This window comes from Lycium ferocissimum, chromosome 5, assembly GCF_029784015.1.
Source record: "Lycium ferocissimum isolate CSIRO_LF1 chromosome 5, AGI_CSIRO_Lferr_CH_V1, whole genome shotgun sequence".
NCBI lineage: Eukaryota > Viridiplantae > Streptophyta > Magnoliopsida > Solanales > Solanaceae > Lycium > Lycium ferocissimum.
Window position 1 is genome coordinate 22,527,201 of NC_081346.1, and position 103,196 is coordinate 22,630,396.

Consider the following 103,196-nt stretch of genomic DNA (forward strand, 5'->3'; position numbering starts at 1 on the left):
TTATAGGAGAAAGTTAACTTAGTGCCAAATCGCATGGCCTTAAAGTTCTATAAAGATGACATCCATAATTAAATAATATTTACAACACTATGATAATTAAATAAAGTTATTTTTTTGTTACATTAATATTATTGACTGAACTAATAAAGTAAAATTAAGTTGAATGACTATTATAATGGTCGCACCCCAAGAGATGTGGTGTAGACAGTCTACACTAATGCAACTATTAATGATTGCTTTCACTTGCGAAATTAACTTTGATTTATAAGTTACACGAATACGGCTTCTTCTTGGCTGCAAGAACATTAGAAGAGTTATCACAGGTTGCTGGCTATGGGTTCAAACCCGTGCGCACTTATGTGCAGAAGAAATAGCGTTCAATTTCATATTGTATTCCAAAGCTAACAAGTTATCATCAAAACTAATAATATGCCAAAAATTCATACGTGTTGTGAAAAAAGTGAATGCCACGTGGATGTCATGTTGGCTATCACTGTAGCAACTCCTCTAGCCCAAGTTTCATTATTAGGCTATGAATAGCCATGTTCTGTAGATGAAAAAGGTACTGCACCTTGCTCTCTCTCTCTCTCTCTTGCTTTCTCTCGCTGTGCCTTTTGTTGCTCTTTCACGAGCTTTGATTTTTACTCGCACTTCTATCACTTGGTAAATTTCTCTTTAATATTATCCTAACAGTGTATTCTCTTTTCTTATTCCCGTAAGATTAATTAATTAAGAGATCTTTAAATGATAATAAGAATTTTGTATTGTGGGGCTTGCACATATTATCACAGTGATGCTAAAATAAGTGATCGGTGTAGATGTGTGTCAATTTTCATTATCCATTTATACATGTCGTTGAAGGCCCCTTTTTAATTGGATATATTTTAATTTTAATTATAGTTTGGTGTAACTTTTTTTAATTACATAGGGGGAAGGGGGGGGGGGGGGGAAATGGGGAGGAATTCTGATGTGGGGATTGACACCCTACTTTGAGGGTAAACCCGGTAACCTTAAAGAAGTCATCAGAGAATCCAACAACGAAGAACATATCAAATTAACTAATTACTGTTTACCGTCAAATATTTCACTTACAAACTCAATATCACCACAAGCCACTCACAGACAAAAAAATATCAACCGCTCAATACTCCGGCTAAAGAGCCACGGAGGCTAATCGTCCTCTGGACTAGCACAGCAGTAGATGTACCGGGCTGCATGCCTTGGAGGTCAATCATCCTCTGGACTGACAGAACAATATATGCACTAGGATAGGAAGTGTTACACCTCGTATCTTAGAACTAAGGTTAGACTCGTATTGTTAGAGTTTTAGTGAAAAAACTGAAGGTTTGAACGTTTTGCGAAAATAGTTGATAGGCCTAATTCGGGCAGCTGTAACCCCTTGATTAGTTGGGAATTTGGGAAAGTAACCTGATGAAAGTTGTAGTACGTAGAAATACCTATCCAACCATACAAGGACTGGTCCAATCAGAGATCGAAGTAGGAAAATATGATCATCGTAAAATGGCTAATAGTAAGGCGCTTAAGATTCGATAGAATCAGCTAAGTTTTCGATACGTCTGCATTCCATCCCAATTTAATGAAAATACGTTGAGAATTTGAGAAAACTTAAAACATGAAAGTTGTAGATCTTTGAAATACCTTTCCAACTATATGTTGTAGAGGCTAAACGGAGCTCTGTACAAGAAGTTATGTCCATTTTAGAAAAACACGAAGTTGTAAATCTTTGAAATACCTTTCCAACTATATGTTGTAGGGCAATAGACTCCGTACGAAGTTATGCCGTTTTACGAACGCACGCATAGCAGGCACGGGCGCTCTTGAGGGCGCGTGACCCCGCGTTGGGGGCCAAATGCACAAAAACACCCTCTCTGAGTAGAGACCTGCATAGGGTCCTGTGTTGGACGTATGACGTGGTCCCAACGCGGATGGGTTGGGTTTTCGGGTCAAAACCTCATATTTTTGAGTTTTTCTTATATTTAAGCTTGGGGTTTATTTCTCTAACGCCCCTAATCACGAAAAGTCTTCCTAAGGCAATAGAGAATAGTCCCAAGGCTTAAGAACCCTCCAAGGAAGCTTTCCTAATAACTCTAGCATGAATTCAACTTCTAAATATCATTCAAACATGATTGAACCCTTCTAGTCCATAGAATCTTGATTGAGACGTTATTGTTGGACGAGAAGCCCTTGCTTTTGAATTCAATTCTCGTGGACATCAAAAAGGTATGGTCTTTATCCCTAAATCGATTATAGCGTTCGAGTTATGATTATAAACCACGGATTCTTGGAATAAGCTAATGGGTTTGATGAAGAAAACTTATGAATTATTGTATGGGTTGGATTGTTGACTTAGGGTTGTTGAAATCATTTAGGCGATGAAGAATGATGTTAACTATACCTAATTGAGATTGTAGAATCACCTAGAAGTAATAGAATGAGAATTGCGTAAAGGAAACACCATTAAAGAAGGTTGTGGGGCTTTATGGCCACCAAGTATTTGATAAAATCCTTAGGTGACCAAAGCATAGATATTATTCCTAATATGGAATCTCTTTGACTTGTGTTGCTATAGATTAAAATTGAAAGGATTGACGAACGTTGTATTACGCTCAAAGGCCAGAATTAAGGTATGTGAGGCTAAGTCTCTACATTTAGGAACGTTGATGATTCTCCCTACGACACGGTTCATTGACTATTACGATTTGCCTCAGAATTACAGTTATATCTTAGTTCCATGAATAGTTGCAGAACCTTTATTATCTAGTTTCGTAATTCGTTCGTGACTTTCATTTTGAATGTTGTGAACTCAGAACATAATCTATATAGACTCATATTTGACACCCATGATTCTCAGTCTATAAACTTAGCATGCTTAGAAAGAGTTAAGGCTTCAGACCCATAATCAGTCTTAGAAAGAGTTAAGGCTTCAGACCCATAATCAGTCCTTGAATACATGTCTCAGTTTAGCAATGTTCATTATTCCAGTGATCACAGTTTCTTAATAATAATTAATGAATATTGAACATATGCATTTTGCCCGGGGGCACAGTCTCATGTATATGTATACTTGGCCGAGGCCATTGACTGATGTACTTACTTGGCCAAGGCCACTGATTTGTGCACTTATATTGGGTCGAGCCCCACATATGATTAACTCAATTAAAACAGGTGAATTCATATTCAGAACAGGGAGTACTCATTGCTTTACTTCTTTTGTTATTTTTAGTTATCAGTTTCAAATTATATATACATGTTTATTGATTTGGGCTGCCCTTTCCCGAGCACCCCACTTACAGTTCTTTCCTTTAGTTGCTTTACATATTAGTTCAATTTAAATATGCTAATGTTCCTTTTTTCCAGGGCCTGCATCTCAATTTACAGGTTGATGATTCTGCTTGCTAGGACTTTCTCGTATCAGCTGCTTGGTGAGCCCCAGTTCGCTCGAGGTGTTATCATACTTTCAATCTTTAGAGTAGTTCAGTCAGTGAGGTATGCAGGGGCCTTGTCCCGATAAACAGTTAGCAGCTCAGTACTCTTTAGAGGCTTCATAGACTATAGTCCAGTTAGTCAGATGTTAGCAGGCTTTTATGCGTTAGCCTTGTCAGCTACTCGTTTATACTTGTAGACTTTTCAGTACTTTCCGCATTTATGATATTTCAGTTAGACTCTTTAGTAGATCAGCATGTCGTGTGATTATATTCAGTTTACAGTTACACCACATGTCGATCCAATCAGCTAGTTAGTTCGCTCGGTCATATGCAGTCAGGCACCGAGTGTCGTGTTACGCCCATGCCATGGTTCGGCGCGTGACAGGAAGCCTCAGAGGTCAATCTTCCTCTGGACTAACACAACAATACTCGTATCGATACGTTAGGATTCATAACGGCTAATCGTCCTCTGGACTAGAACAACTTGCCCATACAGGCCCAAAAACAAACAAAGATACAAATCATAGCATATCGGTCGGATCATCAATCATGGCTTAGAGCCGAATATCACTTCTCAAGTCATCATCTCAGAATAGAGGTATTTCAAGTCATAACCAATTAGAAATATTATTCAACTTTCTTATTCAATTTCAAGTTCAAGAAACCCATTCAACAGCAAAACAAGTTTAAGGTCCAACCATTAGAAAAATGAGTTCAATCATCCAATAATAAGAAAAACGAGTTTCACAAAGTAGTATCGTTCGTATAAGGTTTGATGCGGGCTTGACCCTACACATGCACGATCTTCATGATCTTGTCTAAAAGAAATCATCTTTAATTCCGAAAGAACTTCCACCAAACAAGTGTTTCAATCATGTTCATATTCTAAAGAAAGATTTCAAGTCATGAACAATCATCTACACGTTTCAAACAAAATAACATACTTCAAAAGGAAGGTTTTTGAAAAGTAGACATACCTCGATTTCCATTAAAAGCTAGCAAACGGATTCTTTCAAGTTCAACAATCGTTCTACAATGGTTATTAATAACAAAGTTTAGAACTTTAACCAATTATAGGGATTTCTACCCTAATTAAAAAAACTAGGGCTTTTCTAGCCTTAAAACTTGTTCTTGAATCCTTATGTGAATCGTTAGTGAACTCTAATATCGTAATATGCTCTACACTAGTCCAAACCTCCTTAATAATCCCATAAAAATAAGAAATCTTATCTTTTAGACGAAATTCCACACGCCCCTTCTTCTCTTTTCTTGAGTTTTCAAGAATCTAGGGTTTGGGAAGATGAACTAATTAATGTCAAAGAGGATTGAATTTGGTGTAGAATTGGTAGAGATGGATTAGGAACTCACCTTAGGGTTTGAGAGAGATATCTAGGGTTCTTTTCCTCCAAAAAGTCGGTCAAAAAGAAGTGGGGAAAAGTTTTACGAAGTTAGGCTTTCATAAAATTCGGGAAAAATCGCTTCAGGCATAAAATGGCCTGGCGCGGCGCGTGGGGTGTCGCGGCCCGTGCCGCACACGGTCTACTTTTCGATGGTGTCAAAATTTTGAGTTTTCTAGAAACTTGGCCTGGAGCGCCGCGCCTCAAGACGTGCACGCCTAATTTTCCACTACACTGACGATGTTCAATAAAATGGGCACAACTTCTAGCACAGAGCTCTTTTGAGCACCTTCATATATCGTTGGAAAGGTATTTTGGAGAGGGATAATGGTGCAAACAAATCCATCAATGGCAACCAGCTTGAAAGTGCAGTCTGATTTGGTAAGGCATATAATGGTCTTTGCAGACAGTTTCCATCTTTTATTGTCTGACTGGAGTTATATAACTGTATGAAATTTGATTGAACAACAGGACATAAGGTAGGCAATCAAGGATGTAATATCACTAGCAGCCATGGGTTTAGCTTAATAGCGAGTGCTATTGTATATGCTTAGATCTTTTACCTGTGCAGTTTGTACATACATATATGTACATACTGTAAAAAAACAAACAGAGATGAGAATTGTGATGCGGGAAATGAAGATCTAAAGCTGAGTGATGTAAATTCAAGTACACTCAGGGGCAGACCTACCTTGGTGCAAGTGGGATCAATTGAACCCACTTGGTCAAAAAATTTTGTACTATTTATTTATAGAAATTAGTTTTCGAAGAACCAACTGCAGTACATTAACGAGGATTGAACCCACATGGCAAAAGCCGAGGCGCGGCGTAACGGTTAATGTGGGTTCACTTTGACCGAAAGGTCAAAAGCTTGAAACTTGACTTCAACACTTTTGCGCATGCATTTTTCATATTTTTGAGCTCCTAAATTCCTATTTGTGGCTTTTTCACTCTTTCCAAGCTTGGGCCGTGCCTGCTATCAAAAGCCCATCTGAATATGTTCATACTCTGTGACTCTGCAAATATTCTTTTATCTCAAAATTTCACAGTTTTTATTTTGAAATGTTTTGATATTTTAAAAGATTCTATTGCCCCTTTCCATGGTCGACAGATACGATTTCTTTCTTTTTAAAATTTTTTTGTTTTAATTTACCTTATTTCATAGTCCAAAATTCTTATATAAGATTATTAATAGTATAGTCTAGTTTATAATTCTCTTTTGTTGTTCGTCAAAATAAAAATTTCAGAGCTTTTAATTCGTTTAGTTTAAAAAAATAGTAGGTTTAGCATTTTGGTATAGATCACTTGATGTTTGTTAAGTAAAATATTCTTTTTCTTATAAACTTTGATAGATTATTAAATTTTACAAAGTAAGTATATTTGTTAAATCTTGATTTATGATTTTCATATTTTAAAGCATGGCCTAGAAAAAGAATTGTAGGCAAAACCATTTTGAGATTTTGTTATGAACCAAAATAAAGAGCGGAGGTTGAAACCCATTACGTTATGCCTAGTATTACTTTTACAGTGAGTTATTATTATGGACTTTAGTTTTTTTTTTTTTTTTTTTTTTTTTTAACCCCCTTGCACAAATCCTGGGCCTGCCACTGAGTACACTTAGCTCCAGCTTCTGCAATACCTGCAAATTTTTTATGCCAATGTTAATGTCTCAATGAGGTAAGATTGTTCTTCATGTCTCCCACATCTCTCTGTTTCCGCTGGTGTAGTGCTCAAGAAACGCTGGAAGTTGAAATGCTCAACTCTGGGGTTTGCAGAGCTGTTATTGGATGTATCAGTGTGCACATACACGAAAGTTCTACCGACTCATCTGATATAACTTTTTAGACAGTTAAGCCGTCATGCAAAAAAGGGGTTTTCTTCTTCTTATGAACGAGCTGTTATGTCGTAATAGTAAAAGGGCATCTTTGAACCATGTCTTGTAACTGTAAGTTTCGACTTTCTTTGTATTTTTGCTGTCAAGAGCGTCATTCTTACGCTCAAAGGCTATGAAAGTGACTTGATCCTTTCAAATTTGTCAATTCCGCCTGGTTTGAACCTTCGTTGAGCAGTTATCCCTTTCAGCTGAATTATTTTACGTTGTGTTTGGATTTACAAAAAAATAATTTTACTGGTATATTTAGAACATGAATAAATAAGTAGCTAATATGTCAGTTGATATGCACAAGGAGGAAGATGCCAACGATTTCACATCGTTGAAGCTTTCTTTTAGAAAAATACAAAAAAAGATAGTGGTCACAAGGACGCAGGTCCGATCACTTGGTGGGACCTTAGGCTTAGCATCCCTCCAAAGTCAATGGAGGTCACTAATTTAGGATATGGGCCTTCTGATCCCTGGAACAGGATGTTAAAGTTAATCAGCATATCTTTCTTTAAGCCTGCAAATTAGAAAAGATAAGAAGTCACTTTTTTGTCATTTCTACTGACTTGTTTAGATACCTGGTATCTCTTAATTTGCCATAATCAGTTAATGCCTTACAGAAGAAAGAAAGGAATTGTCGACATTCTTTTCCCTTCTTGAGGTTATTTTATTACTCAGATTACAATCTAAAGAATATCGGATAACCTAACCATAAATTAGTTAAGAATAATTAAGATTAAGAAGACAAAGAACATGATAGTTGCAGAAACTGTTAATTATAGTATGTTTACGTATACTGGTATCGATCTTAATACTGATATCCAGGGATTAAAGCTGAAGTTTGATTTATTAAACCTTGATGAATATTGTGTTATCCTACAGTCAGTTACTTTCCCAACTAAAACAAGTGCCAGCAACTTGCTTTCCGGTCTAAACCAAATGGGTCTGTATTTACAAACTTCAGCAGGGAATGAGATTTGTGCAATTGTTGTATAAATTCCTACGGCGCATTCTTTGCTGGAGACAGTGGAAGTTGGATTGCAATTAAGTTTTCTTTTTTACTTCTAGTTGCACATCAGCAGCATCTGGATAATCTGCAATATGATAAGGACCTTGAAATCTTTGTCTCCAGATGAATCTAGCAGATCGAAATAGACAAAAAAAAGAGTATTAGGCATGCAAGTGAAAGATTGGCAATTACTTATAGCGGTCTGATTTGAGGCTGAAGCTATTTTGAACATCTGTATCCTCATGTAACTAAAATAAAGGCACTAAAGTCGAAAACTATTGAGAAGAAGGTCTTATGCTTTACATGCTGCTAACATTAATGTTTCATCTTCCTCATAACATTTGCTAAAGCAATGACTGTGAGAAGAAATCATAGACTGTTAAATTTGTCCTGCACTAGAAGCAACACTATCATGTAATTAGACACCAGATATGTAGCTACATACATACACCATACAGAAGATACTAATTAACCGGTGAAACAGAGGAGATATATTAGTTGAAACGCGTGGAAGGCAAAACCTGAAGGCTGAAGTTACTGTCAAGATCGTTACGTTATCGTAGCCTTGAAATTTTGAAAGAACTGGACTCTCAAGCAACTGAGAGTAGGAAATAATTGGAGCAGGAAACTTATCTTCTAACCTAAAATTGATGGAAACTGTGCAATGATGAAGATAAAGTGAGTAATTATTCAAACTATTGTTCCTGCTCATTGGGTGGTGGGATCAATTACCATTTGCTGGAGAATGACAAGTTTTAAATAATCCAGATAAAGAGAAAGACATTTGCATGTAGTACCAAACGACTAAGTAGAGTGAACCAAATGAAAAAAAGTTCCTGCCTTTCTCCAAAGACAGGGCTTTGTGTAGAATAGAGGTAAGAGAACAGAGCCGGAAAAGGTACCTCACTTCATATTGGGAAACTAAATCCTGGGTGGTGTAATTGTTGATAACTCTCAGGAAATAGTTGCATAGCATCCCATTGTTGTACAACATCGTAAACGACTTGCTCAATAGGATCTGTCGGTGACACACTTAGCAGTTCCATTTGCTGAAGATGAAAATTATCTGGCTGATGTGAAATTGTATACTGTTCAAGATCTTCGTATTTCCTTTCTTTGGAAGGTGCGGTTTTCATGGAAGACTCATGATGAATGTTAGACCAAGGGTACCAATATACCGCAGGGTAATGATGGACAAGTTCTTCTCTGAAGTTCTGGAAATCATTGCCAGTAAAATAAAGATCCAATGGATGGAAAGTTGGAATTTCTGGATTTACACGGAAACACGGGGTCTGAGAAAAGATCTGTTGAGGAAATGATTTCTGGTGAGTTGCAGAGCTTGAAAAATTGGGAGATGGTAGAGCTTTCCAACCAGGTGGAAAAGATTTCTCATAAAAATGAGCAACTTTTCGGTGTCCAGTGTTGTCAGCAGTGAAGTTAGGTATCAATCTATCAGTTCTACCTGCAAAAGCTACCTCTGAGCAATGCTTTGTGAGGGATAATAGATTGTCAATAGAAATCAAACTGTCCTCATCAGGCAAATTGATTTCATCTTCCAGAAAATCTAAATCAGTGGAAGTGTCTGCAGGAGGGTTCTTGGGCTCTTTTGGGCCTTCCTGATAATTGACTAAAATCAATTCATCTTCATCCGGTAAATGTAGTGGGACTTCAGATTCAGTTATGTTAACTGTATCAGCTGAGTAACCGTACTTAAGTTCTTTCTCCAAATGAATAATTGCCCATATTTCAGTCCAAAAATCACCAAAAGCAGATGTACTCTCCTCGATCTCATCCAACTCAAGCTCACAATCAAAGATAGAATCCCTGATGCCTTCACCATCTGTCCCAAAAGCTCCACAATTGCCGAGAACTGATGCTAGGAAGAATTCATTGGACTGTAACTTGTCGGCTTTAGAAATCTTCTCATACAAATTTCCCTGCAAAGGGAAGACTACTTCATCTGAGAGCAACTCATTGCTGATTTCAGTTTCAGAATCTTCATTGGACTCCAGATTAAGTTTAAGATTTTCATGACTTTCCTCTGCTAAAATGTTGACTGTATGACTACCACTCTCAATTCTATCAGGGCACGGTCCCCTCAAACATCTTGTTTCAATGCCAGGAAAGTCAGTATGTTGCGGTGATACTTCCTTCTGCAAAGTAGATGAAAAAGGACAAAACTACACCATTATCATTGCAGTTATGAGCTAGATATACTGTGATATCTGACTGGATAAAAATGTATTTCGTTTGTTTTCTCAACCTTCCTATCCCTCCCTTGTTGACTTAACCAAGTGTCATCTAACCATCACAGAAAACAATGGAATGTGATACTTGCAAGGAAAATAAACTTTTAAATCTAGGAAAAATCCCAGACACCATTTACAAGACAAAAACTGATAATTTACACCTTACTAAGAAAAAGAGGGCAAAGGGGATAACAAAACGAATATTGGGACTTAAGTATCTCTTAGTAATCAACATCTAAGCTTGTCCAGAACTTACCTCTAGTATATTTCCAAGTTGTCTTTTTTCAGCATCTTCCGGATTAATATTCGCAGTTTGTGTTTTAGCTTCAGAATCAAGTTGTTCTTGCTGAGTAGTAATGGCAGCATTAATAGAACCAGGTGCTTTGCACTTTGACTTCTCCTCATCCACAGACTTGTTGACAGATGTTTGGGCTTCAGATAAGTACGGAATCTGCTTGCTCCAGTGAATAGTCACAACATCAGAACCTTTATCCCCAACTACATCATCTTGAAGAGTATCATTGTTTAATTGTGCATCCTCTTGAGTAGTACAAGACAGAGACTTCGTTCCTTTAGATGAATGGCTAGGATATGAATCCGAATTGCCAACCTGCATAATAACAAGTCTTAATTTTCAAAAGCTAAATGCTCTTCACAGAACACGTGCAAAAAAGATCAAGTTCATGTAGGCCACATTATAAGCATTATATGTGAGTTATCGTTTTGCTCAAGAGACGTACTAGAACATTGTAGTGTTTACAGGAGCGATAATCACGACCAATTTTGAGTGCATAATAACCAGACCTTGTAATACTGTGGTGGACGATAAGGATTCTTGCTCTTACTAAGAAATGATCCGAAAATCCCAGAGCAATCATTCTGCGCCTTGGAATCTGCATGACACATATTATTAGAGCAGGGCTATGAGCACTACTTTCTTATCTGGGCATTTGAAATGTATGCAACATCCAAAACATGTAGAAAAATAATGTGTGCTATGGAAGCATTGATTTAGCCAAGTGCAACCAATCCAGCAGAACCTTAATGCTATTCCAAGTGTTTCCTGTACAGCAAAGCCTGACTGTTTTATGAAACTAGCTTGATGATACAGTTCAAGCGCACTGTGGACAAAGATTTTACATTTTGCCCTGTTCCTTACATGGTTCACCAAGTAAAAATGTGACATCAGGGATTGGATGTAATTGATCATAAAGTAAAAGAACTAATTCGATGCATTGTAACAACTATTGAAATTCGATGCATTGTAACAACTATTGTCAAATACCAGAATCACAGCTTCCCTGTGAAGTGCTCCCTGTGTTCAAAAGTGAAAATTGTTTTTCCCATCTTCCACAAGATCCTCGAGAATCGGAAACCAAATCACATCTAAGAGCAGGTGACGAGCCAATATAACAATTGTTTGAAGCATATGAGGGTAGGATTGCAGATGTCTGTTGCATTCCCAGCTTACAATCAGATACACCATCAAGTTCGCTGTTTCAAAAAGAAATTATAAGATGCAAAGGACTCGACACAAGAAACAAATATACTAACAAATTAATAAACCTATCAGTGTCATGCATCAACCAGTCAACCTAGGTTTTGAATACTATATTTCTGTTTTCGTTTCATTTTCTTCTGTTGGGTATGGTAAGTAGTGAAGTTGTTATCAGCTAATGAATGTAAGAAAGCTCAAAATAGTTTACGATATCAAAATCCTAATCTATACATGGAAGTATACATCTTAAATTTAAGTCGCGAGAAAAAATTAAATTCAGGCAAAATTTCTTCTTTTAACATAAATAATTGGCAGTTCGACGCTTCTCCTCGCAGCTAAAGCGTGATGAAACGTAAAGCAATAAACAATGCAACTTTAACAGAGACTGAATCAAGCAACTAAAGTTGCAACTTTTCACTCACAGTAAAACTGATGAATCAAAATCCTCGGGCAGATCTTTACAAATTTGCAGGTTAGACAATGATAACATGAATGTTTTACTGTACGTGATCCTCAAATCTCTGCAGCACAAGAATCAAAACAGAAATTTATGTTAATCGTTGCTAATTGATTTAAGTGCTCGTACATTAGCTAACTTCCGATATACTATAAATTTGCGACTTGGCACTTACCGTAAAATTGATGAATCAAAATCCTTTGGTAAATCCTTACAAGTTTGCAGGTTAGACAATGATAACATGAATGCTTTTCTGTACGTAAGCCTCGACTCTCTGCAGCACAAAAATAAAAACAGAAATTTGTGTTAATCACCACTAGTTGACTAAAGTGCTCGTACATTTAGCTAACTTCTGATATACTCCCTCTGTTCCAATTTATGTGATAATTTTCGCTTCTCGAGATTTAAACCGCATGAAATTTGACCAGACGTATTTTGTCACTAAATTGATATGAGAAAAGTTGCAACTTATACTACATTTTATGTAGCTTTCAAATATATAAATTTTTATCTTATAATATATTTTGAGTTAATCTAATTCAATTTAACTTCAAAATTTTAATTAACTGACTCTCGAAAAGCGAAAAATATCACATAAATTGATACTTATAAACACAATAATTCAAAAAATGTCACTTTAAGATCTCTGTAGTGGCCTCCGATTCCAACAGCTCTTCTGAGCTCCATTCTTCAATTTCCACACTCATTCTGAAGTTACAGCACAAATTTACACAGTCCGTACAAGTTCGTATAGTTTCTGCGAATAACTTTCCACTACGTACGTACAGATTATGAAAACAATGAGCGAGTCAAAATGACACTTGGAAAAGATAATAAGCTTTTTCCTCGTCAATGTGATGTATAAAACCCTAGCTACGGAGTGAATTACACATTTCTACCAGAATGTACCTGTACAGAACAAGGAGATTTTAGAAGACTTGATTTGAAAAAAACGAGCGAAACTTCACGGAAATTTGTAGAGATGATTACATATTCACATAGTTTTGCCCGTGATGAAGAAGATTCGAGAGCTTTACAAATAGCTAGAAAACGTGAACTTTTTTATACTAAAAGTGGAAAGAAGATTGCAGAGCAAGGAAAAAAAGCAGTGACCGACTGAGAGTAGTAGAGGTGAGAGGTATTTGTCTTTATAGTAACAGCCTAACTAGAGGTACTGCGTTTTTCCACTTGCCCACTGAGCTTAGGTGGGGTTAAAACAGTCTTTAGACTCATTTTGAATAATGTATTATTTTATCTTGGAAAATAAGCAAATGCGTTTAGAAATTTTTGCTATTTGCTGGAAACTTTCAGAGAACCCTCTCAGAACTCTTTTTAATGATCGAACAGACTTTTAATGAAAAACTTTCTTTAAAAGTCTGGAAAACAGACCCAAAGTACTGGGGAAAAGTTTTTTCCAAAATAGAAGCAAGGTTACAGGTCATGGCAATTATTGTTGCCAACATTAACACTTCAAAATAAAAAGAGAAAAGAAACAAATAAGAGAAGACAAAAAGAGGAGACCCGAGAAAATGATCTCTTGTCAGATATATACCTATATCATAATGTCAATATACTTCTCTCTCTCTCTTTTAAGGAAATCGAACTTTTCTTTCTTTTTGGTATGAGTTATAAGAGAATTAGTGGCCAATTTTTTGTATCAATGATTTTTGTGTAAAATGACAAAATGAATTCCCTTTGAGCTATGTAACACCATGAATATATGCCCAAATCTAAATAATTTTAGTGTACATAGTTCTTTTATTTTCTTTCTTTATTAAGTAGACCTATCCATACATTCATCTCTTTCAAAAGTTTATCGTTAGCATTTACTCCACTAAAATTCTAAAGATTGTTATGCATATTTCTTGGACATTGATGCGGACTACAAGCAATATATCAAATCCTTGGGCCGTCAAATAGCCAGCTCTGTATGCGTCATATACTTATATTGTATATTGTGTATTTCCCTTACAGCCGTACTTGTATTCCTCCTAGTTTGGATTTTATATGTTTAGATGCCTTTAATTTGTATTCCGGGGTCCTTCGGGGAATCAATTATCCATTAATTAATCCTACAAGGATGTTACTTCTGCGACTCTAGGACAGTTAACCAGTTTAGAAAGACACAATCAGCTTAGAAATATACCATACTCAGTCGGATGTACCAACGGGAATACCACCGGAGTTATATTCCCGTTGGTACTCTACTTATCCACTAGAATTAATTGGCCCTACTCAGAACTTTCTTGTTTATTTGAAGATTAACCGGTTTGATTGTATATCCTGGAAAAGAGAATTAACCGAATAAAAGGGTAATATCGATGTGATATAAATGCACATATGACATTCAGAAAACGGATGAACAAACTCTATTGATACTAGGACCAGACACAAAACACAGTTGTTGACACAACAGACTCAAAACTGACCCATCCGAACCACTAGCCAAAAAGGTATTACTACATACACTACGAGAAAATAGAGAAAAGTTCACAATGTATCTTCACACATCTATTGCAAGTCTTTAACTGATTTCATCAGCTTAGTCCACTTCTTCCATCTTGCTTTCCTCACCAGTTTCCTCCAGTGCAGGCATGTCTGCATCTTCACCAGCTTCTTCTTCTTCTTCTATGCTAAGGCCCAACTTCAACATCCTGTGAATTCTTGCGGCGAAGGTATTGGGGTCATCAAGACTAAAACCAGATGTCAGTAGAGCTGTCTCAAAGAGCAACAATACAAGATCCTTCACTGATTTGTCATTTTTGTCTGCCTCAGCTCTCTTCCTCAGTTCCTCCATGATTCCATTGTCAGGATTAATTTCCATTGTCTTCTTGCTGGACATGTAAGAACTCATGCTGCTATCCCTCAGAGCCTGAGCCTTCATGATCCTTTCCATGTTGGCTGTCCAACCATACTCGCCAGTCACCAAGCAACATGGAGAATCAACAATCCTGTCAGAGACAACCACCTTTTCAACCCTGTCACCAAGGATGTCTTTGATTATCTTGCAGAGATTCTCAAAGGACTTCTTCTTCTCCTCCTTTTTCTTCTTCTCTTCTTCAGTTTCATCATCAAGCTTCAGTCCCTCCTTGGTAGCAGATACTAGTTTTTTACCATCATATTCCTTCAGCTGCCCGACAGCATATTCATCAATGGCATCAACCATGTAGAGCACTTCATATCCTTTCTTCTTGAGACGCTCCAAGAACGGGGAGTTTTCTACTGCCTTCTTGCTTTCTCCAGTGATATAATAGATGTCTTTCTGGCCCTCCTTCATCCTAGTGACGTAATCCTTCAAGCTGGTCATCTCATCACCGCTTTTGGTGGAGTGATAACGAAGAAGATCAGCTAACTTGGCTCTGTTCTGGCTGTCTTCATGAATACCCAACTTCAAGTTCTTTGAGAAAGCCTCATAAAACTTGTTATAGTCCTCTTTATTCTCCGCAATCTCATTGAACATCTCAATACATTTCTTCACCAGGTTCTTCCTAATCACCTTGAGAATTTTGTTCTGTTGCAGCGTCTCACGAGAGATGTTCAAAGGCAAATCATCAGAGTCCACAACACCCTTCACAAATCCAAGGTACTCAGGGATAAGTTCCTCACAGTTATCCATAATGAACACCCTCCTGACATAAAGCTTGATGTTGTTCATCTTTTTCCGAGTGTCAAAAAGATCGAATGGAGCCCTCTTGGGCACAAAGAGGATTGCCTTGAATTCAAGCTGCCCCTCAACAGAGAAGTGTTTGACAGCAAGGTGATCCTCCCAGTCATTGGTCAAACTCTTGTAAAAAGAGGCATACTCCTCCTTTGTAATCTCTTCAGGTTTGCGCAACCAAATAGGTTTCTGCTTGTTAATGAGCTGCCACTCGTGAGAAACCTCCTTAATCTTCTTTTTCTTGCCTTTCTCCTTGTCTTTATCTTCATCGACCTCCTCAACAGCACCCTCCTCATCTTTCTTGGGCTCATCATCTTCATCATCACTGATTTCTTTCTCAGTAGTCTTCTCAGTCCAGAGGTAAATAGGGTAGCTAATGAATTCGGAGTGCTTCTTTACAAGGTCCTTAATTCTCCTTTCCTCCAAGTACTCTAGCTGCACATTATAAAATCAAAATTAGTTACAATCATCTCTCAATTAGGCCTAATGGAGTTACTCTCTCTGTCCCAATGATAGAGTTCGGATATTGAAAGTCAATAATTTAACAATTTAAAAACTTGTTATACATAAAAATAAAAAAATAAAAAATAGTATAAGTCACAATAATTAACCATTTCAAATATTTAAAATAAATTGCAGCCAAAGATTTTCTTGTTTTAACTCTAAAAATCCATAAACTGAGACGTATATTGAGGCAGAGGACGTATGTACAACCATTGATGCAGGAAATACTGCAGCATACCTGGTCCTCCTTCAGGAAGAGAGTAATTTTAGTGCCTCTGCCCAATTGCTCTCCATTGACATCCCTTGTAACAGTGAATGAACCACCAGCTTGTGATTCCCAGACATACTGCTCATCATCATTGTGCTTGGTGGTCACAATAACCTTCTCAGCTACAAGGTAAGCAGAATAGAAACCAACACCAAATTGACCAATCATGCTCACATCAGCACCAGCCTGCAATGCTTCCATAAACTCCTTGGTACCGGACCTTGCAATCGTACCCAAATTGTTGACCAAATCTACTCGGAGCCACAAAACAGAAAGCATCAGTACCATTCTACCAACTAAATCTGAAGAACCTAAATCAAAAAACATTTTAAAAAAAAAAAAAAAAAAAAAACCCTCCTAAAATGTATTTCACCATTGGTATCTACCGGTTCATAGTTGTATTGTATACATTTTAGTGTGAAATTAAATTTCCTAGCAGGATCGTCAGGAAACTGGAGTATTAATTGAAAATATTTTATTCACAGTTGGAAGCTGATCACAGAGGAAAAAAATATCGAAGGGACCAAATATATACATTATCAATAATTAAATCCAACAGAAAAGTTCAAAACAATCCTCCTAAAATATTCACCATCCGTTATATATTAAAGTGTGAAATTAAATTTTCAGGAAAATAACAAACGGAGTATAAATTGAAAGCATTTTATTCACAGTTGGAAGCTAATCCCAGAGAATCGCAGGGACCAAATGGAGCGCTTAGATATATAATTATCAATGACTAAATCCAACACATAAAATTCGTCCATGTATTATTTATTTCATATAAATAATATTTGTTTAACGAACAACGCATGCAGACATAAGTGCCATTGCAAAAGCAGTAAACCAAAAAACAGCTCTAATAAAGTTCTCGTAAAATAAACAGAGAGATAGTATAACGCAGATAAGCAAATAACAGAAAAGAAGTAGAACAAATGTGATTACCTGCTTTGGTCATGCCGATACCGCTATCAATAATAGATAACGTCTTATTGGCCTTATCAGGGACAATACGAATGAAGAGTTCAGGTTGAGCATCAAGCTTGCTCTTATCCGTCAAGCTCTCAAATCGAATCTTATCCAAAGCATCAGAAGAATTGCTAATAAGTTCCCTCAGAAAAATCTCCTTGTTGCTATAAAAAGTATTAATGATCAAACTCAACAACTGGTTAATCTCAGCCTGGAAAGCAAAGGTCTCTGCTTCAGCCATTTGAACATCCGCCATTGAGAATAGCTAATGTGTGAACTGAAACTCAAAGGACGCAATCGCAATGAAGAATGACTTTGTTGTTCTAAGAATGCTTTTGATCTGATTTAAGGAGGAGGAGGGGGGGTTGGTTTTATATATATATATATATGAATGTAGAAGGATTCTAGGTTGTTCTATTATCTAAAAGAAGTTGCCTTGAGAAAAGAGGTGAAGTCTCTGCTTCTGGAGTCTTCTACGTCCCTCTAGACAGTTATTTTTTACTCCTACTCGTCCCTTCTGGTACATCCGATTAAAAAAAAAAAAAAATCCAACTCCGCTTTTTTTTTTTTTTTTTTTTCCTCTAATAAATTTTAATTCTGATAATACTATTTAATCATACCTAAATTTTAATTAATTAAAATATGCAGTTTTGATTTTTTTTGTATTGAATATTTACAAAAATATTATAAGTATTAATCAGTTTACTACTTAATTACACATATGAATCATAAATTTGTGTTATTACTTCATAATTGACGATAATATATTCTAAAATATTTTAAATATAATATACTTTTTGCATAAAGGAACTAAAAATACATATTTTAAATAATTAAAAATTAAATATTGCAATTATTATTAAAAATAATTATCGATGACAGAGGATTAAAAATGCTATCATCCCTCTTATTTTTCTCTTTTTTGTTCTCTTAAATTTTCTGTTTTATTTCTTTCTCTCGGTGACGTGGAAATGGCCAATGGGTATATGCATAACGAGATTTTGTCCACCTAAGCATCTGGAATGTTCTCAACTCTGGGTTTATTCCTCGTATGGTCACTCAAATTTAAAAAATTTCTTACAAAAGTCATTTTTATTTTATTTAGGACAATAAAGTCATTCAAGTATCACTATTTTCCTCAAAAAGTACTTAAACACCTCAAAGGCCTCCTTCTATCCTAATTAGCATGCCACGACACTAAAGCCCAATTTTTTTAATTTTATTACTAGACATATTTAACTCATCAAACTCATTTAATCAAGTTCATATTTTATATCCAATCAAATATGACTCAATTAAAAAGCGACAAAGCAACAAACTATCACGCAATCTAAATGAATTAGAATTAAAAGATGAACTTTTAAAATCTGTAGATAAGTTTTAAAAATAAAAATAAAATTGAATTTGAGTTACTTTAGAGCTTTATTTTTTAGAGCTTTATTTTAATGTATTGGTAGAAATTAACATTGTCACGACCCAACTAGTGGGCCCTGACGGATACCCGGAGCTGGCTACCGAGCACCACTCATCATGCTGTCTATCATACTCAACCGGGATATATATCATTATCAACATAGAACTTGTCATAAACCAATTTCCGAATCTCCCAAAACATGTATATATGCATAAGCCCACGATGCTACAAAATGATGTCCAACATATATACTGAAAAAGTCTCATAACATCTACAATCCACATATAAGTATCTACGAGCCTCTAACTGAAGTACTGAAATCATGAGGGTGGGACAGGACCCCGTCATGCCCCAATATATATACAAAAGAATATACCAAGTAATGGCAACTCCGAAGTAGTGGAGTGCTCCTGCAAATCCGCTGAGTAGACTCCTAAGCGTCTGCACCGTCTCCCGGTCTACCTGTGGGCATGAACACATCGTCCATAAAAGAAAGGACGTCAGTACGAACAATGTACTGAATATGTAAGGCATATATGATAACATAATAAGGAAAAATAGAAAGCATAAGAAGAAAAGATAACTGGAACTGCTTGCCTCTTGAGGTGGAATCATGCATGCTCACTTTTACCTTTAAAACATATCACACATACATACATAAACTGTCTGAATCAATAACATCATTAACCCGCGTACGGGGTAATCATTTCGCGCCGCCCACTAGTGGTGTCTGCCCATGCCCTATAGACACGGTGTAATAAGCGGCCCGCTTTAGCGGTGCTGCCCGGCCATTTAGGCACGGTGTAATCATCATTATACACTCAACATGAAGCATGCATAAGAGCTCAAGTAAAAGCTGTAACTCTATTGGAGTAACGTAAGGTCGGTAACCTTCGATTATCTTATGGAACCATCATAGTCATCATCTCTCGCCTTGGAGGAAATAGCATTATAAGGTGAGACTATCAATAATGAATAACAATCAAGGAAATCATGCATCAAGGTCATTAATCTCATAATAGCGTGCTTTCATAAGCTTAGAATCTCGATGGCTATAATCATCATTATCATAACTCATTTCTTATCTTTATCTCATGAGAGCTCTTAATAATCAGGGACTCATAATTTTCAGAATGTAAGAAAGTCATGGAAAGATAGAAACTATTATGTGATGGAAGTCATGCCTTAGAAAGAAGGGTTAGCCTTACATACCTTTACGTCTCTTCAACTTTATCGACTAAACGCTTTCCTTCTAAGCCCACAATTCTACATTCAAGAGAATTTGTACTAAGATTAGACAACCGGAAACATACTTAAGCTTAAGCTAAAGCAACTAAGAACTAATGAAAATTGGGCGACATTTCCTTTGTTTCGACAACTTCCTGGATAAAATAAGACAACTCCCAAACATCAATAAGAACACCCATAATATCATAATCAATGGATTCTTCAAGTTAAACATTGTTTACTTCTCAAATCCACCTTCAAAATCATCCATAACCATAACTATAGTACAACATCATATTTATTCTTCACATAATACTTCCTCAACGTCATTAGCATCATTTATAACAACATTATACTCTTCTCATACTTAAGAATCATAATTCACATTAACTTACTACTCAAAATATCATTTTTTCCATATTTGAACTCATATTCTACTTTCTTCTCTAACCCAAGTCCTTCAACCCCTCAATACTCTTAATAACATGAAATGAACATGAAACTCACTTTGATGATGTAGGAATGGACTTTGGATGAAAATACTTCACTTGGAGAAAAACCCCACTTCAACACCAAAGAGATTCTTGGTTTCCACAAACCCTAGAGAGCATCCTTGCACTTGATTCTACTAATTTTTGGTATTTAATCTTTGATTTACCTTGAATTTATGCTAGAGAAGTGTATGAAATATTCTAGAGCTTTCAAGACTTGTGGGGAGAGTGAAATCTGAAAAATAACGGCAGGGGTCATTTATTTATAACTGGAACTGGAAAGTTCTAGTGAAGCGGTTCGACGAGCGGGTCGACGGTCCGTCGACTTGCTCCATCGACTTACGCCTGCAAATCTCTGATTGCAGAAACACAGGGACGGTGCACATCGACGGTCCGTGACAAAGGATCGGTGTCTGCAATTTTTCCGATTCGCCCGTATTTCGTCGATTCGATTCGTTCAACTTATAATCTCGTAAATTGTGAATACCGCCGGGTACATTTGTACAGGGTAAGACACTCTCTACCTTAACTTTCTCCAACAAGCTTTCTTCTCTCTCGTCAAATGTTTTTGGAATCTTAATTAGAATCATTAAGTATCCCTTCTTACTTGTAGGGACACCATATACACCTTAACTTGCGTTAGTTTGTTTATCGCGCAACAACTCGAAATTCCGAGGTGTAACAAACATGGCAAGTTGAAATATCTGTATCATAACATGAAATAAATTAAGAATAAATTATATTTCATATAAGACTAACAAGATAATATTTCAAAATAAAAAATAAGAGTAATAATATAATTTCATAAAATAAAGTATTATACGAGTGAAAATTCTATACCTTTTTGCATGAGAAATAAAAAGACCTCAATGGTATGGAGATGGAAATGCCAAAAATTACAAACTACATATATAAGAACAAATAATTAAAAATAAAGAGGAAAAATTTACACTAACTTTATTTTTTTAAATTTATCCCGATACGAATATAATCTTTGTATTATATGTGTAGTTCTATTTTAAGGTGGAAAGAATATCTTGTTTAATTTGGAAAAAAATATTGAAAAAACTTGAATTTGAATAGAAAGATTAAATCACTTGAATTTAAATTTAAATTGAAAGATAATTTATTTGAATCGAGATTAAAAAAAAAAAATTTAAAAAAAGTGGCTTAATAGAAAGTATGATTTGATTCTTTTGCCGCTAACCGTGTCATATTTAATTGGTTATAAATTATGAAGTTTGATGAACGTCGTCGTTTATGAGGTACAATCACATGCCTGGCGCAAAATTGAGAAAGTAATCTAATAATAGGCGATTACCTCAACAACCTTCAATGCCTAATTCCTCATCTTTTCTTCTCCATTACAAAAAGATCTCTCTCCATGTATTTTTTATCCTAATTGTTTGTTTGATAGTTTTGTTGAACACTTCATCGCCAAAAGAAGGCATGTCTCGATCAGACGTCTCATTGGAGTTATAATGGTAAATACTTACTTGCACTATGTACGGTTGTGATTACATCAACTCAAACAATTCTAGCTTAATAGTTAAAAAATTAGAGTAAGAATACACGTACTGCATAACTTAACCAACTAATGAAGAGACATGCCTCGCACGAATTGATTGGATGTAAATGTGATGGTGTGAGTTTTTAGAGTCACCGGTCCCCCATACACTTTGTTGGTTCAAATTTAGGGATTATTATCCCACCTATTATATGGATATATAATAATAAATAATAATTCTAAAATTTTGATATAGATTTTTCCTAATCTTAATTAGAATAAAATTAAGTTTGTAACTGGGATAACCCTTAATTCCTATAACCAAACGGCACAACAGTTTTTTTTTTGAATATTTTAAAAAATATACAGCTTTTGAAAATATTTATGCCACCAGCCCAATATACAATATTATACAACATTATACATAATGTATCAACCTTGTATAAAGTGTATACATAATGTATCAACCTTGTATAAAGTGTATAAAAGTTGTTTATACATAAATATAAACTAATCGGGTGTTTATACACAAAGTATAAACTACGTGGCGTAAATATTTTTTTAAAACAAACATAGAGCGTGTAATTTTCAATTTTGTTTTTCTTAAATAAATAAATATGTGAAGTGGGTCACTTGCAAAATTTATGTGGCACTGTGTACATTTTGGTACATGAAATTGGCATATATTAACCAAGTTTTAAGAATGTGGCACAAGTTGACCCATTTTCAAGTTTTGGGTTTAAAAAATTGACATATATGACCCATAAAGTGCTGAGTAAAAATAAAAATTTTGTACATTCTCTCTTCTAGAAGGTTAATTTTGTATGCGTATACTTGTTCTCTTTCCTATATTTCTCTAACTTCTTCCCCAAAATTCTCTCCATTAGAACTCTAGAATGATTATTATTCTTTAAATTCTTCATTAGAGGGTTATTTGTAGTTGGATTTGTTGTTTTTAAGAAAATAATTGAATTTTTAATTGGGTATATGTATTTTGGTTTTTGAATAATAAATTATACTATTATTCTCAAATCTCTCTCCCTTAACTATATATATGTAGATATTTGAAAATATCATTTGGGTTTTAATTGCAACTTTATTTTGGATACATCTATTGTATTCACTTGTTGGTTTGTTGATTAAGATGTATACAACTTAATGTATACACATGTTTTTTTATTTTCAATTTGGTTTTTGTATACATCTATTGTTATTTGTATACATATATTGTATACACTTGCTGGTTTGTTGAACGAATTGTACCTAAAGTATACATATATTGATTGAGATGTATACACATGTTTTTATATTTTTCAACTTGGTTTTTGTATACATATATTGTTAATTGTATACACTTCCTGGTTTGTTCAATGTGTTGTATACACCGTATACACCTAATGTATACATAAATGATATACATTTGTTTGCATTAGTATCTGTATAATTTTGCACTGGTATACATACTAAATATGTGGTTTGAATTTATTATTTTTTTAATTTTTTTTGTATTTCACTGGGATTATTATAGTTATACATATGAAAAATATGTTTACTAAGAGATATGAGAATTTGAAGGAGATCATGCTTTTGCCTTTATAGACCTACTTAACAAATACAGTTTTAATTATACGAAAATGATAGAAGATATGGTGATAATTGTATCCATAATTTTAGGGATTTCTAGTAAGTGAATAAATGAGAAATGGAATCCCTAGTTTTAGTGATATTCAACATGGATTAAGAGAAATAATTAATGAGATTCCTAATTTTACTCCACATCCCTATTATTAAGCCACATCTTTAGTTGATTGGCTATATAATGTCAATTATTTTAGGCCTAGAACATGCTAACATGTTTTGGGTTAAAAATATGCCAATACTCTGTATTACTTGTATTAAAATATCAAATATCTCAAGTACGGTACACTTTCAGATGAAAGAGGGGAAAGAGTGTAACCCTCTGTTTGGATGGTTGTTTCCCGTGGTTCATTAATCTACAGTATGGTATAATACACATGGTGTTATCATCTGCATCGTATTAATGAACACAATGTTTGATAGATCAGACGTTTGTTGTGGTTTAATAACATTTGTATTGTTTGGTTTATTTTGTATAGTGCATCGTATAATAACTTGTAAGTTTACTAAAATATCCTTAACTCTTAATTAGAAATTAATTTATATATATTAATAAAACTCAAATAAAGAATAAAATAGGAACTTTAAAAAATAAGTAGGTAGTGGGTGGGGGTGGTGGAGGGGTGGGTGGTGAGGGGTAATGGGTGGTGGTTGGGGTGGTGGGCGTGGGTGGTAGAGGAGTGTGGTAGTTGGGGTGGGGGTAGGGTGGGGTGGGTAAGTGGCGGGGGTGGGGTAAGGTGGATAGTGGAGGGATAATGGAGAAATGAAATACGTGAACTACTAAAAATCATCAACCAAGCGATTACAAAAATTAAGACTTTTTATAGTTATACAACCATGGAATAGCTACCACGGATTTATAATATTATACCACATAATTTTAAAAATAATGGAAACAAACATGGTTTGATAGAAAAGCAATGAACCACGGGAAACCACCATCCAAACAGGGGGTAAGTAGCCTTCTTTCGGTACTTGTGCGGAAAAACGTCAAAACCTGGTGCTCTTCTACGAGAGCTCAATTTGTGCAGGCGAAATGGAATCCGAGGACCCAAAGCGGAACAAACCTACTAACCATTCTTACACTTCAATACAAAAATCAAGCTTAAAAATACCTGTTCTGCCAGCAGAACTCATCACCGAAATACTTTTAAACCTACCTGTGAAATCCCTTTTGAAATTCAGGTGTGTTTCAAAATCTTGGCTTTCTCTAATCTCTAGTCCTAAATTTATCAAGACCCATCTCAGTATATGTGCTAATAATAAGGCCTGTACCCACCATAGACTTATCTTGTCATTGGTTCAACCAGTCTATAAACGTTCCCTTATTTATGATCTTATGGACTGTTCCCTTAGTACTTTACTTTATGACTCTGTTACTAAGGCATTTGACTTGGATTATCCTATGAAAGACCCCCAAAAATCTTTTGAGGTTGTGGGTTCTGTCAATGGGTTGATTTGTTTTACTATTGAGCAACAAGACCTGTTTCTCTGGAATCCATCAATTAGGAAGATCAAGAAATTGCCTGATTTTATTCCTAAATTGAATTTTGGTTACTCTATCATGCATGGTTTTGGATATGATGAGGTTCATGATGATTACAAGGTAGTGGCTGTTTCCGGAGCTTCGAGTTATGATATTTCACATCAAGTTGAAGTTGAAGTCAAAATATATAGTGTAAATAGTGATTCTTGGAGAAGTATCCATGATTTCAATACTGGGTGGAAATTCATTAGGTGGGGTATGTTTGTGAATGGGAAGCTTCATTGGGCTGGTACTACTTCTGAGAAGTTTGATTCTTATAATGGTTGGGATATCCAATCTATTGATTTGGCTGATGGGAAATTGGGAAAGGTGGATAAACCCTGCTATGGAGAAGGAGATTTTGATCTTGAAATGTGCCTGGGAGTGTTGGGAAGTGATCTTTCTGTGTTTTGTAGTTATCAGAGAACTCAAACCGATGTGTGGGTTATGAAGGAGTATGGGATCAAAGAATCTTGGACAAAGATGTGTATCATCAAGTATCCTAATGATATTGTGGGGAGTCTGCTCTATGCACCCTTTTGCATGTCAAGTGAAGGTGAAATTTTACTTGAGGTTGGATCAACTTTCATAATTTACAATCCAAAGGATGACTCGATCAGATACCCAAAAGTTACGAATTGTGATTCCTTTTATTGGAAGAACACGTACATTGAAAGCCTAGTTTGGCCCATTTTTACAGAATGAACTAAAGATGCATCAACAACGATGGCTTTTTCAGACGAAGACAATTAGTAAGAGTTCTCTATACGTTTCGATCAAGTGCTATTAAATTTTGTATCTATTGTCAAATATAGCACAAGTCACTGCATATTTGAACCCTATCTGCCTGGAGATTTTGTTAGTCTTTTTTCCTTTTTGCTTCATGAGACAACAATTTTTTTGCAAGAACAGTTATTCGGTTGAGGTGCTGGGTGTCTTCATTGACAAACTAAATTGCCGTCAACTTTGTTTCTCTTCTTGACCAGTATTTTTAAGGGGGATGTTATGCCTCTAAACAGAGTAAGAACAAAGAGCACCTGGGACATGGAAATCATGGCAGGTGAATGCACCAATAATCAGGGTTTCATTCCAGGAGGCTTCTCCAATAATCTTCATTAGGTGAAAAGCTGATAGGGGTAAAGAAGGAAACACAGGAATTACGGAACAACGGTTAAGATCTGATGTAGTATCTAGTTTTGGTACTTCTCTCCTGCACTAATACTGGTGTTTTCCTGGCTAGCTATGTATTTCTCTTTAGGTCTATTTTCTCATTGTTCTGCTTATGTGGCCAATCAAAGGTTGAATATCTTCCACTTAGGCAGTAACGTTGAGCTAAGTGATGGTACGTTGCAAGGATAGAGCAATTTAGGAAGCGAGTTTAGCTGTTGTGATCATGAGAGGGCGGTGGGCGTACCATGGACAGGGGGGTGTAGGAAAAAAAAAAATGGAGATGAACAGAAGGCCTTGTCTGGTTTAAAAGTAAATAAGACACAAACTTTTGTCATCTTTGTTATTTAATTACAGTTCTTCCGAAAATAGGAAATTCTTATATCGTGTTTAGAATATCTTAATGACTCTTCTTTTATGAAACTTTTTTACATGTTCTGTATTCCACAATATTAAAGTTAAAATAATTAGGCTCCAAGTGAGAGATAAAAACCCCTGTTTAAAGCATTTCAAGTGTAACTCCTACTCGTATGCATCAACTATCTGTCATGATACTTTGAAAATTTGACTTTAGTCTATGTAGTCAAGCGATAACAAGGAAATATAGCTAATCCTTGTAAAAAACAACATCAAAAGTCTGATAGACATGCAAAGACTTTTATTGCGTTTCAATTTGTTAATTTGCGTCCTTTGTGAGACATTAAACTGAGGAAGCCAGGGAGAATTGCCGGCCAAGGAAACTTATTTTGCATTACTAGAACAGTATGAAGGAGAAAAGGGAAGAAGAAGCTACTTACCATCTCCAAAAAGAAAAAAAAAAGACAAGGTAAAGAAGCCAAAAGATTTGTGTTTGAAAATCCTTGTGAGTTAGACTTAAGGAGCTAGAGAGGGTCGTGGTTCTATGTAATCTCTAGCTCTAAATCAACTACTTACCCATCTTTTGGCAGCATTTTATGTTGAACGTAGCTTAGTATGAGTATTGCTTGTGACTTAACTTTTATTCCTTTGGTATTTATAGTAGATTAAATATATCATTTGAAGAAAACACTCTTCCGGATTTTATTTTGAAAATAAAAGTGTCCTAAGAAATGAAATCATGAAAATCAAGATTTTTTAAGACCATCATATTTTTGACATCAGATAGTTAACCACGTATATAGGTTTGTGTTTATTGCTTAGTAGTTCAATGGAAGCATCGTTGACATGTCAAAAATATGGGTGGTAGGGAAATGGAGCTCATCTTTTACCTTAAACAAGGCGTGCAGCTTCTAATTGAAAATGCTGTTTGCTACATGTTAAAACATAGACCATTCACGGGATAGCCCTACATGTGGTGCTTTCTAAGTCTAAATTGCATTTTATTTGTGAGTTGCTTTGTTAAATTTTAAGTTTTATGTACTATCGAACTTTCAAGAAGTGAATACAGATTTTCGGAACAACTAAATTACCCCTTTCTGACTACACGGATCAAAATGATGAAGCATGGGGTTTTCCTATTTTATAGTGTTCACTGTGATGTACTAATGTTATTTCCATGTGCATTGAGCAAGACATACCTACATGGGCTAATTGCATATCACATTTATTTGTAGCTTGAAGTCAAGTTTGTCCAGTCGAAACGTGAACAAGCTTTTCATTCACTTGAATATAATATGTTTTATGTAGTTTCATATTGAGATTGATCTACTAGAGATAACTGACTTAAATCGAAAACAAAAGGTAAAAGAAGTGTGTCAGAGTAACAACTTACTATTCTCCAATTTGCTTGATTTCATGTAAGTGCTATTCCTGCAGGTTGCCGAAATTGAAACAGAGAAAAGACACAAATTGTTGAAACTGAATTGGAGCAGCGGAAGTAGAGTGGTGGATATGAAGGTCAATTAAAGGGCAATCCCACTAGTTAGAAAAAAATAGCCTCTTCAGTACTGCTTTAAAGTGGGAAGACACAAGTTATATCATCGTCTGTGCTTCTTGTGGTGTAAACATTGTTTAGAAGAGACCTCATTTTCCTAGCTGGTTTTTGGTTCCAGTGTGAACCTATGCCATTTAGGCCCAATGTATCACTTATGTTTAGCTGGATGAAACTTTATTTCAGTTTTATGACAATGCTTTATGTTAGCATCTTTAATTTAAATATTGATGCTTCTTGTTGAAGATCTTCTATAGGAATAATTACTCTTCATTTATTAAATTATATCAAAGTATGTATTAAATCTAATCTAATTATATAAGAAATCTTTCAAAAATAGTGGACAATTTATAACCCCGAGAGAGGAAAAACAATCTAAAAACAGCTATGCATCCACTGTTAAATTGTCTAATAATTATTACTAGCTAACCCACGGGCATTTTCTCTGCTCACAGAGGCTTAAGGTAACGAGATTTGCTATCTCCTTTCCTTTTTATTTTGGTTATGGAAGCTTTCGGTAAGACGATAAGCTGTGGAATATAGCAGGTTGAGCGGGTTTACAGTAGACAGTGGAAGTGGAGCTGCACTTGAAATATCCCGTATGTTCTATGCGGATGATGATGTGTGATGATGTAGATTAGGTATTTGAAGGTGATTTTGTCGATTTTTGAGGTTGCATTGGCTTAAGAATTAATCCGGAAAAGAGTACTCCTTCTATTCCAATTTATGTGATACACAATTATATTTAGAAATAATTTAACTTAAAACTTTCCCTTTTATCGTCTATGAAATGATTTACATCCACACAAATTTCTATGACTTGTTGTAGATCACAAGTTTCAAAAGTCTTTCTTTCTTTCTCAAATTTCATGTCTAATCAAACTATATCACATAAATTGATCAAATTTATCCTTTATTATACTTTGGATCTATTCAAATCTTCGTTGTTGGTCAAATGCGCATACTTAGACAGACGTTTCTCATACATGAAAGTTTGAATAGACTCAAAGTATTTCTTTTCAGGCAAAATTGATCAATTTCATCCATTTTCTCATAGATAAAAGGGTTAACTACACTAAAAAAACCCCATTACTGTGGTTTAATTACGGAGAGATTCTCTATATTTTAAAATCAACTCTTACACCCCCGTACTATGAAAACCCTACGCTTACACCTTCTACGATGTATATCCGCAACTAAATATATTAAAATATAATTATTAAAAGACAAAGTAAAACTATAAATAAGACGTTTTTTTCGGAGTTACTTTTATAAGATTTTAAAATGAAGATAAAAAAAAAAAAAATTATTTTATTCATGCCTTTGATTAAAAAAACATTTATCGTTCGAAACTCATAAATAGAAAAATGAACATAAGTTATTTAATAATATATACCAACTATTATATCTTGAACTTTAAATATGTAATTATAAGTTAGTTGTTATATAGAGATTTATCTTTTTTATTTTAGCTTTTTATTTACTCTTTTGCTTCAAAATTATCTTTAAAATACTTAGTTAGATGAAGTTTCATTTGTGTCGGATTTTCATTATATAAAAGGTTTAAATTTTTCAGAAAAGAGATAACATCATGAGTGTGTAAGTGCAGAATTTTCATAATATAGGGAGTGTAAGTGTTTGATTCTAGAATACAAGGGATCTATCTATAACTAAATCATAGTACATGGGTATTTAGAAACCCTAGCCCTTGCCCTCCTATATAATGAACTTTACCGATCCACTTCATTCCCAACCAATTCAACCTATTGCGGTTTAAATGAAGAGAGCTAACAACAGTGAAGAGGACGACGAGGATGGTGGTGGTGATGATGACGACAACGATGATGATGATGATGAGGATGAGGATGCATGAATTCTCTTCATGGACCTATAGAATTGAATCGATGAATTGAATCACCTGCAAGATTGTAAGTTTTTTTCTCTTCGTTTTTTTTTCCCTTTATATGATTTTGTACAGTTCATTTATGGCTTGCTACTTGAATGAACTATCTCTTGCAAATACTTCAGTTCTTTTAGGAAACTCACACTTGAAAGAACACTCTAGTATCTATATAAAGTAGGACATAGATTAGGTGATGTGAACCTCTCTATGATTAGCTATTTTTTTTCCTCAAAATTTTATTTTTTCTCCAATTTTTTCATCTATGTGCTATTAAAAAAAAGACCAAAAGTCACTTTTAAAATTATTTTAATTATGCCTCTCTCTCCTCTGCGTCTTTGTCTCTTCACAAAATTGCAACTCCTTAAAGTTTTTACCATCCGTTTTGAGATTTCTTACAAACGACATAGTAATTCCCTCAAAAGTGGAAACAAATGTCGTCACTTGAGAACCATCACAAGTATCCACCTTAAACAAAGTTTATGATTTTTCCTTAGTGTCAGAGGCCTTTCTAAAGTTTGAAAATATCAAAATTTTCATTGGACAAATTTTAACGTTAAAAGAGGTTTTTCCTAAAGTTCAGTTCTCTCTCTCTCTTCTTTCTTCTTCTTCTCCTTTTTTTTTTTTTTTTTTTTTTTTGGTAGATGTTCAAAGATTTTTATAAGCAATGTTGAAACTAGGTTGGCTCTTTAGAAATTGGATTTTGAAATTCTATGGGAACTTGAAGATGGAATTTTGGAGCTTGTCCCTTTGAGTATTTGAATATGTCGTACTCATATTAGAATTTTACCACTCTTCCAGGTTGTTCTCTTGAGTATGCATCTTGATGCTCCAGTAATTTTGACTCTAAAAACTCTTAATTCAAATGCCTTCAAAGGTATCTCACCTTTGTTTTGGCACAAAATGGGACCCCTTAAACTTCCTATGTTGATGTGGGGAACATGAGTTATGGGGTAATAATGGAAAAACAAGGAGAAAAATAGTATGAAAATTTTATTATTATTTGCATTTTCTCTCACAAATTCTAGTATGTGGTACATGATTTGTTGGCCTTTCAAAATCAAGTTGAATATGTTAGTACAAGATTGAGCAGGAAAGTCATTTTTGCAAGTATGAAGTGCATCAAGTATTAGTCGATCGAAAGTATCGTAGATGACATTGATATTTGTTATATTTATTAGTAAAGCTAATGAACTATTTCATTTGGTTGTTTCTTGCTCAAAGTCTAACCATATAAGTTAAATTATCTTACTAAAAAATATCTATCCAGTTCTGCAAGAGGACTTTTGTGATGGACAGATCATTGAAAGTGCTGACTCTTGTGTAACGCCCACTTTTTTGCATCGCTAGTGGCGATGCAAAATAATTCTTACCCCCTCTGCAAAAGGACTGCATAACAATTTCAGGACTGAAACTCTAGTATTGCCAAACATGATACTATTAAAACAAGTTCTAGTACAATAATTCTAGTTATGGAGTCCTCAAATTGTCAATATAGTCCTTTTGTAGAGAGGGCATGAATTCTTCTGCGGTGAGCTACTGGCTGATGCAACCAAAGTGGAAATTGTGACAAGAGTCAACACTTCCAATGATCTGTCCATCACAAAAATCCTCCTGTAGAACCGAATAACTATTTTTTAGTAAGGCAATTTAACTTACATGGTTGGAATTTAGGTAGAAAACAGCCAAATGAAATACGTTTTTACTAAACAAATACAACACATATAATTGTCATGTACAATACTTTCGATCGATGATACATGATGCACTTCATACATGCAAAAATGACTTGCTTGCTCAATCTTGTACTGACATGTCCAACTTGGTCTTCAAAGGCCAACAAATCGTATATCCCAGACCAGAATTTGTGAGAAAAAATATTCCACAGAGAATAATAAAATTTCATACCATTTTTCACCTTAGTGTCCATTATCCCTTAACTCATGTTCTCCACATCAACATAGAAAGTTTGAGGGGTCCCATTTTGTGCCAAAATAAATATGAGATATTGAACAATGACAATTGGTCAAGAAGTGCTGAAACACAACATCAACAGCGGATGAATCATCGAATCACCATTAGCAGTTGAGGAGGACAACGACAAAATAATGATGTGAGAAGTTGTGTAGCGAATACCTGATGGCTTGTTAGGATATCCTAATAGTTGAGGAAAGCAATCTATTGCTTTCTACACATTATCGATATTTGCTAAAGGTGACTCTGTAAGCACCATTGGCATCACCTACCGCCATATGATTCAACTTGAGGTTTTTCCGACCAAGATGAAATTTTATATAAGGACGACTGAGATTTCTGATTGAAGTGTCTTGAAACAGTGTATTGTACATTTGCGATTTAAATTAAAATCTCAAGTTTAGCGATAAAATCTCTTCACTTTTTTTTTTTTTTTTTCATTTCGAACTAATCTTTGATTAAGGCAGAATAAATTGACAACCCTTTAAACTTGCTAGTTATTTTTATTTAGACACTTGAACTATGGTATGTTCCAATTGTGCACCTGAACACATGATAATTTTTTCCTATTAAACACTTCCGAATTAAATTTTGAAAAAGCTTTTGCGCGTGTTCATAGACCTTCTCCTCAATTTCAAATAAATTAATTGCTTATATGAAGTATGAACCTTCACCGATGCCTCTATAAACTTGGGGAAGAGATGTGTTTATTATAAAAATAGAATGAAAAATCGATAGTTCGAGATATCAAGGACTGAGAAGATTGACTCAAAAATCAATTTTATTATGAGCTTTATCGTAGAATTAGGACCTAAGCCTAACCATTAAGTATGAAGTGATGGGAATGATGAAACTTGTGAATGCAAAAGATTCTATTGAAAATGAATTTTAGTGGTTCACTTATTAGGATGGCACAACAATCAGAGATTAATTCATGTATTTTGAGATATGAGAAGTCATGAGTTAACCAAATAAACCCGCAACATTTTTATATTGCAAAAGTTTAAACAATATAATAAACAATAAAAAGAATAGACACAATATTTCCTTATGGGAAAATTGATCAATTTCATCCATTTTCCCATAGTTAAAAGGGTTAACTACACCAAACACCTCCCGTACTATGAGTTAGTTACGAATAGACCCCTGTATTTTAAAATCAACTACTTACACTCATGTACTATGAAAATTCTACACCTACACCTCCTATGATGTATATCCGTAACTAAATCTATTAAAATATAATTATTAAAAGCTAGCTAAAACTATCAATAAGACGTTTTTCGGAGTTACTTTTATGAAATTATAAAACAAAGATAAAAAAATTAACAAATTATTTTATTCATGCCTTTGATTTAAAAAAAATAAAAATTGAAACATTTATCGTTCAAACTCATAAATAGGAAAATGAACATAAATTATTTAATAAGATACCCAACTATTAGCAATAACTTTCTTGGACTTTAAATATGTAAGTTATTTGTAACTTTATTTAATTATACTATTTATTATATATAAATTTTTCTTTTCTATTTTAGTTAGATGAATTTTCATTTGCGTATTATTTTCATTATATAAAAGGTTGAAATTTTTCCAAAAAAAAAAAAAAAAAGGATAACATTAAGTGCAGAATTTTCATTAAAGGAGGTATAAGTATTTAATTTTAAAATACAGAGAGCCGTAACTAAATCATAATACATTAGTATTTAGCACAGTTAACCTAGATAAAACTACCATGTACTCCCGCCGTTCACTTTTACTTGTCCACTTTGAACTTTTCATGCTGTTTAAGAGATAATAAATGAAGTGTATAATTTTGCCAATGTACTCATATTAATTGGTGCATATTTTTATTGGATTTGAAAAATGATTTGAAGTGAGTAATTAATACTATGGGTAAAACATGAAAAAATAAATTGTCTTATCTTGATATGCTAAAAGTGACAAATAAAAATAAAAATTTATTTTTGAAATACTGCACAAGTAAAAGTGAACGGAGGGAGTACAATACTTATGTGCAGTTCATCTGTTTAAATTGATTGAAAGTCAAATTTGGCAATTGGCATTGGACTACGCTTTTCGTCAAGACTACCCACGTTAACCTGCCACCCCTTCTGAGAGCCCGGAGGAATCCATGAACGTCGTCGTTTATGAGGTGTCAACAACCGCATGCCTGGCGCAAAAATGTGAAAGAAATCTAATACTAGGCGATTAAATCCCTTACATCAACAATCTTCAATGGCTAATTCCTCTCCTTTTCTTCTCCATTACAAAAATATCTCTCTCCTTGTTTTTTTTATCCTATTTGTTTTTTTCATAGTTTTTTTGAACACTTCATAGCCAAAAGAAGGCGTGTCTCTATCAGATGTACCGTCGAATCAACTTTAGACAGTTGAAGTGGTTAATGAGTTCCTTCACGATCCTGATGCATTCACTCAGGTTCATTCTAATTCACTTGTATTGATTTCCGTTGATCCTCTAGATTTATATTTGGATTCTAGTGCCTCTTACATTTAATTTGTGTAATCAGAAAGAGGGATTAGAAATTTGTTGGCCTATGTAAAAAAGAGAAGTCTAATTACTTTCTTCGCATCTATTTTGGACGTTGGATAGTGTAAGATTGAGCTGGAATAAGATGAGACCTATCTCATATGTTTCAAATATTTTTCATTTGCTAATAACAGTGGCGGAGCCAGGATTTTTACTTAATGAACCACGGGAAACAGCCATCCAAACAAAGTGTAAGGGGGACTCAAAAATATAGAGAAACATATGAAGAAGCCAAAGGGTTCAACATTTACACAATATATATATATATATAATTTTAACCATATACTGTGTAATTTTTCACCGAGGCGGATTTGGATGAACCCCCCGGCCCAACCTAGCTCCACACCTAGCTACTAGCAAGTATAGCAGAATCCAACAACAACAACATGTCACGACCCGACTAGGGGCCATGACGGGTACCCGGGGCTAACCACCGAGCACCGCTCATACCATTACCCATTGTACTCATCAAGCGTTCATTCATTAATCTTATACTCAAGTCATAGGAAAAACCATTTTTCACTTCGAAACATAATTACCTTTATATACATAAGCCCTTCGGCTATCAAAATAATGTAAATACAATAAGGACATCGTGAGACCATACTACCCACACCTACGCATCGACGAGCCTCTACTAGAGTACTAGACATATGGACGGGACAGGACCCCGTCATGCCCAAAACATATATATACACAAAAGAACAAATCAATGGCACCTCCGGAATAATGGGGCGCTCTCAAAGTCTACTAATAGCTTCTACGAGTCTGGATCACCTCCCTGCCTACCTGTGGGCATGAACACAGCGTCCAAAGAAAACAGACGTCAGTACGAACATTGTACTGAGTATGTAAGGCATGAATGAAATGAACATAATAGAGAAATCATAAGATATAAGATGAAGATATAACCTGCGTAACCTTTAAGGGTGGATACATTTCATACATATATCATATATAATCATAGTACATGTATCATCATAGCGCATACATCATCGTATCATATATATCATCATCGTTAACCCGCGTCCGGGTAACCATCATATGCCGCCCACTAGTGGTGTCATGCCCGGCCCTCTATGCTCGGTGTAAACATAGCAGCCCGCCTTAGTGGTGACATGCCCGGTCATTTAGGCACGGTGGGATCGTATGTAGCCCGCCTTCGCGGTGACATGCCCGGCCATTTAGGCCCGGTGGAATCGCATCGTCAGATACCCATCATAAACTTAACATTTTCATACATTGCATAGGCATATCATAAGCTTAGCGTCGTTATACATTTATCATCAAACATACATTAGAACTTGAAGGCAACTATGGCTATGTCGGGGTGACATAAGGTCGTGAACCCCCGATTACATTATGGAGTGATCGTCATCATTATGTCTCACCTTGAGGGGACTAACATTTTAAGGTGAGTGTACACAAGAAAAGCATCAATGGAACCATATTTAGGATCATTAGATTGTAGAAACATCATATCGTATCCATAGCAAGAACTTTATGGAATTAGCATATCATGAACTTTAGAACTTTTAGGCTCAACTCATAGTCATCATCATCATACTCACATCGTATCTCTTTTCTTTATCTTATGAAAAGCTTTTTATAACCATAGACTCATAATTTCCGATGTGTAGGAAAGTCATGGAAATATAGGAGAATTTATGCCATAGGAGTCATGCCTTAGAAAGAAGGGACTAGCCTTACATACCTCTTTCGTTTAGCTATTCTATCGTTTGATCGTTCTCCTTCGATGCTCGCGTTTCTACTTTCAAGAAAATTCGCATCAACATTAGCTAATCGATTATATGAACGTGCTTACTAATACTAGAGAAAATTGGGCAGCATTTCTTTTGTTTATACAACTTTCCCCATATTCCATATCAACTCCCAAACATCGATAACAACATTCACAATATTATAAGCAACAATCATCATTCATCTACATTATCCACATTTCACAATTTCACTTCAATTTCTCCATAACCATGGTCATAGTTCACTATTGCGTTTTCTCACATATAATACTTATCCCATATTCTAAATGTCACTTATAGCATGCTTAAAATCACAACATATCAATATTCATGACTCATTCCATACTACTCAAAATCTCATTATTCCTATCTTTGTGACCCATTTTCTATCTCCTTTCATAATCTAAGTCTCTCAACCTCTCATTACCTTAAACAACATGAAAAGATCATAAAACTTACCTTAGATAGTGTAGGAATAATCCTTGAGTGGAAATACTTCTCTTGCACCAAAACCCTAGTTCACTTCCATAGGAATTCCTTGGCTTGGATGAACTTTAATGTGTTTCATACACTTAACTCTCTTGGTTTGATGAAGTTGATCTTTGATTAGTCTTGATTTAGTGTTGAAGAAATGTGTAGAACACTCTAGAAGCCTTGAGAGAGATGGAGAAGTGTGGGAAATAAAATTAGTGAAGTGGGATCACATTTATATAATTGAACTTAACTCAGCCCGTCGGGACTTCCACGGACACTTATACGGTCCGTATAACATTGCACGGCCCGTATAAGTGGTCGTGGTTCACCACCAGGAAAACATCATCTCTGCTGGGTGTTATACGGACCCTTATACGGATTGTATAATGTTATACGGACCGTATAAGTCGGTCGTATAACCCCATTTTCCTGAAATGATCTCCGTCGTTCATTTGATCTCCAATCCTTATGGAACCTTCTTGATACTTGTTTAACACCTCGTTAACAATCTAAGGGACATTATAACTCTTCTCCAAAACATCATTAAGCCATCATTAATTCGATACTCATAAATCTTGCCTGACACACAACATATACCTTGCTTTTCTTAACAACTTTCGTCTCCTACCTCAATTGTCTTTGAAGTCTCATTTAGAATCATCAAATGCTATTTCTTACTTATCAAAACATCGTATACGTCGTGCCCTTCGTTAGTCTATTCACCGTACGTTAACAGAAAATTTTTGAGGTGTAACATTCTTCCCCCATTTTGGAACATTCGTCCTCGAATGTTAAGCACTCGGGAATTCTATGAAAATTTCGCAGAGTTTCCCCTGTAATATGGCACTACCATCCTGTCACAACAGCCCACAATAACAATGCCTCACAGGGCCACCACACAATAGCAATATAAGTTGGCCACACACGACCCATATGCATAAAAAGAAAACATACATACCTCATAATCCCGATGTTTCATCGTGGATCTCTTACAGGGAAATTTGAATTAAGTGCGGGTATTTGGATTTCATACTCTCTTACGCTTCCCAAGTCATTTCTTCTCGGTTGTTATTTCGCTATAAGACTTTAACCGAGGCTACTTCCTTATTTCGAAGCCTCCGTACCGCCCGTCTAATATGGCGACGGGCACTTCTTCATAGACTAGCTTTTTCTCCTCACTTGAACATCATCTATTGGAACAATCCTCATAGGATCTCCAACACACTTGCGGAGCATTGAGACATGAAAAACTGGATGGACTAATTCAAGTTCTAGAGGCAAGTCCAATTCATAAGCTACTTGACCCACCTTGCGGATAATCTTATAGGGTCCAATGTATCGAGGACTTAACTTTCCTTTCTTACCAAATCTCATCACTCTTTTCATTGGTGACACCTTTAAGAAACCCAATCATCAACTTGAAATTATAAGTCTCGCCGGCGGTTGTCCGCATAAGATTTTTGGCGACTTTGGGCTGTCAATAATCGATCTCGGATCACCTTGACTTTTTCTACTGCTTGTTGAATTAACTCAAGGCCTATTAGCTGTACTTCTCCTATTTCAAACCATCCAATTGGGGATCTGCACTTCCTTCTATATAGAGCTTCATACAGAGCCATTTGGATCTTTGGAATGGTAGCTATTGTTGTATGCAAACTCAATTAGAGGTGTTATACCCCATTTAAACGGGTTAAATTAGAGTACAACATATTGGAGATTCCTAAATTGCTTATTTTAAGGAGTCGCCACCTAATTAATTTAATGGTGAATTAGGACACCTATTTTATTAACTAAGGTAAAACCTAACTATACCTCCGTTAATGGTCTGCTTAATTTCAATTCTAGGTAAGGGTTCTAATTATCCTAAAGGGAAGGGGTTAGGCATCCTCTAGGATCCGTAACTACGGTTATCCGGCTAAATTTAGGTTAATTAATTAAGATTAAATATAGTGCTTAAATTTTAAGAAAATAGCTTACAAATATCACTAAAATTCAAAGGAAAATAATATTAGCTAAAATAAAACTTAAAGAAAATAATAATTTATGAAAAGAATTTTAAAGGCTAATAAGACTTATAAAGGTTATTAAGATTTTAAAGAAAGAATATAATGATGCTATAATATTTCATAAATATTGCTAAGGCTTTAAAAATGCTATTTAAAGTAAAGCTTATACCAAATATAATAATCTTGCATAAAAGGAAATTTCAAATGCCATTTAAAATAAAACTTATAAATATTGCTAAAGTTTTGAATAATAACGCCATTTAAACTAAAGTTTACAAAATACAATGGCTTGCATATAAATAGAAACCTTTTTAAAAGAAAGCTTAGCGAGTTTAAAAATTTGGAATAAAATTATATTATATGAATATAGTGATGCAGAAAATCTAGACTTATTAAATAAGATGCAAAAGGGTAATGAGTTTTCTTCCTCTAACTTATTTAGTCGTATTCGGCTAAAATACGTATAGTTTGATAAATCTTGAAGAAATTATTTATAAAAGTTCTTGAACTTATATTTGTGTATAAGTGGCGTTTTGAAATCTTAAGATATTAAGAATAGAATATGATTCCATTAACTCAAAATACATAGTTACGCTATTCACAAATTAATTGTCCTAAATAAATAAAATAAATATTAGATGCTATAACTAGCCTTGACATAAATGAAAAAAAAAAATGAAGCTTATGGAATTAATGTTAATATCTCTCTTAAATTTACTACCCATTATACTAAAGCTAAACCCACTAATTTACTAAAATTCATCTAAGTTAAAAAAAGTAAAACAAGATAAGATGTTAGTCATAAAAATACACAACAATAAAATAAGGAAGAGAGAGAAAGAGAAAAAAAAAATTAAATGGATCTGGCCCATTTTTAAGGCCCCAACTGCTGGAACTGTTCACGTTATTGGGCTTAGGCCCAGTGAATTTTCTTTATATTGCTGCTGCGGATAGAGCTGGGCACGAGAAGATTGCGTTGGGCTTTTAGCCCAACACCGAATGCAGGAGAAGAACAAGTCCCTCGGACTCGTATGCGGTGGTCATGCATGAAAGGAAAAAGGAGGATTAGTATACGATCAATGGATAATGTTGAATACATAAGATATCCACTCAAAACAAATCTAAACTTAATGAACAAGTTAATAAAGAATTTAAGTAATAGATGTAAAATACGCATAAATCATGTGTTCCTCTACTTAAGCTAAGTGTATGCACTACATTAAGTGGGACAGAAATCAAAAGAAAGCAGACCTCAAAATACGAGTTCATAAAGCAATGGGCCCAAATCTAAGATCAGACAAAGATAACAAACCCGATAAAAAAAAGAAAAATAAAAGTAGGCCCAAAGTCCCGCCATAAAGCATGCAGGATAGGAATAATCACAAGTTCAACTTAATATTATACAAAATATACTCTCTTATATACACCGAGGGGTATATAGGCTGTTTATATCTTGTATATTACACAACACGAAAGGAGGCAAAGAATAAAATAGACATGAAATATGGCTTGTTGAACATATATCATTATACATGAATTATATCGGACACCTATTGACCTACGCGTCCGTCTACGTCAACATTCAATATTCAATATCATAGATGCAAATTTTCACAGTTTCCAGTGAAGATCAACAACATTTATGTGGTTCGAAAGTAGGAGCAAACAGAGGGCAGTCTCTTCACCAACTTAGGCCAGTATGATTTTACTTAAGTAAGACTAGAGACACGGCAACGGGAATGAAAAGGGGAGAGATCATGCATATTCACAGCATTTTTCTAAGCTAACAACATGCATAGACTGTTGATCCAAACAAAGGAAAGAGGGAAGGGATTACGGGAAGACAAAAGGACTTACAATATGAAGGTCCTATTTCTGCACTTGGCATAGACAGGGTAAAACTTGGACAGATAACGAATACATAGAATAGGGTAAAAACTTAAACCTCTTTTAGAATGTAGCAGGGCAGAATCACGCTCAATAGACGCATACGAAGTCTTCTAAGGTAAGAACAGGGACAAAACATATCACATTACGTTCATAAAAATGGCTCATGCCAACCTTGGATCTTTCAAACAAATACTCAAGCAAGCAGGTTCATTTTCATAAAAAATAGGACACCATGAATCATATGTTGGCATACATGAGCAGACACTAGGCAGAACTTTTTTTTTATTTTTTTTAAAGAGAGCATGCAATCAGTTTTGATCAGTTATTATTTTTTGAAATTCATACATGGCAGTTGATTTCTAAGAAGGTTGTAGATTTTGTGTCAAATCAAACCTTTCTAAATATCCTTGCCTCCATCATTCACGGTAAACGAACAGGAAGTTTGATATGTAAATGAGAAGAAGACTTGCACACACTCAGCACCTCACTCTATAGTATAATGAATTAAACTCGGGCATTCCACAAGGCTTGACTCAAAACAGTCTTAGCATGAATCTTAATTTCAAACTAGTTGCAACAAGATAGTCATTTAAATCATTCTTAAGCGGAAAGTGATATTTAATCAGAGGCGCTATATGTTTACAAGCTGATCGAAGTTGAGTTCAGACTCTTGTTAATCCTATTTGGACCTGCTAACATCGTTTAAATCCTATTTTATCATGATGAAGACTACATGAACCAAAATAAACTCCCGCCAACACCAGAACCTATCAGGACCAGCTTATGGACTAACATGGAGACATTAATGATACCATATTAGTATAGCTCATACATATACACCAAATTGTAAGGTTAACAAACTCCACATCCAAACTTGAAACAGGTTTGTCATACCCACACATAACCAACTACTAAACTGGAAGTTAAACCAAACTAAACGTGAACAGCGAAATATTTTAACTTCTGAGCCGAGACTAAACTAATTAAAGCAAGAATATGCACAATGCTAGTAAGCTATGTTAAACTGAAAATAAACCAGTCGGGATCACAAATAGGTATGAACACATAAACACATTTGATTAGATTAATAGCCTCTTCATTATACCAATCGGTTACGGGGCTGAGATCTAAAGAGACAACTAATCAAGCAGGACTATAAATCATACATTTAAAGCAGGAATACAAACTGATTGCGTGCTAATCATACAAGGACCAACAACAGAGCTCTAAAACTAGCAGTATTAGCCAAAACACATGATGCCAAAACTAGCATACAACTAAACCCCATATTTAACTAAAATCTAAAACATGCTGATTACTCGAACTAAACATACAATTAACATTTAGCTAACGGAAAAGCTTCAAAAATTAAAAAGGAGAGAAATTACCTTCTTCGGGTGCAGCGAAATGGGTGCGGGGTTTCGATATCCGCTCAAACACTACGATTCCCCAAACCCGTACGCGCTCAGATTTAAGGCAATCCCAGAAGCCAAGGAAAACAAAAAAATGATTTAATATTTTAACCCGATACCCAGAAGTACAAGACTGATAAAATAAATTGCTTAGGGATTTTTTGGCGACTGAGGAAAATAACCTTTTTTTTTGTTTTTGAGAGGGGTTTTTATGCGGCTAAAAAAAAAACCTAATATTTCGAGGATTCAAGGCGGCTCAAAACAGATTTCACCTCCCCCCCCCTTTACGCCGCTCAACCTTCAATTATTTATAAGGGGGCTGCTAGGGTTTTAAAATTTGGGCGGGACTTTTCAAAATCGAAGTTTGTTCAAATCGAACGTTGAGATGCTTGCTATGACAACGGATCAGAGAAAAGATGAAGAAGACAAAAACCATTACACCTCTACCACGAAAATGACAAAAAGACTGATAAGGAAAACAATTTTCCAACTCACAAATCGACGAAACTCATTAAGGTGGTTTCAGATCGGCACAGAAAAAGAAGGAGAAAACAAAAAAAATTAACCTTTTTCAAAGCGTTGAATCCGGATGGGGAAGGTACAGGCATTAATTGTGATTCCTGAATTGTCCATGCATGGACTGCGAGGACGAAAGGGGTCTGTGGGCTTGCTATTTTCGGCGTTGAAGAGAGAGAGAGAGAGAGAGAGAGAGAGAGAGAGAGAGGATGAGCAGAAAAGAGAAGAGGGAGAAAGAGGGAGGGGTGCGGCGCTGAGGGAGACGAGAAAGGAAAACCCTACTTGTTTCATTAAGAAACAAGTTGGGCTGGGGCGGGTCGGCTGAAATGTGGGCTAGGTGAGTTTAAAATATGGGCTAGTTATGTTGGGCTGGTCATTAACGGGTAGGGTATTATTTTAGGTGACAATGGGCTTCTAATTCTAAATGGAGACCTATTTCAATTAATTATATGCTACCGCGTGTTAAAATATTATTTGATATAAAAGTACGTATTTATTAGTAATCAGATAAAGATAAAATTATATGACGTCGTAATAGCCGTGCAATAATATTTTAAAGGTCAATCAGTAAATAAACGCTAGTATTTAACTGTGCGAAAATAAATGCGATGCGTGTGCGTGAGCTGGTAAAAATGCCGAAATGATAAAAATGCAAAATACTGGTAACAAAAAAAAAAAAAAAAAAATAATAATAATAATAATAATAATAGTAGTAGCAGTAACAAAAAATAATAACAACTAGTGACTGCAATAAAATAATGAACGCCGGTATTATAATAAAATGTAAATAATTATTTCTTAAATTTCCAAAATACTAGAAATATAAATAAATATTTAGGGAAGGCGGGACAAAATTGGGTGTCAACAAGAGGTAAGTGGTCATCCCAACTACCACCAAAATCTAGAACACATGCTCTTAGCATATCCTCCAAGGTTTGAATGGTACGTTCGGCTTGACCATCAGTCTGCGGATGAAATGCCGTGCTAAGCTTTACTTGAGTACCTAGACCTTCTTGGAAAGATTTCCAGAACTTAGCTGTAAATTGCGCTCCTCTATCTGTGATAATGGATATCGGAATACCATGGAGTCACACAATCTCCTTGAGATACAACCTTGCATAATCTTCTGCTGAGTATATGGTTCTAACAAGAAGAAAATGAGCCGCTTTCGTCAATCTATCTACAATCACCCATATAGAATCATACTTGTTTGGGGAACGAGGTAATCCCACAATAAAATCCATATTGATCACTTCCCATTTCCAAGTAGGGATTTCCATTGCCTGCAATAATCCTCCTGGCTTTTGATGTTCGATTTTCACTTACTGGCAATTTGGACATTGGGCTACAAATTCTGCTATGTCTTTCTTCATTCCATCCCACCAATAAATTAACTTGAGATCATGATACATCTTTGTCGTTCCTGGATGAATAGAATACCGAGAATAATGAGCTTCTTCGAGGATTTGATGACGTAATTCTGCAACATTCGGAACACATAGCCTGCCTCGGTATCTAAGAATTCCATCCATAGAAGTTTCAAATGGAGACTTCTCTTTTTCATGAAATGTGTCTCTATAATGGCTCAAATGAGGATCTTCATACTGACGCTCTTTCACTTCCATACTCAAGGACGAAACTGTGGAATTATTAATACCAATTCCTGCACTACCTGAATCAATTAGACGTATTCCAAGATTAGCTAGTTGGTGGAGCTCATGAATTAATTCTTTCTTCTCCGGAGAAACTTCACATAGGCTGCCCATCGATCGGTGGCTAAGCGCATCAGCTACTACATTTGCCTTTCTGGGGTGGTATAAAATACTCACATCATAATTTTTCAATAATTCTAACCACCGCCTCTGCCGCAGATTCAACTCCTTCTGTTTGACAATGTATTGAAGACTCTTGTGATCTGTATAGATATCGACATTCACACCATACAAGTAATGTCTCCACATCTTTAATGTATGAATAACTGCAGCCAATTCGAGATCATGAGTTGGGTAGTTCTTTTCATGTTTTCGCAGCTGCCTCGAAGCATAAGCGATGATTTTACTGTGTTGCATTAACACATATCCTAACCCAACACTGGAAGCATCACAATATACAACATAACCATTTGGCCCTTCTGGGAGTGTCAAGACTGGGGCTGAGGTTAATCTATCCTTCAACTCTTGGAAGCTACGTTCACAAGCATCATTCCACTGAAATTTAGCTCGACACGGGTTAGCTTCGTCGATGGGGGGCCGAAATAGAGGAAAATACTTCTACGAACCTTCATAGTAACACCGCCAATCCGTAAAAACTACGGACTTCGCGTAGGCGTCGTAGGCCTTGGCCAAGTCTTCACAGCTTCAATTTTTTGAATATCAACTCGACTGCCATCATTTGAAATAAAATGACCCAAAAATGTCACAGAATTCAGCCAAAACTTGCACTTTGAAAATTTGGCATACAATTCCCGAGTTTGAAGAATTCTAAGAACAATACGTAAATGGTCTGCATGTTCTGATTCTGTGCGAGAGTATACCATAATATCATCAATGAATACTATTACGAATAAATCCAAGAGAGGCCTAAATACATTATTCATCAAATTCATGAACACTGCTGGAACATTAGTTAACCCAAATTACATCACTCGGAATTCATAATGGCTATATCTCGTTCTAAAAGTTATTTTGGGAATATCTTCTTCTTTAACTCTCACTTGGTGATAACCTGACCTCAAGTCTATTTTGGAAAACCACTTGGCACCCTGTAGTTGGTCAAATAAATCATCAATTCTTGGAAGAGGATATTTGTTCTTTATCGTCACCTTATTCAACTGCTTATAATCGATACACATCCATAAGGAACCATCTTTCTTTCTCACGAATATGACTGGTGCTCCCACTATGATGAACGGGTCTAATAAACCCCTTCTCAAGCAAATCTTTCAAGCGTGGCTTTAACTCTTTCAATTTCACGGAGCCATTCGGTAAGGAGGAATAGAAATAGGCTTGGTGTCCGCAACACATCAATAATAAATCAATCTCTCTTCCGGAGGGGAGGCTCGGAAGTTATCCGAAAATACATCCGGAAATTCATTCACTACTGAACAGATTGGAAAGTTGGCGACTTTGCTTGCAAGTATCTCCGAACTCGGACTAAGTGATAAATATAGCCCTTAGCTATCATCTTTCTTGCCTTAAGGTAGGAAATAAACCTACCTCTTGGAGATCTCAGTATTACCCTTCCATTCAAGCACTGCCTCCTAAATTGAAATCGAACTACTTTCATTCGGCAATCAACATTAGCATGACATGAGGCCAACCAATCCATACCCATAATCACATCGAAATCTAACATTTCAGCTCAACTAAATCGACTTTGTGCGGCGGTCGCATATCACAATTACACAATTTTTGTACACTTGTCTAGCTATCACGGGATCACCAATCGGAGTAGATACCTCAAAAGGTTTAATTGGCTCGGGTTTTACCCTAATACGACCAATATAAGATAGGGTAGAACTCGAATCTATCAATGCATACACATCATGGGAAAATACGGATAATATACCTGTAACTACATCCGGAGAGGACTCAAGATCTGCCGTCCGCTTGCATACAGGGGAGTGGCACCCGAAGTAGATGCTTCCCCTTGTCTCTACCTCTACTTTGTTAGAATGCGGAAAATCCGCCCTACCGAGCGCATCGAAAAAGAACCAGCCGACGATCCGTGGTATCGAACCCCAACTCTACCACTCATCGACGGGCAATCTCGCATCATGTGCCCAACTCCGGCCACGGATAGCGGTAAAGTATCCGAACCTTGGCGACACTGTCCGGAGTGTAATCTACCGCACTGACTGCACCGCCGTACTGGGGGTCTCCTTTGGCTATAATCTCCCAAACTGAGAACCTGAGGCCCTCGAACTCGACTCGACGCCCGAACGAAGCGGAGCGATCAAACCTCCTACCAGTAAATCGTGGAGGCACACTAGTCACCGCCGGCTCGAGTGTCAAAAAATGTGACCGCCTTGATCCCCCCCCCTATAATCACTACCCGCCCCTATAGATCCGACCTCTTGCTTTGCCCTCTATCAACATCACGATCACCCTTTGCGGATCGTTCTCTTCTAAATTCGGGCATGGGCTTGAATGCGGAAATATCTATCCCATCTTGCAACGAAGTCGTCAGCGATCCAGCCCTTGAACGAATGTGGCCCTAATCCGCTCCACGAACCTGTGCACTCTATCCCCCATGTCGGCCACCATAGTCAGGGCATATCTAGCCAATGAATTAAACTAAAGGCTATACTCCCGGGCACTCATATTTCCTTGTTTTAGATTTAAGAACCTATCCGCTCTAGCTCGACGGACCTCGGGTGGTAAATAGTGGCGGATAAAGGCATCTACAAATTCTTGCCAAACGGAAGGAGGCGTGTTTCTTTTCTTGATGATATCCAATTATTGTACCATAATACCGCCACATCTCGGAGTCTATAAGATGCCAACTCCACGTATTCGGTTTCGGAGGCATGAATAATCTTCAATATTCTCAACATTTCATTATTAAAACTGCGGGTCTTCATTCGCTTTTGACCCGAAAAAAACTCCTAGAGGATTCAAACTCATAAAATCACGGGCTCTAGTACAACCCCCGTCAGCTTGAACCCGAACCTCGTTGTTGCACCAGGCGGCAACTAACTGTGTCAATAGATGAATAGCCTCAATCACTTGTTGATTCGAAGTAGCCACTGGAGGAACTGGAGGCATAGGAGCTAGAGTTGAAGCCCCTTCTTGTTCTTCTATAATAGGCGGAGTAGAAGAGGCGTTAGATGAGCCTCATTATGTGATTCACCCTCTTCTACATTCATTGGTAGCTCTCTTTCACCCGCCTTTTCATCGTAATCTTGCCCTTCTGGGGTGGCTGTAGCTTTTCCCTTTTATTTCGAAATCATAGCACACTATTAGGGAGGAGAAAATCTTATACACGCTTATCGCACGATCTTTTGAGAAGAAGAATGGTCATTTTTCCTAAATGCCTCGTAGCCTCCCGTTTATTAGTGTGGGCGCGCAACACACCATAAACAAAACTCTACTAGACACGGCTCGTAGACACTTCCTAGGACTGAGCTTCTCCGATACCACTTTTGTCACGACCCGACTAGGGGCCATGACGGGTACCCGGGGCTAACCACCGAGCATCGCTCATACCATTACCCATCGTACTCATCAAGCGTTCATTCATTAATCTTATACTCAAGTCATAGGAAAAACCATTTTTCACTTCGAAACATAATTACCTTTATATACATAAACCCTTCGGCTATCAAAATAATATACATACAATAAGGACATCGTGAGACCATACTACCCACACATACGCATCTACGAGCCTCTACTAGAGTACTAGACATATGGACGGGACAGGACCCCGTCATGCCCAAAACATATATATACACAAAAGAACAAAGCAATGGCACCTCCGGAATAATGGGGTGCTCTCAAAGTCTACTAGTAGCTTCTACGAGTCTGGATCACCTCCCCCGCCACCTCGTGGGTATGAACACGACGTCCCAAAGAAAACGGACGTCGACGAACATTGTACTGAGTATGTAAGGCATGAATGAAATGAACATAATAGAGAAATCATAAGATATAAGATGAAGATATAACCTGCGTAACCTTTAAGGGTGGATACATTTCATATATATATCATATATAATCATAGTACATGTATCATCATAGCGTATACATCATCGTATCATATATATCATCATCGTTAACCCGCGTCCGGGTAACCATCATATGCCGCCCACTAGTGGTGTCATGCCCGGCCCTCTAGGCTCGGTGTAAACATAGCAGCCTGCCTTAGCGGTGACATGCCCGGCCATTTAGGCACGATGGGATCGTATGCTGCCCGCCTTCGCGGTGACATGCCCGGCCATTTAGGCACGGTGGAATCGTATCGTCATATACCCATCATAAACTTAACATTTTCATACATTGCATAGGCATATCATAAGCTTAGCGTCGTTATACATTTATCATCAAACATACATTAGAACTTGAAGGCAACTATGGCTATGTCGGGGTGACATAAGGTCGTGAACCCCCGATTACATTATGGAGTGATCATCATCATTATGTCTCACCTTGAGGGGGCTAATATTTTAAGGTGAGTGTACACAAGAAAAGCATCAATGGAACCATATTTAGGATCATTAGATTGTAGAAACATCATATCGTATCCATAGCAAGAACTTTATGGAATTAGCATGTCATGAACTTTAGAACTTTTAGGCTCAACTCATAGTCATCATCATCATACTCACATCGTATCTCTCTTTCTTTATCTTATGAAAAGCTTTTTATAACCATAGACTCATAATTTCCGATGTGTAGGAAAGCCATGGAAACATAGGAGAATTTATGCCATAGGAGTCATGCCTTAGAAAGAAGGGACTAGCCTTACATACCTCTTTCGTTTAGCTATTCTATCATTTGATCGTTCTCCTTCGATGCTCGCGTTTCTACCTTCAAGAGAATTCGCATCAACATTAGCTAATCGATTATATGAACGTGCTTACTAATGCTAGAGAAAATTGGGCAACATTTCTTTTGTTTATACAACTTTCCCCATATTCCATATCAACTCCTAAACATCCATAACAACATTCACAATATTATAAGCAACAATCATCATTCATCTACATTATCCACATTTCACAATTTCACTTCAATTTCTTCATAACCATGGTCATAGTTCACTATTGCATTTTCTCACATATAATACTTATCCCATATTCTAAATGTCCCTTATAGCATGCTTACAATCACAACATATCAATATTCATGACTCATTCCATACTACTACTCAAAATCTCATTATCCTATCTTTATGACCCATTTTCTATCTCCTTTCATAATCTAAGTCTCTCAAACTCTCATTACCTTAAACAACATGAAAAGATCATAAAACTTACCTTAGATAGTGTAGGAATAAGCCTTGAGTTGAAATACTTCTCTTGCACCAAAACCCTAGTTCACTTCCATAGGAATTCCTTGGTTTGGATGAACTTTAATGTGTTTCATACACTTAACTCTCTTGGTTTGATGAAGTTGATCTTTGATTAGTCTTGATTTAGTGTTGAAGAAATGTGTAGAACACTTTAGAAGCCTTGAGAGAGATGGAGAAGTGTGGGAAATAAAATTAGTGAAGTGGGATCACATTTTATATAACTAACTCAGCCCGTCGGGACTTCCACGGACACTTATACGGTCCGTATAACATTGCACGGCCCGTATAAGTGGTCGTGGTTCACCACCAGGCAAACATCATCTCTGTTGGGTGTTATACGGACCGTATAATGTTATACGGACCGTATAAGTCGGTCGTATAACCTCATTTCCCTAAAATGATCTCCGTCGTTCGTTTGATCTCCAATCCTTATGGAACTTTCTTGACACTTGTTTAACACCTCGTTAACAATCTAAGAGACATTATAACTCTTCTCTAAAACATCATTAAGCCATCATTAATTCGATACTCGTAAATCTTGCCCGACACACAACATATACCTTGCTTTCCTTAACAACTTTCGTCTCCTACCTCAATTGTCTTTGAAGTCTTATTTAGAATCATCAAATGTTATTTCTTACTTATCAAAACATCGTATACGTCGTGCCCTTCTTTGAAGTCTTATTTAGAATCATCAAATGTTATTTCTTACTTATCAAAACATCGTATACGTCGTGCCCTTCGTTATTCTATTCACTGTACTTCAACGGGAAATTTCCGGGGTGTAACACAACAACAAACCCAGTGTAATCTCACAAGTGGGGTCTGGGGAGGGTAGAGTGTACGCAGACCTTAACCCATACCTTATGAGGTAGAGAGACTGTTTTCGATAGATCCTCTCGGCTCAAGAAAAAATAATTCAAAGCAGTTCGGGAAAAGAAGAAACGGATGTGAAGAAGCACTTAACCAGTACTTTAACAAATATTAAAGCCTAAACAACATACTTTGCTAAGGTTATGCCGACCAGTACGGAACCATTTGCTAATGTACCTGAACGCATATTGTTCTTTGATCTTTCTGTAATTACTGAATATCATTTCAAGCAAATTAAGATGAGGTTTATACAGTCGACAGCACGTACCGTGGCTTACAATAACGAAGACATAAAGAGAAACCTAACTTCTCCAATCAAATGCGTGTTGCAGGACAGGCTGAGTTCAGAATTCTTATTTCTCTAGCCTTTCCCTTAGCAACAGTACAAGTATCTGGTGTCTTCATATCAGATTATAGTTTCAATGGGAACAACTATCAGTTCCTTTGCTGCACTACAATAAACATCACCAATCAGTTTCTTTCTTCTCCTTCAACCTCGCTCTCTCTCTGCCACCAACCCTACCATCATATCGACCATTTTAAGGCGATACACACAGTGATGGATGTGTTGGTGCTTGCAAAGGGATGGAACTTTGGGGAATTATGGTGATCTTTCTAAATAAAGAAAAATAGAGAGAGAACTAGGTTTTAATGGGAAAATAAGGGTGATTTGTTGCTTGGTGAAAGTGGAAATTCAGTGGTATTGGGGTGAAAATGGGCGAGCAGGCTTGAATGGTGTGGTGATCACGTCATTCAAATGTTTGAGAAAATTAATCGAACTTGAGGTGTGTGCCTTCTTAGATTCCTCAATTATAGTGAGAAGTTTTCTCTGAGGGAGAAAACATCCTCAACTATTTTAATAATATCTAAAACTTGTCCTCCAATTTTCTTTACATCACTGAAAACCCTCTTGATGAACTATAACCTTAGATCATCGAATGCATGACCATGAATCTAAAGTTGTGGTCTATACCGAGGGAATCTCTAGAATGAAATTTGTTTGCGCTTCCGGCTGCGTCATCATCGATTCCCATTGTTGTAACAACTACTACTTCATTGGCATAGAAAAGCTTCTCGACCTAAAGTCTGAGCTTAATGCATCATCATAGAAAACATAGATTTGGTGACTGATACGACGAGAAGGGATGGGAGGGGAGAGTCTGAAGAAAAAAGAAACTAGAAGCGAGTGCTTTTAATTTTCATGTGTCACTATTGATTCTTCTTTTGTGTCTTGTCATTGCATTCAGGAGTCACACATTATAGTTTTGTGAGTGATTGTCAATCAGGTATTCTAAATCTAAACAGGTACAATTTGACTTGAATTCTTGTATTTAATAGGTACAAGTCTTAGTTAACGTATCTAAGCGAAAATTAGTGCTAAGGTTATGGGTAGGGGTGTACAAAGCAAACCGACAAACTGCACCAAACCGATAATTCGAACCAAATCGAGAAAAAAACCCGACTAGTGGTTTGGTTTGAATTGGTTTGGTTTAAAAAAGAAAAACCCGAACAGTATTGGTTTGATTTGGTTTTAACTAAAAAAAAAAAGTCAAACCGAATCAAACCAACCCGACATTACATTTATAAAATTTCAAACATATTTTATACATCAAAATATTTATATATAATGTAATTTATAAATGTTGCTTTAACTTTTTCATAGTTTTTTGTTTTTTAACATATTATTTCAAGCTCGGAATTAGAATTTTGAATGGTCCAATAAGTTTATAGCCCAATGATATTAGTAACTCAAATAAAACTCAACAAAAATCAAATCAATACTAATGCTAACAAAAGTAATTCATATCTAACACTGGAATGACAATAATGTTGATATCTATTTTTTAGTTTTATATTAGTTTAGAAAGTGAAAATACATAACTTAATTTTATTTTTTTCAATAGCTAGTCCTGTAATTAATACTTATTAGCCGTACTTATTTTAGCATGACTTAATACTTTTAGATTATGATCATTTTCTACATGCCTTATAAATTAGTCGTATTTAATGTAGCATGACTTAGTACTTTTAGATTATGATTATTTTATTTTATGCAATTCCATTAATTTTTTTCGTTGAATATTTTAGTACAATGTCATCTCTCATCTCACATTTTGTGTTATTTTCTTAATAAATATCTTAATTAGATAGTCATATCTTACTAGGACTAAATAAATATTTGAAGTACAAGTTATATGTTTTGTATGAAGACTTTACCGGAAAAAATCCGAAAAACCCGACCAACCCGAAAAAATCGAGAAAACCCGAGGTTGAAAACTCCGACTTTTGTTGGTTTGGTTTATAGATTTAAAAATCCGATACAATTGGTTTAGTTTGATCTTTAAAAAACCCGAACCAACCCGGTTCATGTACACCCCTAGTTAGGGGCTATATATGTATCCACTGAAACGTGCATGATTGGGTACTAGGGTGCTTGATATCACACTGAAGTTTAAAGTAAGTGTTTCATTTTTTCTTTCTTTCTAAAAGTGACCTTAAATATATTTATGGCCGTATAATAAATTTTTGTATTGTTAACTAGTGATTCAAAAGATTATGAAAACCCAAGAAGCTTTGAGTACAAAATTTAAAATGACTCGTGATGCTTTAAATTCAGAAGATTAGGGACACCTACACGGAGGGCCTTCAAGCGTTACAACCACCTATTAAGAAAGAAAAGTTATGTATTATTTTCATTCTACAATTAGGATTAAACCCTTGACGTGACTTGGAAGTTTGTATATGAGCAGGACAACTATTGGATTAAGGTCGCTTATCACTTCAAAATAATTAAAGAGTTTAACTTTATATAATTTAACTCTAATAAAATAAAAAAGTAAACTCAAAATTTATAATTCCATACAAAATAAAGTTCACTATAAAGTGATAAATAATTAATTATGATAAAGTTTACTTAGAAGACTTATTTTATACTCCGTCCGTTCCAATTTATGTGATATAGATTTACTGGCACGAGTTTAAGAAAAAAAGAAGAATTTTGAAACTTGTGGTTTAAAACAAGCATAGATATTTGTGTGGCTGTAAATTATTTCATTAAGGGTAAAATGAAAAGTTTTAAGTTTTTTTTTTTTTCTAAATATAAAAATGTATCATTCTTTTTGGAACAGACTAAAAAAGAAAGTATATCACATAAATTGAAACAGAGGGAGTAATCCTTTAGATTTGATGCAAATATTTTTTAAGAAAAGAATTATGCCTTAATTAACATTTATCTCCTTCTCTCGATTTTTTTTCATCAAATTTTTAAGGAAAAATTTTTCTCATATTTTGAGGAATTTTTTTTCCAAGATAGTGCAATCAAACAAGGGAAAATAGGAGAATATTTTTCAGAAAACATTTTCCGTCATACCAAACACACCTACTGATTGTTTATCAATCTTACTCAAAGCTTCCATAACCAACATAAAAAGGAGAGGAGATAGCAAATCTCGTTACCTTAAGCCTCTGTGAGCAGGAAAAAAGCCCGTGTGGGTTAGCTATTAATTATTAGAGAATTCAACAGTTGATGCATAGAAATGTATCCATCTAATTCACTTGTCTCCAAGGCCCATCTACTTCAGCATATTAAAAAGAAAAACCCAATTCACAGGATTGTACACGTTCTCAATGTTTAAGTTACACATAAACTTATTAGAACCAACTCACTATTTGTCTACATTTAATGAAAGCCATCTGATTTTTTGGCACCAATTGATCGATCACAGCCTTTAGCCTTTCTGCAAGAAGCTTCACAGTTATGTTGTAAGAGCTCCCCACTAGACCTGTAGTCTTTCATCTCAACCGCATCAGTCAGCAAAATACATATATCTATACTTAAGGAACTGTTTTAGTTTGTTTTCCCCTCGCGGGGTTATAAATTGTAACAATATTTTTGAAAGATTTTTTATATAATTGGAGTAGAGTTAATACATACTTTAATATAATTTAACAAACAAACAGCAATTAAACCTATAGAACATCTTCAACAAGAAACATCAATATTTAAATTAAAGATGTTAAAATAAAGTATTATCATTAAAAACTAAAATAAAGTTTCCTTCAGCTAACCATAAGTGATACATTGTGCCTAAATGGCATATGTTCATACTGGAACCAAAAACCAGCAAGGAACATGAGGTCTCTTCTAAGTTCTAACTGATGTATACCACAAGAAGCACAGACCGATGATATAACTTGTGTCTTCCCACTTTAAAGCAGTACTGAAGAAGTAATTGTTTTCTAACTAGTGGGATTGCCCTTTAATTGACCTTCATATCCACCACTCTACTTCATCTACTCCAATGCAGTTTTAACAATTTGTGTCTTTTCTCTGTTTCAATTTCGGCAACCTGCATGAATAGCACTTATATGTAATCAAGCAAATTGGAGAAGTGTATGTTGTCGTTACTCTGACACACTTCTTTTACCTTTTGTTTTCGATTTAAGTCAGTTACCTCTAGTAGATCAATCTCAATATGAAACTACATATAATATTCAAGTGATTGCGAAGCTTGTTCAACGTTTCGACTGGAAAAAACTTGACTTCAAGCTACAAATAAAATGTGATATGCAATTAGCCCACGGAGGTATGTCTTGCTCAATGCACATGGAAATAACATTAGTACATCACAGTGAACACTGAAAAATAGGAAAACCCCATGCTTCGTCATTTTGATCCGTGTAGTCAGAAAGGGGTAAATTAGTTATTCCAAACATTTGTATTCACTTCTTGAAAGTTCGGTAGTACATAAAACTTAAAATTTAACAAAGCAACTCACAAGGATTTTCAAACACAAACCTTCTGGTTTCTTTCCCTTTTCGGCTTTTTTTTTTTTTTTTTTTTTTTTAACTTCTTTTCCATTTTCTCCTTCATACTGTTCAAAATAAGTTTCCTTGGCCTGCAATTCTCCCTGGCTTCCTCAGTTTAATGCCTCACAAAGGACGCAAATTAATAAATTGAAACGCAATAATAGTCTTTGCATGTGTATCAAACTTTTAGCGTTGTTTCTTACAAGGATTAGCTATATTTCCTTGTTATCGCTTGGCTACATAGACTAAAGTCAAATTTTCAAAATCATGACAGATAGTTGATGCATATGAGTAGGAGTTACCACTTGAAATGCTTTAAACAAGGGTTTTCATCTCTCACTTGGTGCCTAATTATTTTAACTTTAATATTGTGGAATACAGAACATCATGTAAAAAAGTTCATAAAAGAAGAGTAAACATATTCTAAACATGATATAAGAATTTCCTATTTTAGGAAGAACTGTAGTTAAATAACAAAGATGACAAAAGTTTGGATCTTATTTACTTTAAACCAGACAAGACCTTCGGTTCATCTCCATATCTTTTTCTCCTACACTGCCCTGTCCATGGTACTCCCACCGCACTCTCATGATCACAACAGCTAAACTCGCTTCCTAAATTGCTCTATCGTTGCAACGTACCATTGCTTATGTCAACATCACTGTCTACGTGGAAGATATTCAACCTTTGATTGGCCACATAAGCAGAACAATGAGAACATAGACCTAAAGAGAAATACATAGCTAGCCAGGAAAACACCAGTATTAGTGCAGGAGAAAAGTACCAAAACTAGATGCTACATCAGATCTTAACCGTTGTTCCGTAATTCCTGTGTATCCTCCTTTACCCCTATCAGCTTTTCACCTAATGAAGATTATTGGAGAAGCCCCCTAGATCAAACAGAAACCCTGGCAAGGACTACAATCAGGCATTATTGGCGCATTCACCTGCCATGATTTCCATGTCCCAGGTGCTCTTTGTTCTTACTCTGTTTAGAGGCACTACATCCCCCTTAAAATACTGGTCAAGAAGAGAAACAAAGTTGACTGCAATTTAGTTTGTCGATGAAGACACCAAGCACCTCCACCCAATAACTGTTCTTGCAAAAAAATTGTTGTCTCATGAAGCAAAAAGGATAAAAGAGTAAGAAAATTTCCAGGCAGATAGGGTTAAAAAATGCAGTGACTTGTGCTATATTTGACAATAGAAACAAAATTTAACAGCACTTGAGAGAAATGTATAGAGAACTCTTACTAATTGTCTTCGTCTGCAAAGCTATCGTTGTTGATGCATCTTTAGTTCATTCTGTAAAAATGGGCCAAACTAGGCTTTCAATGTACATGTTCTCCCAATAAAAGGAATCACAGTTCGTAAGTGTAGGGTATCTGAACGAGTCATCCTTTGGATTGTAAATTATGAAAGTTAATCCATGCTCAAATAAAATTTCACCTTCACTTGACATGCAAAAGGGTGGACAGAGCAGATTCCCCACAAGATAATTAGGATACTTGATGATACACATCTTTGTCCAAGATTCTTTAATCCCATACTCCTTCATAACCCACACATCGGTTTGAGTTCTCTGATAACTACAAAACACAGAAAGATCACTTCCCAACACTCCCAGGCACATTTCAAGATCAAAATCTCCTTCTCCATAGCAGGGTTTATCCACCTTTCCCAATTTCCCATCAGCCAAATCAATAGATTGGATAGACCAAACATTATAAGAATCAAACTTGTGAGAAGTAGTACTAGCCCAATGAAGCTTCCCATTCACAGACATACCCCACTTAATGAGTTTCCTCCCATTATTGAAATCATGGGTACTTCTCCAAGAATCACTATTTACACTATATATTTTGACTTCAACTTCAACTTGATGTGAAATATCATAACTCGAAGTCCGGGAAACAGCCACTACCTTGTAATCATCATGAACCTCATCATATCCAAAACCATACATGACACAGTAACGAAAATTCAATTTAGGAATAAAATCAGGCAATTTCTTGAACTTCCTAATTGATGGGTTCCAGAGAAATAAGTCTTTTTGGTCAAAAGTAAAACAAATCAACCCATTGACAGAACCCACAACGTCAAAAGACTTGTGGGGGCCTTTCATAGGATAATCCAAGTCAAATGCCCTAGTAACAGAGTCATAAAGTAAAGTACCAAGGGAAAAGTCCATAAGATCATAAATAAGGGAATAGGTAGTGACTGGTTGAACCAATGACAAGATAAGTCTATGGTAGGTGCAGGCCTTGTTATTAGCACATAAACTGAGATGGGTCTTGACAAATTTAGGACTAGAGATTAAAGAAAGCCAAGATTTTGAAACACACCTGAATTGCAAAAGGGATTTTACTGGTAGGTTTAAAAGTATTTCAGTGATGAGTTCTTCTGGCAGAACAGGGATTTTTAAGCTTGATTCTTGAATTGAAGTGGAAGCATGGTTAGTAGGTTTGTTACGCTTTGGGTGCAGATGGGAGAAATCTCCCTCAGATTCCATTTCGCCTGCACAATTTGAGCTCTCGGAGAAGAGTCCCAGGTTTTGATGTTTTTCCGCAGAAGGTACCCAAATAAACTACTTACACTTCTTCCCCTCTTTTTTCTAAAATATTTTGCAAGTGACCCACTTGGCATATTTATTTAAGAAAAACAAAAGGGAAAATTTCACGCTATATGTTTATTTTTGAAAATATTTACGCCACGTAGTTTATACTTTGTGTACAAACACTCGATTTCGTCTATATTTATGTATAAACATCTTTCATACACTATTACACACATTTATATAAGATTAATACATTATGTAAAATGTTTTTCCCCCCAGCTATAATGTTGTAGTATTATATATTGAGCTATTCTTAAAAGTTGTATAATTTCGAAAATATCCCCAAAAAAAAAAAAAAAAAATGTGTCGTTTGGTTATAGCAATTAGGGTTTCCCCCAGTTACAGATTTAATTTATTTTAACTAAGATTAGGATAAAATCTATGTCAAAATTATGGATTTATTATCTATTATATATTCCATATAAGAGGTGGGATAATAATCAAAAATTGAACGAACAAACCATAATTCTAAGATTACACTAAAGGGATTACTAGCAACCGAAGCCCGTGCTATGCATGGGCCTAACATGATTAGTTTGGTTATATAAATTTAGGTGAAGTTCTCGTAAAAGGTAGGTGAACAGCGTATGAGGACATTACTCCGTTATAACAGTCAGTGATTGAATTATGGTAACATATACAAATTAAATGTGTTTCATGTAAACCTTACTCTAGTAATAATTACAAACTTGAGATTGTGGAAACTAAATGTGTCTTTAAAAGTTAATGCAAGCTCATTTTTATCTTTTGTCTGGAAAATCCCAATTTGTGTGATGGACACCTTTTAACTTGAGGATGAAACAATTGAACTTTTATCGCGTGACGGAGCAACCTGTAAAGTTTCAAAGCAGTTCAAATCCAAATGAGAAGCATAACGATATCACTTACTTACAACTTGCATTATACTATCTATTTCCTGAATTCTTCAGATTGGCACCGACTCTTTCTAAACTCTTTTCCAGTTCTTCTAGCGTATATGTCCACTATTATCTGCATCTATCATTTGAACATTTCCTTCAGTCCTTGAATTTTCTCTCCAAACAGATTGTGCATAGTTAAAGAATAATGTGCAGGAGAAATCTACAGTCAAAAACTGAGTGAGCTAATAGATTTTTACTGCACCAGGAAATAATATATCCCAATATAAGGATCAGAAGCAATCTCATTTTATAATTGAGCTTTGAAGAATGATTGGTCCAATGACCGTAAAATCTTTCCTAGAATGGATAAAAGTTCACTTTGTATACTCTTATATCTTTTCTTGTCTTTTTGTTATGTTTATTATAAATTTAGTTGTGCAAAATTATATACTTATTCAAATACTACTGTATACATCTACGTACAAAAGACAGTGCAACTTTACAAAGTTCCACCAACACGGTTAACATACTTGATTCAGTACTACAACTGATATTCACATCCAGTATGCACAAATTGACCCCATACGGTTTAAGACAAAAATTGTTGGTATCACAATTAACATACCTACAGTACAAGTGATAATCACATCAAATATGCATGAATTTTCCATATATGGTTAAGGCAAAAAATATTGGAAATTAAACAACTTAAAGAAGACAACACATTGATTTACTTGTAAATCTAAATTATCTGAACGATAAAAAACTATCCAAATCAGCGCAATCAATCTTTTTACCCTTTAATGATTGATCACCATCAATGCAAAATGCCTATGTGCCTGCATTAAGTCATTCTTAAGAATAAACATGTGCCACAACCAATAGAGATGGTCTATAGAAGCTAGTTATCAAACTAAAAATGGTATCAATAAAAAGTCCTCCGTATTAAACTAATAGAGCAAGTTAAACGCGATTTCACATTTTGAAAAGACTCTGTAAAATCGAGTTGGAGTTCTTCACTACAGGTTTACCTACCTGTGGCTGATATTCGAAAAGAAGATCATGAAGCAAATCAAAGGCATGCGTTCTTCACATGGGTTCCTTGTAACTTTTATAGTACTTTTACTTGCAATTCCTTAATCTCTACCTAGTAAGCATTAATTTTGGGTGACGCAACAGTATACAAGTTTTTCTTAGCTAATTATAATAGTTGCATATTATACATTTTAGGTCGCTTCTACCAAAATGTTCACAAGCTTGTAATTCAAGCTGCAAAACTTATTAGACTTACTTTTAAACAGAGTTGTTTTATCTGATATGATAGGCACTCAATAGTAGATCTCTAACTTTTCCACCTCATATATTAATCATCTAAACTCAGGCAGTAACCTCTATAAACTCTTATAAGTTATAACCATCTATTTTTTCAACAGTTTAGCATCTCTAAAAACATAAAGTAACTCACTCCAGTCACTAAATACAACTACGTAGTTTTATCTTTCGATGACTTTTTACTTGTATAGAAAGTCAGTTGAACATAAATTCATTTTCACATTAGTTGGACATTTAAAATAATAATGCTTTCTTAAAAGAAGCAGGTCAATCATTTTTTGAAGAATGTCATCAAACTTGGAGATGCAACTGCTACAACACTCTAGGAGAAATCTGGCCAAGCAAGCTCTTTTTCTAGTCTTAAGAGGGAACAAATGAACAATAAACGCAATGTATATGCCTATGAATTATAGAGGTTCATTGGAACATGTATTACTTCTTTCTTTATGCTACAAATGATAGACAAGGAAGTGAAATAATATGTTAAATAAAAAATTAGAGCAATATTGCAAAATGTAGGAAATAGAGCTTTGCAGAGAATCACCGACATGTATACTACCTATCAACCATGGAAGCAAGTCCGCTTCTTTTCCTTTATTCTGATAACTTTGCCAGTTCATATTTCATAATGACAAATGAAGTTCTCCAGAAATAGCCTGCAACCATAGATATGACCATCTTAGATTGATTAGTCTGAATAATATATCTTTGGGGTCTTAGAAAAACATTTTGAGATAAAGCTTCATAATCCCAAAACTACAAAGAAATATTCTCACACCGTGAAGTGAAAAGAGAGTAAAAAGGATATGATTAGCCTAAGACTTTGTAAGAATAAAAAGAAAATTGAATGATAATGCTACATCGATCAGTTCGATACATCAATAAAGCATTTGTAGAAAAGGCATATAAATCAAAGTTAAATCAAGTCTTAGGTTTTTCCTGTTTAAAAAAAGTCCAAGTTTTCCCTTATTGAAGTAAAATCCTATAAATAGAGCATTTTTGTGTTGAGTGGGGAACATGAGTTATGGCGTAATAATGGAAAAACAAGGAGAAAAATAGTATGAAAATTTTATTATTAGTTGCATTTTCTCTCACAAATTCTGGTATGCCGTACATGATTTGTTGGCCTTTCAAAACCAAGTTGGATATGTTAGTACAAGATTGAGCAGGGAAGTCATTTTTGCAAATATGAAGTGCATCAAGTATTAGTCGATCGAAAGTATTGTTGATGACATTGATATGTGCTATATTTATTTAGTAAAGGCTTATTTCATTTGTTTGTTTCTTGCTCAAAGTCTAAGCATATAAGTTAAATTACCTTACTAAAAAATATCTATCCAGTTTTGCAAGAGGACTTTTGTGATGGACAGATCATTGAAAGTGCTGACTCTTGGCAGAACTTCCACTTTGACTCCATCAGCTAATGGCGATGCAAAATAATTCTTACCCCCTCTGCAAAAGGACTGCATTAACAATTTGAAAGCTGAAACTCTAGTATTGCCAAACATGATACTATTAAAATAAGTTCTAGTAAAATAATTCTAGTTATGCAGTCCTCAAATTGTCAATACAGTTCTTTTGCAGAGAGGGGCATGAATTCTTCTACGGTGAGCTACTGGCTGGTGCGACCAAAGTGAAAATTGTGACAACTCTCAGCACTTCCAATGATTTGTCCATCACAAAAATCCTCCTGTAGAACCGAATATGTATTTTTAGTAAGGCAATTTAACTTACATGGTTGGAATTTAGGTAGAAAACAACCGAATGAAACGCGTCGTCTTTGCTAAATAAATACAACACATATAATAGTCATGTACAATACTTTCGATCGACTAATACATGATGCCCTTCATATATGCAAAAATGACTTCCTTATGCAATCTTGTACTAACATGTCCAACTTGGTCTTGAAAGGCCAACAGATCATATATCCCAGGCCAGAATTTGTGAGGAAAAATATTTCACAGAGAATACTATAATTTCATACTATTTTTCACTTTAGTGTCCATTATCCCATAACTCATGTTCTCCACGTCAACATAGAAAGTTTGAGGGGTCCCATTTTATGCCAAAAATAAATATGAGATATTGAACAATGACAATTGGTCGAGAAGAGCTGAAACACAACGTTAGCAGCGGATGAATCATCGAATCACCATTAGCAGCTGAGGAGGACAACGACAAAATAATGATGTGAGAAGTTGTGCAGCGAATACTGATGGCTATTTAGAATATCCTGATAGTTGCAGAAAGCCATCTATTGCTTTCTACACATTATCGATATTTGCTAAAGCTGACTCTGTCACAAAGACCACTGGCATCACCTATCGTCATATGATTCAACTTGACGTTTTTCCGACAAAGATGAAATTTTATATAAGGATGACTGAGATTTCTGGTTGAAGTTTCTTGAAACGGTGTATTGTACATTTGAGTTTTAAATTAAAATCTTAAGTTTAGCGAGAACATCTCTTCGATTTTTTTTTCATTTCGTACTAATCTTTAATTAAAGCGGAATAAATTGACAATCCCTTAAACTTGCTAGTAATTTTTATTTAGACACTTGAACTACAGTATGTTCCAATTGTGCACTTGAACACATGATAATTTTTTCCTATTAAACACTTCCAAATTAAATTTTTAAAAAGCTTTTGCGCGTATTCATAAACCTTGTCCTCAATTTCAAATAAATTAATTGCCTGTATGAAGTATGAACCTTCACCGATGCCTCTATAAACCTAGGAAAGAGATATGTTTATTATAAAAATAGAAGAAAAATCAATACTTCAAGCTAAGAAAGACTGAGAAGATTGACTCAAGAATCAATTTTATTATGAGTTTTATCGTAGAATTCGGACCTAACCATTAAATATGAAGTGATGGGAATGATGGAGCTTGTGAATGCAAAAGATTCTATTAAAAATGAATTTTAGTGATTCACTGATTGGGATGGCAAAACAATCAGTGATTAATTCATGTATTCTGGATCTAAGAAGTCACGAGTTAATCAAACAAACCCACAATATTTTTACATTGCAAAATTTTACACAATATAATTAGGATGGAGTAAGAATTTGATTTAATAGTACAATTTTTTTAAATATTACTATTAGAAAACTAAAAAGTTTAGTTATCTATTCAAACAAGATATACAAATTACTATTGAATAGGCACGGTTTGCTCCATCCGAAGTGTCAGAAATTCGTTCATGATAGATTTTGATGTCTTTTTGGCTTTTCTGGTGATGGTAGGAATCTTTCACATAGTAATGTTATTGAAATTCTTATTGAAGATGAAAGTTCTTTGAAGATTCTCTATTACTTACTGCACCCCTTCCCCCGCTTACTCAAAATAACAATTTACTTATTTCATTACAGAACTGATAAAGATTTTATGTATGAAAAGAAAAAATTAGTTATAGACAAAATTGTTCAAATTTATCCGTTAGTATATTTTGGATCTATTCAATTTTTCATTGTCTGTGAAAAACGCATACTTAGACAGTCTTTTTTTGTACATGAAAGTTTGAATAGACACAAAATTTGGAACCAAAAAAAAAAAAAAAAGAGAAAAAGAATAGACCCAGAATATTTCCTTATGGGAAAATTATCAATTTAATCTATTTTTTCATAGATAAAAGGGTAAACTACACTAAACACCTCCCATACTATGACTTAGTTACAAATAGACCCCTTGTACTTTAAAATCAACCACTTACACTACCTGTACTATGAAAATTCTACACTTACGCTCTCTATGATGTATATCCGTAACTAAATAGGAAAATGAGCATAGATTATTTAATAAGATATACCAACTATTAGTAATAACTTTCTTGAACTTTAAATTTGTAAGTTTTATTTAATTATACTATTTATTATATATAAAAGTTCCCTTTTTCATTTAGTTCTTGCTTCAAAATTATGTTTAAAAAAACTTAGTTAGATGAAGTTTCATTTGTGTACGATTTTTATTACATAAAAGTTTTTAAATTTTTTCAAAAAAGGAATAACACCATGAGGGTGTAAGTACAAGATTTTTATAATATAGAGGTGTAAGTAAATGCTTAATTCTAAAATACAAGGGATTTATCCGTAACAAAATCATAATAAAAGGTGTTTAGTATAGTTAACCTAATTAAAAACTACAAGGTACTTATGTGATGTTATGCTGTTTAGGTTGAAAGTCAAATTTGTCAATCGACATTGGAGCACGCCTTTCTACTTAGACTAGCCACGTTAATCTGCCGGCCCCTGCGTGCCCTTCTCGGAGGAATCCATGAACGTCGTCGTTTATCGATCACATGCCGGGCGCAAAAATGAGAAAGAAATCTAGTACTACTAGGCGATTAAATCCTCAACAACCTTCATCAATGCCTAATCCATCTCCTTTTCTTCTCCATTATAAAAAGATCTCTCTCCTTGTATTTTTTGTCCTAGTTGTTTGTTTCATAGTTTTTCTCAACACTTCATCGAGAAACGAAGGCGTGTCTCGATCAGATGTACCGTCCAATCAACTTTACACTGTTGAAGTGGTCAATGAGTTCCCTCACGATCCTGATGCGTTCACTCAGGTTCATTTTAATTCACTTGTATTTATTTCAGTTGATCCTCTAGCTTTATATTTGGATTCTAGTGCCTCTTGCATTTAATTTTTGTAATTAGAAATTCATCCGCATTAGAGACAAAGATAAGTCTAATTTGGAATTTTGGTAGTGTAAGATTGACTAGGATAAAAAGGGTAGCCTGATGCGCTAACGTCCCGTTATGCGTGGGTCAGGGCAAGGGCCGGACCACAAGGTCCATTGTACTAGCCTTACCTGCATTCATACAAGAGCTGTTTCCACGGCTCGAACACGTGACCTCCTGGTCACATAGCAGCAACTTTACTAGTTACGCCAAGGCTCCCTTTCAAGAAAGAGCCAGGATATTGCTTAATTTTCTTACTTGTAATTACTGAATATTCCTTCTGTCCTAATTTATGTGACACTGTTTGACTAGGCACGAAGTTTAAGAAAGAAAGGAAGACTTTTAATATTTGAGGTTCAAAACAAGATTTAGATAATTGTGTGGCTGTAAATCATCTCATAAAGTTAACTTGTTTCTAAATATAGAAAAGTGACATTCTTTTTATGACAACCTAAAAAGGAAAGTGTGCCACATAAATTGGGACAGCCGGAGTACCATTCAAGCTAAAAAAAGAAGAAGATGAGGTTTACACAGTTCAAACAGATATACCCTGGCTTATGTTATAGGACAGACTGGGTTACCAATTCTCATTTCTCTACGGATGTAATGAGAGCCAATCTTGCACTTAGCAACATTACAAGTATCTGGCATTTTCATATTGGATCATCCTTTTAAATTGAAATAATTATCAGTTCTTTGGCTGCATTTACAATAAACATCACCAACTGCTAGAAAGTTTCAGCAAACTGACAATAAGAATTGAATATTAAGATGTTATCTGATGACTGCAGTGGATGTGTGAATTTTCTACTAAAGGGTGCATTTTAGATAGATGACTATCTAAAAAGGGGCCTTTCTCCATGGCTTAGCTTGTGTCCGTTCAACTTTGATTGTTCTTTTTCCTAAACGTTTCTGAATGAAATGACTATAGGCCCAATATTCTCTCTAGTGGGATACTCATTCACCGTCAACAGATATGGATACTGTTTTTCGTTCACCTTGATCAACTATAATGATGGATTTATGTGTAATCGTAGGTGATACTGTTCTGTCTAATTTTTTAAACATGCTTAATATTTACTGTGCGAAAATCTAATTGAACAAAGACAAAATGAGTTTTCTTCACAGTATGAGCTTTCAAATGGTAAGATCTCAACTATTTTTGTAATATGATTGTAATTCGTGGATGGTGCTATTTGATATCAAAATTCTCCCTCTCGTTGCTTGCTGCTGAGTTTTTAAGCTGCTTTGCTTGGTGATGGACCTGAAATATTATATGTTTACTACATTTATCCTATTCCATTCTGTTTAGAGTCCCAAAGTAGGGGCCAGTTGTAGTATTAATCAGATGGTGCCTTTACTTTTGATAAGTTATTGATTACTTGTTCTTTTTCCATATAATAATACTGAACATTTTTTTGCAGGGACTGCTGTATGTAGAAAATGACACCCTATTTGAATCTACTGGGATGAATGGGGCTGTGAGTTTCCCTCGGTTCTATAGTTGACTCCAATTGATTATTTCTTAGGAATTCTTGGTTTACCAGAATATTTTTTTTGGGTTCACAACTGATAATGTTTATAATATTTGACTACAGTCATCTGTTCGGAAAGTCACTCTGCAGACTGGCGAGGTAATTGGCCTAGATGCTTTGGGTGAAATATGTTGTGAAATAAATTAGTTTAGATAAATTCTTGTCCCATTTCAATTATTATGTTCAGAATGAGGATTTAAAAAGAACGATTTAAAAGTTTGAAAACAAGATAAAAGGATGAAAACATAATGCACAAGAAGAAGCAATGAATGAAGAATCTTATTCCCTATTAAGGATTAGAAACATCCCACCATATGATAATTTTTGAAGTACTAATGTTTTTATTTATGCAAGTTTTCCCATGATATTAATATTGATAAGTGCAACAGATAATTCTTTTCCTTCCAGCTCAGTTGCAGATGTAGTTGGTATATTACTCAACCTTTTTCTTTCTGGCATTCACAGGTTAAGGCCATTCAGAAAATGCAGTACTCTGACTTTGGGGAGGGCTTAACTCTTCTCGGTGATAGGTTAGTGATCTGAATTAAATGGTTTTACTTCATTCAGCTGATGATAGGTTTTTGCTTACTTATTCTATAAAAGAGTGGGAAGAATGCTTTTAATTTCCTTGATTCAACAAGTGAAGAAACTCACGTGGGACATACGCAATTCGCTCTTTTCCCAAAACAAATATTGGTTACCATTAGTTATAAGCTATACAGAATGTAAATGACACTTATGGGGAACATACAGTCTCGGAAAATATGATGCTGATGAATATGATTCTTTTAACTGATTTAAAAAAACGAACATGTTTTTGTTGCCCACATGATGTAGGCCCTTTTAAGCTTCTGACTACTTCTTTTATAATTTACCTGAACCTGTGATCCCTATTATTGAAACTATGCTTTTATGGCTCCTCTCCTCCCCATGGCTGCCCCCCCGGCCCGCTACGTGTGGGGTTTAGGAGGAATTTATTTGTCGTCCTCTTGGTATTTCTGCATGATTATGTCTTATTCTGCTAAATAAGTTGATAATCTCCTCAAATCTGAAGGACTTCTGAAACTCCTTTGATTGGGGTAGTACTTACTATGCTTCCGAATGGTGATATAACTTAGATTGAAGAAGAGTTTTGACCCCTTTTCTGCATGGTATATTCTCAAATTCAGTATTTCTTTGTGCAGCTGTTGTTGTCTTTTTCTTTTTGGGCGAAAAAAGGTGGTCCTATCATCTTATGTAGTAATCTTAATGTATTTTGTAGGTTGATTCAAATAACTTGGCGGCAGAGTACTGGTTACATATATGATCGGCATAATCTGAGCAAAGTATGTTGTGTGCTTTAGTATTTGTTCAATGTTTTTTGCAATTTTGTGCTATTAATGTTAGTAGTGGCTAGACTTTCTCAGATGAAGTCCTGTTGATCTGGTAATGTTTTATGATGTTTATTTCAAATTCTCTCATTGGAAAAAGGAGATTTTCCTGTATTGATCATTTTAATTTGATCTCATTCGCCAAATCCCAACTTTCTGACTCTGAAGTCATGGCCAAAATGGTGAAAAACTTAAAGATGGTATCATAATGCCATTGAGTATAACAGCATGTTAACGGAAACTTCTATTTTGGCTAATAGAATGATATTGGTAAAAACTTATTTATCTTTGGCTGCTCTGGATATATCCTTTGACCGGTTTCTCTGTTAGTTGAGACCTTTTCTGAGTTGTCTCTACTCACTAATAGAGCATCTGAATGCAGTTTATTTGATGACCATCTCTATACAGTTAATCTATGATCAATTATTCTGTTTTATTTTTTGACTGCTGATAATGCTTAACAATGATATGATAATGGTAGGCAACTTCATCTTATTTTCAAGGTTTTGACTTTTCTTCAAGTGTATATTTCAAACTGGAAAAAGAACTCCAAAAACTCAACTTCAATTTGCTTCTGCTTGTGTAAACTTAGAGCCGGTTTCATTTGATTTCAGTCGTCTTCTGTATTCCAGCTGCTTGAACAGAAAGATCACCATTTCCAGAATGTGATGCTCGACTTTTAGTCCGAAGTCTTCTATACAACATAAACTGCAATTATGTGACGCAGAAAAATGCTGTGTATTAATCCTTGCCCATTTGGTATTGTGGGGCTAGAAATGCTAGTATTTTTGTGGTAGAAAGATCTACTTGTATTGATATGTACTCGGTATTTCTTTCTTTTCCCTCCCTCCTACTCTGTAATTCTTACAGTTACAAACTTGCAATTTCTTCAGTTTGAGAAGTTTCGCCATGGTATGCCTGATGGTTGGGGATTGGCAACTGATGGGAAAGTCCTTTTTGGGAGTGATGGATCTTCTACACTATATCATATTGACCCTCAAACTATGAAAGGTTTTGTCATCTGAAGGTCAAATTATGATTCAAATGCTTTATTCTTCATATAAGAATGTTTTCTTTTGTTCTTATGCTTTTTGTTTTTCTCATTCTTGCAGTAGTTAAAAAACAAATTGTAAATTATCAAGGTGATGAAGTACACAGACTCAATGAACTAGAGTATGTTTATGACGAAGTTTGGGCAAATGTTTGGATGGTATGGACTTGTTCTCCCCAACTTCCTCTTTAGAAAGATTGATTTCTTATTATACATCACACTCTTCTCGTGAAGTCATAAGTTGCATACCAACATAGTTATCCAACATGAATCTGAGAAAGGTATTAGGCAGAATCTGGGTTTTTTTTCTTTCTAACTACGCAGCAGAGCATCTTGAGATTCTTCCTGAAAATTAAACTGCATTTTTGCTTGTTCTGCTAGTGTGAGTGATTATGCACAAATCCCTTTCTAGTACCTTGTAATTATACTAACAGGCTACAAGGCATCATTGCTAAGACTAAACAATGACTTCTTTGTCTGAACTTAATACATGAGTTCTGGATATTTTACCTTATCACTGAGCTTGGATCAATTGATGTTCTTTGATTTACCAGTAGTGGTTTCCTCGATTTCTATGTTTAATAAGGAGCTTTCTTTAATAACACGAGCAACCAAAATGATGGAGGATATTTTTCGAGTATATAAGTTCTCAATGTTGTTAAAAAATCACTTCAGATCATTATAAAAAAGGATCATTCGAGACATCCTTAAACCCTGGTGTTCTTGTAGGCAACATTTCACATCACTAAGACAGAACTTCAGTGAGTGCCCCAAAGCGCTAATGCATGAGCCTGAACAATCATGGCTTGCACTGTCATGAAGAGTGTGGCACTGAACTCGCTAAGGTGGCACTTCAGTTTAGAAACCAAGCACTTAAGTATTTGTCTGAGTGTCCATAGGCTCTTACTCGAAGATGGCACAAGACATTAGGTATAAATTAGCAAAACGATTTGTTGTTAATAAAAAAATAATTTAGTGATTAGGAATTAAAAAAATAGAAGTTCAGTATACGAAAAACTAGTCAGTAAATTTGAATTGGAGATTCAAAGCTGAATCAGGTATTTAAAATGGTTTTGAATTTGGTTAGAGTTATAAAAAGTGATTTTTGAGCTTGTTTGACAAGGCTTTCTGTTTCATATAATTCACTGAATTGTTTCCAACTCCTTTGTATGTATAATTATTCTTTGTATTTATAGTTATTTCTGTATTTATGCCTTTCTTCACTAAAGTACGTGTATTAACTGTGCTTTGTGCTCAAGTCCTAGCAAATTTTTGTGCTTTTTTTTCCTTTTTTTTTTTTCTTGGGATTTCTGCCTTTGACAACAATATCAGTGCTGGTAAACATCATTGTACAATATCTTCTGTTTGATTCATGAAGCCCGAACCAGGATAATTTCTTTTACAACTTAAGCGTGGTGTAGGGTTAATTCTGACGCAATGTCAGCCTTCCTCTGCAGACTGACTGTATAGCTAGGATATCACACACAGATGGCTCAGTTCTTGGATGGATTCTCCTCCACAATTTGAGGTTCTTCTATCGATTCTTTCCTAGTAGCATCATTCCAGTATTTGGAAATTTATTACTCCTTCAAAAAGTTGGATTTAGAGTGAAATGACACATCAGCTTCTATTTCTTATGCAGAGAAGGATTGCTACCCAATTTGAAAAAGGTCAGTGTTAGTAACTGCTTTAGGTTCTGTTTATAATGTTTACTTGGACCTTTTGAACATTTTCTTTGACACTTAACCTTTTCTGCAGCAAATTGATGTCCTGAATGGGATAGCATGGGATAGGGATGGTGACCGTCTTTTTGGTGAGCTCCATCATATAATTCTATTGTTCTTTAGTAACAAGCGTACCATAATGAGGAAATATCATTAAGCCGAATTGTTTCTTTATTCAGTCACAGGCAAATGGTGGCCGAAGCTTTATGAAATTAAGTTGCACCCCTTGAAGACACCATTCAATGGAGACATCAAGCAGATCTGCATGCCCCCGGCATTTCCATTTTCATGATCCCTACAGTGGATAGTCTTTTGCAAATTCTGAATTGTTCTGTTATTTTATCAAATTTTGTGTCCAGAGAGGAGAGAGAATCACATGCAGATTTTAGAGATGTACTTCTTTGTCTACACGCAAGATTTTGTACATGTACTTCCTTTCTGTGGGCCTTTTACCTATTTAATTTGGAATTCTTACGCGTTATAGCTACTTCTAATACATAATTAATGATAATAACTACCTTTTATTTTAATTACTAATAATAACTAAATACTTTTCTAATTTAATTATTATAGCTACACAGTGACTTTCAATTACCATTCACAAATACACTTAAAAATTAGTCACCCCAATCCCATATCCCCTTTTAATGGTAACAATATTAATCACTTAATAATATATATTACCATTCTATCTCCTTTTTCATAAATTCTTACCTATTTAAAAAGGAAAGAATCTGTGAATGCTCAGTGAAATAGTCGTCTTCTTCCTCTCTTCCCCTTTCTGCAAAAATTTCACTTCGATTCTCATCAATCAACAAGTTTTTTAAGGTTTTGAGAAAGTTTTTTAGGGTTTTGAGAAGATGAAAAATATATGTATTTGTGTATGTTTTATGATATAACTACCAATTGTTGTGGTTGGTGGTGTATTTTTGTAAGTTTTTCTATATATTTGTGTCCTTTATTCAAATTAATTCCATCAGTTCATCTAGTTTCAAATACATGGGGTGATGCAAATACATAGTAAGTTTTCTATATATTTATGTATTTTGTTAAAATTAATCCCATTAAATACATGGGTGATGCAAATTGTTAATCACACAAATACATGAGATTTAATATAAAATACATGGGATTTGATTGGAAACTTCAAATACATTAGTTATGCTATCAAATACATGGGTAAATAAAATCAATATTGAAAACTTCAAATATATTACCACTAAATACATGGGTGATGCAAATTGTTACTCACACAAAACATGATATTTAATATAACATACATGGAGTTTGATTGGAAACTTCAAATACATTAGTTATGCTATCAAATATGTGGGTAAATAAAAAACGAAATCAATATTGAAAACTTCAAATACATTGGCTGTTGAATGTTTTCAAATTTTGAATTTTTGATTTTTTACGTTTTAATGTTGAAGATTGGATGAAGCAATAGAAAACGGTTATGGAAAAGAAATCTAAAATTTGATTTTGTGGAAGAGTATGGTAAAAAAATACCAATTAATAACTAATTAAATGATCCCACCGTTATGGCCTAAAATCAAGGGATATGTTTTCTTTTTTATTGTGTTTCTATGAATTTACACGCATCAAATACATCCGAAAAAATATCTTAATTTGAGAAAACATAGCTACAAATGGTAACATTTAAAAGGATAACTATAAATGATAGGAAACTATCATAAGGTAGTCATTTGAGTAATTTTACCATTTAATTTCATGCCCAGAAGAGAAGTAAATTGTAGCTACTCCACTCAATTAATATATGGTCTAAAGTGCAGCTCAAGTAGAAAAGAAAGAAAGCCTCAAAGGATGTGGTGCAGCAGATGGGGCTGCTCCTCCCTTAACCAGAGGTCTCGGGTTCGAGCCCTGGGTATGGAAGTAGGAGGCGCTTCCTCCCGAATGGGGTCCTACACGGTGTGAATCTAGATATAGTCGGGCTCCAATGTTGGTGCGGTACACTAGTGGGAAACCAAAAACAAAAAAGTAGACTTTTAGTTTGACCACTCGAGCTCTTGCAAGATATTCCCTCTGTACATATTTACTTGTTATGTATTGACTTGACACACCCCTCAATAAGCCATAAATATAATGATAATTTTACTATATCACCCCTAATGATTATTAAGTCATATAATGATTTAAATTGATCGAACATACCTCTCATATAATGATTTAAATTGATCGAACATACCTCTCATATAATGATTTAAATTGATCGAACATACCTTAAAAGTTGTGCAGTTACTAATAATTCTTCGAAGTTTCCAACCTAATAATTAATAATAAGGCAAAATAGGTATGAAATGATAGATTATTTCTTGATTTTCTAAACTGGACAAGTAAAAGTGTACATCTATTTTTATTATATATGACAAGTAAAAATGGACGGAGGGCATAATAATGGGTGCAGTTATAAAAGCAAAGGAAAAAAAAATGGCAGCTTCATCAAGATTTAATTGGAAAATGATTATTCTGTTGGGAATACCTCCCATCAAAACATAGTTACAAATAGCAACAAATTGTTCGAGAGATGGTTTGTTTTTGTTTGAAGATCTCCCGCAAAATAAGGATGTCTCAGTTTTGTTGTCTAATTATCACAAAATTTGAATTACAAAACGGTAGAGTTTTAGTTGAACTCAAACTCTTTCACTGTTAATAAATTCTTTAAACTTGTTTCTTTGAATTCTTTCTCCACTTTTGCATTCTCCTAAACAATGTCTTTTAACTTTTCATCCATCAAACTGTGGCTCTCGAAGCCAACTTCATTCTTTGGTATCAAATTATGGATTGCAATTCTGACTTGCATTGTTCTTTTCTTCCTTGTCGCTGCTCTCTGCATCACTCTTTATATCATCATAACTAGGCTACGCCGTAAAGCACGTAATGCCTTGAATCCGATGGTTTCAAAAGATGTGCACACAAAGTCTCACAATAGTAATTATTCAATGAGTAGAAGGCTATTGCCACATAATGCATGGGAGATTGAGATGGGCAATGGAACCCCAGAGAAACAAGTGATATTCTCTAGTAATCAAACTAATTTGCCAGGGGCTAGATATCCTCATCCTGGTGTTGCTTTTGATGCAACTAGGTCATGTTACCAGTTCACATTGACAGAGATTGAAGCAGCAACAGATAACTTTGCTGATGGAAACGTAGTTGCATGTGGAGATTATGCCGTTGTTTATTATGGTATCATGTTTGGCAATACTAGAGTTGCAGTAAAGCGGTTGCTCCATAGCAGGTAAATACACAGATAATGTAATATGGATTTAAGTCATATACACTGACAATGTAAAGATTTCTTTACATGATCTGTGTTGTCTAATTTGTCATACCAAGTGAATTACCTTTTTTGCAGGTTACGGATTCGTATCATAGAAATTTACCTTATAAGCTATATTGCTCAGGCCCTCCAAAAAAATACTATCGCAGCCATGTCGGAAATACCTATGGCTGAATTTTTTAAGAGTCTGTGCGTTGGAAATACATACGGCAATATTTTTAAAGAGTCTGAGCAACATCGCATATAAGTGACCTGATTGTGTCATTAAATATCTTTTAAACCTCGATGTATAGAACTTAAGCTCATCTAATTTAACGGGAAAGTAGTTGATCACTATGATTGTCAAGTATATTGTTAACTTCGCATCAGTGTTTGTAGAAAAAAGAATTTGCAATTAAGGTTGGAATTTCAGACTGCGTAAGAACAGATTACTTAAGAGACTTAATGCTTTAGTTTATCTTATTTTTTCGCTTCAAACACTGAATGACAGGGCTAAAGCGAAGGAATTTACTGGGGAAGTGGAAGTATTATTAGGTCTCAGACACAAAAACTTGGTGAAATTGCTTGGTTACTGTTTTGAAGGATACTACAGGTACTACAAATCCTTTATCTATACTCCGTCAAAACTTTCATTCTATCGATGATGTTAATGCATCAAATGACTATTTGTTTATAATTTGATTAGGATTATCGTGGACGAGCACGTAGACAATGGCAATCTAGGGCAGTGGCTGCATGATTGCATCAGTGAAGTTAGCCCCTTAACATGGAATATTCGGATGAAAATTGTGCTTGGAATTGCAAAAGGGTTTGTCTTTAATTAAATTCTTTTCCTCTGAATCCACATTTGAAAAAGGGGACCAAATTTTAACTTGAAACATATTTGGTTATTTTGTGCAGGTTGGCTTACCTTCATGAGGATACTGAACCAGCAATAATCCATCAAAACCTAAAGTCAAGTAGCATATTGCTTGATAAGCAGTGGAATCCAAAGATATGTGATTTTGGTATCACCAAACTCTTAGGTTCTGATGAATGGAGTTATCCAATAACACCCCCTACTGGAATGTCAGGGTGAGTTAATTTCTTGATACACTTTGCAGCTCTTTAACTTATAAACCTATGCTGCTCGAACTCTTCTAAAATGCCGCCAGCTGGTACATGTCAGATCCTCCAAAAGTAATGCATTTTTGAGGAGTCTGAGCAACATAGTTATATACACAAGCCCATCTTTTTCGATTGATTTATAACCTTCTTTTTTATGGCTTGCTTCAGCTATCTTGCACCAGAATATTTGTCCACCAAAATTTTAGACGATAAGACTGATGTTTACAGCTTTGGTATACTTATCATGGAGATTGTATCTGGAAAGCCTTCCATAGAGTACACTATCACAGAAATTGAGGTCTAAAATTTCTTTCTTTTTTGGCATACTCATTCATTATCTCTCTAGACAACAGCATAAAAAAAGGGTGGTCTAAAATGGTTCATAATCAATTTATAGGAATATTTAATTGACTGGATGAAGTCAATGGTGGAAAGCGAACAATTTGATCAAATAGTGGATCCAAAGCTACCAGAAATGCCTTGTATGAAAGAACTGAAACGAGTTCTGCTAATAGCTCTTAAATGTGTTGATCCAGATGTTATGAACAGGCCTAAAATGGGAAAAGTGATCAACATGCTGCAGCCGAGGGATTTACTACTTACCGATGCAACGTCCTTCCTCTCTGCTTCATCATAACTTCAAAAGCATTAAACACAATGAGTTTAATCTTTATTTACTGACTGCTAAAGAATTTTTAAACTATCATGTTACCGCCCATAATGTACGTGGAATAAGTAAACCTGGAAAATAACACGGGTTGCTTGTTGTTATAACATGTTAAGTATAATCACAGTAATAGTTTAAGAATTTCTTGACATTATAAGTGTATATACTGTCAGTTTAAGAATTTCTTGCCATTTCTTCTATAATTTGTATGAATTTTGCTAATGCAGTGACAAGAAAAAGACCTCTCGTCGCAGTTCCTGTGAGCGAAGATGTTAGTCACATTGCTCACATGCCAATGATGAAACTTATAATGTCTTATCAGACTCCTGATAGGCGTTCAAGAATGTGTAAGCCACACAAATCATTAATTTTTTGTTCCATATTGATAGCAAATTGAGTCAATTGTTACATGCTATGATCATTTTACAAGTGGCTATTATCCGATGTTTCAGACTTAATCTGAAACATATACTGTATACTGGTACTAGAGAAAGACGGAGGGTAACGATCATTAATAAACCGGAAAATGTGTGATGAATCATTCAAGTACTAAAATGCTAGCCTATTGGAATCAAATCCATTATTATTCCTGAATAAAAAGTCATCATCACTTGACCTTTTTTTTTCATTATTATTAACACAAAATAAAAGACAGGAAATACTGAAATCACATTTAAGAAAACATGAACAACAAATCCAGTAGTCACTGCGGCAGTCATCATGAGTTTCACAATACTTCCCACAAGTTATGCCCAAAATATTAACTTCTGGAAGTAGATGCCTTTCAAGTCTTGAAAGATCACCATTGACGTCCCTTGTCGCCAGAACGTTCGACTTTGGGAACCATGACACATTGACTGAAATATTTCACGATTTAAGGTTATCAAAAATCGATTTTGATTGATATATATATATAACATGAATAAACGAATCATGTCCATACGTACGTACGACATTAATAGAAACAGTTGCATATGTGGGCGGAAGATGTACTTTCTCATATAAATAAATATATATATATATATATATATATACATATACACACACACCTATATTTCTATTTCCACCATTTATTATATATATATACGTGTTAGGTTATAGGAGTATTATATATTCTCTAGGGCAATTCACAGGAATGCCCTTATTTTGGGGTGGTCTTTAAGTTTTGCGCATTAAATTGGTGGTCTTTAATATTTGTCTTTCGCCTAATACCATGAGGTTTATACCCCGCTCAATCAAAATTTTAAAAATAGGCAGTTTTATCCGCTCATACTCGCCATGCAAATTCTGCCTTGCGATTTTTTTTTTTTAATCGGCACGGGGTTGGATTCGAACCCACAATCTCGGGATATTAGGAGAAGGGCAAAACTTAAAGACCACCAATTTGAAGGGCAAAATTAAAGACCACCCCAAATGAAGGACAATCCGCACAAAAAAAAGTATTTTCTATAACAACATTTCGTTATAGCAGCAAAAAAATATCTAGACAAATGACGCCGTTATAAAGAGGTTTGATGTACTGTATATGGATTGATAAATACAATACGGCGAAAAAGTGAATACTAACCAGCAGTTGCCATGAAAAGAACAGTCAAGGCAAAACTAAGCTTGAGAATTGCCATGACAGAAAAGAATACTTCCCAGTAAATATATGAAAAATTTTGTGTGAGCATCTCATTGTTCTTCAAAAGGCGTATTTTATAGACCTCTCATGTAATGACTCGATCGACCTTACTCTCTAGAACGAATTATAATTTATTTTTGTTTTTTTGCTTTAGTGTTTATCGACTTGTTTTTATGTTCAAGGCCTGACAAAACTGGCCTTCCCATCTAAATTATTCTATCTATGACTTAAAGTTGATTTCTCTTTCACTCCTCGATCTTGAAAAGAAAGCATTCAAATTGTGTAGTAAATTGTGCTTCATGTTGTCCCAATTAAAATAATAAGTTGACCTGATATGTTATTTTTTGAAAGATTCGTATGAGAAATTGAGAATTGAAGATACGTCCATATAAGTATGACAACTAAAATCTGGTAGTTTAGTATATTAAGCTAGAAGGAGTTCACTTTATTTATAAATATTAACTGCATACTTTTTGTACACATTTATTGTTTTAACTTTAATTTGGCATTCTCTCGGTCCCAAAATATTTGTCACGTTTCACTTTTAGAGAGTCAATTTGACTAATTTTTGTAATTCAATTGAATTACATCAATTCAATATTTTAAAATCAAAATATAGATATTTGAAAGCTATACGAAACGTACTATAAGTTGTAATTTTTCTAATATCAATATGGTGAAAAAATATATCTTAAAATATTAGTCAAAGTTTATGTAATTTGACTCTCGGGATAAGTAAAACGTGATAAGTATTTTGGGGCTGAGGGAGTAAGAGTTAGAGTACGACTAGTTTATTTAGCAACCTTGATTGTAAAATATATTTGTCGAAATACCTAAACATAATTATGTTCCTTCAGCGATACTCTATATAAGTGCTAATTACTATCATTTTGTTGGGAAGAAACAAGCAATAACCAAATTGCACGACGAGGTAACAGCGGAAGAAATACCTAAGTCGAAACTTTCCACACTATTTGAATCAAGAGAAGACAATAAACACTAGCACAAATGGAATCCGGGCAGTAGCTATACCAATAATAAAATAGCAAAGCAAGCAAAACTAAATCGAATGGAAGAGACACCAAATTTACGTGGTAAAACCCCTTCAAGGTGAAGAGGAAACATCCAATACAACAATGTTCTCCAAATGGCTACAACAACAAAGCCAAGCACGGAGCAACAATACATAAAAGATAGCACCAAAACTAGCGAAGAAAGGAGAGAAATCACCCCCCAAAAAAATCGTACTTGAAAAGGAGCTACGGACCACAAAATCCGATCTCCACCATTGAAATCGAAAAATGTACGATCTCTAACGAATCGGAAACGCAACAAAAAAATTTCGGACGAAAATCTGCTTTCTCTCTCACATTTTTCTCTCTATATGGTGCTATGAATTCACTTTTGTATTGTCAAAATAATACCTAAATTGATCCTATATATAGAGAGAAATTTTGGGCAAAATTGGCTGGTCCAAATTGGATTGGGTTTTATTAATCCAAAGAGGAAAACCCAAAACCTTTGATGTACTCTAAATCGAGATGGAATAGATGACATCTTCACGAATGGAGAAAATTTCATCAAAATCAACTTCTTCGGCGACAAAAAGTGAGGTTACCATCTTCATGTTTCACCCTAAAAAACAATTTTTTCAAAGCTTTTCTATCTTTAGGAAGTTTAACCATATCAAATGTATGATTATTATGCAAAAAATAGCATTAAACCACCTTTCTTTTTCTTCACTATCCATGGCCTCATCAAAAAACTGGGAGAATAACTTGAGATGAAACTTTCTCTCTAATAGATCTTTTGAGAGAATTCAGAAAAGCCAACCACATCAATACTTCCCAACATGATCACTAATATCAACTTGATTTTCATTATTTTGAAGATTTTTTGTGTGAGCGGATCAACATCAGCTCTGTTCTTCGAGAATCAGGTCAAAATCTTTTATCCGGTCTTCAAAGAACACAACATCATGGCTTCTAACAAGTTTCTTCATGTAGAAACGATGACTCGACCATAATCTAGACCTTGACCTCTTACTCTCTAGAACGAATTATAATTTCGAAAGCAAACATCTAACCATCTTTGTTAAACCATTTTTGCTTTAGTGTAATTATCAATGTATTCACCACTATTATCCGAGCGGATTGCATTTTAGTTTCTTATGTCTCAAGGCCTGAAAAGTCTTGGAACACATAAAGTACTTGATCTTGGACTTCAAAGGAAATACCCGAGTTTACGAGAATGATCATCAATCCCGAGATCTTTAAAAGGACCACACAAATCGAATTATTCAAATCATGCTTTTTTATGACTTAAAGTTGATGAACATATCTCTTTAACTTTGCTTGTTTCACTCCTCGTAAAGCAAATCTTAGCCAAAAGAAAGCACTTCAAATTGTGTAGTATCATTCTCCACCAAATTTCAGTCACCACAAATGGAGCCACGAAATAAGTATAAGTCGGACATCTTATAACCTCGAGCCACAAATAGCTTCCATGGCCACCACCAACGGTTTGATCATAAATCATCAAGTTTTCTACAAAAATTAAATTCACCAAACATCTAGAATGTTTGACATTGTTGAACCAACCTCGAACCATTCTTACTTTTCAAGCAAGGCCGTTGCCAAGTACCTCAACCTCACTATTATTGCCCATTCGTAAATTTTCAAAATTCGTATGAGAAAATAATTCCTTGAGAGTGGCACCGAATTGAAGATACAAACAATATTGATATATAAATAAGATCAACTAACGATTTTCATTATCGCCTTCTTTCTTTTCTGGTCTCTCTTAAACTTTAGCAATGTTTCTTAATATTATAGCTAGCAGGAGTTCACTTTTATCTTTATTTTGATAAATATTAACTGCATACCTTCATCTCTTCATTCAAAACACCACTCTTAGCATATTTCATAATTACACCAACACGGAGCGAGAATTAGTCAAAGAAACTTTAATTTGGCTTTATCAAACTCGACACCCATTCTCGATCAAGGACCCGAAAAATATATAATGAAATCCGCCTCTTTGTATCTAATATTTATCAATTGTTTAGAGGAACAACTTATTAGTTTTCAATTTAACTTTTAGCATTTGTTTTGTATGATTTCGAACATTATCTTTGAAGCTCGTGTGCTCAAATTCCCACTCTTCATCAATTCAATATTTTCTTGACAAATAAATCAAATATATAAACAAATCATTTGAATTCAAATAGACAATCAACACAACCAAATACAACCACAAGCTCGATGCCAACTTTGTTGGGAAGAAACAAGCAATAAATTGCACGATGAGGTAACGACGGAAGAAATACAATCGAAACTTCCCACACTATTTGAATAGAAACAATAAACACTGGTGAAAAAATATATCAACAATAAAATAGCAAAAGCAAGCAAAAATAAATCGAATGGAATGTAATTTACGTGGTAAAACAAGGTGAAGAGGAAACATCCACGTGACCTCCGGATAAAAGTATAAACAACGTGATGTTCTCCAAAGTACAATACATAAAAGATAGCACCAAAACTAGCGAAGAAAGGGAGAGAAATCACCCCAAAAAATGGGCTGTCTAAAAAGCTGAGCTACGGACCACAAAATCCGATCTCCACCGTTGAAATCGAAGAACCAGATGTTGAGAACCCCAGTTCAAATTTCAGCACGACTAGTTTAATTAGCAACCTTGATTGTAAAATATATTGTATTGAAATACCTATATATAATTTATGTTCCTTCAAATTGGATTGGGTTTTATTAATCTATATAATTGGATTGGGTTTTATTAATTACTATCATTTCTCTGGTGATTATACTCTTATTGGCAATGAGATTGGCGATTGCACTCTGCATGTGATTCAATTAATGAACTGGATGCTTATTAGTAATTAACTATTCTGCTAAAAGTTTGACTAACAAGATTAATAAGTCCAACTACAGGTCATGAAAACATTTATGAAAGATGCATGGGGGAGTCGATGAACTTCCTTCTCGTTGATTTGGTCTAGCACACAGCTCCATGTGAGCTGTATTTTTTGGGTCAAATGTATTTTTTATATCACCATCTCATTTAAAAATTTATGTTGTTAGAGAAAATATATTTTTATTTATTTAATTATATCTCAGTACATCCCTCATATATGGACCTGATTTTTTCATAGACCAAACACGTATAAATTCATCTTTTTCATGAGGTGAGAATTATCCTAAACCAAACCACGAGATCAAATAACCACTCACACCCAATGTGGGACTTTGACATGGGCGCACCCTCGTCACCAGCTAATTTTGCTAACAATTCATTTACTGTTCTTTTTAAGTCATATAATTAAAAGACCTCCAATTATTAATTGCAGAAGTCCTTATTAATAAATATATATTTATTTAACGTAAGTATTTATTAACGATATATATGGATCTAGTCTGACATGATTCATGTTCACATTAATTCCAATTCTTTTTTAAATCTAGCAAAATGTATTTGTTTATGTTGTTTTAACTTTCAAGTCTTTATTTTCAAGTCCCTTCTTTATATTTCTTCTTTGTGCTAGTCTTTGAAGAAAAAGGTGTTATCGCAGGCAGCTGTAGGTTCATGCATTATATCGTTCACTAATGGACAATCATCCCACTTACACATCATATTCATCTAATTAAATATTACATGACTGTTCGTCAGCTTTAACCTACGATATACTACGTAAACTCCTTGTTTGAACTCCCAAACTTTGTACCTGTCGTATCAATTGTTAATGAAGTTTAGAACCCAAGAGAGGAAAAAAAAAGTTTAAATTAATGGACTTTTTTACGGTGTACAAAAAAATGTACCAATCTAATTATAGCCACTCTTTCACAAAAAGCAGATAACACTTATATTCTTTTATAAATATATCCCTCCCTAGGAGAGCTTTCCCCTTCTCGCTCCTTTGATGGCTCGAACCCACAATCTTAAGATTAGAGGTGAAGGGTGCTTACCACCTGAGCAACCCGCTCTTGTCAGTAGATAACACATACAAAAGATGTATTATGCAGATCTCATATAAAGTGCACAGATTCTAGTTTGGTTAGTATTCATTTGACTTCTATCAAAATATGCACTTTGATAGAGAGATGTGCTCTCCTCTTCAAGTATTTTGAACGATATTTATAATTATTTATTTACTAGATGGCACGTGCCCGTCTTTGAGCACAAGCTTTTGCACAACATCGTTGTACAGAAAAAGTCCGACATCGAAAAAGATAATTTCATACTTGTTTTAATTGTTTTATGAATTACCAAGAAAAGAAAGCAATACCGTCAAATTAAGTAAATATTAACATATATGCTTCATACCATGTAGACGAATTTTCGGAACAAAGTTACACGAATACATTCATGAACTTAACTTGATTGTCCAACTAAAACTAATGCAATAGTTGACAAAATCATATATACGGCTGTTGACGTCACATAGACTTATTAACCATGCGGTTTAATTATAGTATTATGTTTTATTCTTTATGAAATAATTATATATTTATTTATTCAATTCAATAAAGTCTTATTTTAAATAGATCATTTGTTCATATGTGTCTTTTACTTATATAGTAGACGATTTAGTGTATGGAGCTTTAGCTCATGCGCGGAAGGTTGAATTGTCGGTTCTTATAAGTTATAAAGTTATGTTCACAATCAAAGATGAAACTGGACAAAATATCTTGATGATTGTAGCACAAGATTAAAATATAATTTATGTTGATTTTGGGAGTGATCTTATTTCAATTTCTTGTGTTAGTACATTTTGTATGTATTAAACGGACCAAACGGACCAAGTAGAGATAAGTGGTTTTGCACTGAACATATAAAACAACCTCTCTAGCTCATTAAATGTACTTATACTCTTAATCATGATATGATTATTATGATCAATGTAATTTGTTTATTATTTTGATTTATCAAAAGGTACGACTCAATTGTGAGTCAACGTATTCATGATACGTTGGATAGTGGTAGATAACATTTGTGAAATAATAATTAGTTGATAGAATCCGTGCATGGATGTTTATAAATTGTTATGTGAAAACCCTGCAGTGGATTTTGTATCTGTCACATGAAATAAGTTAAGTAGGAGTATAAAAGATTTAATTAGTCAATGAATTAAATTGTCAGTAATTTAATTTAATTGATTGGTATCTGTAATCATAACATGGGGAGTTAAATAAGTTTTAATGAAATATTTCAAAATTAAACTGGGGAGTGCAATTACAATTTTTAGTGGAATAAATTGTAATTTATTACGATGGAATTAATTCATTCATATTCCGAATCAGTACCACAATATAGAAGCCTCGTTATTAAATATGTGATCCCTGCTGTGCTTGGAATTCTAGAACTGGGAAATTAATATTCTTGGGGGCCAAGGAAAAGCCCACACGTTTTTGCTAGGGTTTTACACAAAAAACGTGGCTATATATACAAGGCTTTTCAGCCCTAAGAGATACACCTTTTCCTAGCCGTAATACTCGCTCACTCGAGTATTCTCGTTCATAGAATACTTAGGATACATAGCAGAAGACTGCGGAATTGACGTGCAGTGCTGTGGAAGATTTGTGTAAAAGCTTCAAGAGGTTAGTATTTTAATCTCGTTTATGATTTATGTTGTCTAGATTACATGTAAGTTTGATCTTGGCTATTTGCTTCCACTGTTTGTATGCATGTATTCCATCAATTGGTATCAGAGCTCTAGGATGAACGCGTGGGCTGTTTGTATACTTTGATATCAATTGATGGAATAAAGGCATAAACAACGGAAGCAAATAGCCGGGATTGAACTTGCATGTAATATAGAAAACACATAATTAAGATTTTAATCAAACATAAAGTTGATACTTATCTCTTGAAGCGTGAATACGACCACAAATCTAGCATTCAAGCATGAGCAAAGCCGTCCACGCGTTCATCCTCGAGTTCCACAGTCCTTTGTTGTGCCTGGATAATAAAGAATTGAATGGAATTCGATTTCTTGGTGGTAAAAGATAGACCTAGCAGGTTTGGGAAAAGGGTTTAAACCCTAAAACCTGTAGTTATATAAAGGGTCTTATTCCATAAGGAGGCGACAGTTATTATAAGTTTCTACATGTTTTTCATAGTTTGCCCACACGAATTTCGTAAATACGGGTATTATTTGAGTTACACACCAGAAGACTGTCGAACTCAAGGATGAACGCATGGACGATTTTTGCTCATGCTTGAAGGCTAGATTCGTGATCACATTCACGCTTCAAGAGATAAGTATCGATTTTATGTTTGATTAAAATCTTAATTATATATTGTCCTTATTACATGTAAGTTCGATCCTGCCTATTTACTTCCACTGTTATGCTTGTATTCCATCATATGCTTCATTTAGGTATCCACTAAAAGAAAGAAAAAATCAAGCATTAAATTTTTTTTTTTTTTGCTAGAAGCATAAGAATCAAAACATAGAATATCAAACTAAATCTAGAATGATATATGCTAAAGCAAAAGAGAGATGGCTAGCTAGCCCTCTGTTTGCAATTCAAAAAGTCAACAAAAGTTGCACAATTACAATCTTAAAAGGCTCTTATTAGAAAGTTCTTAATGCTAAAGTAGTTATAACCAGTCTAACATGGTAAGGATTTCAAATGCGGCATAAGAGTCCTAGTCATGAATATAAGATTCAACTATTGACCTTATTTATCTTTAAAGCAGGTCATTCAGAATTGAGCACACACTAAGAGAAGGAAATAAGGTAGCAAACGACCTACTGAGGAAGGGAAGCAATATAGAATTTTTTGAAAACTTAATATTCTATTATGTACCCCTTTTCTGCCTTATTTTCTTACGAAAATGACTCTTTAGGTACTATATATTCTAGACAAGCCGAGCCATCTATTAAAGTTTCTAAGTAGTTAAAGTACGTAATTTCTTTTTGACAAAATAAAAATCTATTGACCTTGTTTTTATTATGCAACACTTATGCCATTTATGTCCATCTCTACTAAAAAAATTAAGGTATAGTTTCAGAAACCCCCCCTCAAATTCAGTTTGATTACACTAACTTTCCTCGTAGTTTATTATATTATACTTACCTCTCTTATTCTAAGCAATTTGTAACAATTCTTCTAGATCTATGAATTGATTTCCTCAATTTGAAATAAGAATATATAAATGACAAAATATTTACCTATCAAGTACTTGAGCTTCTCACCTCATAATTAAATTCAAAACGTGATACACGTTGAATTTGAACATTAACCTGGAGCCAAGCAGGTAGGTGATGAAGCAGAAGGCCAAGCCGGTTGCCCGTCTTGCATTATGACTATTGGATCCAATCTAACGGTGGAGATAATTCCAGTGACATTTTCAAAGATGAAGTCAACGGTCAACTAATTTTTTTCTATTATTATTTGCCAAAGCATCTTGACAACTATTAATGGTTTCTTCTACTTCATATCTACTTAACAATCACACAAAAATGTCTCTGCTGAATCCAAGGTTTCTAATCATAAGCTTGATTTTTCTACTGAGCATCACCGTATTCAGAGAAGCTGAAGCATCATATAGAGTTTACAAAGCCAAAGTAGTCAATGAATTCCCTCACGACCCCCAAGCCTACACTCAGGTTAATTAGCTTCCCACGTTTTTCTATAATTTTTCAACATATGCATTATGAATTTCAAGTTTCCAATTTTTCGGTGAAATATACTTTGTGGTGACCATAGCTTTTACCTGGATTTTTTTTTTTTTTTTTAATATTTCAAGTTAAATTTGAAGAAATTTATGATTTTTTGAATTCCAGAACTTTTTTTATGATTCATAAAATTATCTTCTGTCTACTCGTACTTATAGTTTTTGCGTAGAAAATTGAGGTGTTTGACCAAACTTTTAGAGAAAAAATAAATATTTTTGATTAAGTAGGCAGAAACTGTTTTTTAAAATGCTAAAGAAACTAGTTTTTCACTGAAAGCACTTTTTAAACCTTAGCCAAGCACAAATTACTGCTATAATATCGACAAAGGTGTTTTTCAAGTTGATTAGCCAAACATAAACGACTACTCTGTACTCTTCCGAAATGCACTTATGATAAAAAAAAAAAAAAAACACTTTTCAAATTGAACTTTGGCCAAACAGGCTATTAGTTAGTTGCTTTTGGTGCCTGATGCCGTGTGTTTATTCTTCAGGGGCTTCTCTATGCAGAAAATAATACACTCTTTGAATCAACTGGACTTTACGGACGTGTGAGTTGCCTTAATATATATACTTGAGTTGAGTTTATGATTATTTTTGAGGCTTAACATGAGTAATTATCTCTTTCTGGAAAAATGCAGTCATCTGTTCGAAAAGTTGCATTGCTGGACGGTAAGGTATGTCTACAACTTGCTTACTAAATGTTTAAACATAATGCAAAGTTTTGGGAGGATTTAAAATAAGTAACACGGGTCAGGTTTTTCACGGATTTGATTAGTTTAGCAGGCTTAGGGGACAGCTTCTGCTAATTGCTAAATGCTAACAATTCTATCTATTAGCTGCTTTTTATAAAGTTTATCCTTGCATTTTGCATAAGAAAGAATATCTTTCTATTGCTGAAATCTATAGTGTCCCGTCTTGGACCTAACAAGAATCTTATATTGCTGGTTCCACAGGTTGAGAGACTTCATGAAATGGAGTCTTCTTACTTTGGAGAGGGTCTAACTCTTCTTGGTGAGAGGTAATGGATGCATACATCTTTTCCTGATTCTGGAAATAATGCGGAAAATGTGTTGTGTGGTAACTGCTAAGTAAGCAATCTTGCATTTGTCAGAGAGGATCATATGTAATAAAGTAGTACTTCTATCCTGTTCTATGGTCTCCTAGCAATTTGCAATTAAATTCTGTCCTGACTATTGGAGCATTTTATTTACGACTATGAGCACATCAAGTTTTGGTAGGAACATCTGTAAGCCTGATATTTGCTTATGTATCAAGTGCATTTAACTTTTGCATTAGTTTCAGGCCCAATTGTCATAATGATAAGTAATGCTGTTTGAAATAATAATAATAATGACTTAAATTTGGTGAAACTTTGTTTGTAATCTGAAGTTTTGACTGTGCTCTAAGTAGCAGCCTTTCTTTTACCAAATTGACAACTTCTGCACTGCCTATGTCCAATTTTTTTGTCCTAATTTGACTGGGTACGTACAAGAAGAGTTGAAATTTTATTCTATTTCTTTAGTGAGGTTAAAATGATGCGTGTATGCAAAAAGGCTTCCCTTTTATACATGCTTGAGTAGCCGGAAATAGATGCTAGAACAATTAATTAGGAAGAGAGAGGAAGCCGATCTTAGGAGTACTTTAAAGAAATTCATAATATATCTCCTGGTGTACATTAGATCAGACCAGATTTCTCTTTTTTAGTTTTTTCCTTTTTGATCGTTGTGTCTTTTTGTTTCCTTTCCTTTATTCTCTTAGTGATGGTTTACTATTTTTGAATTTACATTGACCACTCGTTCTTATGCAACAACTGCGGATTTTTGTAGGTTGTTCCAACTAACATGGTTGCTGGATACCGGTTTCATCTATGATCGATACAACTTCAGCAAAGTATGCTTGTCCTCCATTACTTTCTGTGCTTTTAATTAACTCATCTTCTTTTCCTGATTTTAATGTGGATGTTGCTAATATGAAAGCTCCTGATGTATTTTATGAGAAAAGTAATGTTTGTAGGATTATTGCCTCAATTCACTTCACAGCTTCACATGTCATAATTTTTAGAATTGAATTATATGCAGTTCAAAAAGTTTACTCATCACATGCAAGATGGTTGGGGATTGGCAACTGATGGGAAAGTACTTTTTGGAAGTGATGGAACATCAACATTATATAAGATTGACCCTAAGACAATGAAAGGTTTTTGCCATCTACAGTCTACATGATACTTAGTTTCTTCTTTGCTTTCTTAAAATGGAGATACTCCTTTCCTTGGTGCAGTCATCAGAAAACAAGTTGTAAAGTCTCAAGGGCATGAAGTGCACTACCTCAATGAGCTGGAGTATGTGAAAGATGAAGTCTGGGCGAATGTTTATGTGGTATAAATTGCTCTTTTTTACTGAGTTACATTTGGACTTTGGATTTGTTTTTCCCATTTATTTTACATTATCCACATATTTAGAAAGACATCTTTGAGCAACTTTAACCAATAGTTGTTTTGGTTATAGTATTCAGGGGAATAGCTTCAGGAAACAACCTTGCTTGAGAAACTAGTTGTATTATGTCATATAAGTTTGTTTGACTTATGATCCAAGAATCTGTTTGGTGCCGCTCAATTAAGTCCTCTCCGTTTCTTAATCAGCTAGAAGTAGTTAGAGCAACCTGTCTCAGCAAGTCTCTTAATAAGTGTAATCCCATTTGATATGTCATGACACTAAAGGGGACAGATAATCTTCTTCTTTTTTGACATCTGAGTGTCATATTTCTTAACTCAAAGTTTACTTTGAATTAGAGACTGAAGTAATGGTCGGTGTTGTCTTTCTCTGCAGACTGATTGCATTGCTAGAATTTCACCAAAAGATGGCACTGTGATCGGGTGGATTCTCCTTCAACCTCTAAGGTATTAGCTTTTTGTTCTTTGTCCTAATGTCTTGCTATTCACAAGTTCTGCTCCAGATTTATTAACAGATAGCTTCTGTGACATTTTTCAGAGAAGACTTAATATCAAGAGGATATAAGGTAACAATTTGCCTTTGCGCATAAGATGTGTTATGGAGATGATTTCTGTTTTATTTTGATATCTATGTCTCTCTCTCTCTCTCCCTCTCTCTCTCTCTCTCTCTCTCTCTCTCTCTCTCTCTGTGTCTCTCGTTTTTTGACACAAATTAGAGCACAAGCTAAATTCTCTATTGCGCTTCACTGCAGGACTTCGAGGTCCTGAATGGAATCGCATGGGACAGAGATGGTGACCGTATTTTTGGTAAGAATTAATCATTATGGTATTTTGTGTGGTCTTCATCAGGTTTTTGGATAAATATGCACTTAACCGTTAACATTTCTTGTATAATACATAACTAATTTTCAATTTTCACTGAATGAGTATCAGTAAGATATTTCTAATCTTGAATGCTTTTTCTTCCCCATATGTTCTTATATCGAATTTGTTACACAATCTACACCTTTGGTTTAATTGCCCTCCCTCTCCCTCGATCATTAACCTGCAATCCAAGCATCGGAAGCTCTCAGTCAACTTTACTAGTAGCCTCAATTTGTAAAGCACAAAAACATTTCGTACCTTTGGTACCAATGCAAGATGTCCTATAAAGGAATTCTGCTGTAATACTGTGTTTTAACAGTTTCATTTAGTGATCATGGAAGGTTCTTCCAATGATGCCGTTCTGTTCTTCATTGCAGTGACAGGGAAACTATGGCCAAAGCTCTTTGAGATCAAGTTGCTCCCCCTCACACCGAATGATCCATTGGCTGGAGAAATCAATAACTTGTGCATCCCGAAAACCCGTTCTATCTTGGAAATTTAGAGAGCTGATTATGTTTATCGTTTCTCATGTAAACATCCATTTATTGATCAATTCTTCCTATATGTTACGTCTATTGCTATGTATAACATAAGCTACTCATGCACGCTGCAACACAACAAAAAATGGAATAAGGCAGTGCAAGTCTGTAATAAATTGTAGCATTTTCGGGTAAAAATATCAATAGGCAAAAACAGTCTGAAATGGGGACTAATAGAAGCACAGAGACACTGAGTCCACATTCATTCGTCAGCCCATTTGCAAGTTCATTGATTGAGTTTAGACCAAATGGCTTCTTTTGAGGCCTTTCCAAGAATACTTGCTAATATGTCCCTAAGGAGTCCGGAGCCTAAAGGGCACTAAAATGCACAAAATAAATCAAAAGGGGTGCTCCATTTCACATTATACCAAAAGGGGTATAACGTGGAGGGGCCAACGTTATACCCCCCAAAAAAAATTCACGCTGTCAGAACAAAAAAATAAAATAAAAAAAAAGTGTAACATGGATCAGTTCACGTTATACAAAATTAAATATCACGACTCGTTGTAGTTGAATATTGCACTTGAGTCGGAGATAGATCGAACAAGTTTAGTTTTTGTTAGTGACAATCACGTTTAGAACTTTTAATAATAACATATTAATAATATGAATTACAAGTGTCAATTGAGTATTTTGTATTTTTTATTTCAAATTCATGGATGTGTGTCGTATTGTGAAAGACATACTTCCTATCCTAAATATTGAGCAGTTGTTTTGCGATGAAAGAAAAAAAAAATTTACCCCACCCAACGTTTGTAAAACGTGGACTGATCCACGTTATACAAAATTTATAATTTTGCATAGCGTGGATTAGTCCACGTTATACTTATATATAAAAGTTAATTTATATTGGGGTGGTGAAGTTGTGTATAAAGAAGGTTCGGTGAGATATAACCGCCGTCCGGGAACAGTACAAAGGTTTCCAATCTCCTTCAAATACGACAAAGTGTTTTTATAAACAAAAGTGAATTAAGGTCACATAACTTTGGTTGGACTAGTATAGTTCGATATCTCCCTACAAGTGAATTAGGTGGCGGGAGTATAGTTCGATATACTTGGAGTCATTTACGGAAAGGTAAATATAACGATGTTTTGTTCACTTAAACTACAGTTGCAGGTATTACAGGCAAACGTACAATGGAAATTTTTCACCGTTGGGTGATGAGGCATATTGGCCACCTTCTCCCTTCAGTTTAATTGCAAACACTGAATACGAGCGAACTTCAGGAGCGCGGAGTACAACTAGAAGGAGGAATGAAATGGATACAGCTCCTGCTCGCTAGGAAGTGCAGTACGTGCAAGCAAACAGGTCATAATAAGAATCGCTGCCCCGACAGAAATCAATAGTTGTTGTTGCTTGTTGGTTTTTATGTTTTTTCCCAAGTTGTACGATCGTTGTTTCCTTATGTAATCTTCCCAGAATATATAATATGTCTTGTGCCATTTGATAACGTATGTAATTTAACATTTACTACTCAGTTCATGTGTGACGTTTATTTAACTTATATTTTAGTATTTTTTTTTATGTTCGCATATATAACACATATTTAATTATTGTATGAGTTAAAATATTTGTTTGAGTTAATTATTATATGACTTGTGGCGTATGTTTGAGTTAAAAATTAAAAAAATCACTGAAATTTTTTTTATTAAAAAAACAGCCAGATATGATTTAAATACGCCAACATCTTACAAACAAACGTTGGGTGGGGTAAAATATATATAAATATTTTGTAAAACGTTGGGTGGGGTAATTTTTTTTTTTTTTTCTTTCATCGCAAAACAACTGCTCAATATTTAGGATAGGAAGTATGTCTTTCGCAATAAGACCTACACATCCATGAATTGAAATAAAAAATACAAAATACTCAATTGAGAATTGTAATTCATATTATTAAAAGTTCTAAACGTGATTGTCACTAACAAAAACTAAAGTTGTTCGATCTATCTCCGACTCAAGTGCAATATTCAACTACCATGGGCCGTGATATTTAATTTTGTATAACTTGGATCAGTCCACGTTATACTTTTAAATTAATTTTTTTTTTTGTTCTGATAGCATGAATTTTTTTTTTGGGCTATAACGTTGGCCCCTCCACGTTATACCCTTTTTGGTATAATGTGAAATGGAGCACTCCTTTTAGTTTATTTTGTGCATTTTAGTGCCCTTTAGGCTCCGGACTCTGTCCCTAAGGACATATGGAGAAGTCACATAAATACAAGTTTTTGAAAAGTAATTTAAAATCATTAGAACTACTTTCAAAAAATTACACAAATACAATTTACAACCATTAATGTATATACTTTTTAATTTCTCTTTCTTTCAAATATGGAGAGGACATGAGAGAGAATTAATGTAGCTTTCCAAATAAAACAAAATTAGATGAATGTTATTTTTTAATAGACCTTTAAATCCAACATCTATCATTTTGAAAAGATTCTTTTCAATTCCTTCTTTTTCTTCCCTTTTACTTTTCACTTGATGCAATTATTATTTATGACTAAAAGAAATTATTTAAATAAATTAATATTAATAAAAGTACATGAATATACAGTAATTATTATCCACGCTTCAGCATAAAAACAATTTGTAACTTTTTTATTGTACATATGTGTGCGTGTGTTTATATATGTATTTTATTTCATTAAAATAGTTGATATACCAATGTTAAATGTTGGATATAATATGCTTAATATTATATAAAGTATACAATAGCACAATAATTAGTATCATACCAATGTTATATGTTGTATATGATATACTTAATATTATATAATGTATACAATAGCACAATATACTTGATATTATTATATAAAGTATACAATAGCACAATAATTAATATTATACCAATGTTATATGTTGTATATTGTATACTTAATATTATATAATATATACAATAGCACAATATACTTGATATTATATATCTTATATAATATTACAATATACTTGATACATATAAAGTATACAATATACAATATATAGATAGAATAATATCATTACTTATTGATTACCACTAAAATAGGATCTTAATTAATAATTGACACCCCATCCCATAAAACTTGGCTTCCCTTCTGCCATCACATATTTATTATTTAATTTTTTGCTCTCTCTTCGATGAAATAGGAAAATTAACTCAATTAAATTTTATAGTATTTGAAATATTTAATATAATAAACAATATATGCCTAATATATACAATAATGTATGTGGTCAAAAATACACACACACATATACATATATATATATATAATACTTTTCGTTTAATAACATAAGAAATTGTTTTATATATAGTATATACTAGTTAATATACATATAGTATATACTAGTTAATACACACACACACAGACACACACACACACACACACACACACACACACACACACACACACACACATATATATATATATATATATATATATATATATATATAATACTTTTCATTTAATAACATAAGAAATTATTTTATATATAGTATATACTAGTTAATATACATAAAATATATAGTATATAATAGTGAAATATACATAATATATAAGTACAAGAATATATATACTTGTTCAACGAAGTGTATAATATATATCATATAAACAGTAGTATACTATTTTATGGGTTAAAATGCTAGCTGAGTATATTGGGATGTTTAGAAAAGTAATTAATGTGTTTTGATATGTATTTAATTTGGTTATCTCTAATATAGGAAACTCCTTATTATTACCCTTTTATTCATAGCAACATTTTTTTATTTATGGTATAAAATCATGCATATACCCTAAATATAGAGTATATATTGTAGATTATGTAATTTAGTTAATAGTTGTAGATTATGAAATATTTTACTTATTTACTTGTATTTATGTAAATTCCCCAGTACATGTTGTCTAAGTCCAAGATTGAAGCATATGAAGTACTGTAACATTTAGAAAGAAGAAATTGCACGGTTTGTCCTTCAAATGGGTTGGTCATTAATTTTTGTCCTTCAAAATCGAACTTATGTCTAATGGGACATAAGTTCAGCATAAGTTCTTTTAAGGGTCGGGGCATAACTTGTGGGATACTATGATATGAAAATATAAACTGATACCCAGCGAAAAAGTTGTTTGTCTTTAGGGCCATCAATTAAAGACACCACAAAATAGGATATAAGTGCAAATGACCCTCTATAAATTGATTTTAACTAGAAGGCTGGAAACCATGGAGTTAATTAATGATCAACATGGGTTCCACAAATTCTTAGCATAACAAGGAACTGGCTGAATATCTAACTATCTTTTACCCAATGCATAGTAGTTACAGCACAAGTCTGGAACTGAATCTTATCAACAGGTAAAGTATCACTGGGGAAAGGACAATCAATTTTCTTATCAGGCAACAGAGCACACGGCTGAGGACTCACTTGGCTCGAAACACCTTGTATATTACTGCAGTTCCATGGTAGTTTCTTAGCATGTTCTGACAATTCGATGCCCACATTGGATATGCAAATTCCCTTGAAGGCATCACCACCTATCCCCACTAATTTTCCTGCTATTGTGACATTCTTAGCTATGACGTTTTTTAAATTGATTCCCTGAATGACAGGAAGTGCTTTCGGATCATAATGATCGTCAGGATGGGACCCATAATCGCCCGTCATCCAAAAGGTATATTTCATTGTCTGTAATTCCATTCCTCTCACGAAAACGTCCTTCACGTATGCCCCTCTTCCTATAGCAGTTTTGATCCTCAGGCCTGATTCAGAACTAATTGCTGTAATGTTTTCAGCTCTAACATCTTGAATGCCACCGGACATTTCGCTTCCAAGAGCAATTACTGCACTATCAGGAGATATGCAGTTGAGGTTTCTTATGATTAGGTGTTCTGTAGGCATTCCAAATGCTATTCCATATTCATCCCAACCACTTTTCACTGCTATACAATCGTCCCCTGAGACTATGTAGCAATCTTCAATTCTAGTGTTTGAACAAGAATCTGCATAACCAAAAATGAATTAGTACTACTTCACTAGAGGATGTCATTTTCTTACATATTTTGCTACAGTATGTTGTTGTAACAAACCTGGGTCAATCCCATCTGTATTGGGTGAATCAGTTGGTGCAAGGATTGTTAATCCCTTAATTACCACAAAACTGCATTTTTTGAAGGAAAAATATTAGAAACAAAGAGTACATGTCAAGTAAGTTAACAAGAACATTTTTGATCGAAAGATCTTTTTTGACGCACTATCTCTACAAAGGTTACAACCTAGGCATTCAAAAGCACTAGGGAGTGTGGTGAGATGATAAAGATCTCTCTATCCTTAACCAGATGTCTCGGTTTAGAGACCTAAAATGGAGAAACACATGGTAGGCACTTTTTCGTCTAGTGGGCTCCACATGGCACAAATTCAAATTAGTTGGACTATCGGGTTTCGGATAACGATGGTTAAATTGAAAAAGGAAAAAGTTAAATGAGATATGATATGAATAAATGAGAGGAACAAGAAAGTATACCTGCTGTAAACAGGATGGACATTCCATGAAGGAGAGTTGATCAATGTAAGATTGGAAATCTGGACATGATCAGAAAACATGATCTCAATCAGGTAAGGTCGGGTGTTTTTCAGTTGACCTTGTCGAAATTTAGTCCACCACTGTTGACCTTGTCCATCTATGGTGCCATTTCCACCTGGTCATCATCAGCATACATATAAAAAAATATCAGAAATTTTGGCATCTTTTTTTTGAAATATTATGGACCCAAACAGAGGATTTATGATATTGAGGATTCATACGGCCTATTCCAGTTAGCTTGGGATTAAGGCGTAGTAGTTGTTGTGCTTGGTGTCTTTGGCATATTATTTTGTCATGATGGTAAAGAGTGGAGTAACCATGGATAATTTACCTGTAATGACTACATTAGTCAAGTTTGTTCCAAAAATGAGACTAATAAACCTTGGTCCTGGAGTATCCCTTCCTACTCCATAAGATGGCAATGGTGGAATTAAATCCCACTCTGCTTCATCCTGTACAAACAATCACATAGTGTTTTTTAATAACAAGTGTCGCATCTTAGTGAAGCGAAGCCAATAATTTCGCTAAGGGTTCAAGATTTAACATATATATTTTGATCTATATAATTAGTATAATATTTATATACACAGTTTTTCGAGAATAGCATTCAATTGACCAGTCTTTATTGTATGTGGCTACACCACTGCTTACGTCATGAACCTCGTCTAGATTTGCTAGGTCAACTCACATATAATTTTAGTGTAGTTATTTAATATGAGATGCCCTAGCTTGTATTGCAATTCTCTGTGTCATTTTTCTAAAATAAAGTATCCAAAATTAACTAAACTAATCTAGAAGAAAAATTGAAACATTGGGACAATTATAGATAAAAAAGTTTTGATACTACACAATTAATTAACCAAAAAAATAAGAAAGATATAAATTCTCTGGATTGATTTGTAACCATTGACACACTAGACGATTTCCAAAGGGGTGTCAAGGAACAAAATAAATCCGAAGACCAAATTCGTCCTTCCATCCCTTGGATAGAACACGACTATTATTTGTTTGTTTGTTCTTTTTAATGTTGTCCAAGAGTTCTAACATAAACCGATAAACGAATTCAATTCATAGGGATCCTTCATTCAAATTGTTTTGCACCAAGACCATCTCGATTCCCTGATTAATTGATGTGGTCAGAGATATAGTGTTTTATTGATTTATTTTATATTCCAATGGATATCTTTTTTTTTTTTTTTTTCCTTTCCCACGTTCTGCTAAGAAAAAATATCAAACAATTTTTCTTTAAAGAGTAAAAAAAGGCAAAGGGAGAAGGAATGAATGAAACCTGAGATGCCAGAATGACAGCATCCTGGTGTATATAAAGAGTGAAATTACTAGTGAGATTGAATGGCCCTGTTAGCCATTTTCCAGGAGGAAGAATTAGTTGTGCACCCCCATCTGTTGCAAATTTGCTCAATTCACTGATTGCCTTTCTAAATGCCGCTGTGTTCGACGTTTTACCATCTCCTTTTCCTCCAAAATCTGTCAAAATTGCACTGTGCTTTCGACAACTTATTGCTTCATAGTCCACTGATCCTAGTGTTGTAAGACATAACATTCCCCATGTCAAAATGACCATCACTTTCTCCAGAAACTGTTCCCAAATTTAAAAAAAATTAAAAAAATTAAAAATAATGATAACAACAATAATTATTATAATGGGCTAAAGAGAAATGGAACTACATGGCATGTCGATGTGTGATAGAGCTCCATTGTGAACAAAAAGCTTTTGAACGAATGTATATTGGTCTAAAGTTTCTGTTATATAGACTATAGTGTAGAGTAGTATTTAATAATGACATGATTCACAAAATCAACTTCACTTTAGTCGGGATTGGTATCAATCTAAGCATTTAATAACTAACAAATGAGTATGGGGTCTCAACCATTGTGGAGATTTTCACATTTGTAAGTTTATTAATTTTATTCCAATCAATATGGCGAAAATTTTGCTACTTAAATAAAAGTCCGAGAAATTGAAGTTACTAGATGCAAATTTGGTAAGAAGTTTGATGTGCTTCCTATGTCCCATTTTGGTTTAGGAGATCCTCTTGCCATATTACATTTGCAAAGTATTATATTAGAAAAATATTAATAACGGTGTTGAATAGGTAATAAAATTGCAAAACCAAATCAATGAGTTTCATAAAAGAAGAAATAAATCGAGTCAATGGATTCTGAGGTGACTGTACTTTGATTTAGAGGAGGACTAATCCGAAATTAACTCTTTCTCTTTCTTTTGGTTGATTTCATATATGATCACTCAAGTTTTGTATTAAAATTATTAAAGTATTATTATAACGAAATATTATTTTAACTTTGTTTAATATCATGAAAGTTACTAAACTATTTATCAAACCAAAATTTCACTCAACTTTTTTTTTTCTCTCGTGACTTTCTGTGATACTTATACAAAATTAAGTGATTTTTCTTTGTAAAAGAAATTTATTAACTTTTGTGATACATATATAGGTAAAATTGAGTGGTTTTTTCGTTATAAAAAATTAGTGTTTTATAGTAATTTTGTTACAATAGGATAAAAGTTGTGTAGATATCCCATTTTGATGTAGAATGAACTTTAGACGGATTGAATCATAATACAGTCAATGGCTTAGTCCATTTTAATTTGTCCATTTTAACTCAATCTCATTTGACGGCCTGCTGCTGATATGCCTAGAATTAAAGATCATTTTGACTGGTCTGTGGTCGTAAGCTAAGGTAACGGAAGTAATTAATTTTTAAAATGGTTATATCCACGGTCAAATAAACAAGTGTTTATTTCCTTTTTTCCCTTCCTATCTTTCTTCCAACCCCCCTTTTTTTTTATTGTGAAAATAATTAGGGGTATTCATTGTTTACCCCGAAATTAGGTAATAAGTTGAATTTGTAAGTGAGGTATAGGATATGTGGACAAACTTTGATCTATTTCGATTTTTAGGGGAATATATACGCGGGTTTGTATATAATGACTTATATATAAATATCTATGTGTTAATAACTTGGATGAATATGTTAATATTATGGATTTGAGCTAAATATATACGTATATTTCAATGCTATATCGTGTATGGTTGAATCAAGCCAAACAACGTTGCAATCCGGACCAAAATTAGAAAGAAAGAGATAGCTTCAATATAAATTCTATTAAAATGTTTTTGATCTGAAAAGTTAACCCTTAAAAGTAGGGAAGTGCTCCCTATTTATAGTTTTTCTCTATGGGCCTTTCATACATCATAAAGCCCTTTTAGAATAAAGGAAGCCCTAATATGGATAAGGTTGGGTCGTACGGTCTGACACCCGTATGACTGGCAGTATTAGGTGGCAAAACGGTCTTCACACGTGGCAATTGAATAACTGATTGACCGGACTAACGGCCACGATCAACTCGGCCATGGAGAAACCGGACTAACGGCCACGATCAACTCGGCCATGAAGAAACCGAACTAACGGCCACGATCAACTTGGCCATGAAGAAAACGGACTAGCTGTGATAAGTAGTTTGCTCCGGATAAATCGGACCTTACGGTTTTCCTCCGACTTCTTCTAATCAAGCACTACTGATGCAATACCTCCGGTCTGAGCGCTCGTGCTTGTTTTCTTCCTTTTCTTGGTCCGCAGTCTCACCGGCCAAGCATTAATCCGACTTTTACCGTATACATTCATGGTCCGGTTTGACTCGATTTTTGGTTAAAACCAAACCAAACCAAACCAATTAAGGTGGTTTTTTTAATATTCAAACCAAATCAAACCATTATGGAATAAATTCTATCGGTTTCGATTTCGGTTTTGTAGGTTTGGTTCGATTTTGCGGGTTTTAAGGAGGTATTTTATAATGCAAAAAAAATTGATACAAGTGCGGTACAAAATTTTCATATTATTCACAAATTGATAACAGTGTTCCAGAGAAATATTTACATACGCTTGAGACGATATCCAGGACACCTTTGAACCAAGAGACGAAATCAGAGAGGAAATAATTGACCTCTTGACTGAAACTTCACGAAACTTCAATTTGATTGTTGGTTGTGAGAGGAGAATATAGGTCTAAAAGGGTTTTGCATCCAACTTGAAATTCATTTTCAAATTTGCATCGAAAACTAAGTAGTTTGACCATCTCACACTCTTTATACACCACCGCATGAATTGAAATGGAAGGAGTAATTTTCACTCTATGATACTTCCTTCCTTTTAAATTAGCCATTTTAAATATACAATGAAATCTTTGTGGCTAAAAAGCATGATAATAAAGATAAAATGATAAACTTAAATCTAATTTATAGAAAAAAAATTTAAAAAAGTATCGATGGTTTTAAAATATATTAATATGGAAATAATGACACATAACATGAAACTAATGAAAATATTTCTTTTTCCACACAAGAATACCTTCGTGAGCCTTCCTAACTCAATTGATACTATAAAAAAGCATTATGAGGCAGGAGTCATATAACGGATTGGAGGAGAATGAGGAAAGTGATAGACAAATGGTCAGCTCCATGTGCAAAGCCACGAATAAGTAAGTGGTCACCTAATTTGTATTGGCTGTTGCCTAAACAAGAAAGTGCCAAATTTCGTCATAAAAAAGCAAACATCCAATCCAAGTAAAGTTAGGTTTTATTAATCACCTTAGATTAGACGTGTCCCATTCCCAGATTCATGCTTAATTTTGGTGGAGTTTAATTAATTGTGATTACCGTCATTCGAAAAAAAAAAATATGATTAATAGTTGTGCTTATCCCACCGGAGCCCTTTTCCATCTGTCCAATTCATTTCCCTCACCCTCCTTTTTCGACACTAATTGCCATAACGCCATTAACACTAAACATAAAAGTTTACTCTTCATTTTTTTTAATAAGTCATTTCTCTTAATTTGTCTTTCTAAAATAGTAGTTAATATTTTAATATTTCATAATTGAAACATTATTCTATATATTCAATAAAAGAATAATTTGAGAAAACCGAAAATTTATACCATTTGAGGCGCAAAAAGATTGAAAATGCCCATTTGCGAATTCCCGCCCATTGTCACATTGAATGTTTTTAATGTCTCTTTCGAATTGAGTCCGTATTAATGCCTTAAAAGATAGAAAAATGGAATACACTTGGGACTTGTTAGAGATAGGAAAAGTCCAAAGAAAATTACTATAATCATCAAGAAAGAAAACGTAATAGCGGTGCCCATTAGAACTTAAAACAGGAGATGTCCATAAATCACTATGAATGATGTCAAACGGCATAGTAGTAAATGACAACGAATCATAAAATGGCAATTTAACATGTTTCCCCAAAGGACAAGAGGTGCAAAAAGAAGTACGGGCCTATTACATTCAATTAAGGCATTACTACGAAGAGAACTTAGAATAGCTCTTCCGGATGGCGGAGGGAATGCCACAAGCTAGGTGATGCGGCAAGGAAGGTGGATGGTGGAGTGGACCATTCAGGGGCATTTGAAGAACCACCGCATCTAGCCGTTTCCAAAGCGGAAGGTTAGCCGCCTTGGTTGCGTCATACGCGGTGTCAGTTGGTGGTATGATGTGTTCAAGTACGGAGTGAACGCGGGCTAGGACTTTGAATAGTGTCGCCCATTCGTGATAATGATCGGTTTCCATGTCTAGAGTGATTGGGATTAAAGATTTCACATTCGTGACGGTTAAAGCAGAATGGAAATTTTTGTTGTCAGCCATTGAAGGGAGAAGAGGGAGGAGGAAAGGGGACGATTAGGTTTAGGGTTAGAAGAGAGAGAGAGAGAGGTGGACGGCTAGGGTTTTGGAGAGAAACCTAGTCTGATACCATGTAGGAAATCAATCGCCGTATTGATGTATGAAAGTCATTATATACAAAGTAGGTATGATGATACTAGGCTAAATTATAGGACCTAATTACAATACATAAGGAAGGGAATATTTACAATATTCCCTGGCAGCGGAACCAACTTGGGCAACCCTCCCTTCATAAGCTAGCTTTTGGGGTTGAGTTAGGCCCATGATCCATTTCTTTACATGGTATCAGAGCAGGACCCATCTCACTCGATGTGGGCCCCCAAATTAAATTGCTCACGCACCAGATGCCCAGTCCTGGGCGTTAGATGGGGTGTTGAAGAATGAAAAAGTCCCTTATTGGTGGTTAATTAGATGGGTGGTCTCCTTATATGGACTTGGGCAATCCTCCCTTCATAAGCTAGCTTTTGGGGTTGAGTTAGGCCCATGATCCATTTCTTTACACCCGCAGTCGAAGCGGGAGGTTGTCGTACGCTTAGACTGTCCCTGAAATCATCAAAGAGCACGCACGGAAGACCTTTAGAGAAGATATCTGAAAGAATAATTTTCTATATAGAAAATGCAATGTATATGGGGAAATTCCATGGTCCAAAAATTCATAGGAAGCTGGGGTGGGGGAGTGCAATTTGGAGAAGGGAAATTGAGTTTCGTCAAAGATGACATGCCGTGAGGTGATGATTTTGTTGGTGGACAAATCATAACACTTATATCCTCGATGATTCAACGGATAGCCCAAAAAGACACACGGGGTGGATCTCGCTTGTAACTTATGAATAGTCGTAGACAGGAAAAGTGGATAGCATAAACACCCAAAAACCCGGAGATGAGAATAAGAGGGGGTGCGTTGATAGAGAACTTGCGTCGGTGATTTATGCCTAAGGACTTTGGTGGGAAGTATATTGAGGAGGTATGTGGCCATTTGGAGAGCATGATGCCAAAAGAGGGGGGACGGAGGAGTGGACAAGAAGAGTGCGCACTATGTTGTTAATGGATTTAATTTTTCGTTCCGCTTTGCCATTCGAGGAGATGTATGGGGGGCTAGAAAACCGAAAATTTATACCATTTGAGGCCCAAAAAGATTGAAAATGCCCATTTGCGAATTCCCGCCCATTGTCACATTGAATGTTTTTAATGTCTCTTTCGAACCGAGTCCGTATTAATGCCTTAAAAGATAGAAAAATGGAATACACTTGGGACTTGTTAGAGATAGGAAAAGTCCAAAGAAAATTACTATAATCATCAAGAAAGAAAACGTAATAGTGGTGCCCATTAGAACTTAAAACAGGAGATGTCCATAAATCACTATGAATGATGTCAAACGGCATAGTAGTAAACGACAACGAATCATAAAATGGCAATTTAACATGTTTCCCAAAGGACAAGAGGTGCAAAAAAAGAAGTACGGGCCCTATTACATTCAATTAAGGCATTACTACGAAGAGAACTTAGAATAGCTCTTCCCGGATGGCCGAGGCGGGAATGCCACAAGCTAGGTGATGCGGCAAGGAAGGTGGATGGTGGAGTGGACCATTCAGGGGCATTTGAAGAACCACCGCATCTAGCCGTTTCCAAAGCGGAAGGTTAGCCGCCTTGGTTGCGCGTCATAGCGGTGTCAGTTGGTGGTATGATGTGTTCAAGTACGGAGTGAACGCGGGCTAGGACTTTGAATAGTGTCGCCCATTCGTGATAATGGCCGGTTTCCATGTCTAGAGTGATTGGGATTAAAGATTTCACATTCGTGACGGTTAAAGCAGAATGGAAATTTTGTTGTCGGACCATTGAAGGGAGAGGAGGAGGAAAGGGGACGGCTAGGTTTAGGGTTAGAAGAGAGAGAGAGAGAGGTGGACGGCTAGGGTTTTGGAGAGAAACCTAGTCTGATACCATGTAGGAAATCAATCCGTAATCTGTATTGATGTATGAAAGTCATTATATACAAAGTAGGTATGATGATACTAGGCTAAATTATAGGACCTAATTACAATACATAAGGAAGGGAATATTTACAATATTTACATAGTCTATCAGTTTGCAATTCACACCCCTA

The 103,196-nt window shown here is 34.9% G+C and overlaps 8 protein-coding genes across 21 annotated transcripts; 4 read left to right on the forward strand and 4 right to left on the reverse strand.

Annotated features, from left to right (window-relative positions):
• Positions 1–7,416: 7,416 nt before the first annotated feature.
• Positions 7,417–13,232, reverse strand: LOC132056513 (uncharacterized). 4 transcript variants are annotated; one of them, XM_059448744.1, is made up of 9 exons: positions 12,926–13,232; positions 12,572–12,844; positions 12,111–12,209; positions 11,901–11,999; positions 11,266–11,474; positions 10,785–10,873; positions 10,237–10,590; positions 8,634–9,911; positions 7,417–7,816 (listed from the first exon to the last, which is right to left on the reverse strand). In XM_059448744.1, exons 2-8 carry the CDS (start codon positions 12,640–12,642, stop codon positions 8,640–8,642), a joined length of 2,193 nt encoding a protein of 730 aa, XP_059304727.1. In that variant the 5' UTR covers positions 12,643–12,844; positions 12,926–13,232; the 3' UTR covers positions 7,417–7,816; positions 8,634–8,639. The 4 variants fall into 4 exon arrangements, with proteins under 4 accessions (XP_059304727.1, XP_059304728.1, XP_059304730.1 ...); XM_059448745.1 differs by having other exon boundaries at positions 8,634–9,884; positions 12,572–13,228; XM_059448747.1 differs by lacking the exons at positions 11,901–11,999; positions 12,111–12,209; positions 12,572–12,844; positions 12,926–13,232 and having other exon boundaries at positions 10,721–10,873; positions 11,266–11,405.
• A 1,049-nt stretch (positions 13,233–14,281) lies between these two features.
• LOC132056514 (heat shock protein 82) lies at positions 14,282–17,722 on the reverse strand. Its single transcript, XM_059448748.1, has 3 exons — positions 17,311–17,722; positions 16,336–16,616; positions 14,282–16,028 (listed from the first exon to the last, which is right to left on the reverse strand). The coding sequence occupies exons 1-3, from the start codon at positions 17,588–17,590 to the stop codon at positions 14,478–14,480; spliced, it is 2,112 nt and encodes a 703-aa protein (XP_059304731.1). The 5' UTR covers positions 17,591–17,722; the 3' UTR covers positions 14,282–14,477.
• A 6,843-nt stretch (positions 17,723–24,565) lies between these two features.
• On the forward strand, positions 24,566–28,410 carry LOC132056515 (F-box/kelch-repeat protein At3g23880-like). The gene is made up of 2 exons (XM_059448750.1): positions 24,566–25,888; positions 28,098–28,410. Exon 1 carries the CDS (start codon positions 24,648–24,650, stop codon positions 25,839–25,841), a length of 1,194 nt encoding a protein of 397 aa, XP_059304733.1. The 5' UTR covers positions 24,566–24,647; the 3' UTR covers positions 25,842–25,888; positions 28,098–28,410.
• Positions 28,411–34,215: 5,805 nt separating this feature from the next.
• Positions 34,216–71,009, forward strand: LOC132056517 (glutaminyl-peptide cyclotransferase-like). The gene is made up of 12 exons (XM_059448752.1): positions 34,216–34,225; positions 64,500–64,772; positions 66,312–66,368; positions 66,486–66,521; positions 66,888–66,952; positions 67,684–67,747; positions 68,686–68,803; positions 68,905–69,002; positions 70,301–70,371; positions 70,486–70,513; positions 70,602–70,656; positions 70,747–71,009. Exons 2-12 carry the CDS (start codon positions 64,503–64,505, stop codon positions 70,857–70,859), a joined length of 975 nt encoding a protein of 324 aa, XP_059304735.1. The 5' UTR covers positions 34,216–34,225; positions 64,500–64,502; the 3' UTR covers positions 70,860–71,009.
• Positions 54,137–58,015, reverse strand: LOC132056516 (F-box/kelch-repeat protein At3g23880-like). 10 transcript variants are annotated; one of them, XR_009414806.1, is made up of 3 exons: positions 56,645–58,015; positions 55,009–55,130; positions 54,137–54,930 (listed from the first exon to the last, which is right to left on the reverse strand). XR_009414806.1 is itself a non-coding variant. In XM_059448751.1 (2 exons), the coding sequence occupies exon 1, from the start codon at positions 57,900–57,902 to the stop codon at positions 56,691–56,693; it is 1,212 nt and encodes a 403-aa protein (XP_059304734.1). In that variant the 5' UTR covers positions 57,903–58,014; the 3' UTR covers positions 54,137–54,930; positions 56,645–56,690. The 10 variants fall into 10 exon arrangements, 1 of the variants encoding a protein (XP_059304734.1); XR_009414805.1 differs by lacking the exon at positions 55,009–55,130 and adding an exon at positions 55,896–56,484; XR_009414802.1 differs by lacking the exon at positions 55,009–55,130 and adding an exon at positions 55,896–56,508.
• Positions 71,010–73,299: 2,290 nt separating the features above from the next.
• LOC132057653 (probable serine/threonine-protein kinase At1g01540) lies at positions 73,300–75,615 on the forward strand. The gene is made up of 6 exons (XM_059450274.1): positions 73,300–73,829; positions 74,362–74,463; positions 74,557–74,679; positions 74,772–74,945; positions 75,147–75,276; positions 75,376–75,615. Exons 1-6 carry the CDS (start codon positions 73,300–73,302, stop codon positions 75,613–75,615), a joined length of 1,299 nt encoding a protein of 432 aa, XP_059306257.1.
• A 10,083-nt stretch (positions 75,616–85,698) lies between these two features.
• LOC132056518 (glutaminyl-peptide cyclotransferase-like) lies at positions 85,699–90,008 on the forward strand. Its single transcript, XM_059448753.1, has 11 exons — positions 85,699–85,902; positions 86,462–86,518; positions 86,609–86,644; positions 86,924–86,988; positions 87,797–87,860; positions 88,049–88,166; positions 88,248–88,345; positions 88,796–88,866; positions 88,958–88,985; positions 89,172–89,226; positions 89,661–90,008. The coding sequence occupies exons 1-11, from the start codon at positions 85,714–85,716 to the stop codon at positions 89,783–89,785; spliced, it is 906 nt and encodes a 301-aa protein (XP_059304736.1). The 5' UTR covers positions 85,699–85,713; the 3' UTR covers positions 89,786–90,008.
• A 3,955-nt stretch (positions 90,009–93,963) lies between these two features.
• LOC132056519 (probable polygalacturonase) lies at positions 93,964–97,371 on the reverse strand. 2 transcript variants are annotated; one of them, XM_059448756.1, is made up of 6 exons: positions 97,262–97,371; positions 96,661–96,969; positions 95,704–95,824; positions 95,313–95,487; positions 94,879–94,949; positions 93,964–94,791 (listed from the first exon to the last, which is right to left on the reverse strand). In XM_059448756.1, exons 1-6 carry the CDS (start codon positions 97,262–97,264, stop codon positions 94,082–94,084), a joined length of 1,389 nt encoding a protein of 462 aa, XP_059304739.1. In that variant the 5' UTR covers positions 97,265–97,371; the 3' UTR covers positions 93,964–94,081. The 2 variants fall into 2 exon arrangements, with proteins under 2 accessions (XP_059304739.1, XP_059304738.1); XM_059448755.1 differs by having other exon boundaries at positions 97,059–97,310.
• Positions 97,372–103,196: the final 5,825 nt, after the last annotated feature.

What these genes read in the sequence shown, in the direction of transcription:
- LOC132057653 (XM_059450274.1), top strand. Translation starts at nt 73,300, where the DNA reads ATGTCTTTTAACTTTTCATCCATCAAACTGTGGCTCTCGAAGCCAACT. An exon ending in AAGCGGTTGCTCCATAGCAG is followed by an intron (nt 73,830 to 74,361) that starts GTAAATACACAG and finishes ACTGAATGACAG; the next exon opens with GGCTAAAGCGAAGGAATTTA. An exon ending in ACACTATCACAGAAATTGAG is followed by an intron (nt 75,277 to 75,375) that starts GTCTAAAATTTC and finishes ATCAATTTATAG; the next exon opens with GAATATTTAATTGACTGGAT.
- LOC132056518 (XM_059448753.1), top strand. Translation starts at nt 85,714, where the DNA reads ATGGTTTCTTCTACTTCATATCTACTTAACAATCACACAAAAATGTCT. An exon ending in TCTGGGCGAATGTTTATGTG is followed by an intron (nt 88,346 to 88,795) that starts GTATAAATTGCT and finishes CTTTCTCTGCAG; the next exon opens with ACTGATTGCATTGCTAGAAT. An exon ending in ATTCTCCTTCAACCTCTAAG is followed by an intron (nt 88,867 to 88,957) that starts GTATTAGCTTTT and finishes GACATTTTTCAG; the next exon opens with AGAAGACTTAATATCAAGAG.
- LOC132056519 (XM_059448755.1), bottom strand. Translation starts at nt 97,088, where the DNA reads ATGGAGCTCTATCACACATCGACATGCCAT. An exon ending in GTCCATCCTGTTTACAGCAG is followed by an intron (nt 94,950 to 95,312) that starts GTATACTTTCTT and finishes CAAAAAATGCAG; the next exon opens with TTTTGTGGTAATTAAGGGAT. An exon ending in TACAGATGGGATTGACCCAG is followed by an intron (nt 94,792 to 94,878) that starts GTTTGTTACAAC and finishes TTGGTTATGCAG; the next exon opens with ATTCTTGTTCAAACACTAGA.
- LOC132056514 (XM_059448748.1), bottom strand. Translation starts at nt 17,590, where the DNA reads ATGGCGGATGTTCAAATGGCTGAAGCAGAGACCTTTGCTTTCCAGGCT. An exon ending in TATCGGCATGACCAAAGCAG is followed by an intron (nt 16,617 to 17,310) that starts GTAATCACATTT and finishes GGCTCCGAGTAG; the next exon opens with ATTTGGTCAACAATTTGGGT. An exon ending in TCTTCCTGAAGGAGGACCAG is followed by an intron (nt 16,029 to 16,335) that starts GTATGCTGCAGT and finishes TATAATGTGCAG; the next exon opens with CTAGAGTACTTGGAGGAAAG.
- LOC132056516 (XM_059448751.1), bottom strand. Translation starts at nt 57,902, where the DNA reads ATGGAATCTGAGGGAGATTTCTCCCATCTGCACCCAAAGCGTAACAAA.
- LOC132056513 (XM_059448744.1), bottom strand. Translation starts at nt 12,642, where the DNA reads ATGAGTGTGGAAATTGAAGAATGGAGCTCAGAAGAGCTGTTGGAATCG. An exon ending in TTTGATTCATCAGTTTTACT is followed by an intron (nt 11,475 to 11,900) that starts GTGAGTGAAAAG and finishes TTTTTGAAACAG; the next exon opens with CGAACTTGATGGTGTATCTG. An exon ending in GTCCACCACAGTATTACAAG is followed by an intron (nt 10,591 to 10,784) that starts GTCTGGTTATTA and finishes GTTATTATGCAG; the next exon opens with GTTGGCAATTCGGATTCATA.
- LOC132056517 (XM_059448752.1), top strand. Translation starts at nt 64,503, where the DNA reads ATGCCGGGCGCAAAAATGAGAAAGAAATCTAGTACTACTAGGCGATTA. An exon ending in CTACTGGGATGAATGGGGCT is followed by an intron (nt 66,369 to 66,485) that starts GTGAGTTTCCCT and finishes ATTTGACTACAG; the next exon opens with TCATCTGTTCGGAAAGTCAC. An exon ending in TGACCCTCAAACTATGAAAG is followed by an intron (nt 68,804 to 68,904) that starts GTTTTGTCATCT and finishes TCATTCTTGCAG; the next exon opens with TAGTTAAAAAACAAATTGTA.
- LOC132056515 (XM_059448750.1), top strand. Translation starts at nt 24,648, where the DNA reads ATGGAATCCGAGGACCCAAAGCGGAACAAACCTACTAACCATTCTTAC.